The following is a 121,896-nucleotide window of genomic DNA, read 5'->3' on the forward strand; positions in this document are numbered from 1 at the left end:
CAACACAGTATGTCCCTGAAATAGCTTTCTATAGATATATAACAATCTCACTTTATAAACCAGTTATATACTAGGAAAAGACAGGTTTTATGTATGTAAATATACACAAATATACCTACATATATTTATTTGTTGCTAGACCTGTATATACATATATTGTAGCAAAGGGAACTTACCATACTTGCCAACTCTCCCAGAATGTCTGGGAGACTCCCGAATTCTGGGTCAGTCTCCCAGACTCCCGGGAGACTATGACACCCTGCCCACTTCCTAGTGAAGTGGACAGAATTAAATCGGCATTTGCCCCCCCTCCCACTGTAAAATGACACTTTTGCGTCATTACGTCATGGGGTCGGGGCCAAAATGACACAATTTTGGAGCCCCGCAGCTCCCGGATCATACATGCCATAAGTTGGCAAGTATGGTCTAGCATAGTAGGCTCTGGGCATGGCTATGTGAGGCATTGCAGACAGGCAAACCAGGGTACCTTTTTCTAGAGTGGGTGGGAGATGCAATACTCAGGGGAGAAGCTTACAGTTTAAAATGCTTGTGTAGCAAAGTTGCTATTATCTGGAAGTTCTGGCAACATCGGGCGTTGGACATAACAGCGGGACTGACTGTTCATTACCATCTATTGCTGACTACCTAAAGATACCCAGATAAGCATGTTTGAAATGTTTTTTATGTAAGTGTATTACTTACCCTATTTGTGAAATAAACCCATTGTGTATACAGTGTTACACTATGTTGTTTTTTCTTGCATCTATTTCTGTGTACTGTTCGAAGTCTGAGCAGAGTTAAAAAAAGGTTTATCCTTGGAAGGATCAAGGGACATCTGGAGACATTCCATTCATATATTTGAGCTACATAGAGGTCTTGCCTTGGGATTGATGACATCATATAAACCAACAGATAAGCTATAAAGTTTTATCATCTGGTATCATCTGGTATGCACATTACACTTGAGGGGTGTCCGTGGTCCAGATTGTTATCTATGATCCTCATTTCTTTACTTACTCACTGATTTACCTGAATTCTCTCATATGAATGTCCTCCTATATACCCATGTGGTTAATTTCATATTTCATGTTTCTGGCCTGTGGTACAGTTTCTCTATTTGTGTTTTTATAATACAGTATTACACTATGTGGCTCCTCCTCCCATTTGTTTTGTTATTTATATATATATATATATATATATATATATATATATATATATATAATTTTATTAAAACACTTTTATCTCATCTGGTAATCGTTCCCAAAGGTTTAATGTTGAGTTCATTACTATTCCTCGGAGTTACTCCCACAAAAGTGGTTATACATACAGATAAACAAACTCCCCTCACCTTGAGTATACAGTTAAGATGTGGTGCCCTGAATACCTTGAATTGGCTACAGCAGAGGCTCTGTGAAAGGGGCGATAGAAAGGAATCCCTTCTTGCAGCAAAACTTAAACCAAAATGTACCTGCAACAATGTCCATATGATAGAGAACAAACAAGAGGCCCTACTATTTGACCCTGCCAAAATTGCAGGTGAGTTTTGAACATATTACAACAGTGCACCCATACAAAATTCTTGGCTGCCATAGATGAATATTGCTTCACGTTGGCCAAACTGACTACTCTGAACTCTGAAATCTCAGAAGAAAAGATTTGCAAGGCCATTAATTTCTTTAAGAATGCCTGGCTCCTGATCAAGATTAATTTACATTTACATGATTTTATATTTGTTTAAATCATAGACCAATCTTACTCCTCAATGTAGATCTTATAACTGAACCAAAGTCCTGGCATAAAGGTTTGGCCGGGTTGTGACCTAGCTCATTCACCAGCACCGGGTGAGGTACATTCCTAATCGCTAGGTGGCAGACAACACCAGCTGAACACTTGAGCTGATTCATATCACTACTCAAGCATCCTCCTAGCCCTGGTTATTGCTCTCTATCAGAACCCTTCACCCACAGTGTGTGTCAATGGCTTTCACGCTGCCTCATTCCAGATCCATAATGGGACTCGTTAGGGTTGTCCGCTCTCACCTTTTAATGTTTGCCTTTGTCTTAGAGTCTCTAGCATCAAGAATTCTGCTTAAGTGCAGCATCGTGGGGATTAACGTTGGGAACCATCACTATAAGAGTACATTATATGATATTTTGTTAACATTAACTTGCCCAATAATGTTGCTTCTAAACCGCTTCTCTGAAATAAGCTTATATAGCGCTTTCTCTAGCTACAAAATCAACTCCGACAAGATGAAGGTTATGGATATAAATATTCCTTCCCCCATGTAAAAAATATTCCAGCTCAACTTTTTAAAATGATTTAATTATAAATGGCAGTCTTCCAACCTCAATACCTTGCGGGGCACATTGTGCAGTTTTCTATGTAGCAAACTTCCCAGTGCTCTTGGCATCTATAAAAGCAGGGTTCACCAAATGGAATAGATTACTTCTTTCCTGGTTTGGACATATCTATAAAAATGAATATTATCTTGTGACTTTTTTACTATTTCCAGACTCTGTACCCTGCCATGATTTTCCAACAGTGCTGTATTTGTGCCAGCTAAGGGATTGCACCTCTAAAGTATTTAACTTTCTTTCCAGTCCATGTAATTTGGTTACTTTGTGGAAAAATCCACTTTCCCCCAGGCATGTCCGACTAATAATATCCGTTTCATAAATGATATTGCCATTCTAGGTCCAATGCCTGTTTTTGTGGTCATTCATTCAAGATGGAACATCGCTAACTCTTTTTTCAATCAATACCTACAAATACATTACTTTCATCAAATTAATTTTTTTTTAAAAATGTGGCAAACTAGAACCACCAAGGAAGCAGTATGCTTGTTCCACTGTGTGATTAACAGATATATCTCCACCATCTATTTCATACTATTAGGGACTACTCTCCCTGAGAAGGAACAGTGCAAATTTAAAGGGGAAAAAGAGATTGGGCGACTCTAAACTCAGATGACTGGAGCATACTTTAGATAATCTCCCTAAAAGTTCTATATGCTTTCGCATGAAGGAGAATGCCAACAAACCTTATTACCAATGGTACATGGTCCCCTCCAGGGTTAGTGCTTTCACCCCCCTCCCAAGCTACATATAATGTTGGGGAGAATGTAATCTAATGGAAACATAATGTAAGCATGTACTAAATTACGATTATGTTGGCTGGACATCCAACAACTCATTAAAAATATTACTGGTGCACTCGTCCCAAACGCCATAGTATCACCTATCACCAATCCCAATCTTCAAATGTCTAAGCCTCTCATTAGGCTAATAAGGCAATGCCGCAAACTGCCAATTCGGTGCCTTCTGGCAGAGCCCAGATCCTCCTGTGCTTGCTCAGTTTTACGCTATGGAATCCGTAAAGAATGTTATGTGGGATTCTGCTATGGCATTTACAAAAGTATGGGATCTATAGCTGTTGAATTTTAGTGCATCGTGTCTACCCTTCTTCCCCAATTCAAACTTACACAATCCAGATTTTGATCATTCCATGACTTTACGCTGTTCGCCACCTGACGCTGAGCGGAAGAGCATTATCTTGTGGCTCCCACCATTTACATTACCCTTCCCTTCCTTCCCTTAGTCCCGGGTTTATCATTTTCTACATTCCACACTCTTAATTGTGATTAGTTATTTTTATCAAGTCTGTTTTCTGTAATGTGTAACAATTCTCAAACTAACTTCACAGAATAGTGATTTTGATAGGGACTGATTTCTGTGAATAATGATTTCACAGCATTTTTTATTGGTAACATCAACAAATCATGGACACAGCAAGTTGCTATCTGGAACGCATCACGGATGAATATTAACCGCCTGAGAGTACATACCAAATTCTACTGTATGTATTCACATGTTTCTATTCCTTTACATTGCAAGCCTTTGGGGGGTAGAAATCTCTACACATTTTACTATTGTTGTCAGTTTTTTTGGCGCAGCACTGTGGCTTAGTGGTTAGCACTTCTGCCTCACAGCCCTAAGGTCATGAGTTCGATTCCCAACCATGGTCTTATCTGTGTGGAGTTTGTATGTTCTCCCCGTGTTTGCGTGGGTTTCCTCCAGGTGCTCTGGTTTCCTCCCACACTCCAAAAACATACTGGTAGCTTAATTGGCTGCTATCAAATTGACCCTAGTCTTTATGTTTGTGTGTGTGTGTGTATGTTAGGAAATTTAGACTGTAAGCTCCACTGGGGCAGGGACTGACGTGAGTGTGTTCTCTGGACAGCGCTGCGGAATTAGTGGCGCTATATAAATAACTGTTGATGATTATAATGATGATGTACTTGTTGGATAGGTTAGGTCATGAAAAATATACTTTGATGACCATCTTCTGAAACAATATTTGCATCTATTCTGGCTCCTGTTCAGCAGTACTTAACTCCCCTTATAATGAAGTTCTAAGTATTTTCTTTCAGAGAAATTGAAGATATTTCAACACAGATCCTCTGAAGATTCAGCTTGTGTTTTTCCCCGTTTCCTCTCCTGATTTTAGAGAGAAACTGAATCACCACTTTTATCCTCTTTTCTCTTGTAAACATGTGGACATGGAAGATTCTTGGGAAAACATAACTGGTAGCAGCTGCCAAATGGCTCCTATTAATTACTTTTATCTCTGTATTGCAATGATAATGAGCTACGTGATGCTTGGGAAGACAGATTCTGTGCATCTGTGAAGTTTTAGGGGCTCAAGATACTAGACGTATGATTCACCAGACACCATGAGAGAAGTCATGTGGTCAGAACATATTTAAGATATAAGCTGCAGAAAAATATGCCGCAGAAAACTGGGAGCAGACAAATATTTTTAGTAATTTTTGTATTTTTTCTTGCACTCCCACAGAAGAAAAAGAAAAACTGGGAGACAAAAGAAATATTTTCATGTGCTAGGATATATTAAGGTAGTGTATCTCACAAAAAGTGTCCAGTCGCTAAATTCTCAAGGTCAGAGCTTGATTTCTTAATTGTTTCATTTAGTGTCCTCAGCAGCCCTTTTGTTGATTTACTTGTGACAACAGCTGGGATAATTACTGGCCTAGTTAATTAAATTATTTTCCTGTGTATGGTTAAGGTCAAAACATTAACTATTGAATGTACTTGAGGGAGGTCTCATGAGGTTGTTTTGAACACTCATTACAAACTGCAGGTGCAGTGCAAGAGTCACACAAGCTGTTTTTTTGACATAACAAAAATGAGCAAATTGCTATTATTACAGAACTGCACATGGGCTGCTCAATATGCATAGGTTCTGCATGGGTCTGGGTGGTCAGATGCATATTGTATGTGCCTCTATTATGTACGGAACAAATGCAATGTATCTGATCCAATAAAATCATTTTTAATAATGATTAGGAACAGATGGACACTATTTTTGTGACGAAAAGACCTTTAAAATGCTCAAGCTGACCTTAAACTTGAGAGGTAGTGGGTATTACTACTTTTATAATCATTTTAACTGAATCCCTTGCCCCATCTAAGTGCAAATAAATGTTTTCATTTATACCAATATATATAATATGTATTTGAAAATGGAAATAAAATACTTGTAATTTTAAATAAAGGCAGCCTCGATATGTCTTTGCTATCAGGATTTATATGAGCAATGTAGCCCTAGGCAGGTTACCAGTTTTACCCCACTCCTGTAAAATGGTCTTTCATAAGCCAGAAGTGCACATTATATTCCAGCCAGCAGAGGTGCCCACATGATTTTAAACCAGCCACAAGTGACCATATCATAATATACCAAACAGTAAATTTCCCACATCGTTATATGACAGCCAAATGAATGTCCCAATCTTTATGCTCCAGCCATCAGAGGTAGCCAGATATTTGTATGCCAACAACCAGAGCTGCCTACATGATTAGTAACAGGGGCGGGCTGGCTGGCAGACTTTAGCAAACACACACTATATTTATATACTGCCCACACACACTATACTTATATACTGCCTACCAGTGTCGGACTGGGGCATGAAGGACTGCAACACTAGGGGCCCACTAGATGGGGTGTGGCCAGCGTTCATAGAGGTGAGACCAGACACTAGAGGGGGAGTGGTCAGCCCACAAAGGACAGCTAGCACCATAGTGTAGTATATAAAGAATGCAGTGTGTATATAAAGAGTACAGAGTCTGGACCTGCCCCTTAGATTGGACGGAACAGTCACTACAAATCAGGATTTTCCCACTAGAATCAGAACATTTGACAGACTGTCCTACTTGTTCTTGTCACTTTCACAACCTATGGCTGCTGGTTTCTTTATTTGCGGCTTGTCTGGATTCTGGAATGTTGGGGGCCCTATTTGTAAAAAAAATGGGTACAATTAGAAAATTACAACCAGGCCTGGCGTTAAATCAATAGGACCCACAAATGATACTTGTGCCTTCCCCCCCCTCTTCTTCATCACTCTGACCCCTTCTGCCCCCCCCTCTTCTTCATCACTGTGTGCCTTTCTGCTCCCCCTTTTCTTCATTACCTTGTGCCTTTCTGCTCCCCCTTTTCTTCATCACTGTGTGCCTTTCTGCCCCCCTCTTCTTCATCATCACTCTGTGCCTTTCTGCCCCCCCTCTTCTTCGTCATCACTCTGTGCCTTTCTGCCCCCCCTCTTCTTCATCACTCTGTGCCTTTCTGCTCCCCCTTTTCTTCATCACTGTGTGCCTTTCTGCCCCCCCTCTTCTTCATCATCACTCTGTGCCTTTCTGCCCCCCCTCTTCTTCATCATCACTCTGTGCCCTTCTGCCCCCTCCTACTTCATCACTCTGTGCCTTTCTGCCCCACCTCTTCTTCATCACTCTGTGCCTTTCTGCCCAACTTCTTCTTCATCACTCTGCCTCCCCCCTCTTCTTCATCACTCTGTGCCTCCCTCCTCTTCTTCATCACTCTGTGCCTCCCCCCTCTTCTTCATCACTCTGTGCCTCCCCCCTCTTCTTCATCACTCTGTGCCTCCCCCCTTTCTTCTTCATCACTCTGTGCCTCCCTCCTCTTCTTCATCACTCTGTGCCTCCCCCCTCTTCTTCATCACTCTGTGCCTCCCCCTCTCTTCTTCATCACTCTGTGCCTCCCCCCTCTTCTTCATCACTCTGTCTCTTTCTGTTTCCCTCCCCTTATCTCCTTTCTTTTACTTACCTTCCTTTTGGCTTCTTTCATCTGTTTTTTTCTCTTCTTGTCTTCTTTCTTCTTTCTTTCATGCTGGGTCCTCTCTGCGCCACTCCTCACTCAATGTCAGGTGTGACTTTATGTCGTCACGCCCGACATTCAATTCAAACGGAGCAGAGAGGAGGGAGAAGGGGGGCCGGCGCCGCGACGTGGTAAGTATATATATATTTTTTTTAAAAAAAAAACACTGCTCCCCCCACCAATACTTAACTTTGTCTTCTGCTTTATTCCTTACATTACTCTTTCCCAGTTCTGTCACCTCCTCCTTAGAAATATTACCAGAATACACCCTTTCTAACCAAAGATGTGAACAAAACTCGCATCCACTTTCTCATCTTCTTCTGTCTGACTACTGCAACCTCTTGCTATCTGGAATTCTTCACCCAACTGTCCCTGTTTCAGTTCAGTTTAAAAGCTGCAACAAGGCTGATCTTCCTCTCCCTATGCTCCACATCTGATTCACCACAGTACCAGTCCAGCAATGGCCCATCTATGTATATAACAGTCATTTTCCCCATTGACCACCGCCAACATATCCCACACCAATAATCTGAAAGTTTGAATTAGTGATGGGGGTGGGTCAAACATTATAGTAGGCCATGCTTTGAGGTGTTTTCTGAGCTTGGAGTCCCACCTTCAAAAATCCAATGGTAGCAAAAGCCAGATGTACAGTAGGATGTCAAGGTACAATTTTGCTTTCGTAGATGCATTGCACCAAGTAAATGTTGCTGTACATACAAGTGCCCCAACATTCTGAAGCTGTCAGAATCTTGTATGTTGAGACATAATATTCAATGGGAATTACAAGAGCACTTAAAACATTGAACACAGCTTTTTTTTTATAGCTTAAGCATTATCATGTGATAGTGATTCAATGTTCTTTGAGAATTTTTTTGTGATTCCATACAAGTTTCTGATAGTTTCAGTTTGCTCTGTTTTTGCAATTTTAAAAAAATGTGCCATTGATTTATGTATGATGATGGTGGCCACTTTCTTAGTGGTAAATCTTTTGCTGTATTATTTATTGCCTTATATTAATTGTATATAATGTAGATAATTTATAGTAAAATAGAACAATTATCTGTATTAGTATAGTGTGTACATAGTAGTCATATAAAAATCACATAAAAACTCTTGCCAATTCTATACATTGTTGTTTGATTTTGGATTTGGCTAATTTCTAATTAGTTTTGTCAACATTCTGATTCAGCCAAATCCTTACTCTAAGGCTAGGTACACACTCTAGGTTTTACAGCCAATTATCAGGCCAATCACCCGATAATTGGTGATTGGCCCGATAATTGGCCACCGTTAGGGCACTGTGACTGGATCACTATTATATAACTTTTGGTAAAAAATTATGTAAAACAAATAGCGCAGGGCACTTATTTATGTAATTGCACGTGCACTTATTTTTTGATATTGAGTATATTGTGAGATAGGAAATCATTATTTTTGAGACCAGGGGAAGAAATTTGTCTCTTGTTTAACCTTGCTATAGAATATGCCTATTTCTGATGTATAAATCTGATACAATGAGCCTGTGTTTACCAAGCATTTGGTGTATTGTGATGTGGGAAACTAGCTTGTTTTTGGTTTTTGTTGTTCTCTGTGAATATGTATTCTGAACGGTCTGATGAAATGCCACATGTTAATTAGATCTTTTGATGTGTGAAGGTCCAACATTGAAGGCGGGAACTTTTAATTAAGACTGGCTCCTGGATTCTCTGCATCTGAAAACCAGGTGTAGGACATCACAGCGTTTCTAGAATTTCATAGATAAGTGTAAATTTTGTTAGCCTTGAAATGCATGTAAATCTATTTTTTGGGAAACAGGGTACTTCCTGATTCTAAAAATAGACTATTTCTGAACTGTATAAAAGATGAGCTGTGTGAGCATGTAAGTGTTCTTCTGATTTCAACATCTGACTTGATCACTGGTACCATAAACCAAAGTAAGCAAATAAACCATATTGCTTCAAGACCTGCTTGGAAACATCTTCAATATCGCTGTATTCCTGTGATCTACAGATTAGACCCTAAATATAATCTGTTCTCCGGCTGTCTCTGAGGTTTGGACCCAAGCGATTCCAGTTCCACCGCTCTGCCTGCTACCCAGCAGCCCTGGTCAATGTGATAGGCCAGAGGGGGATCCATTCACAGCAACCCGGATCCATAGTGAGAGGTCCGGAGTTACCAGCCCAGGTACACCAGCAACGAGATACGCTAGCAGCATCACTTACCCAGAAAAAACCTGGTACTGGATGCCAGTAAGGAGTCCAGTGGTGGCAGCATTATAAGCCCCTCCTTCTGCGGCAAGAGGGCGCATTTGGGATAACGAAAGGGAACGGTGGCAAAGTAAGACCAGCTGGTTCCCAGCAACAACAGACAGGGTGGCATAGGTGGTCCATCCTGTCACAGGCACATATTGCGTTAGTGTCTACACTTACACGATGAACGACAGTCGTTCCAAAGTGCTGACTGTCGTTTCATTTGGTTGGTCGTACTGTTTAATAATCTCGTTCCAATCACCTTCCGATCATGTAGTGTGTATGCACTCACGATCACAATCTCCACAGCGTTTACAGAATCATGTTTTTTTTCAGCCGATGCCAGCAATGAACATGTCCCGGTGACTAAATGTAGAGTGTTTTGCAGATGGAACAATTTGTTTGTTTGTTCTGAGACTGAACATTTCATTTCAGAGCCACAGAAGCTAACAAAATTATGACATGTGGATAGCTTTAACAAGGAGGTAAATCAGTGTGACAGGAATGAATGAATGCATATTGTGCTATCATTCTCTAAACAACTATATTACCAGAAGAAGAGCACAGATCTGAAGGTAAATTGTGTGTGGTGTGTATGCATGAATCGCCTAGATAACAGATTGGTAGGAAAATTCTCTGTGTGTACCTAGCCTAACAAGAATGAAAATTTGTGACTCTCTCCCAACCCTGACCTTTGTCATTCCCTGAATTTCTAGCAAGTGAAGCATTGACACAAAAGGTAGCTATATAAATGGTATTTCCCAGAAGTCTTTGCTCCAGAAATTGAGTGGCTTAATTGCAATGTTGTCCCTAAAGCTAGGTACACACTACAGGGTTTTTGTCCAATAATCGGCTCAACCAGCCGACATACGACCGCTCGTTTAAAAGTCGGGTCACTGTGTGTAGTGACACAATGGTCGAAAGTCTGCCCAAAAGGACGATTGTCGCCTCATTTGGTTGGTCGTACCGTTCAATATTTTCGTTCCAATCTCCTTTCCGTTGTGTAGTGTGTATAAACTTCCGACCGATCCACGACAATTCTCCAATACTTCCTCGACCTGGGGGGCGTGCGTATGTAAATTTGTGATACCTGTACCAGTCCCACATGGTGCGGTATCCGCACATCACTGACTTGTGTTTTGTGTAGATGTGTATTGCACCTGTCTGGCTGCAGACCATTACACTTGTATAAAGCATGTGTGTTATTATCCTTTGCATCTATATGCATATCTATATTATAGATATATTATAGATATCTATCTATAATGAATACTATTGCTTTTGACCAACCTTCATTTACTGATCACAGAGAACTTCGATGATAGCATCACAGATGTCAGGTATTATCATGCCAAGAGTTGAAGGTGAAATAGCTGTGCTGTATTTTAGATCTGCCAGTGTCCTCCCTGTTGCCACCAGTCTTTGCTCTGGCGGTATGGATCTGAAAAGTGGCATCACTCATACAAAGAAAATTCTTAAAGTCATCCGGGTTGTTGTACGTTATCTCCTGTAGCAGGGGCATATGAGACAATGTGTCTCCTCTTGAATCAATATTTGCTCCAACAAGATCTACTCTTTCTCCTTTTTTCTCTTTGGTACTGTATCTGCAGTCTTCTTGCCACAGCAAGCAGGAAAAGTTCAGTTGCTTTTTCTTCTTATACTGTATCCATTGTAGGTTTAAAAATAGGAATGAATGAAGAGACAGTGTTGCCTTCTCTTTTTATGTGGTTATGGGTGTTAACTATAGCGAAAGCTCTGCCTCTTTATGCTAATGTCATTGGTATATCGTTACATCCCCCGCAAATGTTGCTTCAGTGTGTATGAAATTGCAATCATTGCTAACGACAACATGGCTGTAAAAAGTCACTAAAGAGACGTCCGCTCTCCCCTTTATCGTCTAAAACAAGGCTAGTGTGTATGCAGTCCATGGACCGAGCGATCGAACCATTGATCGGATGTAAAATCGATTGGCATAAAAAGTTAATGGAAAATTCTGTAGTGTGTACCCAGCTTAAGGAGGTGTTTCAACTCTTCTTATCTTTTTTCAGTGTTTCAGTGAGACAAGAGAGCTCTGATCAGGGGCGAATCTAGGAAATTACTATACCCCGGGCGATGTAGGGGGGGGCGATTTAGGCCCCGCCCCCTTTCCAACTTCTAAGGCTGCTGGCGGCTGCACAGTATGTGCAGGTCCGTTCAGCAGTGACAGTGTGCTGCCCCGCTGCTCTGATTGTGTTTAAAACACAATCAGAGCATTCGGGCAGCACACTGTCACTGCTGAACGGACCTGCACAGTGTGTAGCTGTCGGCAGCAAGCCACTGCTAGGGGGGGGGGGGCGATCCCCCCTGGATCCGCCACTGGCTCTGATAGAGACAGTCTCATGCTAGGTCATCCAGATAACAATGAGGCTATAAAACTGTCTCCACCTAGCTCCCAGTAGGCACGAGAGAAAACCCCTCTAAACTTAGACACAGATAGAGCACCAATCACTGCCTATGTTGTCAGAGAGCTGATTCTTTCACCCTTCAAATAACCTGACTCTTCTCAGATAATTCCTGCAGCTGTTCATTGTTATTGTCTTTTCTGGCTTCAGATAGACAACATGTGGCAGAAGTAGCCATCCAGTCAGTGTGTAGGTAAAAGCTACTGTATAAAGAAAAAAACCTCTTCAATATCACATCAGTCCCTGCATCATTGGGGCTTACAGTCTAAATCATACTTGCCAACTCTCGCATTTTGCGAGAGTCTCCCGGACTCCTGGGTGAGTGTGGCAATCTCCTGAATTCTGCCCACTTCACTAGGAAGTGCCCCACTTCCTAGTGAAAACTCCCCCAGTCACATATATCAGCCCCTCTCCTCTGCCCTCCTTCACACATATCAACCTCTCTCCCTCTCTATAGATATGCAGGGCAGTCCCACACCCTCTCCTCCCTATAGATATGCATGGCAGTGCCCCCCCTCTCCCTATAGATATGCATGGCAGTCCCACACCCTCTCCTCCCTATAGATATGCATGGCAGTGCCCCCCCTCTCCCTATAGATATGCATGGCAGTGCCCCCCCTCCCTATAGATATGCATGGCAGTGCCCCCCCTCTCCCTCCCTATAGATATGCATGGCAGTGCCCCCCCTCTCCCTCCCTATAGATATGCATGGAAGTCCCCCCCCCCTCTCCCTCCCTATAGATATGCATGGCAGTGCCCTCCCCTCTCCCTCCCTATAGATATGCATGGAAGCCCCCCCCTCTCCCTCCCTATAGATATGCATGGCATTCCCCCCCCCCTCTCCCTATAGATATGCATGGCAGTCCCTCCCCTCTCCCTCCCTATATATATGCATGGCAGTGCCCCCCCTCTCCCTCCCTATAGATATGTATGGCAGTGCCCCCCCTCTCCCTCCCTATAGATATGCATGGCAGTGCCCCCCCTCTCCCTCCCTATAGATATGCATGGAAGTCCCCCCCCCCTCTCCCTCCCTATAGATATGCATGGCATTCCCCCCCCCCCCTCTCCCTCCCTATAGATATGCATGGCAGTCCCTCCCCTCTCCCTCCCTATAGATATGTATGGCAGTGCCCCCCCTCTCCCTCCCTATAGATATGCATGGCAGTGCCCCCCCCCCTCTCCATAGATATGCATGGCAGTGCGCCCCCTCTCCTCCCTATAGATATGCATGGCAGTGCCCCCCTCGCACGCCGCCAAAGGAGGTGAGGGCGTGGCTTGCATCTTTGGGGGCGTACCTAACATGTGAAAAGAGCAAGGCCACCCTGCTGCAGAAAAAGGCACCCCTAAATAATTACCAAACAGTCCCGTTTTTTTAAGTAGTTGGGTCAAAACAACATAATAAATATTGAAGTCAGGGCAGAAATACTTACTTAAGTTGTTTGCAAAAATAATACGCATAAATCCAAGTATGTGCTCTTGTCACTTTTGTCCCTCTATCATCACACTGTGCCCCTTCATTGTCACTTTTGCCCCTTCACAATATCACATGTGCCCTTTCCCCATCACCTCTGTGCCCATCACCATCCCCACCTCTGTGCCAATCACCATCACCACCAATGTGCCAATCACCATCACCACCTCTGTGCCCATTACCACCTCTGTGCCCTTCACCATCACCACTTCTGTGCCAATCACCATCACCACCTCTGTGCCTCTTCACCATCACCACCTCTGTGCCCTTCACCATCACCACTTCTGTGCCAATCACCATCACCACCTCTGTGCCTCTTCAACATCACCACCTCTGTGCCCTTCACCATCACCACCTCTGTGCCCATCACCACCTCTGTGCCTCTTCACCATCACCACCTCTGTGCCCTTCACCATCACCACCTCTGTGCCCTTCACCATCACCACCTCTGTGCCAATCACCATCACCACCTCTGTGCCCTTCACCATCACCACCTCTGTGCCAATCACCATCACCACCTCTGTGCCAATCACCATCACCAATTCTGTGCCCCTTCACCATCACCACCTCTGTGCCCTTCACCATCACCACCTCTGTGCCGATCACCACTTCTGTGCCAATCACCATCACCACTTCTGTGCCAATCACCATCTCTGTGCCGTTCACCATCACCACCTCTGTGCCCTTCACCACCACCACTTCTGTGCCAATCACCATCTCTGTGCCCTTCACCACCTCTGTGCCCCTTCACCATCACCACTTCTGTGCCCCTTCACCATCACCACTTCTGTCCCTTGTTTAACTTACCTTTCTATTGCGCGCTGCTCCTCCTCCGTCAGTCCAGATGTAAAAAAAAAAAAAAAGAGTCACGTGATCGCTCGTCGGGTCCCGGCAGCCTCTCCTCCTCTCTCTATCACTGAGACACTGAGAGGAGAAGAGGCTGCCGGGACCCGATTCGCGGCACCCGACCCCCCCTCCCCCGACTCGCGGCACCCCCCCCCCGCACGAGTCGGGGGGGGGGTGCCGCGAGTCGGGGGAGGGGCCCCTCTCCCTCCCTATAGATATACATGGAAGTCCCCCCTTCACTTACCTGTAGTTGAGTTGTGCTGGCCAGTGTAGCTCCTCAGCTCAGCAGACAGGTAGTGAAGACTTCCTGCTTCCTGTCTGCTGCACAGCAACAGGCAGCCTAGCGATTGGCTGCCTGTTGCTAACCACTGACCACCAATGCTTTGGATCGTCGAGTCCTCCACCCCCCACGGCGACCCCCCCTCCCCCACCCCGTAAAAAAAAATGAATGCGGAAAGGGGGGGCTTAATGTCACGATTAAGCCCCACCCCACCATTCAATGCCATGAATTTCGGCCAAAGCGGGAGGTTTGCCTGCTCTTCCGGGAGGACTCCCCGAAATCCAGGAGCCTCCTGGGAATTCCAGGAGATTAGGCAAGTATGATTAGGCCACATGACCAAACAGGAAAGTGTATATGTTGTATTATCTACACTTATCTTTACTAGTTACAAAAAATAAGTAAGCAGCACCAGTGCTATAGACTGAGCTGGTAGGGGGGCAAGGAGTGTGGGATTCTCCTGCAAAAACTGCACCCAGCACCAGGCAATGCCAGGCTGGCCTGGTCACACTAAAACAGGGAGACTAACAACATGGGTTCCCCCTGTCATAAAGTGAAACAAACCCCAGCCAGGTCAGCATGGGGTGGAATTCTGCTATGAACAAGTCTACTTCAATCTTTCAGGGTGTGTTTGTTTATTTTTTTATACCAATTGAACTAGAAGAAAGAAGATTCCATTGAGGACTATTTCAAATAAAAATTTAAATATTCATTGTTTGTGTGTTTTATTTTACTGTTAGGCACATAGCAACATGTTCGAGCAGACCGGGGCTGCCAGGGCATGCTGGAGCTTGTAGTTCCACAAGCTCCAGCACATATTGAAACTAGAATGCTTACATGCCTCTCAACAGCTGCCTATCCCCAGCAGCGGGATGGGGGAGTAGTCATGTCACAATAGGGCATGGCAAGGTCGATAAGGGGGTTCACAGCCCCAGGGGGCTGCTTAGCAGTGTGCAGTGCTATGCTGCCCATTAGATACCTTCCTTCCCCCAACATATCCACTCGCGGGACAAAAATGTCGGGACAGTCCCGCTGAAATTGGGACAGTTGGGAGGTATGCCGTAGTCAGAGGCTGCCAGGATGAACTCAGCACTAACCAGTACAGGAGGGTCCAGCATATTTTGAAAATAGAATGATTACATACCTTCCAACATGTCTTTCCACGGCAGCAGGGGGCATGGCCACATCACAAGGGGCGTGGTAACATTTTGATGGGGGGTGGCAATACAGCCAGAAGGTCTGGCACAAAATAGTAAATATTACAAAAACACACACACACACACATTAACCCCATACCCCACCCACTCACACCAAGGTCCATGGCTGTCGCAAAAAAAGGTATTTTTTGGGGGACAACCACAGACCATTGGAATAATTTTAATATGTTATTTTTTGGGAGTGGGAGTGTAGTGCACCATGCTGGCACTTGGGGAACCACAAGTGCAAGCATGCCCTGGCAACCATGGGTATGTTGGTGCTTAGTATTACAAGCACCAGAATACCCAAACTGTTAATGGCAGCCTTTGCTTCCATCGTTAAACTAACAAAAAACATTTTGTGTAAATACACACAAAATATACATGATCAATAAAGAAACAGTAGCTTCAGCTGACAATTGTCATCATCATCAGCATGTACTTGCACCATCTCCTAGGCTGGTGCAAATAACATAACTGTAAAAGGCGTATCTGAGTCTGCATTCAGGTCTACATAGGCTCGCAGTTCTGTGAACACGTCCTTACTGTACTTGGCCTATGTTAGGGCTTCCATTCCACCCCCCGCAATCAGGCACAAGTGTGCAACTCTGCATATGTATAGGTACTTGCATGATTTTCTGTGGGTATGTGCAGAGCGAAATCACTCAATTTTACAGGCGTACATTCAACTATGCATCAGACCCTGTATAGCAGATATGTTGTCCTATCTAAGGTAAATGAAAATTAGCACTTTTGCCTAGACAATAGAATTACGTATAGATGAACGTCCCATTTAAAAATCAAATGATGTCGTTTCACTTCCCACCTTGGAACTACAAGATAAATCCACTAGGTGGAGCCTGCATGCTGTCCATCCTAAAATCATGGTTCCTCAGCATTTTCAGGGCCCTCACATTTTAACACTAAAATATTTGTACATATCCTTGATATGAAAGCATTGAATACTTCCTTTCAATTGCAAAATGAAATTTACAAGTAAAGCAGTCTTTTATTTCTTATTTTTAACACAGGAGCTTCAGCATCAGATTAACAGAGTAAAGGACACCCTTTTTGATGCACAACAGGGAGTTCCAAATGTGGGGAGCAGTGCGGGTAAAGTCCTGAATGTGGGAGTGTGAGGTGGTGACAGGTGAGGAGGAGAGGTGAAGGTCATTGACAGAACAAAGTGGGAGTAGGGGAGTATTTCTTGACAAGGTCAGAGAGGTAAATGAGTTTCAGAACACAGGGAGCATGGTGGGTAAGTGGTTAGCACTTCTTCCTCACAGCACTGGGGTCATGAGTTCAATTCCCGACCATGGCCTTATCTGTGTGGAGTTTGTATGTTCTCCCCGTGTTTACATGGGTTTCCTCCGGGTGCTCCGGTTTCCTCCCACACTCCAAAAACATACTGGTAGGTTAATTGGCTGCTATCAAAACTGACCCTAGTCTCTCTCTCTCTCTGTGTGTATGTTAGGGAATTTAGACTGTAAGTTCCAATGGGTCAGGGACTGATGTGAAGGAGTTCTCTGTACAGCGCTGCGGAATTAGTGGTGCTATATAAATAAATGGCGATGATGATGATGATGATGATGATGAAGTATCTGGCTACTCTGTGTCCATGATTTTGTCATAATTGCGAGCAATTTATCTGCTTTATTTCCCCATCTATAAAATTTGTTTCTTTGGAATAGTCAAGTCTGAGTTGGGCATTAGACAGTAAAAAGCTTTCCAACAATTGTCTCTCGGAATTATAAACGGAAAGGGCTTCACCTGTTGGGGGACATATATAGTTAGTAAAAGCAGTACTCATGGCCATGTGTAAAGAATTATATTTTTCACAATATTCTCGCTTTCTTTTGGTCAAGTATGAGATGATGTGACCTCTCAAGACGCTTTAGCAGTGTCCCAGAACAAAACAGAATCATCTCAGTGGGATAGATTATCATCAGTGTACTCTAAACATTTAGAGGTCAGGAAATCGTGAAAGTCTACTGATTGGTAAGGATAGGAGGGGAATCCCCAAGAAAAGTGTCTGGGGATATAGGTGCGGGTCTGAACGGTGAAATAGGTATAGTGGCGTCGTCTGATATCAGAATACTGTGGAAATTAGTAGAATGCAATCTAGGGATCAAATGATTAGCCACTATGAAATAGTCAATCCTAGAAAAGGTAAGATAGACAGGGGAATGAAATGTGTAAGTTTCGTCAGTGGGATTATAAACTCTCCACGGGTCCGTGTCTGTGTTTTGGGAACCGACAGAGTGGGGAGGGTCACATGATTTGTCCAAATGAGAATCAGCAACTGAATTGAAGTCACCCCCTATAATGAGATTTGAGGTGACTCATTGTAATAGAAGGGCAGAGAGGGAAGTGTAAAAATCTCGATTTGGGTGGGTTTGGGGCATATATATTTAGAAAATGGAACAGATCCCTATTAATTGTCAAGTCCAAAAAGAGGAGCCTTCCTTCAGGATCAGTAAAGCGGTCCACAATACCGTATTGAAGGTTCTGTGAAAAATAATTGTCACACCCATTATTGTGGCGATATACATTTGATGATACAGGAATCACAGTAAGTCTTATAAGATTAAAGAAATCATTACAAAGAACCACAGAATCTTGCAATAGGACCCAGTTCTAAAAGATATCTTATAAAAAGACCCGAAGGTGATACTTAAGAGAAGTAGTAATTTAAAAAATCTTCTTGTTCCAAGTGTAATGAAAAAACATACAATAAAAAAACACAATGGATAGTAGCATCTCATAGTTTCTACCACCATTGAAGGGTTGTTTCAGATGTAATAAAAATACATGTTTAACATGTAAATTTATGGACAATGGGATGAAAGTGATAAAATCTACAAGCAATGGGACTGATTTTGGGATTGTGCAGTATATTAACTGTGAAACCACTTATGTAATCTACGTACTGAAGTGCCCTTGTGGCCTTCAGTATGTAGGGGGGACAACCCGGCCCCTAAAAACTCAATTTTGAGAGCGTAGGTTAAACATTATGAAAGGTTCATCAAAACATGGCGTCTCTAAACATTTTCTGAACAATCATGGGGGTAGTACACCCAGGTTACCTATAGTAAGGGTGGAGAAATTTGAATTAACCGAGGGAAGCCTCCTGGATTTTCAAATTACAAACCCTATCCCCAGAAGGTTTAAATGATACAATAGAATTTAATGACTGGTATTTGTAAATAATTTACTGGTATTTGTAAATAAATTCATAATAAAAAAAGTATATTTGTGGAAGGCATTATCTTTACCAGCTTATTGCTTATGCTTATATCTTATACCATTTTTTTAATAAGTGCATGAGGATTTGATATTACTGATATGTATTAATAATTCTAATTATAGGAAATCTAAGTGATATAGTAGCTTTTTGATAGGTAATGAAACAGATCGCTTGATTTTTTTTATATTTATATGTTCTATATATAGTTTAGTTTGTTTTCTCTATCTGGTCTTATTCTTGATTTATTTATATATATTAATTATAATTTTTATTAGATATTTATTCATTTATACATTTTAGCTTGTAATAAAGACGTATATTATAAAGGTTTTATTGTTTGACCGATAATGGATTAGTTTTGATTTCTAAGTGTGCACTTTGGGACATGAGTAAGTTTCCCATGTAACACAGATAATCACTCTAATTGTAATTCTATTAAGATTGGTTGAGGAATTTTCCTTAGCCTTTTAATTGGTGGATACTAAACTTTTCAGACTATTGCTTTGATAAAGTAGGCATGACAGCAGATGAGACGCGTCAGGTAGTCTGATACACACTTGATTATTGGATCCGAATGACCGTCCACATACACATCTTTTTGCAAGGTGGGAACCTGTGTTAAAGGAACTCCAAAAATGCGTTAGTTTCTTGGTGCGCATCATACGTCAGCGGGATCAGTGAGTTCAACATTCATTGGAGAGCTGCGGGACCTGGCCTGGCAATCTGTGGAAGCTGTGAGTGTTATTTAATCTCTACCTCCAACTACCTTCCTTATGTTGTGGTTTAACAATTTGGAAACTATTGTGTTGGACTATTTTTACCCGTTCTGACTATCTTTTCATGAACTTTCATTTACAGGAGACACTTTAAATTTTGATACTTGCCTGGAGGTCTGGATCCGATTTGAGTTGACAAATTATCAGTTGAATTATCTTGTACCAATATTGGCGGAACTCTTAAATTCACTATAACAATATTCTCACCTCTTTGTCTGTTTTACCCAGTTTGTTTCTTGCTGTATTTGTCCTCAATTGTAAAACGCTACAGCATATGTTGGCACTATATAAATAAATGATGATGATGATGATGATGATCTTATTTGTATTTATAGTGTTCTGCAGTTGGTTTATACTGTCAGGACACACATTGAATTTCTATTTGGTATAACTCTTTATTCCTCAATAGCGCTATTATGCCATTTGACAGCGAGTTATAGCTTATTGCAATTTATTATATGGATCAAAGCACTGTTGTCATTTATTGTTTTAGAGTTTTAGGTATGTAAAAAACATTGTTATTATTTATATAATGAGCGATCTGTTCCTTATATTACCATTGTCTACATTACTGAGTAATATTTTATAGGACACTACCCACAGTATCCATTTTGCGCTGTATATACATTATATTTTATGACATTTTTTGCAGGATTAACACTATCCCTATAGAGCTGCAGTAAGGATCTCTGGGAGTGTGTTTTTTCTTTTTTTTTTGCTATATCCTAGCACCTGATTGGAGTATTTTTGTCAGGAATTACATAAAGTAATGCCCTGTGAGATCGATCAATGCGTTTCCTGGAGAAATGTTACATCAGGTTTGAGAGATTTGAGACATGTGGAAACTTTATTTCTTTTTAGCGGACACTTCAATCCTCCAACATTCCACAAAACTAACTGGAGTGCAAGAGGAGCAGAAGGGGGATGAGGTGTGTGTGATATAGTCGGGTGGGGTACGGTTTTTCGGTTTCGAAAAATCCAACACCCACTTCACCTACAAAAAACCCCAAAAGTTTTAAAAAGCGATGTTAATATTTATAGACTTACTTTTAAAGCGACTCTGGACATCACTGATGGACCCGAATGCTGACCGCAAGCGATTTCGATGCTGACTTGCGGTCAGTATTCGGGTCCATCGGTGATGTCCAGAGTCACTTTAAAAGGTAAGTCTCTAAAGATTAACATCGCTTTTTAAAACTTTCGTGTTTTTGCAGGTGAAGTGGTTGTCAGAATAGTTGTAATCGTATTAACGATTACCACCGATGTAGTCGTATGCATAGTCATCCTATACCAGTTGGAGGATGAGATAGGTTGCAGTGATCTATACGATGAAGTAGAACAATGCAGCCAAACCCTGCACCAGTTGAGGAAAGGGAAACAGCATATAGATAGTGGAACGATGTTTCAAAAGATGTCCAAACAAACATGAAAATAAACACAGCAATATTACTCCAAACATACATTATCAAATTCTCCTCCAGAAATTGCAAACAAAATGGACAGTGTAAAAACAGAACATGAAAACCTAATGAACAAGGAATACTAGATGTGTAGGATCATAATATAACACCTAATACAGTGAAAAAGGAGTGAATGCAAATGCGAGAGTGAAAATGAAAATAAAAAATGGTGACCTAATATATCAGTCATCTGGGTTCAGGTGTTGGATAAGTTCTTTGGCTTTGTCAACCTCTGCAAACAAAGAAGTACGACCAGCATGGGTAATTTTAAAGTTAGCCAGAAACAATAGGGCAAAGTGAATGTGGTTGTCAAAGAGGTATATTTATATTGGAGTGAATTCTCTATGTTTTTGGGATACTTGTAGGGAAGAGTCCTGAAACATGTGGTTGTGGTTGCGAAGCAAGATAGTATTGCATTTTCTATAGGCTCTCAGAATGTCTTCTTTGTCGTGGAAATTCAAAAATTTAGCAGTTACCGTCCTAGGACTTTCATAATGAACAATCATGATATAATCAGCTTTTTTGATCCCCAGGGCTGTAGAGAGATCATCATTTAATAGATCAATAAGCTCCACCCTCCCCTTAGATTGTACGCTCCCTTGAGCAGGGCCTCCTCTCCTCCTGTTCTCCACCACCTTAACTCTGCTCTCCAGCTCCTTATCTCTTCCGTGAGGTCCTTCTGCCCCTCTTCCCCTCTCGCTACCCCGATGGGGGCCCTCACCTTTCATCTAGCTGTACTTTGACTTCTGAGTTACTGTGCTTCTTGTTAACTGTTCCGTGCTGTCTGTCACTCACCGGACTGTGAGTGCTTCTTCCCGGACATTTAGGAACCGTGGCCGTCCTCCATCCTGAGGGACTGCGCATGCGCAGCCCTTTCTATACCTCCAGTGTATGTTCCTTTAACTTAATTGGCAGATCAGGCAACCTCCCTATATTAAGCACCTGTGGTCATCACCACATTGCCTGATCTTGGAGTCTCATTCCCCATGAGTCTCTGAAGGTGTTCCTGTGTTTCCTTGTGTATTCAGCCCTGCTGATTCCTGTGGTTTCCAAACCACTTCTACCTCTGTGGTTTCCAAACCACTTCTACTACTGTGGTTCCCATACCACTTCTACCATCTACTGAATCATCGTGACTGTGAGCTGATTCCTATCCGCTGCCTCCGTGCACTACAGTCTTCTTATCACTTCAACTCTACCATGTATCATTGGGACTGTTAGCTGCTGCCTATCCGCTGCCTCCGTGCATTACAGGCTTCAACCACATCCACTCACCTGTTCATGATTGTGACTGCCAGCTGATTCCTATCCGCTGCCTCCGTGCACTACAGGCTTCAACCTGCAACTCGTCTGTGTTTCATCATCGTGACTGCTAGCTGATTCCTATCCGCTGCCTCCGTGCACTACAGTCTTCAACCTGCAACCCGTCTGTGTTTCATCGTGACTGTTTGGCTGATTCCTATCCGCTGCCTCTGTGCGCTTCAGTCTTCAGTCCTTGTCAACGCTCCCGTGTTTCCTTGAGTCTGCCTCCACTATTGCTACCCGCTATTCTCCGTGATCAACAGTGCCTGTTCAACTCTGCTCTCCCGTGTCCCATCGTTACTGCACCTGCTGGTTGCTATTGGCTACCTCCGTGTTCCCGCAGAGACCCGCTGCTGCTACTCCTCAGCACTACTCATCCATCTACTGCTGATCCGCTCTCCACGCTTTCCTGTGTTCCCTGCTGGTCTACCTTCCCGTGCGCTGCACCTACTAGACCACCGCTTCACCCATCCAGGGACTTCGCATCCTGCCGGCCTCCTGCCGTTCAGGTATCTCTGCACTCCTGTCTGACTGCCTCCTGAACCACGGTATGCATACTTCTCATTGACTGTGCTGTGTATTGCATACCTTGCTGGACTGTGTTGGTTCTCCTCTGGAGTGTGCTATCCGCTGAGTCTATTGCCATCATTGACTGTGTTATCTTATGCTGGACTACTTCAAGAGACTTTCTATATTGGCAGTATTGTTCAGTCATTTATACATTTATATTGTGCATATTACTGTGGATCAAAGTCAAGGTGCCCGTGTATATATTGTGTTGCAGTCTCTCCCCGTGCACCTCCTCACATATATATTCAGTAGTACAACTTGCTAGTGGCAGACCACTGACTCCTGTTTACAGTTTCACCTGTTCCAGTATCCTCTCACATAGCAGTGGTACAACTTGCTAACGCAGACCACTGACTCCCTGGATATCTCCACTTGGATTCCATTCCTTCACTCAGACAGCGGTACAACTTGCTATCCGCAGACCGCTGACTCTCATCACCTCCTCGTTTCTGTTGGACATTCCTCCTCACTATAGCAGTGGTACAACTTGCTACCGCAGACCACTGACTACCTTCACGTGTCCTTTGTCCATACAGTTCCTCGTGTATTACTACCTCCATATTGCCAGTGCTGCTAGTCATAGACTTTCCTGAGCATCTCATCAGCTGCTATTTCCTGTTCCGTGATCACCCTGCTACCAGAGTACCATATTACCACCTATACTGCTCTGGTAAGCCTATCACCTGGTGATCCCTGGGTAAAGACTCCTAGTGCCCGTGACAGTAAGATCAGGCCATGACAGACCCAGATACGGAACCTACTGCTAAAGAGATGCTGCAGCATCTGGTCAGCCGTGTGGAGCAACAGGATGCTCGCCAACAGCTGTTACTTCAATGTTACCAATCGTTAACCTCCCAAGGAACATCTGGACAGACTGTTACAGCTAGTATTGAAGCTCCTGTGCTTTCCTTCGTTTCCCCAGTGCCATCCCAGGTGTCTACAGCTCCTACGCTTCACCTGCCTACTCCGTCAAAATATGACGGGGACCCCAAAACTTGTAGAGGTTTCCTTAACCAATGTTCAGTCCATTTTGAACTCCAACCTCAAAATTTTTCTACCCATCGTTCCAGAGTGGCCTATCTTATCTCATTGTTTTCTGGACAAGCCCTGGCTTGGGCCTCCCCTCTGTGGGAAAGAAACGATCCAATTCTACAAGATAGTGCCAAATTCATTTCCACGTTCCGAAGTGTGTTCGATGAACCAGGTCGTGTGACCTCCGCTGCTTCCAGCATTCTTCGTTTGCGACAAGGCTCCCATACAGTAGGACAGTATGTCATTCAATTTAGGATCTTAGCCTCTGAACTTCAGTGGAACACTGAAGCATTAGTTGCCGCCTTCTGGCAGGGGCTCTCCGATAAAATTAAAGATGCACTGACTACCCAAGAGCTTCCTTCGTCACTAGAAGATTTGATCTCTCTTTGCCATCGTGTAGACATGAGATTTCGTGAAAGAGAATCTGAGAAAACAACTTCTGCTAAAGCACCTCTTCGTTTAAACCCTCAATTTCGTCCAGTTTCACCTTCTGTGATTCCCATGGAGATAGGACGTTCCAAATTATCTTTAGAAGAGAGGAAACGAAGAGTAAAGAATAGACTCTGTATCTATTGTGCTGATTCCACACATATGCTCAGTTCTTGCCCTAAGAAATCGGGAAATGCCAGGCCCTAACTAGTTCTGGAGAGGTGAAGTTAGGGTCCCTGGAGTCCTCTCCATTGTCTATGAAATCTAAAGTCTGCGCTTTCGATGTTACGATTTCCTTTGCTACTAAATCCTTTGAGTCACAGGCATTGATTGATTCCGGAGCAGCAGGAAATTTCATTTCTAAATCACTAGTGAATCAATGGTCCCTACCAGTGATCACTTTAAAAACACCCATTACTGTGACGGCTATAGATGGATCACGTCTCATCAATGGTCTCATCACCCAGAGTACGTCTCCAGTAACCCTTCAGATTGGTGTACTACACCATGAAGAAATTTCGTTTTTAATCCTTCCTGTTACGACAAGTCCGATTGTCTTAGGCCTTCCATGGCTTCAATGTCACTCTCCCCAGATTGACTGGCGCACCCCTCAAGTTACGTCTTGGGGGCCTGAATGTCACCATCGTTGTCTCTCTCAAGTTATTCCTCTTAAAGTACAGCAATCTTCCATCTCATCTTCCTCCCCGGGACTCCCTCCTCAGTATGCTTCATTTGCCGATGTGTTTGATAAAGCTCAGTCTGAACGTCTTCCTCCTCATCGTTCTTGGGATTGTCCGATCGACCTTCTACCTGGCAAGACTCCTCCCAGGGGTCGGGTCTATCCTCTCTCGTTACCTGAAACTCAAGCCACATCTGAGTACATACAGGAGAATCTCCAGCGTGGGTTCATTCGACCTTCCACCTCTCCCGCTGGAGCTGGGTTCTTCTTCGTCAAAAAGAAGGATGGATCATTACGCCCTTGTATAGATTTTCGTGGACTCAACGCCATTACTATCAAGAATCGGTATCCCATTCCGCTGATCACTGAGCTATTTGATCGCATCAAGGGAGCTCGGATATTTACTAAGTTGGATCTTCGTGGTGCCTACAATTTAATTAGAATCCGTTCCGGTGACGAATGGAAGACCGCGTTTAACACCAGAGATGGGCATTACGAATATTTAGTAATGCCCTTCGGGCTGTGTAATGCCCCCGCGGTTTTCCAGGGTTTCATCAATGAGATCTTTCGGGACTTATTATATGTATGTGTCGTTGTCTACCTGGACGACATATTGATCTTCTCACAGGACCTGCCTTCTCATCACCAACATGTGGCAGAGGTCCTCTCCAGACTACGGAAAAACTCATTGTTCTGTAAATTGGAAAAATGTTCATTCGAGTTACCCCAGATTCCATTCTTGGGGTATATAGTTTCCGGAGTTGGCCTGAAGATGGATCCAGACAAAGTAAATGCTGTACTACATTGGCCTCAGCCAACTACTCTTCGTGCCATCCAGCGTTTTTTAGGTTTTGCCAATTACTATAGACGCTTCATTCAAGACTTCTCATCCATTGCATCTCCCATTGTGGCCTTAACTCGGAAAGGGGCTAATACTAAGCAATGGTCATCTGAGGCTCTCCAAGCCTTTCAAATCCTCAAAGAGTCCTTCTCGTCTGCTCCCATTCTGCGACAACCTGATGTGACACTCCCCTTCTTCCTAGAAGTAGATGCCTCTAATGTGGGCTTAGGAGCTATTCTCTCCCAACGCTCGGAGCAACAAAAATTACATCCTTGTGCCTTCTACTCTCGGGGTCTTCTGCCCGCAGAGAAAAACTATACTATCGGGGACAAGGAGTTGCTGGCCATCAAAGCTGCATTAGAGGAATGGAGATACTTGTTGGAAGGAGCTCGCCATCCGGTGACGATCTTCACGGATCATAAGAACTTGTCATATTTGCAATCTGCTCAATGCTTGAACCCTCGTCAAGCAAGATGGTCTCTTTTCTTTTCCCGTTTTGAATTAATTATAACCTTCAAACCAGCTGCTAAGAACAAGAAAGCTGACGCTCTATCTCGAGCTTTTGTGACGTCCTCTGATGTAGAAGAGGTTCCCAACCATGCTATTCTAGACCCCAAATGTATTTCTCTGGCTGCTTCATCCACCAAAATGCTACCATTTGGGAAGACCCTCGTGCCTCCTACTCTGAGGAGGAAAATCCTTTCGTGGTTCCATGCCTCTCGTTTTTCTGGACACGCCGGTGAACATAAGACCTTTGAGATTCTCTCTCGTAGTTACTGGTGGCCTTCAATGAGGAGAGACGTCAAAGAGTTTATGGCTTCCTGTGATTTATGTTCTCAGTTCAAATCCTCCCGCAGAACTCCAGCAGGGTTGCTGCGACCACTACCCATTCCGTCCAAGCCTTGGACCCATATTAGTATGGATTTCGTTACTGATTTGCCACCAAGTAAGAATCACAATACTATTTGGGTAGTGGTAGACAGATTTTCGAAGATGGCTCATTTCGTCCCTCTGTCCGGTTTACCTTCCTCGTCTACTCTGGCTGAACATTTCATTAAAGAAATCTTCCGCATCCATGGATGTCCGTCTGAGATTGTGTCAGATAGAGGAGTACAATTCGTTTCCAGATTCTGGCGGGCCCTTTGTAAAACCTTGGGCATACGATTAGCACTCTCATCGTCTTACCATCCGCAATCTAACGGACAAACGGAACGAGTCAATCAAGATCTTGAGACTTTTATTAGGATGTTCTCTTCAGCCAACCAAGACAACTGGGTAGAATTGCTCCCTTGGGCTGAATTCGCCCATAACAACATGTACCATGAGTCATCATCCAAAACTCCATTCTTTGTGGTCTACGGTCACCATCCGTCTTTTCCGGAATTTCCTGCCCTCCCGCCCACCCAAGTTCCTGCTGTGGAGACTGCTTGTCAGACCTTCAAAAATATCTGGTCTCAGGTCAAAACCTGTTTAAAGAAGACATCTAACAAATATAAGTCTTTCGCAGATAAGAAGAGGCGGGCTATTCCACCACTAAAAATTGGAGATCGTGTCTGGTTATCTACCAAAAATATTCGTTTGAAGGTTCCATCTATGAAATTCGCCCCTCGTTTTATTGGTCCATATAGGATCATTCAAGTTATCAATCCAGTATGTGTTAAACTTCTTCTTCCTAAGAATCTTCGGATCTCCAATGCCTTCCATGTGTCCTTGCTCAAACCTCTCATCATCAACCGTTTCTCGACTCCTTCCTCAGCACCGCAGCCAGTTCAAGTTCATCAGGAGGAGGATTTCGAGATTACTGAGGTATTGGATGCAAAAATTTCGCGAGGAGTCCTCCGTTTCCTCGTTCATTGGAAGGGCTTTGGTCCTGAGGAGCGTTCATGGATCAAAGCTGAAGATCTTAATGCTCCTGCCCTTCTGAAGAAGTTTTATTCCAAAATCCGGACAAGCCCGGTTCCAGGCGTTCTGTGCCCACCTTTAAAAGGGGGGGTACTGTCACTCACCGGACTGTGAGTGCTTCTTCCCGGACATTTAGGAACCGTGGCCGTCCTCCATCCTGAGGGACTGCGCATGCGCAGCCCTTTCTATACCTCCAGTGTATGTTCCTTTAACTTAATTGGCAGATCAGGCAACCTCCCTATATTAAGCACCTGTGGTCATCACCACATTGCCTGATCTTGGAGTCTCATTCCCCATGAGTCTCTGAAGGTGTTCCTGTGTTTCCTTGTGTATTCAGCCCTGCTGATTCCTGTGGTTTCCAAACCACTTCTACCTCTGTGGTTTCCAAACCACTTCTACTACTGTGGTTCCCATACCACTTCTACCATCTACTGAATCATCGTGACTGTGAGCTGATTCCTATCCGCTGCCTCCGTGCACTACAGTCTTCTTATCACTTCAACTCTACCATGTATCATTGGGACTGTTAGCTGCTGCCTATCCGCTGCCTCCGTGCATTACAGGCTTCAACCACATCCACTCACCTGTTCATGATTGTGACTGCCAGCTGATTCCTATCCGCTGCCTCCGTGCACTACAGGCTTCAACCTGCAACTCGTCTGTGTTTCATCATCGTGACTGCTAGCTGATTCCTATCCGCTGCCTCCGTGCACTACAGTCTTCAACCTGCAACCCGTCTGTGTTTCATCGTGACTGTTTGGCTGATTCCTATCCGCTGCCTCTGTGCGCTTCAGTCTTCAGTCCTTGTCAACGCTCCCGTGTTTCCTTGAGTCTGCCTCCACTATTGCTACCCGCTATTCTCCGTGATCAACAGTGCCTGTTCAACTCTGCTCTCCCGTGTCCCATCGTTACTGCACCTGCTGGTTGCTATTGGCTACCTCCGTGTTCCCGCAGAGACCCGCTGCTGCTACTCCTCAGCACTACTCATCCATCTACTGCTGATCCGCTCTCCACGCTTTCCTGTGTTCCCTGCTGGTCTACCTTCCCGTGCGCTGCACCTACTAGACCACCGCTTCACCCATCCAGGGACTTCGCATCCTGCCGGCCTCCTGCCGTTCAGGTATCTCTGCACTCCTGTCTGACTGCCTCCTGAACCACGGTATGCATACTTCTCATTGACTGTGCTGTGTATTGCATACCTTGCTGGACTGTGTTGGTTCTCCTCTGGAGTGTGCTATCCGCTGAGTCTATTGCCATCATTGACTGTGTTATCTTATGCTGGACTACTTCAAGAGACTTTCTATATTGGCAGTATTGTTCAGTCATTTATACATTTATATTGTGCATATTACTGTGGATCAAAGTCAAGGTGCCCGTGTATATATTGTGTTGCAGTCTCTCCCCGTGCACCTCCTCACATATATATTCAGTAGTACAACTTGCTAGTGGCAGACCACTGACTCCTGTTTACAGTTTCACCTGTTCCAGTATCCTCTCACATAGCAGTGGTACAACTTGCTAACGCAGACCACTGACTCCCTGGATATCTCCACTTGGATTCCATTCCTTCACTCAGACAGCGGTACAACTTGCTATCCGCAGACCGCTGACTCTCATCACCTATTACCATTACCACCTATACTGCTCTGGTAAGCCTATCACCTGGTGATCCCTGGGTAAAGACTCCTAGTGCCCGTGACACTGTCTCACCCTGTACCGTATTTCTGTCTGTCCCTGTATGGCGCTACGAATACCTAGTGGCGCCTTATAAATAAAAATTAATAATAATAATAATAATAATAAGCTCTGAGCCTTTAATAGATTCATATAGCACATTAAATCGCTGATTACTGTGTCAATGGAGGGTTTCAAGGTCGTCTATCTTATCCATCAAAGAGTGTATGTTTTGCTTTTGGGATAGGATAATGTCAAGGGATTCGGTGTGAGAGTCTAAACGAGAAACTATGTTCAAATAATGGCATAATGATAAGAGACATTTCTCTAGCCGCTTCAATAGCAGACAGGGTAGCCAGTATGGCAGTGGTGGACATACTGTAATCTCCCATGGGGGAGAGGGAGGGGGAAGCTGGAGAGGACAGACAGCTCTTGTGGGATTGGGTACCAAATTGTGGATGGTTAGTTTTACCCATTATGGTAGTAGCAGCCTTATCTGAATAGAGTTTCATCCCAGAAAAAATATGGATTTTCAACAAAATTGTAAAGTCATCAACAGTAGAAACAGCAGTTGCATATATGCTATAGCATTAGCCATGAAACAGAATTAAGAAAACCTGTGAGAACATAGTGAGAGGATTTAAAGTAGCAAGCATAAAAAAAATAAAAGTCTGTGAGCAATTTCAGGAATTTTTGTTCATCATCATCATCATTTATTTATTTATGGAGCGCAACTAATTCCGCAGCGCTGTAAAGAGAACTCACTCACATCAGTCCCTGCCCAAATGGAGCTTACAGTCTAAATTCCTTAACACACACACACAGACAGAAACACAGACTAGGGTCAATTTTTTATTTTTTTTTATAACAACCAATTAACCTACCAGTATGTATTTTGGAGTGTGGGAGGAAACCAGAGTACCCAGAGGAACCCCACGCAAGCACGAGGAGAACATACAAACCCCACACAGATAAGGCCATAGTTGGGAATCAAACTCATGACCCCAGTGCTGAGAGGCAGAAGTGCTAACCACTTAGCCACCGTGCTGCCCGAAGTTTTGTTGCAGCAGTAGTTAGCAACAGAGGGAAACGGGTCCGTAATGTAGCTAAAGAGAGACAATAGCACCAGTACCAGGTTCTGTGTGACAGTAGCAATTCTAGATTGTGGAAAAGGATCCTGAGAAACAGTACAAACCGATAAACTGAATTCACAGTGTAGCATTGACCACAGTGAACATATAATATATGGATCACAACAGGGTAATGTTACAGTCCTTGATGGTAACCGGTGAGATCTCAGAGAAACAACAATATTGTTGAACTCAATGATCCGGCAGGGAAACTGCCATCATGTAGTATGGTACAGGATGAGGATTATTCTAATAGAACTTGTGTGTGAGAAATTATCATGAAGTTCAATAAGTGAGATCCCCTATAAGCAAGGCTCCAAACTCCCAGTATCAGATGGCACAATAGTCACTGGTAGAGGCTTTTAAGCAAAGGGACAGCCATCCCTATGTCTGCCAGCAAAACTGGTAAACAGGAAAATGGAGATAATGGCCGTCTGCATCTGAAAAAATTAGCCGATATGGCAACAGAGTGGAAGGGTGAGACAGTCTACAGAGGCTGAACACGGTAGGTGACTCACCAAATGCCTCCGATGACCGCAAGCACCAATGTAAAAGGAGGCAGTGAGGTTACCACATGTCTGACGGAGGGACTGCATGCAGTGGCCGATCCAGGGAGGGCCGATCAAGGCAATTAGCCTCCTAGCAGCACAAACATATCTTTTAAATTGGCAAGATGCCTAAAAATAAAGTCTAGGTCTGCCCCCCACTGTGTGCCAGGTCCCTGCATCTGCAGGGCTGACTGCAACATCGGACACAATGCTGGGACCCAGGAGGATCTGTCAGGAGATCTGCAAGAGAACTTTAGTAGACAGGGAGAAGTCAGGGTCCTCAGTCTCAGCAACAACCCTCCAGGACCTCCATGTCCAAAATGACTGGTGGTGGGAGTACATGACAGTGTGGTGCTTATCTATGGTGGAATGTATCGCAAGGAACCAAGCTAGGGAAGGCTCACTTGTCCGCCACTATCTTTAGATGGTAGCAAGGGGACTGTCTGTGACTTTTCTGACCTAGATTCAAAAGGATTTGAATTGGAAAATGAATAACTCCATAAAAGTGTGGCCATCTAAAACGGACCATCCACCGGAGGTCATCACATTAAACATTCTCTGCTGACCACAACTTCAATGTGAGGTCACTAAAAGGTCTGAGTGTATGCCAATTGTTTTTTTAAGACCCTTGCATATATGGCCTTTGCTCAATGGGAATTTCTGTTCAGGTATTCTTATAAACAATATACTGTTTCTCTGGAACATCATAGAAATATAAGCCATCATTCTGAAATATTAATTGGAAGGATATCGCTCTAGGTTCCGTATCGGGCTGGTAGTTATAGTCAACATCGTGGACATAGCTTGTTGCTCTGATCAAATATGGATTATAAAAAGTTTGATGTAAAGTACCTTCAGAAACATTATGAGGCCCTGGTTCTCTGTAGCCATAGCACCTGACAGTGCTATTAAACTTTATCTGACCTGCTGATCTTATCTATAGATCCTGTAGCTGGCTCCCAGGCCTCTCTGAAATATAAACAACCCATCTATGTGACCAGACACAGACACTAGACAGATTTCTAGAGGAGACAACAGCATTGTTAACCCCTGGTTTTCTTGCACACAAGAGGCCTGATCCATCAAGACACATATCTGCCGATTTTGAGCGTATCATACGCAAAATCAAACTGTGAATGCCCAGAATTAGAAGATACATCCATGAATGCAGCCCTGTCTGCTGCATCTTCAAAGGACATTTACTATAGCCTACGATTTCGGGGAGTGATCTTGAGATCCGTGCCTTGATGAATTCACGAGTATGCAAAGCCTTAATACATGCGTTTAATACTAAACACGGGTTGCTCACAGATCGCATATCTTGATAAATTAGGCCCAAGGCTTTAACAGGATACAAAAAACAAAACTAATTTTTGGTGCAATCATGACCAAATTTATATTTTGTTTTCTGACCTCCTGATTACATCACAAACACGAAGGGGTGCCTGCCAGTGTCCAGTTAGAGGCCCTTGTGTTCCTTTCTGCAATGTAGAACCAGGACCGTCAGTGGGGATGAAGGGAGCCATATTGGAAGATCAGTGATTTGTTTGTTGCTAGGGGGGGCAGAGGTTCTGGTCTTCACAAACCACCAGATTAAGTGATCTGCTCTACATAAACCATCAGAAAGCGAGGTCTGCTTAACACTAGTCATCAGATTGGTAAGTCTGCTCACAACAAAGGATAGCCTGCTTTATATACTAGCCACAACATTGGATGCATGCTGTATATACTAGTCAAAATAATGATCTCTGCTTTACATAACAGCCAACACAATTGCCTAATTTGTATAGTTGGCACTCGAATGCTCTCTGCTTTATATGCCTGCCATCATAGAGAACTGTATTATAATTTGACAGGAAACATGTTAAACCCTATAAATTCGATTTGCTCATATTACATCTTGTTTGCCACTTTAGAGTATGTGTATACTACTTGGTATGCTATACCATGCTTGCCATATTACTTGGCTTATTACATATTTTTTGGCATATTATACCTTGTTGTGCTTATTACCTGTCCAAATATATAATGTTGGCATATTGGTATATTACCTTGTGTTGAGAATATTATTAATGGGCTATTCAGCATGGGGCTGTTATTTTGGGCATAGATCTGTGTATGGTGGGAAATGAGATGGTAAGCATAGATGTTGTTGCTAATTCTCCATTATGATTGACCGAAGCATCATCAAGATGTGTGTGTTTGTTTTTTTTTTTGTCTTCCAACATTTCCTGGGAAAATTACTAACGATACATAGGTGGTACACTGTTGACTGATATACTAATTGACTGACACCTCTCACCTGCAGATTATACTGACTGAATATGGCAAAGCTGACAGACATTTCTCAAAGGAAAACTGACATAAACAGATATTGAGAAGGTCATAATTACAGGACTAAACATGTTAGAATAAAACACATACCACCAATTTGATGATTGGTAAGACTGTGGGATATAGTAGGACCTCACTGGGTTACCCTCCAGAGAGAATGCCAGTTATAGCAAAAGAAAGTACAGAGGAGGCTCTAACGGCAGTGATGACCGAACGTCAAGGTTGTTGGGGGGGTGTATTTACATTCTATGCCTTTTAACAATATTGTATAATGTAAGTGCAGTTGTACATATTCATATTTTATGTATATGAAAGAAGTCTGTTTCTTTGTTTGTTTGTTTGTTGGCGAACATCTTCCACAGCTCTCAAGGTGAAGCCAAATCTTAAATAGTTATTTAGTACAAAAAAGTAACCTATTAGGCCACAAAGCAACAGAGCGACAAATATTGAAAACATCAGTTTTTGCTTGTAAACCATTGTATGACTGCTGGAAAGAAACCTCGCCACAACACGACATAACGACAACGCAACAAAGCAAGAAGTATCATTTTCTAAATAGTATTTTTGGTCTATTTACCAAATAATTTGCTAATATATAAAACCTCTACGCAGGGAGACACTGTTTGCTACTAATAAAACTTGCGGAACTTCAGTATGTGCACCTATATGCTTTTTCCTTGAGATGTAAAACATTTCCCAAGTTGAGGATTTCGCCTACCACTCAGTAAGACAACATACCTGTTTAGGCAAAAAAATCTGCTAATTTTTCCTCTCACCCCATGACCGGAGATTCCTTACCATAATAACCAGCAAAGTGCGCAGACAGACATCAAGGTGATGTATCGCGACACATGGCTTCTAGTTTAATCTCCCCCCTATTACGCCAAAGATTACACAATATCTGTATGTAAGCTGTTTTAACTCAGATGTGGTTTGTGACTGATTTGAGTTACAAGAGACTTGTAAAGAAAATGTAACACTTTTATTAACTACAATGTCTGAGCAATTTGTAAGTGTTTTTTGGCAACAATCTATTTTGGGTTACTGTAACCATTGGGCAAATGAATCGTTTACTGACCCAATATCACAACATTGCCTATTACACTCAAATTAATTAATGTACTTGTTGGGTATGAAAGGTCTACATTCACAATGTCGACATAAATAAATAAATGTAAACAAAAAAAACCAAGCAATACATGTAAAAAAGGGCAAGAAATGTAAAAAAGAAACAACGTTACCCAGCCCTCCTGCAGCTTAACCAACCCTAATGCTGTCAGCCTCGGCTGGTACTAGCAAAATTGAGGGGACAAAAGCGTGGGGTCCCCTCTGATTCTACTATTACCAACACTAGGCATTGCCAGCCTGGGCTGGTAGTACTATAGCAGGGAAACACGCAGCATGGTGTCCCCCTGCCATAATGCCAAACCAGCCCCAGACCGGTCAGCACAGTCTGGAACCAATTTTGGTATGCTGTCTCACATAAGCATACCAAGGGGTTAGTTTCAGCTGAGTCACTCAGGTTTGACAACACAGCAACAATTTACAAAAATGTGAAAGAATCCATTCAAAGTCTAGTTTTACCATAAACTCCAACTGTACCGTTTTGGCTGGTACTGTATTGTCTTACAGTGTCTGTACCAACCAAAACCTCATGCACCATTTTGTACTGGTTTACTGGAGCTAAACATTCTGGAAATTAATTCCTATTTTCAGTGGCAATCAGTACAATGGGCCTTGTAATTTAATTGCTCTCAGGTACATTACACAAGCAAAAATGACATGTGAGGCAACTGACTGAATCCTCCCCTTTGTGACGATGACGTTGGAAACGATAGTAAGGAAAGACACACCACCTGGGTGGAGCAAGACACGTCTCCTCTCTCTGGAGGTGTGCCACTGCGCAAGCTAGCAAGTATTCTACGTGTGTTCCTTTTTACAGCTGTTAAAGGTTGGAGACTCTGGTTTTACTAGAACAGATTGCAAATATGGCAGATCCTCATTTATGTAACAACAGAATGGTTACAGTTTTTAATTTGTGTGTATATTTACACCCCCATGTTTCTAGTGGTTGCGATTAAGCAAATGGCAATAGCTGGAAATCAATTACAGCCACACTTTGTAGGGGTCAGTAATAAAGCCAAAGTGTTAGCAGAAAATGATATTGTATAATATTGGTTATGTTGTACGAGGCTGAATTTAGCATCTTATTCGCCCAGCTTCTTATTCACTTCTTCACACGCCAGCTTCTTATTTAGAAAAGGTTATTTTTAAAAGAATAAATCAAGTTGGATCATTGATTTCACATCAGATTAACACTAAAGGGTGTCCCTTACACAAACAGCAATAGTATTTAGCCGGACACAATAAGGTTTTGGGCATGAAATCAGGGGCAATGTCACCATATTTTAACATTTTGAACAAGTAGCTGCAATTTTGCAAGGGTTACATGGTATTGGCCACCAATTTGATAGCGAGAATCAACACAGGGTGGTAAGGTACATGCAAACTACATGTCTTTTGCCTGGCCCAACACTGCTTTGGGCATGAAATCAGGTGGCAAAGTGGGCACAGATAGCATTTTCATCATTTTGAATAAGTAGCTGTAGTTTTACAAGGGTTAAATGTCATTTGGGCTTCCAATTTGATAGTGGGAATAAACACAATATGGCCAGTTACATGCAAACTACTTGTCTATTGCCTGGCCCAACACTGTTTTGGGCATGAAATCAGATGGCAAAGTGGGCACAATAAATAAATAAATAGCTGTAGTTTTGCAAGAGTTTCTTTTTTTATTACAAAATGGAAACAAAAATAATAAATCCCGTAACACTTTGTCCCAAAAAAATAGACTCTATACAACATCAAAGAGTAAAAAGGACCAATAGGAACGAAACTTCATATTATCATGAACACACAATTCTCCTACAATCCTTCCACAAAAACTACTGCATCACGTTACAAATAAGATAATTATATACATCAACAAAATATTACATCCTCTAACACAATACTCTACATTACAACAACCCCGTCACTAATCTATAATACCACCCACACATCCTTTACTGTCAGGAAATGAAAATAAACTTTAAATGTATAAAAACAAAAGAGAACAGAACTTTAAAATGTATGTAAACCTTACTAAAAAAAAAAAAGAAAAAAGGATTTCCACAAAATCTAATAGTGAACGAACAGGATAGATAGCCAAGAATCAAGAGACTGTCAGATGTTAGCTACCACCTAGGGAGGTCTCTACCCCCGCCAGAGTCTTCCTCAGCTCATATCATCCATCCGGCCCCTCTCCATTTCCCTTATTTTCCAAACCTTCGTGTAGAATACCAGCCACCAGCTCACTACAGGGAAGGGTTTTGCCCCTAATGGACACTAAACACAGTGCGCTCCACGTGTAAAATCTAACAACAGCGCTAACTAAAAGACGAGTGCTTAACTAAAAATCCCCAAACCTTTTGAGTGCCCCATACACCCAGTCAGGGTAACTAAGCCCCAATAGATAGGGAAGAGCTTAAGTGTGGAACACTCCATTGTAAACCTGCATATTCAAAGGGCACTGAAGCAAGAAGTCGTCCATTGTCTCCACCTCCTCATAACATTCCTCCCGTGGACAACCACGATCATCGACACCACTATGCTTCAGGTTCCCCTTAACGAAGAGCCTCCAATAAAATGCAAGCAAAGTGAGATCTCTAAACTCTGGAGGAATCCGCCTTGAATCACCAAAGACAGACCCTTCGAGCACATATCACCTGGGGCAGTGGTTCCCCAACTTTTTCAGTTCGCGGCACCCTTAGAGTCTCCAAATTTTTTCAAGACACCCCAAAATAATTATTGAGCAGTCCTGTTTTAGAAGTAGTTGAGTCAAAAAATTATAATAAGTATTTAGGTCAGGACAGAAATACTTATTTATACCCCATTCATACTGCACCAAAATCCTGGGTTTTTCCCGGGGCGAGCTCAAACGACCCGGGTCTTGGTGCAGTATGAATGGTACAAGTCAAAAATCCCGGGTCTAAAAACCCGGGTCTTCAACCCGGGATTTATCGACGGGTAATTCCCGGGTCGGACCCGGGTTGCCTGCACTATGAATGGTGCCACTCGGGTTTTTCAACCCGGGTTGCACAGAAAACAAGATGATTGGCTCTGCCTGTCTCTGGAGGATTTAAAGCAGGAGAATACAAAGAATGTATATGAAAAGAAAGGCAGTTTACAGAAATTTTATTAATGGCTATTACATACATAAATATACCATTGGGTATACATGATTGGAGATATATAGAGAATGCATACCATCACTATTGTACTTTTTTATATATATAAATCATGCTAATAGATAGAGTATATTTCCCTTTAAAGGTTACTTGTCCTGATTAAAGTGCAGTGCTGTGTATTTATTTGGGTGTCTGATGTAGCTGATATTTCACATTACAGAGGTACAAAGTCTGGGAAAAACTAGTTGTGTGAAAGGAAGCAAAGTTCAGGTTTTTCTGCCAGGATTTAAACACTGGAGCAGCATCCAGTCTTCATTTTTCAGCCAATGAAAACTGCTCTGGTGATGACACCCACAAATTGCCAGGGCACAGACTTGTGCAGTATGAATGGGGTCAACCCGGGAAATTCCCGGGTCCGAGGTGCAGTATGAATGGTGTTTCTGAGCTGGGACGCTCCGAGCCCCAGCAAAAACCCGGCTTGATATTGCCGGGGCGGCAGTATGAAAGCGGTATTAGTTGCAAAAATGCCCCCTCTGCATCCAGACACTCTGCCCCCTCTGCATCCAGACTCTGCCCCCTCTGCATCCAGACACACTGCCCCCTCCGCATCCAGACACACTGCCCCCTCCGCATCCAGACACACTGCCCCCTCTGTATCCAGACACACTGCCCCGTCACCCTGTCCCCCCTCCTCTGCCCTCTCTCACGATGTCCTCCTCCTCTGCCCTCTCTCACAATGTCCCCCCTCCTCTGCTCTCTCTCACGATGTCCCCCCTCATCTGCCCTCTGTCACCCCTCTGCCCCTCTCACGCTGTGTCCCTCTCCACTGCCCCTCTCACGCTGTGGCCCCCTCCACTGCCCCGCTGTCACTCTTCTCTGCCCCGCTGTCACTCTCCTGTGCCCCTCTGTCACTCTCCTGTGCCCCGCTGTCACACTCCTTCTCACTCCTCTGCCCCGCGCCAGACATAAAAAAAAAAACAAAGAACACATAAACTTACCAATCCGTCGGGCGCCCGGACCCAGTAGCCTCCTCTCTCCCGCAGCTGTCACTGAATATCGACGTCAGTAACAAGCTGCTGCGGGAGAGAGGAGGCTGCTGGGTCCCGGCGCCCGACAGATTGGTAAATTTATGTGTTCTTTGTTTTCTTTTATGTCTGGCCCGCGGCACCCCAGTGACAGCGCCGCGGCACCCCTGGGAGCCGCGGCACACAGTTTGGGAACCGCCGACCTGGGAAATCCTTCAGTAACGGGCACATCAAAGTGAGTATGCAAAATCCTCCTCTCTAACACCCTCCTAGAGGAGTTTTTTTGCCTCACCCACTTTGATCTGCCATTTCCTTGTGACCTTGTCAACCCTGAACCACATAGACCAGGTTCCATGCTATACTCAAAGTTTTTTTACGGGACCCTCATCCAACCATGCGTTGAGAAAGGGGTGCAGCAAACCACCGAGGGGGAGACTCCAAAAAGAGACTCCCGAGATGAGGTCAGTTCCTTGATCTTTCAGTTGTTATGGATGAACAAGTTGAACTTTATTAAGAGGAGTGTGGCATACAAACCGAAGGATGAACATGGTCTGGGAATGGGAAACTCAGTGCTGTTCCTTAGATCTGTCTTCTTGAAGCTTCATCCTGAGAGTCTCTTTTTGGAGTTTTTTTTTTGTTTTTTTTAGGAACTTTATTTATACATCACCAACACATATTTTCCACAAACAAAGTAAGGATCAAAGCAGGCCACAGCAAATTACAATGTATAAATCCAGCAAGGACTGTGTAAAAGCCAGAGCCAATACACTGAAAAACATAAAAAGAATGAGCAAGTTACACATACATTTAGTTGGACTGAAATGTTCAGAACATTGCAGTACAATACCTCTAACAGTTGTATAAGAGTATTGTCTTTTGTTCCAAAATATTAGGAGGAGGGTGAAAAAGTGAAGGTAGAAAGGAGAGTGTGTGTGGGGAGCTATTGGAAAGCACTTGTTTTTTTAGTTACCACAGTTGTTAGATTTTACACATGGAGTGCACAGTGTTTAGTGTCCATTAGGGGAAAAACCCTTCCCTGTAGTGAGGTGATGGATAGTATTCTGCATGAGGTTTGGAAAATAATGGAAATGGAGAGGGACCGGATGGTTGCTGTGAGCTGGGGTAGACTCTGGCGGGGGTTGAGACACCAGTGTCAGACTGGGTATGAAGGGCCCACCAGGGGAATGCAGTGGTAGAGGCCCAGTATATTGGGTGTGACCAACTGTAAGGGGGTGTGGTCAGCCCATGGATTAAAACGTATAGCAACATATAGTGGTTCATAGAGAAAAAGTGGATATGGAAAATAAGAATAATTTCACATGTATCATGTAAAACAACTAGAGATGAAATGCGCATAATGTTTCTAGCAGGGATTTTTTTATTATTATTTGTGCACTAGCTTTTAATTGTGTCTGACCCCCCACCACCCATTAACAGTATATAGTGTTATGCTTAATGATAGTGCTTCTTTTTGTCAGACTTTTAAGGAGAGAAACAAGTGCACAAGGTTTCTGAATACAAGTCAGAGTGTGAAAGAGAGAACTCTGGTGAGTTGACCATACAATAGTTTTGTATAAATTGTATAGTGCAGGGCCAGGTAATCTTTTTCTATTAGGGCATTGGTTCTGTCGAAGTCGTATAATTGGATTAACGAAAGTATATTGGTTAATATTGTTTTACTGGTTGATTGCACTCAGTATGCCACGCTACACGTGGCATACTGCGATCGCACGTTAAAATACGCACGTACACACTCGCATTACAACATTTAGTTTTTTATATAATTCATATTCGTATTGAATCTATTCTACAGTGATTTATGAGCAGATAGTATTTAGTTTATTATTAGTTTATATATTATGATTATATGTACACCTCAGTGTTATTTAAGGTTCAGGTTATAGGAAATGATATCATTCTAATCCCCTATACATCAGCAGCTGTCCGGTGCATTTGGTGAAGAGATCGTACATTGCATACTCTAGTTATTGATGTTAGGGAATAAACCTTTAATATGATGCTGACTATAAAATGCTAATAGACTAGTTGTAACTGGAGTCTTGGCGGGAAGAAAGGAGCACATCCCCTGGAGAGATGATCCCCACCTTTGGATTCTTTAGTTTGAACTAGCCTAAGACCTGTTTACCCTGGACCCACTCGAAGTCTGGACCTATAGAAGCAAGCCACGTCATCGGCATTGTTCACTCTGTAACACTGTATGTATATATATCATAGCTGCGCTCCCACTAGCTTCAGTCTTCTCTGACCACAGTATTCAAGGGTGAACTACTGTTCACTGGTACCCGTGCGAGAGCAGTGAAGCGCATGCAAGCGCAGCGGTATGTATGTATCTTTTGGTATTGACTGTACTGTACTGTATTATATTATAATCATGTATTGAACTGTTAAAACTTTGCATCTGCTAAAATAAATTACTTTGTGCGCTGGAAACACAATACAATCGCCTATGCAATGCTTATTTGAAAACAATAGAATTACTTTAATAGTTCATATCTAGTCAAACCCAGCTCCAGGTGTGTGCAAGTGTACATATATAATATTTCTTATTTTATGCTGCTAATATCAAGATAATAATAATAATGAGACCAAAAATTAACATTCATGCTATGCCACACAGTAATGCCCCCAATTCATATTACGTCACAGTAATATCCCCAGTTCATATTACCCCACAGTAATGCCCCAGTTCATTTTATGCCACACATAAGCGCTTAAAATTAATATTATGCCATACATAAGTGCCCCCAATTAATATAATGAAGCAACACAATACCTTAAGAGTTTCACTGCAGTGTATTGATCAGGCGCTCTTCTAGGTAAATTATACCTCACTTCTTTTTCTCTTTAAAGATTAAAACAATTTATACATTCATTGCTAAAATAACAGAGAACAGCTGCCCTCTTATGGAATAGTTTGTGCTATATCCAAAATGGTGAAGACAAATCACAAAAAAAAAGTGGACAAAGAAAAGGCGCTGTTCTCTGACTATTTAAAAACACCAACCAATTTGTAATTAATTATTATTATAAACACCAATAACACATAAACCATTGCATTACCACAACATATAATACTCATCCACAGCAATTTATCAGATATCATAAATAAAACATAATAGCAAAAATCCATCTCTTAAAGCGCTTGTAAGTTATTTCTAGGATAACTATTTATTCAAACCTGGGGGTGCGCTCCCCAGAAAGTCAATATTACACACTCCCCACAGAGAAAAAAAAAGTCAGTTGAAAACCTGCATAGGTATTAAATGCAGTCTGATAATAGCTCAGACAATGTGAAATCAGGTTGAAAAAGCAATGATAAGATCTTTAAGTTCCTTAGCCACTTATACTTCAATAAATTCTAGGCTCTTGATGCCCACAATCCACTGATGTAGTTCAAAGTGAAAATGAGTTTAAAATAGACCTTTCTTGAATGCAAAGCAATATTCCAGCTAATTGCCAACCATTGGTAACCAACCTTCCAATTCCTCCTTTAGTGTGAAATGAAAATCACTCCTCCTTTTTAATCAGTCCCCTAGAAGTGAGCAGGATATTCTTACCCACAGGTCCTTTTGTAGCAATACTCTGGCCAGAGATTTTCTCTAACATACAATGCTTGCAGACCTTTGTAAATAAGGACCGTACGGTGTTACCAATAAAACTCTTTTAATTACAGCTGTGGGGGTAGTAAGGTGGTAATAAGTCCATCCAGAAATAAAACTTTTAAAACCGCAAATGAAGCATAAAACCTCTTACGCGTTTCTCCACTGCAAAAATGTGGTTTCTTTAGAGAGTAGCGCCTACTCTCTGAGGAAAACACATTTTTGCAGTGGAGAAACGCGTAAGAGGTTTTATGCTGGTATAGACTGTACAATACTTGTATTCTGATAGGATACAAAGATCTTTCTCAACAAGGTCCTTCAATAGAATCATGTCAAAAGTCTCCAAACACATAGCATTAATAACATCATTCTTGGGTTAAAACTGTCCCTTGGCAAGTCATTATTTTACAGTGACATAATGTTTATATAAAACAGAGGTACCCTTATTTATTTATTTTTGAAGTACTATCCCTGGTTTTAGCACATTCTAAGAGATCAGGCTTACACTTCGCTTTAATGTATAGTATCAATATGCACACTTCATAATTATATACTTTACTTACTGATACAGACTATAGCTGTGCATTCCCATTAGTTAGGCCATTAAATAAATTCAACTCTTTTATTTGCTTTCACATATAATAATTTAACATGCAAGAATCATCCATTCTTGCAAACAGTAAACAGGTAATATAAACTGAATTAAATCAATGGAGTATCAATCTTTATTGATTGGAAGCAGCTCTCCCCCCTCTCCCCCTCTCCTTTCTATTACAGTGAGAGGCTGAGCACAGCAGCTGCTCTTCTAACCTGGTCAGCAGTAATGGCTCCTGAGTCCTTCTTACAGCTCTTCTAAGTGGCAGCTCCTCTTCTAGGGGCGGATCTTTTTGTCCCACGTCATTGCTGGATACAAGGTAACCGCAGGTGCATAGAGCCGCGTCTTGGCTCACTGTACAGGTACGGTGGTGGCATGTCTGACGCCCCCCCCTGCAGAAAAATTAATTTGCGTCCTCCTCCTTTAGAATTATTTGTTCATTCAATAATGCTTTGCTTCTTTCAACACAAATCATATAAAAAACTTTAGTACAGAGAGAGTAATACAAATAAATACATTAAACAGCAAACATTTCTAGATATTTATTTTCGGAGTCCTGGATGCAACTCCCCATCCCTCTCCTTCTCCAAATGTTCCAAATTTTTTTTCAGTTTAAGGCACCCTTAGTATCTCAATAATCTTTTCAAGGCACCCCTAGGCCAAAATAAAAACATAAAAGGTAAAATAGAGGGGGCTGTCTTCATCACACATTACTCCTCCATCAAACTGTGCCCCTTCATCATCACCACACCATGCCTCCTTATGATCACACTGTGCCCCTTCAACATCACACTGTACCCCCTTATGATCACACTGTGCCCCTTCATCATCACCACGCTGTGCCCCATTATGATCACACTGCACGCTGCATGCTGCTTCCCCCCCCTTCATCAATCTGTGCCATGCTGCTTTTCCCCTTCATCACACTGTGCCATGCTGCTTTTCCCCTTCATCACACTGTGCCATGCTGCTTTTCCCCCTTTCACCTGGCCCTTCATCACACTGTGCCATACTGCTTTTCCCTCCTTCACCTGGCCCCCTTCATCACACTTTAGAATGCTACATTCCCCCCTTCATCACACTGTGCCATGCTTCTTCCCCCCCCCCCACATTCATCACACTGTGCCATGCTACTTTTTTTCCCTTCACCTGGCCCCCCTTCATCAAACTGTGCCATGCTGCTTTTCCCCCTTTACCACACTGTGCCATGCTGCTTCCCCAATCCTTCTCCTGGCCCCCTTCAATCACTTTGTGCCATGGTGCCCCCCCCCCTTCTCTTAGCCTCCTTCAATTACACTGTACCATGCTGCTTCCCCCCTTCTCCTGGCCCCCATCAATCGCAGTGCCATCCTGCTGCCCCCTTCATTACTCTGTGCCATGCTGCTTCCCCCCCCCCCCTTCATCACTCTGTGCCATGCTGCTTCCCCCCCTTCATCACTCTGTGCCATCCTGCTTTCCTCCCCTTCCCCTTTCCTCACTCTGTGCCATTCTGCATTCCTCCCCATGCCTCCGTTCCTTTACTTACCTTCCTATTGGCTTCTTTCTTCTCTTCTTGTCTTTTGGCTTCTTGCTTGCTGGCTCCTCTCTGCGCTGCTCCTCACTGAATGTCAAGCGTGACAGGATGATGTCACACCCAACAACCAGTGTGAACAGAGCATGGAGGAGGAAGGAGGGGCGCTGGTGCTGCGATCAGGTACATTTTGTTTTTTGTTTTTTAGTACCTTGCTTCACCCCACCAACGAAGAGGGCGGAGCTATCAGTTGTAAGGGCCCACCGGGGAATACCCCGGCTCCCCGGTGGGCCAGGCCGACCCTGGAGACATCCCTAGGTGGTAGCTAACATCTGGCAGTATCTTGATTCTTGGATATCTTTTCTGCTCTTTCACTATTAGATTTCATGGAAATCCTTTTTTTAGTAAGGTTTAAATACATTTAGCTTGTTTTCATATCCTGACAGTAAAGGGTGTGTGGGTGGTATTATAGATTGGTGGTGGGTTTGTTGTAATGCAGAGTATTGTGTTGGAGGATGTCATGTTTCTTTAATTTATATAACTATTCTCATTTGTGAAGTAATGCAGTAATTTTTGTGGAGGGATTGTTGGAGAATTGAGTGTTATAATGTGAAGTTTCGTTCCTATTGATGTATACAGTCTATTTTATTTTGGACAAAGAGATATTGAATTTATTTTTGTTGCAATTTTTAATAAAAACATCAACCCTTGAAAAACTACAGCTACTTATTCAAAATAATTCAATGTTACCTGTACCTACTTTGCCACTTGATTTCATGCCCAAAACAGTGTTGGACCAGGCAAAAGATGAGTGCTTTGCATGTAACTAACCACCTTTTGTTGACTCCCACTATCAAATGTGTGACCCAACAGCATTTAACCCTTGCAAAATACAGCTGCTTATTCAAAATAATGAAAATTCTATCTGTGCCCACTTTGCCACATGATTTCATGCCCAAAACAGTGTTGGGCCAGGCAAAAGACAAGTGTTTTATATGTAACGGACCACCCAGTGTTGTTTCTCACTATCAAATTAGTGGCCCAACAGCATTTAACCCTTGCAAAACTACAGCTACTTATTCAAAATGATAAAATATGGTGACTTTACCCACTTTGCCCCCTGATTTTATAACCAAAACCTTGTTGGGTCAGGCTAACTACTATTGCAGTTTGTTTAAGGGACACCCTTTAGTGTCAATCTGATGTGAAATCAGTGATCCAACTGATTTAATCCTTTAAAAATAAGCTTTTCTGAGTAAGAAGCTGGAGTCCAAATAAGAAACTACCTTCAGCCTTGTTATATTGCAGTGCGTACTCTTTGCCTGAGCACTATAGTGAGACCAGCACGTACTGAGCTAGGGGAAGACACGTGTAGACCTGGTGGCTGTAACGACTCTGCCGGTCACAGTGACAGGCTGAGGGAGGGGTTGTATAGTCTGGCTTGGGGCGGGTTAGTGTGTCTGGACAGTGACGGGGAGGGATTGTGTGTCTGGGTTGTGTTAGGGGCGGGATTGTCAGCCAGGCTTGTGGTGAGTGTCGCTCTCTGGACTTGCTATGGAAGCTTCGCCTGAACTCTCCCGGCAACTGGTAAGTCAGAAGTTTGTGTCTGCACCGTTGTGTATGATATCAGATCCTAAGAGACCTGATTGACAGTATGTCACAGTCACAGTTAGTGAGTGTGTGTGTGTGAGGGGAGGTAGAGTGTGAGTGTGTGTGGTTGTAATCTCACACACCCAGCAGTAGTTAGTGTACATAGAGGGGGCAGCGTGACACACCCAGAAGAAGCGGACAGAATGGGAGTACTGTACATATCATCATTACAGACCTTTCTGGAGGATGTGTGGCCCAGATTTATATGTTTGAAGACATGTGTGTAAATGTTACGTTGATTTCAAATTCGTATGTATTGTAATTAGTAATGGAATATAGCTGGTACGGTAATATCTCATGCATCAGTCATTATATCTATTAAACAGTATATGTACAGAACACATGGAAGTTTTGTACTTTTGCTTAGGAGGAGATCGATTAGACTATAACATTACATTTGTGATTATATTAGAATCAGCTGATACTTTGCTTTATATTAGAGAACTTTTTGAACCTTATTTTGCAGTACTCTCTTTTAAAAAGAATAGTCTGTCTATATTGGGATTAGGCAAAAGCCGGAACTGCCAGAATGCCGGAACGCCTGAATGAGTCTGCTTACTACAACTGCTGCTTGGTGTCTTGAGTGAAGCTTTGTTGTGTTTTCTCTCACTATTTAGTACATTCTGTACTGTTACACAGATATGTTCAACTATTCCATAAAATATATTGTAGTGTGTGTATAATATATATATATATATATATATATATATATATTTCTGTATATTATAGCTATATATTCTAGTTATCCGTTCTACCTGCCTGAATGTATGCCGGAATAGGGCACTGAGTAACCTAATCATCCTTTCCAGCTGCTGGAATGGTTCTCAGAGTTCCATAGCTATCGGGTTCAGGTGCCAGAATGGGTCTGTGAGTACTTTAGCTATCCATTTGGGGTCCCGGAATGGGGTTCTGAGTACCTTACCCATTCCATTCTCGCTGCCAGAATGGGTTTGCCAGTACATTACCCATCTATTACGTCTGCCGAAATAGAGCTCTGAGTATCTTAATCATTCATACCGGCTGCCGGAATGGTGGTCTGAGTACCTTAGCCATTAATTCCAGGTGCCGGAAAGGATGTCTCAATATCTTAGTCATCCATTTCGGCAGCCAGAATTGGGCTCACAGTATCTTAGACAACTATTCCAAGTGCCGGAATGGGGCTCAGAGTACCCTAACAATCCATCCGGCTGCCAGAATGGATGGGTAAGGTATCAGGAGATTATATATATATATATATATATATATATATATATATATATATATATATATATATATATATATACACATATATACACATATACACACACACATACACACACACACACTACACACAGTGCAGAGAACATATCTGTGTAGCAGGACAGGATGCACTATACAGGGAGAAAAAACACAGCAAGCTTCACTCAAAACACCAAGCAGCAGAGGGCGCTGCTGGCATTCCGGCAATTCCGGTTTTCACCCACACATCTATATTTACCTTTCTAAATTTACAGGCAATTTGTTGTACTCCTAAATGTTTGACCTATGGAAAAGCAGTGACCTTAAAGTGGAGCTAAACCTAAACAATCCATTTTGATATACACTAGCTGATGAGTATTTAATTTCCTGATTGTTTATTCAGACAATCCATCTCAAGTGGTATGCAGGTTGCAAAATGCAGTTTCATATGTACAAGTTCATTTAACATCCCAAGTTACACAATAAATCATCTGTGCTGTTAGCAGTGCCTAATCGTGCACTTTTGTATTTCTGTTGGCTTTTTTTTTTTATAGTTTTTATTGGATTTTCCTTGCACAGCATATGTAACAGTAAAGATATACTGTACTACTGGCATGTTTCATTTGACAAAGTGAAAAACTAGCAGATCTATGTTTCTATTTCCCATTTATATCAAAATGTGTGAATTCATAGATGGCTATGAGTTTTCATTATTTGTGTTTAGCTCGACCTTAAAAATAAAATTTAAGCATCTTGGAATAGTGTCATATACAGTTTTGAAAGGACAACATATTGTTTGAAGGACACAAAGCACTCTAAATGCGAAGTGCAAAATGCTCTGGCTTTGCATTGGAGCACATGGATGGTTCGACCAGCACACAGCAAGGAGCACACTTACCCTCCGCTTTCAGGAGATGTTTCCACAACCTAGAGGTGGAAAAGAGGAGGATAATTCTCAAGAGGCAAAAGTGAAAACATTACATGAAAGTCCTACCTTCAACCACTTTGATTTTTAAAACTTTTCAGTTTTTCTGCTAAAATATTGCTCTGTTGTTTAGCCTCATTTATGGCTTAAATTAGTCTAATTTTACTTAAAAATTGCACATAGCACATATACACCTGTGCTATAAGTCAAATAATATAGATGGCAGTTTGTAAGTGCAGCTGTTATATCTGTTATGATATCTGTTCCCCAGCAGTCAGTTGCTCTTACACGGAAAATGTCACACCAACATCAGTGACAAACGTCACACCCAGCTAGCAGCTTCTGTACAGACACAGCCCCCTCTGTGTTCCCTGGCCTAAGGCTTTTTCCTTCTTCATTCATTGTGTTTTGTGCAGTGCAGTTCGTTTTGTACATAACTAAGCACTTACACAGCTACAAGGAAATGAAGGACAGACTGCACCCTTGCTTGTTAATCAAGTATGATTTCTACTGATTTTCTCCCTCATTAACCTACCTTTGTATTACTGGGGAATAGTTGTCTATCTTTTACTGAGTGGGTTTTCTAAATGTAAACAATAAAGTGGGTTAAAGGTAGTAATTTTAATTGCTAACTGTGTATTACAAGTTTTCAAAGCACTAAGTAGTCATGCATTAGTGAACATCCTCTGATCATTAACTGGTTAATTTGGGGATACAGAGCAGCAGTGGGCAACCTGATAGGCTTGGAGCAACCTCTAACCTCTACATGGGCCACACATTTCCCTTAATCTCAGTAGTAAGTTAAAATTATACATTTAATCTTGGCCTGATGTCTACTTACCACAGCATACCCCATATACCCTTCAGACTTCCCTACATGTCACTACCTTCACATGCCCCCACTCACCCCTTTCTGGGAGTACAGTGACAAGCAACATCTATCTAATCTAATTCACCCCAGGTGTATACAAATTGAAACATTTGTTAACTTGGAAATAATATTTGGAGTAACCAATGATTAGCAGGAGGAATGAGTGAGATTACATAGTGCAGACTGCATCTTCTTATCTCTAGATGTGCTGTGACCTTTCTGTGTTGATGCGGATTCCGGCTGGCGCCACTAATGTTCATTCTTTTCTTTATGACATGCTGAGCTTTACCTGGGCCCCAGTTCTATGTCAGTAAGAGCTCAGACAATGAGTGAAGCTTTGCGGTGTATAAAGCTAGGTACACACTACACGGTTTTCGTCCAATAATCGGCTAAATCAGCCGACATACAACCGCTCGTTCAAAAGTCGGATCAATGTGTGCAATGACACGATGGTTGAAAGTCTGCCCAAATGGACGATTGTCGCCTCATTTGGTTGGTCGTACCGTTTAATATTTTCGTTCCAATCTCGTTTCCGTTGTGTAGTGTGTATAAACTTCCGACCGATCCACGACAGTGAGTACAAAATTACAGTCATTGCTCTCGACAACATGGCTGTAAAAAGTCGCTAAAGGGACATCTGCTCTTCCCTTTATCGTCCTAAACAAGGCTAGTGTGTATGCAGTCCATGGACCGAGCGATCGGAACATCGATCGCATGTAAAATCGTTCGGCATAAAAAGTTGATTGAAATTTCTGTAGTGTGTACCCAGCTTAAGTCAGAGCTGAGGCCAATGACACACCCACCTGCCTCCCGGACCAACTATGCTCTACGGTCATGTCAATGAAATGGACATTTTTTTTATCCTGTGAATTTATTGTAGTAGATTCATAGGCTCTACTTTGCCAATACAAAGCCCTATGTAACATGCACCGTTGATCAGATCACAAGTGGTCAACATTTGGGAGTTTTGTACTTTTAAGAAGTGCTGTGTGTGACACAAACCAATAATGTGCATAGATTATGATGGGCAGGTAGAAGCAGAGATTAAATACTGAACTTCTCTTAGCTAGAAAACCTTGGCTTAATGTAGGGCATGAAAACATAGAGAATAGAAATGTAACATTGTATCTCTGCATTTTTCTCCCTGTATAATCTATGTAGATTCTGGCTTCCTGTCACATGACCGTACTGTAGCTCCACATAGATTACAATGGAGAGGGTTTTAGCCCTGTGTGACTTCACCCTTAGTGGTGATGTTTACAAAGACTTACCCTCTCTTCAAATTCTTTGTATGGTCAATTTAGACATTCCAGTGTCCTTTGTTAAGAAAAATGTTCAGCATAGGTTTTTCATTGCTTCTTAGAGGATAGTCACTGGATTTTGCGGTATTGCTTCTTCATGATCATTTCTCTGTGGAAGTGTCATAAGGAAAGTAAATGCTTAATTTAGCATTTCCATGTTTTCCTCTGGGAAAACCCCTCTTATTCAAGCTTTTATTGTTTAAGAAGCTGTGAGAGAAGTTTTTTTTTTTTTATAGACATGAAAAAAATTATTTCAATCCTACTTTGTGTGCATTTGATGGAAACTCCACTTTGTATGCTGTCTTTTCATTGCTGTGCTATATTAATGAATTGTATCCAGTGGAATTTAGGTTTGTGGGTTATTTTCTCCCTTTCCTGCAGAACAGTTCCTTCAAAGTGTCCGGTTATACTCTGATCTCCTCTCAGAGACAGCACTGTATGGGGCTCATTATTTTAAATGCCTTATTAATGCATCTAATTAGGCATGACATTATAAGCAGTTGTTTTTAGTGCTGCCATGCCCTTTGGCATTTTACTTATTTTGGCTTAGTGTTACAATACAGAGTTATCCATAATGCCACTTGTTCCTTTTTTGCCGCTGACTGTGTCAACTGTACAGCAACGTCGTGCCCCCAGTTGATGGAGGTTGTCGCTGCTACCACCAGGTTCATTTACTGGCACTTTGAACTGCTCATACTTCTTGGGTAATATGTTGCTGCTGCAGCACTTCTTTGTCAGTTGTTTCTGGTTGAATCCTTCCTGACCGCTTACTGTGGGTCAGGATTGCTGGATAGCGGGCAGAGAGCTGACTCAGGAACTCTGGGTTCAAAGGAACACAACAGTGCACAGGACAGGCATTGTCACAGAAACAAGCAAGATCTTAAAACAGCGCTGCTTTCTTTAAATAGCGAGTTAAGCTCCTTTTAAGCGTTCATCTGATATTTCTTAACTACTCCTGACTGCATGTGTGGGAGGTCATTATAGTACAGAAGAACATAATGCAACCATACATAGCACATTACAATGCATCAGGAACAGTAGGGCAGTATGTTTCAATTTGTCAACTAATAACAATATCAATAATAAACAATATTTATATTTTACACTGAATGAAAAAGGTTTTCTTTCCTAAAGATGGCACTTCATACGATGATGGATGTTTGCTTGATGCATTGGCGTGTCTTGCCAACCGCACACGCTGGGTTTTGCCTGTAATAAAATTACCATTTTAAATCCCACTAACAAAATCAATGAAAATCGTCGAAATGATGCTTGATAAATAATGTCCGTGGTCTATTACAAAAAAAAGCTTGACTGATATATTTTTATTAACGTATGTAACTAAAAAAATGGAAGTGAAACACTTCCTGTTCTCTAAAAACAAGCAAAAGGATGTACTGTATGTTGAATACAATGTTATAAACAATAGACTCTGCCCTCTACACCACATAAACAAAGTACTGTGGGTTTAATTCAGGTTAATTTATCACACTGATTGCAATCATTGGCGTATATGCTAAAATTGGACTGTTCATGAATTTATGTATGAGAAACATTCAGACTGTTTAAATGTAAATACATTTGCAATATGTCTTACAGGAGAGCTTGTAACTTATAGAACTGTATCTCTGTCATTGTAGTAACTGCAGTGTGTGTAACAGCTCAACAAGGGAAGTTTAGGCTGGTGCTTGTTAGTTCCAGAGCCACTCCTTATATGTGAAATTCCTTTCTTCCAGTAATGCTTTCCATATGTGCCATTCCCAGTCCTCCTCTCCTGAACTTGGTGACATAAGAATGTGGGCTGTTCTGTACAGCTCTGCTGCTTCCTTCTCAGTTCTATGTAGCACACTACTTCCTTTATAAAGAGGTACACGCATACACACCAGCAAGGGATGCAGCTGCAGTTTACAGCAGACTTGTCACCTACACAGGGAACAGATTTGACCCAGGGAGTTTTGCAGTTGTCTTTCTGTCTGTCTAGTGCTCAGTGCATTTAGGGTTCATTCTGACTTCACTTTTAAAGCTAGATTTATTTTAACCTGCATGACAGGTATACTTTGAACTTAGAAATTGTATAAACTACAACTAAAATTAGAAATGAGTTTGTGTACATTATTTTTTTTATAGAGAATTCAAGTGATGAAACATTTACAAACCTATTAAGGTTTCTATGTCTATATCAGGGATGGCTGGATCTTGGTGACATGGGATCTACTCATTGTTCACGTATTGTTCCACCCTCTACTTCCAGTGCAATGCAAGCCGTGCTGACTTGCATCAATCCTAAAAGTACACACACTCTGGTTATTAGTTAAAACAGACACAGTATTGTGGAGAATATATTGCAGCATATAAATTTAAATAAAAACAAATAAATTAACTTCAAATAATAACCTTTTTGAAACTTGACACCCTCCTCCCCACAGAGGAAGGCACTAATATTTTATTTTGTATTTTAAATAAAGACAACCTTCGAAATGATATACAGTAAATCTTAGCTGACCATATAATAAAATTATTACAAGCAACCACATCTATATTTAGTTGGATATGGAAATAATACACATATTTAAAGCCACAGCTAGTATAAACATTTATTTAAAATACACAGCTAACACATATTTAGTTTATATTTCATACAGCATAAATAAATACAAAACCTGGTAGCAGGACTACTAAGAGGAGGACTACCCGGCTCAAGCTAAATAAACACAAAAGCTACCAAATAGACACCCAGTTAAATTAGTTAATAAACGTATATGTACAAGGTGCAGCAATGCCCCTCTTGTTAGCAAAGTTACGTCTCCTCTCTGCAGCAAGCTGTAAACTTTATTCCAGGCTTGCTTGTGGTCTGCCTTGGCATACAAGCTCCTCGTGCTCTCTTCAAAAAGCATAGAAGATTGCCCTCCTGGGGGTAAATGTATCAAGCTGAGAGTTTTCCATCGGATTCTTCCTATCATTTATTTAGTATATTCTACAAAATGATAGCTAGAATCTAGAATCTGATTGGTTGCTATAGGCAACATCTGGACTTTTCAAACCCGCTGGAAAACTCTCAGCTTGATATATTTACCCCCTGATTAGATCACATATTGTCTGCTTGTGTGGTGGCTGCAAAAAGTTACAAGAAAGCAGTGTACCTTGATCTTTGGATGCCCCACGTTCTACCTTTTTATCACATCTATCTTAGAGTAAGTGTAAGAGCAGTTTCACATATATGCTTTTGGTGTTTTAAGTGAACACATCAAAAATACAAAATTTACTTGAATTTAAAGCAATTACAGTCCATTCAATTAAATTGATGGAAAACCATGTATTAACATATATAAAAAGTAGCATGATGTATTATATGCAGTGTTATGCATTATATTGTCAATACAAAATAATGGTGCCACAGATATCAGCGGTGCAAAAAAATAACTAGCGTTAAGCTAGGTAAACCTTTTTAGACACGTACATACAACCTTTAAAGCGTAAAGTCTACAAAGGTCCTTGGGCTACTCAGTAGACTCTACTGCCTCGGATTCAAAGAAAGCTTCCCAATTGTGTCCTGGTGAAGACTTGGAAGAATCCGTCACAAGTGGAAATATAGTAGATCATCCAAATAACTTAAATGGATATGAGTATTGCACTCACCTATAAAGTGCAATTAAAATGCCTTAATATGTGAAGAAACCTGTGTTATCCTTTTTAGAGGACGTGAGAAATTCCAATAAACCTTAGAAAGAATAAAAACAAATTAATATTTTTCTGTGGATAATACTGTAATAGGGATGAGCGCACTCGGATTTATGAAATCCGAGCCCACCCGAACGTTGCGGATCCGAGTCGGATCCGAGACAGATCCGGGTATTGGCGCCAAATTCAAATGTGAAACTGAGGCTCTGACTCATAATCCCGTTGTCGGATCTCGCGATACTCGGATCCTATAAATTCCTCGCTAGTCGCCGCCATCTTCACTCGGGCATTGATCAGGGTAGAGGGAGGGTGTGTTAGGTGGTCCTCTGTGCTGTGCTGTGCTGTGTTCTGCAGTATCAGTCCAGTGGTGCTGTGTGCTGTGCTCTGTCCTTCTGAGGTCAGTGGTGCTGCTGGGTCCTGTGCTGTGTCCTGTTCAGTCCAGTGGTGCTGTGTCCTGTGCTCTGTGCTTCTAAGGGCATAGTTATTTCCCCAATATTCCCCTGTGTTTAAAAAAATAAAAAAAAGTTTTTTTAAAAAATACCAAAAACTACTTTAATTTTTTTTAATTACCACAAAATTTGCACAACCAATCCTGCAGTATAAGCCCATTGGTACTGCAATATTACCAAGTTCACACATTCAGCAGTAAAAGTCCAGTGGTACTGCAATATTACAAAGTTTACACATTCTGCAGTATCAGTCCAGTGGTGCTGTGTCCTGTGCTCTGTCCTGCTGAGTTCCGTAGTGCTGCTGGGTCCTGTGCCGTGTCCTGTTCAGTCCAGTGGTGCTGTGTCCTGTGCTCTGTGCTTCTAAGGGCATAGTTATTTCCCCATTATTCCCAAGTTTTTAAAAAATAAAAAAAAAGTAAAAAAAATAAATAAATAAATATATAATAATTATAACCAAATTTGCAAAACCAATCCAGCAGTATAAGTCCATTGGTACTGCAATATTACAAAGTTCACACATTCTGCAGTATCAGTCCAGTGGTGCTGTGTCCTGTGCTCTGTCCTGCTGAGTTCCGTAGTGCTGCTGGGTCCTGTGCCGTGTCCTGTTCAGTCCAGTGGTGCTGTGTCCTGTGCTCTGTGCTTCTAAGGGCATAGTTATTTCCCCACTATTCCCAAGTTTTTTAAAAATAAAAAAAAAGTAAAAAAAAATAAAAAATTAAAAAAAAAAAAAAATATATAATAATTATAACCAAATTTGCAAAACCAATCCAGCAGTATAAGTCCATTGGTACTGCAATATTACCAAGTTCACACATTCTGCAGTATCTTGTGCTACATATAATGGAGACCAAAAATTTGGAGGATAAAGTAGGGAAAGATCAAGACCCACTTCCTCCTAATGCTGAAGCTGCTGCCACTAGTCATGACATAGACGATGAAATGCCATCAACGTCGTCTTCCAAGCCCGATGCCCAATCTCGTAGTACCGGGCATGTAAAATCCAAAAAGCCCAAGTTAAGAAAAAGTAGCAAAAAGAGAAACTTAAAATCATCTGAGGAGAAACGTAAAGTTGCCAATATGCCATTTACGACACGGAGTGGCAAGGAACGGCTTAGGCCCTGGTCCGTGTTCATGACTAGTGGTTCAGCTTCACCCACGGATCTTAGCCCTCCTCCTCCTCCCCCCCCCCCTACAAAAAATTGAAGAGAGTTATGCTGTCAGCAACAAAACAGCAAACAACTCTGCCTTCTAAAGAGAAATTATCACAAATCCACAAGGCGAGTCCAAGGATGTTGGTGGTTGTCAAGCCTGACCTTCCCATCACTGTACGGGAAGAGGTGGCTCGGGAGGAGGCTATTGATGATGTAGCTGGCGCTGTGGAGGAACTTGATGATGAGGATGGTGATGTGGTTATTGTAAATGAGGCACCAGGGGGGGAAACAGCTGATGTCCATGGGATGAAAAAGCCCATCGTCATGCCTGGTCAGAAGACCAAAAAATGCACCTCTTCGGTCTGGAGTTATTTTTATCCAAATCCAGACAACCAATGTATGGCCATATGTAGCTTATGTAAAGCTCAAATAAGCAGGGGTAAGGATCTTGCCCACCTAGGAACATCCTCCCTTATACGTCACCTGAATAACCTTCATAGTTCAGTGGTTAGTTCAGGAACTGGGGCTAGGACCCTCATCGGTACAGGGACACCTAAATCCCGTGGTCCAGTTGGATACACACCAGCAACACCCTCCTCGTCAACTTCCTCCACAATCTCCATCAGATTCAGTCCTGCAGCCCAAGTCAGCAGCCAGACTGAGTCCTCCTCAATACGGGATTCATCCGAGGAATCCTGCAGCGGTACGCCTACTACTGCCACTGCTGCTGTTGCTGCTGTTAGTCGGTCATCTTCCCAGAGGGGAAGTCGTAAGACCGCTAAGTCTTTCACAAAACAATTGACCGTCCAACAGTCGTTTGCCATGACCACAAAATACGATAGTAGTCACCCTATTGCAAAGCGTATAACTGCGGTTGTAACTGCAATGTTGGTGTTAGACGTGCGCCCGGTGTCCGCCATCAGTGGAGTGGGATTTAGAGGGTTGATGGAGGTATTGTGTCCCCGGTACCAAATCCCCTCGAGATTCCACTTCACTAGGCAGGCGATACCAAAAATGTACAGAGAAGTACGATCAAGTGTCCTCAGCGCTCTTAAAAATGCGGTTGTACCCACTGTCCACTTAACCACGGACATGTGGACAAGTGGTTCTGGGCAAACGAAGGACTATATGACTGTGACAGCCCACTGGGTAGATGCATCCCCTTCCGCAGCAACAGCAACAGCTGCATCAGTAGCAGCATCTACAAAATGGCTGCTCATGCAAAGGCAGGCAACATTGTGTATTACAGGCTTTAATAAGAGGCACAACGCTGACAACATATTAGAGAAAATGAGGGAAATTATCTCCCAGTGGCTTACCCCACTTAGACTCTCATGGGGATTTGTGGTGTCAGACAATGCCAGTAACATTGTGCGGGCATTAAATATGGGCAATTTCCAGCACGTCCCATGTTTTGCCCACACCATTAATTTGGTGGTGCAGCATTACCTCAAGAGTGACAGGGGTGTGCAGGAGATGCTTGCGGTGGCGCGCAAAATTGCTGGACACTTTCGGCATTCAGCCAGTGCCTACCGCAGACTAGAGGCACATCAAAAAAGCATGAACCTGCCCTGCCATCACCTCAAACAAGAGGTTGTGACGCGCTGGAACTCCACCCTCTATATGCTGCAGAGGATGGAGGAGCAGCAAAAGGCCATTCAGGCCTACACAGCCACCTACGACATAGGCAAAGGAGTGGGGATGCGCCTCAGTCAAGCGCAGTGGAGACTGATTTCCGTGTTGTGCAAGGTTCTGCAGCCATTTGAACTTGCCACACGAGAAGTCAGTTCCGACACTGCCAGCTTGAGTCAGGTCATTCCCCTGATCAGGCTGTTGCAGAAGCAGCTGGAGAAAGTGAGGGAGGAGCTGGTAAGCCATTGCGATTACACCAAGCATGTAGCTCTTGTGGATGTAGCCTTTCGTACGCTTTGCCAGGATCCGAGGGTGGTCACTCTTTTAAAGTCAGAGGAATACATTCTGGCCACCGTGCTCGATCCTCGGTTTAAAGCGTATGTTGTGTCTCTGTTTCCGGCGGACACAAGTCTACAGCGGTGCAAAGACCTGCTGGTCAGGAGATTGTCCTCTGAAGAGGACCGTGACATGCCAACAGCTCCACCCTCATTTTCTTCCACATCTATGGCTGCAAGGAAAAAGCTCAGTTTTCCCAAAAGAGGCACTGGCGGGGATGCTGATAACATCTGGTCCGGACTGAAGGACCTGCCAACCATTTCAGACATGTCTACTCTCGCTGCATTGGATGCTGTCACAATAGAAAAAATTGTGGATGATTACTTTGCTGACACCATCCAAGTAGACATGTCAGACAGTCCATATTGTTACTGGCAGGAAAAAAAGGCAGTTTGGAAGCCCCTGTACAAACTGGCTCTATTTTACCTGAGTTGTCCCCCCTCCAGTGTGTACTCAGAAAGAGTTTTAGTGCAGCGGGGAACCTGGTCAGTGAGCGGCGAAGGAGGTTGCTTCCTCAGAACGTTGAAAAAATGATGTTTATAAAAATGAATAATCAATTCCTCAATGAAGTACAGCACTGCCCTCCAGACAGTACAGAGGGACCTGTGGTTGTGGAGTCCAGCGGGGACGAATTGATAATGTGTGATGAGGAGGAAGTACACACTGTAGGGGGAGACGAATCAGAGGTTGAGGATGAGGACGACATCTTGCCTCAGTAGAGCCTGTTTAGTCTGTACAGGGAGAGATGAATAGCTTTTTTGGTGTGGGGGCCCAAACAAACCAATCATTTCAGCCAAAGTTGTTTGGTAGGCCCTGTCGCTGAAATGATTGGTTTGTTAAAGTGTGCATGTCCTATTTCAACAACATAAGGGTGGGTGTGAGGGCCTAAGGACAATTCCATCTTGGACCTTTTTTTTTTGCATTATATGACCAATCAACAGTCGTTTGCCATGTTCAAAAAGTAAAACCAAATTTAAAAAAATACAAGAAATTAAACCAAAAGTAAAATGCCGTGTCATAATTTAAAACAAGAGGTATTGACGTGCTCTAAAACTACTGTATTGTTGTTTATATTTTATAAACACTACACTTGAAAGCTTGAGTCTTTCAATAAAAAAGTAACTGTCCATTGCACGAATATTTGCAACAGGGACAATTTTAGGGTTAAGAAAGTCAACTAATAACACTTCGACGCTGTCTGTCTTTATAAACACTACACTTGGAAGTTGGAGGAGGTATTGTGGCCCCGGCACCAAATTTACTACCGGGGCCACTCCACTGTGCAGTCCATATTTAGGTGTATCAGATATTAAACAACGGTGACAGTTGATGCCCAATTTTTTAATTATATTGTGGCTTCGGTACCAAATTGTGTACCGGGGCCACCACACTACGCAGTCCAGATACTTGTTTGGTGGAATTCAGACCAGTTGAGGGTTTTATTATTATATTGTGGGGACCACTCTATCTATACCACACTACAACTCTATATACCACTCTATTTCATACTTTAATTCTATTTAATACTTTAATTCTATTTCATACTTTAATTCAATTTAATACTTTAATTCTATTTCATACTTTAATTCTATTTAATACTTTAATTCTATTACTAATTACCATAAAGAGGAACAAAATAAACCAATTTTACCAAAAGTATAATATGACTTAGACTTACAAACACTACACTTGAAAGATGGTGCCTTTAAATGAAAAAGTCAGTCTTCATTGTACGACTATGTGCAACAGGGACAGTTTTTTGGTTTACAAAGTCAAGCAATAACACTTGGACCCTGTCTGTCTTTAACATACTTGATGGGATCTCAATGAAAAATTGTCTGTACCATGTTTGGAGGAGGTATTGTGGCCCCGGTATCAAATTGGGTACCGGGGCCACCCCACTACGCAGTCCAGATACTTGTTTGGTGGAATTCTGACACGTGGAGGGTTTTTTAATTATATTGTGGCCTCGGTACCAAATTGTGTACCGGGGCCACCACACTACGCAGTCAAGATAGATAGATGCGTATCATAGATAAAGTACATTCAGTGGTGTGGGGCAAATTGAAAAATATTCAAAATGCACTGACATTATCAAAAACAAGAGGTTGTCACACGCTAAAACTCCAACATGTATATGATGGAGAGGATGGAGGAGCAGCCGTATGTGTAGTGTAATGCAGACCTGTTGAAGGTTTTTTATATATTTTATTGTGGTGCCCAGTGCCCACTCCTCTACGCAGTCCAGGTACATTTATTGGTGCGATTCATAAAAGTTCAGGGTTTTTAATATATATTGTGGTGACCCACTCCTCTACGCAGTCCAGGTACATTTATTGGTGCGATTCATAAAAGTTCAGGGTTTTTAATATATATTGTGGTGACCCACTCCTCTACGCAGTCCAGGTACATTTATTGGTGCGAATCAAACAAGTTGATGGTTTTCTTATTATATATATTGTGGTGACCCACTCCTCTACGCAGTCCAGGTACATTTATTGGTGCGATTCATAAAAGTTCAGGGTTTTTAATATATATTGTGGTGACCCACTCCTCTACGCAGTCCAGGTACATTTATTGGTGCGATTCATAAAAGTTCAGGGTTTTTAATATATATTGTGGTGACCCACTCCTCTACGCAGTCCAGGTACATTTATTGGTGCGATTCATAAAAGTTCAGGGTTTTTAATATATATTGTGGTGACCCACTCCTCTACGCAGTCCAGGTACATTTATTGGTGCGATTCATAAAAGTTCAGGGTTTTTAATATATATTGTGGTGACCCACTCCTCTACGCAGTCCAGGTACATTTATTGGTGCGATTCATAAAAGTTCAGGGTTTTTAATATATATTGTGGTGACCCACTCCTCTACGCAGTCCAGGTACATTTATTGGTGCGAATCATAAAAGTTCAGGGTTTTTAATATATATTGTGGTGACCCACTCCTCTACGCAGTCCAGAAAGATACCTTGTTGCAACGTTTTGGACTAATAACTATATTGTGAGGTGTTCAGAATACACTGTAAATTAGTGGAAATGCTTGTTATTGAATGTTATTGAGGTTAATAATAGCCTAGGAGTGAAAATAAGCCCAAAAACTTGATTTTTAAACTTTTTATGTTTTTTTCCAAAAAAATCCGAATCCAAAACCTTAAATCCGAACCGAGACCTTTCGTCAAGTGTTTTGCGAGACAAATCCGAACCCCAAAAATAACGAAAATCCGGATCCAAAACACAAAACACGAGACCTCAAAAGTCGCCGGTGCACATCCCTATACTGTAATACAATTTATAAGTGTAGTGTGATTTAATTTGCTTGAAGAAATCTCACCTGAGTATCCAAATCTTTACAAAACTGCTTGCTCAGAAAATGAAAATAAAACAGTATTCACTATCAGTGAAAAAATAAGTGAGTTTTTATTTAAAAAAGTACTCGCCTTAGTGTGATTAGGAGTTTCATCCAATTTACAGCTGATCCACCACATGAAACGAAGTTTCCCACAGAAATCAATGCTTAAAGCCTGTTTTCATGTGATGCAATGGATATTAAATGGGTTTGTGAGAGAATTTATACATTCATGCCTTAATATTTGTATTTGACTAGAACATTAAACAACTGCAAAGGGAAAAGAACAAACACAGGGTTAGAGTTCTTTTATCAAATGCTAAATAAAGCCCATGTTGGCCTGCATCAGACAATGCTTTCTGTCAACAGCTTTGTTTGCATTGCATTCCTTTTCTATCCAATGCAGCAATAATCTCCAGGCACATTTACATGTCTGCTTTTATATTTGACAGTACCATCATATTACAGAGGGCATTTACTTCACTTTTGCTTCAGTTTGCATTTAAGAACTGGGCTGCTGCAACTGGTAGTAAAAATGGTGATATACACTGATCTACCACAACATTTAAACCCACTGACAAGTGAAGTGAATAACATTGGCACCTGTCAATGGGTGGGATATATTGGGCAGCAAGTGAACAGTAAGTTCTTGATGTTGGTGTGTTGGAAGCAGGAAAAATGAGCAAGCGTAAGGATCTAAACGACTTTGACAGCAGTAATTAGTACCTACCAAAAGTGGTCCAAGGAAGGACAACCAATGAACTGGTGACAGTGTCCTGGGCACCAAAGCGAAGGCTAGCTACTCTGGTCCAATACCACAGAAGAGCTACTGTAGCACAAATTGCTGAAAAAGTTAATGCTGGCTATGGTAGGTGTCAGAACACATAGTGCATTACAGCTTATTGCATAGCCGCAGACCGGTCAGAGTGCCTATGCTGACCTCAGTCCACCCCTGAAAGCGCCTACAATGGGCACGGGAACTCCAGAACCGGACCAATGAAAGAAGGTGGCCAGGTCTGATGAATCACGTTTTCTTTTAAATCATGTTGATGGCTGGTTCTGTGCATGTTGTTTACCTGGGGAACAGAAAGCACCAGGATGCACTATGGGAAGAAGACAACCTGGTGGAGGCAGTGTGATGTTCTGTGCAATGTTCTGCTGGGAAACCTGTCTCCTGCCTAAATATTGTTTCAGACCAAGTACACCCCGTCATGGAAATGGCAGTGAGGGTAGTGGCCTCTTTCAGCAGGATAATGCACCCTACCACACTGCAAAAATTGTTCAGAAAAGGTCTGAGGAACATGAGAGTTCAAGGTGTTCACTTGGCCTCCAAATTCACCAGATTCACAACCTACAGGACTTAAAGGATCTGCTGCTAACGTCCTGGTGCCAGATACCACAGAACACCTTCAGAGGTACTGTGGAGCCCATGTTTCGATGGGTCCGAGCCATTTTGGTGGCACAAGGGTGACCTACACAATATTAGACAGGTGATTTTAATGTTGTAGCTGATCTGTTTATATTACCCATTTAAAGAAAACATTTCATATTACATTTTGTTGACAGTTTGAATTTAATTGATATAAAACGTTGTTCATGCTGGATGCAAGGACAATTATATTTCATTAATCATCTATGCAGAATGTGACTGCAGCATGCACATTATCACCCACATTATTCATTTCATTTTTAATGTTATATATGCTGGGAACATGATACATTATACTGTTATAGAAATTAAACTCTAAATATCAATGATACTTGGACTGCTTCTGTGAATATTGGGCTGGGTGACCTGGCTATCAGATTGTCCTGCGTTATAGCTGGTACAGTAGATATACAAATGATGATTTTGGCATCAGCGTCTATCTAGTCTTGTCAAGATTGTTGAATAACTAGAAAAGGAGAGCACATAGGTTGTATTTCAGGTTGTCATTGAATTCAGCCTGTGGAATATATATTTGTAAGCTAAGAAGGTCAGTGACATGAACGTATTTCCTGCCAGTCTTACCAAAGACTTTGCTGTATTCAATCACTGTTGGAATGTTGGGTTGCTGGGAGCATTGTTGGGTGAGAACAAACAGACTTCTTTGTGTGATTGAAGCTCCTAGGTGTGTAATATAATTCTCTAAGAGACACTGGGCTAGATTTACTAAGCTGCGGGTTTGAAAAAGTGGAGATTTTGCCTATAGCAACCAATCAGATTCTAGCTGTCATTTTGTAGAAGGTACTAAATAAATGAAAGCTAGAATCTGATTGGTTGCTATAGGCAACATCTCCACTTTTCCAAACCCGCCGTTTAGTAAACATACCCCAGTGTGTTGTTTTATAGATGTTCCTGACAAGGTCAGTTATTACTACAAAATATACCTAACTTTTCCTCTTTCAACATTTTTAACTTCTTATTTCCTGCTCATGAGTAATTTACATCATTTGTCTGTGGGCTGAAATGATTTATGTTTGTTCTGGTAGGTGCAGCACAGTGCCTATGTAATCTCATTAAACCAATGTTATTTTATTTAAGTATTTACAAAGTTGTAAATTCCTTCAGCATACAGTTAGAAGATCTACTAGATACAGCTGTTTTGTGCTATATCTTGTATTGTAGAACAGCACTGTCCAGCTTTCCCATGCAGTGTGCCACACACGGCGTTATTGTAACTATATGGTACCAAGACCGATCTTATCTGCCTTTGTTGTGTCTATTTGCAGGTGTGTAATGTATGTATGCCTCTCATTATAGCGAATGTGCATTACAGAAGAGCTACTTTAAATGTCTTTTGATCTAACACTTATTACACACAGTAACTGTGTATTTGTTGTACCTTAGATAGCAAAAGAGAAAACTACAAAACAAGAATAAAAGTGGCACAAATGTATACACACATACAGGAAGTTATACATTTTTTACAGGTGCAGAAATGGACATGTGGGAAAAATAAATGTTAAAACAGAAAGTGCCAAAAGATGGGTCAAGCAGTATTGTCCATGACTACATCCCAAATAAAGATTGTGAATGTATATGGCTATTTAACTGTGATTTGCTCACCTATGTGATTACCTGCTGAAATCTCCTGAGGTCTATTTCCTAAATTTAAAACCACATAGGCTAAATTGAGGCATTTTTAGTGTGTCAAATAGTAATAGACATAAGTTTACATTCCCAGATCTTTCACTTTATCTGAGAGAGATATCAGTTTTAGTAGCAGCACTTTTCAAGCTGTTTGCAACTGGTGTCTTAATGTTTCTTTTGTTTATTGTGTGTTGATCCTTGCTTCAGTTTATGCACTATTTCTTCCACATACAGCCAGGGTCGCCATCAGGTGGGTACGGAGGGTACTGTTGTGAGGGGCCCGTAATGACTGGGGGCACGCTGGCTGCGCACGTGGAGCAGGCAGCTGCTGTCTAAAACATGAAGCCAGCATCCTTTTCTTTTTTTACGCTTTTTATTGTGAGAACGTGTAAATGTTTCCTGTCACCAGGGGCGGGGTTGTGATAGAGCCGGCAGCGGTGTTCTTGTGTGATGTCCGGCTTGTGTCTCTTTACATTTGTCTCTGGTCCTTCCAATGCGGAGCTCGCGCGATGATGTCAGCGTCATCCCGTGGGACTGTCTGTAAAGTGTGCTGACAGCTGATGTTCCTAGCTCAGCTGCCGCTCTGAGTAGAGGGTGAGCAGACAGGGGGTTCCTACACATTGCAAATATGTACATGTAACAGAAATAATATGAAGTAAGGGTACTATGTGTGGCGTGATATGAACTGGGGGTACTATGTGTGGCGTGATATGAACTGGGGGTACTATGTGTGGCGTGATATGAACTGGGGGTACTATGTGTGGCGTGATATGAACTGGGGGTACTATGTGTGGCGTGATATGAACTGGGGGTACTATGTGTGGCGTGATATGAACTGGGGGTACTATGTGTGGCGTGATATGAACTGGGGGTACTATGTGTGGCGTGATATGAACTGGAGGCACTGCTGCGTTTCATATGGTGAACTATGGACAATACTGTGTGGCATAATATGAACTGGGGATACTTTATGTGACATAACATGAACTGGGGGTACTATGTGTAGCATAATATGATCTGGGGATACTATGCTTGGCTTAATATGGGGTCAGTGTAATATACCCCGCACTATACATTGGGAAGGGAGGGGGGCCCTGCATCTTTCGTTCGTACTGGGCCCCCAATTTCTGATGGCAGCCCTGCACACAGCTCCCAGTGATGTAGCGCACACAAAGGTACCTACAATTTTGTCTGTCGGTAAAGAGTAATCTGTACTTAACATTTGAGGGCAGATCCAACATCACCTGTTATAGCATGTCATTGTGCCTGTTTCTGTAGGATGAAACAGTGAGAGCTGGTAGTGATGTGTCAGGGTTCACAGCATACTGTCAGGGTTCCCAGTTAGCAAACCACAGAGAGATGTGAAAATGAAAACAGTTGTTTATTTTAAACATGGATCACACAGGTAAATACTAGATGCAGGTCAGCGCAAGTCCAAAGATACCACAGACACAGTGGTGGAACTGCAATGCACTGGGGCCCATGGAGATAATGGGACCTGCTGCATGACAGATGCAGAGGGTCAGGGGCCCCAGTTCCTTGCACCGGGGCCCACAGCTCAGTAGTTACACCTCTGCACAGACCATAGATGCAGAACACAATAAAATAGGTAGTACAGTAGCAGCAGATATTGCGTATAGTAATTGCAGCAGTAGCAGGATTAACACAATTGACAGCTGAATGAAATAGGTAGTTTGTAGCAGAGCTGCACAGTCACAGGTGATGGCTGAAAATGCTGGGAAACCACAGGAGGTAACAGGAAACTCAGGATGCAGAGTACAGTGAACTTCATAATACTACTGCAGTAGATATTGCAGTATGCTCAGAGAAACAGTCTAGAAACAATGGAAGTTGGCTGAGACTGGATGATCCACGGAAGGAGCAGACAAGAAGAAGATCAGTAAGCTAGAGTCAGAAGCCGGAAGATCAAAAACAGTACCAGGGAGCAAAGTCAACGAAGCCAAGGTCAGGGTCATATGAAAATGTGCAATTTGATAAGTCAAACAGGAGTCAGATACCAGGAGATAAATCATGAACAGATCACAGCAGTTCTGAGATAGACCAGCAACAGTGACCATTGATTAACTGGCTCCAATCTGCTGGAAAGGTGGTCTTAATAATGGTCAGGCACAGGTGATCAGGATCTAGATGAAATGAGAGCTTAACCCCTAGCAGACATGATCTGGTAAAGGCAAAGCAGCATCCACAAAGGAGATAAAGTACTGCAGACAGAGCCAGCTTGTGACATGATGTTCTTCACATTTGGGACTACCTGCAGAGAAGATCTGGGAATATGTCCTCCAAACAGCTGCCTTGTGCAACCCCCCTGCTGTTCTCTTCAATACTTCTTGTTGTGGTTTGTGGGGTACTACTGCTATTTGCATTGGAGGTGTGTGTGTTTCAGCATATCTTGTAGATCTGAATATGTTATTGTCAATTTCTGTTCTGACACCTGTCTAAGTCTAAAGCTGGTCATCAAAATGACAATCTTGCTGCTCAACCTCATTACATTCCCAATTTGGCCACATACGTGTAATTTGTAGACAAGATATTTTGGTATGGCTGAGTGTGATCTGGTTTTGAATCGGATCATTCTCCAGCATTTCACTCCTTTTCGGGCCAGCGTAATAGTTATCCACAAATAAAATTGGTGTTTATTGGATATTTTCCCCCTCGATCAAATCCTTATCTTATGCATATCATCATTATCAACTTTTATTTATATAGCGCCAGCAAATTCCATAGGAATTTTACAATCGGGGACAAACATAGTAATAAATAATACAGACTAATACAGACAAAGAGGTAAGAAGGCCCCGCTCGCAAGCCTACAGTCTATGGGACAATGGGAGTTGGATAAATGAGGTTAAATCTACATATTTCATTTCAGTCCAGCCAGATTGCAAAGGTAAAAAGTGATTTGTATGCTATATGATCCAGTGACACAGCAATGTTGGTCAGGGGGACAGAGGGTTGTTGTCTTGTGTGAATTATATAAAGGGTGGTAATAGGGTAACCTACTGAGGTTAAGAGGGTGGTTGAGGAATATTAGAAACTTGCCTGAAGAGATGGATTTTAAGAAAATGCTTGAAGGTCTGTAGACCAGAGGAAAGTCTTATTGTGTGAGGAATGGAATTCCATAGAGTGGGTGCAACTCAAGAAAAGTCCTGCAAACGGGAATGGAAGGATGTAATGAGAATGGATGAGAGACGCAGATCATGTGCAGAACGAAGTTGCCGAGTTGGGAGATATTTTGAGACAAGAGAGGAGATTTATGTTGGTGCAGTTTTGTTGATGGCCTTGTAGGTTAGTAGAAGTATTATATATTGGATACGGTAAAAAAAAAGACGGGCAACCAACGTAGAGACTGACAGAGTAATTCAGCAGAGGAAGAACGATTTGCAAGGAAAATCAATCTAGCCACTGCACACAAAATAGATTGTAGGGGTGAGAGTCTGTTTCGGGGAAGACCCAAATATATATTTTACATATATATTTGGGTATGCTGCTAATAGCACTATTATCTAAGGGAGCTTCTATTTTAGATGAAGTGGTTATTTAGGTTCTTTATTCAACTAAAACCACCATTTTAATAGCACATATATAGCTAGTTAGTCAGAGACATAAATCCACATTGGAGACTGATTCCAATCTGAGATAACAGTAAAAATTCTGACACTCCTATAAACCCGTTTTAAGCGTCATTGTACACATGAGACTAATCATCTGGCAGATAAAAGCAAAATCATTAGCATTTTCTATAGAAGCCTGCAGCACATCTCGGCAGAAGTCGACTTCATTGCTGGGGATTTTTGTCACAGGTAGTCAGTCATAAATGTAAAGCTGACAAAGTCCTTATCTAATACATTGCGGTGCGATCACATGAGCAAAATTGTTAAATATTATCAAATGTATTTACAAGTTGAGGGAAGATGCTGAACTAAGACTTTCCTACCTACTCCTTTTTATTAAAGTCATTTTTTTAAGCCAGTTGCAACAATAAATATTGTCCTACAAAAAAATATCCACTGCTCTTAATTTTTCATATATTCACACAGGGCTTAATAAATCCCTAGTGGCAGGAAAAAATGGGCCATAGCGCCTAACTCCAGCGGAACCATGCCTTGTGAATTGGGGCATTTGTACATATCTGCTGCGCTCGGAAGAGAATGCTTAGTATACGTGGTAGCAGAGAGCTCTGTAGTGAGCTCTTCTGCTCTGTCCACTGGAAATGACAACTAATTCACACCACAGAATGTCGTGCCCAAGGCCTGGCATTCAGGAACCCCAAATTTAAACTTGCTCTGAGGGGAACTAATCAAGCGAGCTCTGGTACAGTCAATGCAGAGGAGCAGCACAGTGGTGAGAGGGAGGGTTAATGGAGGCATAGTAATATAGAGTGGTGTTAATGTGAATGTGGCTCTCTTTATGTGAAAACTAGTAGAAGAATTAGTTAGTTTGGTGCACCCAAATTATGACCTTTCTGACATGATATAATCACTCACACAGTTGACATTTAATAATACCACACCACTTAAACGTCTTTTCACCATGGAAAGTATCAATACCTTAGGAGGCGTATATTCAGGCCCGGCGCTCCCATTAGGCAAGGTTAGGCAATTGCCTAGGGCGCTGGGCTCTGCAGGGCGCCCCGAAATTAAAAAAAAAACGGAAATCCACGGGGAGGAGAGGAGGGAAGGGGCTTTGAATCTTACCTGCATGAAGCTGCTCCTCTCTGCTCTGTCTTCTCCCCTCCGCTCACTGACAGTGACAGGCCGTGATGATGACATCATCACGGCCCGACAGTGATGATGTCACCATCACGGCCTGACAGAGCAGAGAGGCGCAGCTTCATGCAGGTAAGTTAAAGAAAGACATGGGGAGAGGTGGGGAGGGGAACTGAGGGGAGGGAAGCGCAGCGCCGATTTTTAAAGGGGGGGGGCGGCGATTTTTAAAGGGGGGGGCGGCGATTTTCACACTGTGCCTAGGGCGCCAAGGACCCTAGCACCGGCGCTGCGTATATTATATTTTTGGGCTAGTTAAAGAAGCATTATATTGAAAGGTTAATTGTTTCAGTAGCACTATATATGTTTTGTAGAACTGTTTTGCAATGAAGAACAAGGCTGCTCCAGTGTCTGAGAACTGCTTTATGCCAAAGTTACTGATTGAAAAAAAGCCCAGCAAGTATTTTACTATTTTCATTTTGGAATTTGACCAACGGTTGAATTGAAGTCAGCAGCATAGCAGCTCCCATTCTTTCAGCACACTTGGCACTTTGCCACTCATAGCTCTTGAAGTATAAGGCTGTGTACACACTCCTGAAACTTTTTCCCCCGATGCAAAATCTTTAACAATTTTTACGAACGACTGAAAAAAAAAGAAAGTCCCAATCAGCATGCCGATTTCATGTGTACACACTATACATGTGTACACACTATTTTACCTTCAGATCGGTACTCTTCATCTGTCATAACCATCAGCTGAAAAGATCGTGACTCTGCACCCTCCATAGAGATCTATGGACACTGCAGAATTTAAACAACTTTGTTTAAATTGTTAAATTAAATTTTTAGTCCGATTTAAAAATAAAATCGATACGATGCCCTATGAAGTGGTCGCTCAACGTTTGCTTATCGTTGCTTACCATTTAATTAGCCCGATAATTGGCTGCAAACACTGTAGTGTCTACCCACTATATTATATATATATATATATATATATATATATATATATATGTATGTATATATATATATATATATATATATATATATATATATATATATATATATATATATATATTATATGATATGATCCGTAGTTGTTCAACAAGCGAACAGACTGAACAGTTCGTTTGTTGAACAACTATGGATCCTGTATTTTGAATTATGGACTATGCACAGCCTTTTAAGCTTTGACTTACTTATTGTGAATTGAGTGCACCCGTATGTATGTATGTATGTGTGTATATATATTAAAATCTCAGCTGGGTCATTACATGTTAATTGATCTAAGGCAAGTTACCTTAACATTTTCGTTTATTCTCTGCACGCATTTATGTGTAACAGAAGATCTGAAATCCAACATTTAATAAAAAAAATGTTGTTACCTAGTTTTTGATTTGTGAGAGTTTCAAAATGTCAAAAATATGCAAATTTTGCCAATTTTGAGTATAGAAAACTACTGTTGTGTGTTACAGGACGATGTTCAGTCCTTCATTGATGAGTAACGGTACATTCCTTTGCAGTTTACTAAGGGGATCCATATAAAGTTCAAATGTTCTAATCATTGTTCCAGTGAAACACTGGGCTTTACCCTGCAACACAAGAGAGTAGTTTTCTGAGAAATTTAAACTTATGTCAGCCGCATTATTATTATTAATGTGTTCTTTAAGATAGTTGTTGTCTATTGAGCTATAAAAGAGAGAGTTTTCAGTGTTAGGAGTTGTTCACAGAAAGTGTCAACAAAATCTTCAGCACTTTTTGCAAATGTTTCAAAGCGACATCTGTCAATGGACATCCAATGTTTGTAGTAACACTTTCTATCTTCTCCAAGTTGTTCATCAGCTGTTCCTTTAACCAATCAGTACAGTTGTTGCCTTCAGCTAAATAGCACTCTGGGCATAATTTTTTGATAGACTTACTGTACAATTGGCCCAGATTTTACTGTACTCCACTTATCATCAATTAACATTCTGATGTGTGGTGCACACATAGACAGAATGTGTACCACTTCCACCCACTAAGAAGCAGTACATCATCATCATCATCATCATCATCAACATATATTTATATAGCGTACATTAAAGACACATATGTCAATAGTTTCAAAAATTACTACATTAAATTGTTAAAATGTCCTATTGAGATTCCAACATAAAATTTGGTATGGAAATTCTTAAAACATCGAGGAAAGAACACCTTTATATGTGATCATTTTTCATGTTTTTTTCTTTTACATTTTTTTTATTCAGTTTTCAAATTTTGAGTATGTGACCTTGAAATGTTAACTTCCTCAAACCTAGTCACGTGTTATATCAAAGTCAAGTGTGTATAATTCTGAACAAAAAGTTCTTGTTTTTTTTAATTGAAATCTCTCCTATCCTATCATGAAAAAAAGTTGTTGTTTTTTGTATATTCATGAACACCAAACATTGTGGACTTCTGAAAATGTCATATACATATAAAAAAAACACATTTCAAATCCAAATTTTGGTCACTTAAGTATACTGAGTGAAATAAAAAAGGAAGCTTAAGGTAAAAAGTTATTGAAAATCTGACTAGTTGATGTGGACTGACCCGGGAGGGCTCTTTATCATACAGATATATGGAGGAATGTCTATCATTGGCCAAGGTGGACAGTAGGAAAGTGTCAATTTCTATACTGTTATGCTGGTTGGTCTTCACCAGCAGCCCATTTATCAGTTCAAATGAATAATATGCTGGGCAGTATGCCATAAGCATGCATAGCTACCAATCTAGAAGCAAATCATTCACACTGTGCAGCAAATTTACAATCTCCTTGTAGGTCTCAAATAAATACAATTTGCAGAAAGGACCTTGCTTACAAGAGTTCTAATCATCATCATCATCATCATTTATTTATATAGCGCCACTAATTCCGCAGCGCTGTACAGAGAAATCACTCACATCAGTACCTGCCCCATTGGGGCTTACAGTCTAAATTCCCTAACACATACACACACAGACCGAGAGATACTAAGGGCAATTTAATATCAGCCAATTAACCTACTAGTATGTTTTTGGAGTGTGGGAGGAAACCGGATCACCCGGAGGAAACCCACGCAAACAAGAGGAGAACATGCAAACTCCACACAGATAAGGCCATGGTCAGGAATCGAACTCATGACCCCAGTGCTGTGAGGCAGAAGTGCTAACCACTAAGCCACCATGCTCATTATCCCATGTTAATATCATCTTTATTTCCCCCTCCTCCTCCTCCTCCACCTCCTCTTCAAGAAAGACTTGTCTCTCATCATCATTGTCTCCTCGGGATCTCCTATCTGATTGTCATGATGTCACCATAGCTGCCTTCCCATATTGTACTATTAGTGACCTTACATGAGAGAAATTGTAGCACTGCACATATGAAGAGATCATACTGTCATACTATTGGTTCTAATTTACAAATGGAAATATTTGCCTCAACTTGAATAATTTGTTTATGTTTTCATCATAGTTTTACCAATCAAATCTTGGAATGAGATCCCCTCAGAGCCCTCCTATTGACTACACTCGAGATGGAAGAAAAGTAAGTTGCCAGCGTGTGTATAGCTTATTAGGCTGAAATAGGTTGCTTGTTAACTGTACTGCTTATTAGGAATAGAAGATTTCTTTAATGCCATTATTCTGAAGATATAATTTGAAATGCAAATCTATCTATCTATCTATTCATTTCATTTATACATTTAACATTTCACCTATTGTATTTACATATTCATCCTTTTATTGTATCCTGAAGCTATAAATAGTGCTGTATTCCATGTATTCCTAATACATTTGTTCTCTGAGCAGAATGAAAATGTACGCAACTTACCTCTTTCTGGCCATGTGGGGTTTGACAGTTTACCGGACCAGCTAGTCAATAGATCAATCCATCAGGGGTTTTGCTTCAATATCCTGTGCATTGGTAAGTTTGTCTAGTAATTATTCATATTAATACTTGCACAACTATATTCTGTTTAGCTGTTGCATTTTATAGTACAGACAGTGGGCAGAGGTAGTTTAACTGTGAAGCAGAATGTCTTGTAGAACTTGAATAAAACCATTTGAATGACTTTGTGGATGAGTAAGACAATTCTACTCTTCTGCCACTATATGGTGAAAGGCTTATGGTTACATGCCCTACAGTCAGTGCTGTAACTAGACATTTTAGTGCCCTGGGCAAGACAGGGCACCGGCGCCCCTCATCTAAGTGGGCGTGACATTTGCCGAGTGGGTGTGGCCAACCTAATGTGGGGGTGCGGTTGGCACTCTATTGAAAAAATTCTGTTACACATATTTACAAATGCATAAAAAGCCAAATGCATGTGTGTGTGTGTATATATATATATATATATATATATATATATATATATATATATATATATGGCACTGGGTTAAATACCAGTGGCACCACATGTCAAACACAGTGGTTAACTAGTATTTGCACTTGCGGTCTGTGGGTTCCTTAGAGGGCCATGCATTTACCCCAGACCATGCATTTACCCCAGAACGTTCCACTGCTTCTGATGCTCGGAATGAATTGTTGCTTGTGGGGAAGCTGCCGAGATTAGAGCTGTGGTTCGCCTGGGCACAGAGGCAGGTATCGGGCAGCTGCGCCCCCTTGGGCTTGCGCCCTGGGTGACAGCACTGCCTGCATCTGCCTAGTTATGGCTCTGGATGTTACAGAACAGTGGAGAAAAACAGAATTTGTCATCCTTTCAGCAGACAGGAAGGGTCAAGCTGCCTCTCACAGACCATTGCTAACTTGATTATAAAGGTTATTGATCTGTCTTACAAGGCCTTCGGAAAGATCCTAACAAACAAAACAGGTTGCGCTGCGAAAAGCCTCTATCACTGGTGTTTATATCAATATAACTGGAGAATCTGTCAAGAACCAATGGAGAATATTGGAAACATAGGCAATCCAAAAGGAACAGTGTTTTATTTACGGACAGTATAATTGAAGGAATCTATACACAAATAGAATATATAAAAATCAGAGTGTATAAAAAACATATAACCAGCCAGCATTTAGGTCCAGTGGACCCGGTATACAGACAAACCTTCAGTACTGAGGTAACAGATGGATTGTAATAATTGCTCTAGCCCAGTGGTTCCCAAACTTTTGCAGTTCGCGGCACCCTTAGAGTCTCCAAATTTTTTCAAGGCACCCCTCCAAAATAATTATTGAGCAGTCCTGTTTTAGAAGTAGTTGGGTCAAAAAAATGTAATAAGTATTTAGGTCAGGACAGAAATACGTATTTAGTTGTATGCAAAAATGCCCCCTCTGCGTTCAGACACTCTGCCCCCTCTGCATCCAGACACACTGCCCCCTCTGCATCCAGACACACTGCCCCCTCTGCATCCAGACACACTGCCCCATCTGCATCCAGACACACTGCCCCATCTGCATCCAGACACACTGCCCCATCTGCATCCAGACACACTGCCCCATCTGCATCCAGACACACTGCCCCCTCTGCATCCAGACACACTGCCCCCTCTGCATCCAGACACACTGCCCCCTCTGCATCCAGACACACTGCCCCCTCTGCATCCAGACACACTGCCCCCTCTGCATCCAGACACACTGCCCCCTCTGCATCCAGACACACTGCCCCCTCTGCATCCAGACACACTGCCCCCTCTGCATCCAGACACACTGCCCCCTCTGCATCCAGACACACTGCCCTCTCTCACACTGCCCCCTCTGCCCTCTGTCACGCTGTCCCCCCTCCTCTGCTCTCTGTCACGCTGTCCCCCCTCCTCTGCTCTCTGTCACGCTGTCCCCCCTCCTCTGCTCTCTGTCACGCTGTCCCCCTCCTCTGCCCTGTCACGCTGTCCCCTCCTCTGCTCTCTGTCACGCTGTCCCCTCCTCTGCTCTCTGTCACGCTGTCCCCTCCTCTGCTCTCTGTCACGCTGTCCCCCTCCTCTGCCCTGTCACGCTGTCCCCCCCTCTGCCCTGTCACGCTGTCCCCCCCTCTGCCCTGTCACGCTGTCCCCCCCTCTGCCCTCTGTCACGCTGTCCCCCCCTCTGTCACGCTGTCACCCCCTCTGCCCTCTGTCACGCTGTCCCCCCTCTGTCACGCTGTCCCCCCCTCTGCCCTCTGTCACGCTGTCCCCCCCTCTGCCCTCTGTCACGCTGTCCCCCCCTCTGCCCTCTGTCACGCTGTCCCCCCCTCTGCCCTGTCACGCTGTCCCCCCCTCTGCCACGCTGTCCCTCCCTCTGCCACGCTGTCCCCGTCCTCTGCTCTCTGTCACAATGTGTCCCCCTCCACTGCCCCTCTTACGCTGTGTCCCCCTCCACTGCCCCTCTTACGCTGTGTCCCCCTCCACTGCCCCTCTTACGCTGTGTCCCCCTCCACTGCCCCTCTTACGCTGTGTCCCCCTCCACTGCCCCTCTCACGCTGTGTCCCCCTCCACTGCCCCTCTCACGCTGTGTCCCCCTCCACTGCCCCTCTCACGCTGTGTCCCCCTCCACTGCCCCTCTCACGCTGTGTCCCCCTCCACTGCCCCTCTCACGCTGTGTCCCCCTCCACTGCCCCTCTCACGCTGTGTCCCCCTCCACTGCCCCTCTCACGCTGTGTCCCCCTCCACTGCCCCTCTCACGCTGTGTCCCCCTCCACTGCCCCTCTCACGCTGTGTCCCCCTCCACTGCCCCTCTCACGCTGTGTCCCCCTCCACTGCCCCTCTCACGCTGTGTCCCCCTCCACTGCCCCTCTCACGCTGTGTCCCCCTCCACTGCCCCTCTCACGCTGTGTCCCCCTCCACTGCCCCTCTCACGCTGTGTCCCCCTCCACTGCCCCTCTCACGCTGTGTCCCCCTCCACTGCCCCTCTCACGCTGTGTCCCCCTCCACTGCCCCTCTCACGCTGTGTCCCCCTCCACTGCCCCTCTCACGCTGTGTCCCCCTCCACTGCCCCTCTCACGCTGTCCTCCTCCACTGCCACTCTCACGCTGTGTCCCCCTCCTCTGCCCCTGTCACGCTGTGTCCCCCTCCTCTGCCCCTGTCACGCTGTGTCCCCCTCCTCTGCCCCTGTCACGCTGTGTCCCCCTCCTCTGCCCCTGTCACGCTGTGTCCCCCTCCTCTGCCCCTGTCACGCTGTGTCCCCCTCCACTGCCCCACTCACGCTGTCCTCCTCCTCTGCCCCTGTCACGTTGTTTCCCCCTCCACTGCCCCTCTCACGATGTCCTCCTCCTCTGCCCCTCTCACGATGTCCCCCCTCCACTGCCCCTCTCACGATGCCCCCCTCCTCTGCCCCGCTGTCACCCTCCTCTGCCCCGCTGTCACCCTCCTCTGCCCCGCTGTCACCCTCCTCTGCCCCTCTGTCTGCCCCGCTGTCACACTCCTGCCCCGCTGTCTGCCCGCTGTCACACTCCTGCCCCGCTGTCACACTCCTGCCCCGCTGTCTGCCCCTTTGTCTGCCCGCTGTCACACTCCTGCCCCGCTGTCTGCCCGCTGTCACGCTCCCTCTTACTCCTCTGCCGCGAGCCAGCCATAGAAAAAAACCAAAGAGCACATAAACTTACCAATCCGCGCGGCGCCGGGACCCAGCAGACTCCTCAACGTCAGTGACAGCTGCGGGAGAGAGGAGTCTGCTGGGTCCCGGCTCCGCGCGGATTGGTAAGTTTATGTGCTCTTTGGTTTTTTCTATGGCTGGCTCGCGGCACCCCAGTGACAGCGCCGCGGCACCCCTGGGAGCCGCGGCGCACACTTTGGGAACCGCCGCTCTAGCCTCATACAAGTGGATAGAAAACTCGTAGTCACAGATCAAAAAGAGGTAGAAAAATAAAATAAAAATAAATAAAGTGTAAAAAATAAAAATATGTAATCAAAAAACGTCTTGTTTGAAAGGACTGTAACTCCAAATTATACCACTTCTGGGTCAAATCCAGTATAGATCAGAAATTAAAACTAAATTAGTTCAAACTAAAAAACGTGCTTCTTTCCCAATGTTGTCTTCACCCTCCGGAGGGAATCACAATAGACAGCACGTGAAAAATTCAAAACACAGACCTGCTTATGAGGATCTCCTAAACGCTCCTGTAGTAAGTGTGATAGCGCATGGCTCCGGATATGACCCGCTCGTCAGCGGGGATGAAACCAACTTTCAGGTCACCTGGGCATTTGGAACGCAAATGCGTTCCAAATGCCGAACTTCCGGCTTTCGGTGGAACTGCACTGCTTTTGATGCCCTGAACGAATTGTGGGCACAGAGGCAGGTATCGGGCGGCTGCGCCTCCTTGGGCTTGTGCCCGGGGCGGTCGCACCGCCGTCGTTACGGCTCTGCCTACAGTCATGAGCATGTTTTAAAGGGGAAAACCCTTCCTTAAAAGTCTCAAATGCCCGACTTTGGAATGGAAAAGCGTTTGACTAAGTGGTTCCTAGCTGTAAGATGACTAAACATGAACAATGCAAAATGTGGAGATGTTCCAGCTCGTCAGCTTAATGCCAAGTTCCCTCTGCTCTATTTGTGAGACATGCATGCAAAATATTTACAGATGAGAACCAAATAATTTTGAGTGTTGGCAGTACATGGTAATACAGTAAGTGACTGATGAAGTTAGTCCTAGGTATATGAGAAGAAATCTAACTGCAATAATAAATGATTTTATTCTCATCTGCAAAGACCAGTTGTTGTCAACTAACAAATGTTACGCTATAATATGTGATGTGAAATATAGGATTTGTTCCACCTTGTTTACATGTCAATCTATTTTTTCTAGTATAAAAACTTTGTTGTACAAATGTATTTATGTTAGTTAGCAATGGAAAATTAATTGGTTAACAATGAATGTACATGAGACAAATTGCAAACACTGGCTCACATCACACCAAATAGATTGGGTTATTAATGTTATCAAAAGTAATTCTATTTTGATTGTATTAAAACCACATATGCATAAAAGTATCCCACAAATAAATCGCCTTGACCAAATATCTAGATATTTTTAAGGGGTCCATAGTATAGTAATGCTGCCGTATCTTACAAACATCTGCGATGGCACCAGACGTCACTAATTAGTTCAAGTGCATACACAATCTAGAAGTTTCGTGTCCCTTTTAGTTACAATATAATTAATACCAAGATTTCTCACATTGTTGAAATCTTTGGACAAATATTCAGAGCTGACTTATTGTTCTTATTGGGCTTCACAATACATTGCTAATCCATGAGAATGTGCCTATTGTATCTATCTACCCATCATATCTATTTATCCTTCATAGCTTGCATTAACAATGCATCTATTTGAAATGTTGTCATCATTCACTACTGACAGAATGTATGGGGATTATGGCTTGTGATGTGATGCCCTAGAGCGCAACATTTACACACAGGATCTGACACAAATGATCTTTATTAGAAAAGGGTGCTCTGTATAGTTTATTGGATATCTTGTAAGTATTGTAAATCTATTTTAGCTATTTCTTTTATTCTCCCTATTCTTTAGCCATTTTCTTTTTTCTGCCTTTCATGTGCTAGAAATATATGCTCAGTCTCCGTACCATCTGACAGCTAAGCACATAGGGGGAATTCAGTTCAGTGTGAAGTGTTTCGTGGGCATTTCGGAGACACTCTGTGCATATATTTTTACTGAATTATCTGCTCATTTTTCCTTGCACCCCATAAATGTACGTAGTAATGGTAAAACTGCACAGCCACAGTGTTCCTGGGAATGTTGCGGCTAATTGAATTCCCCCAATAGTAGGGCTGTTGATTTTGTAGGCCCACCACACTTGTAGCTTTGAGCATCACTGAACACCCTATATGTACAGCTTTGGTGCAGTGGTAATGTCAAAGGAGACAGAATTTGTGTGTAGAAATTGTTCTGCAGAATAGAACCTCTTGGTTGATTTTATCTTGTGATTTCACGTGCATCAACAAGTTGCTGAAGGTTAGGTTGGATGTCAGCCAATCAGATTTGGCTGACATCCTGTAACACACAATTTGACTACCCAACACTTTTTTCCTGCCGCTTTACACAAGCTGCACTGTATCTCTGTATAGTTCTACACAATCTGTGGGCCATGGCTCAATGTGAAACTGAGATTATCTATGATATTTCATGTTAATAGGACATGTGTGTATACCCTCTCAGCAGGAAGAAGCAGGAGGATAAGTACTTATGTAAAGGGGAGTTTACCTTATATTTTATTGCAAGCAAGGATGATGTTTTCTTGATGCTGTAAGAGTCCTGTCACAGGTGTTGAAAGACCTCAATCATTCTGCCTGCTGAGACACATGGTCAGGTCCGCAGCCCTTTCTTTGCTGTGTGAAATTGCTTAAAATGTAGGATTATACAAGACATGAAATGTGGCCAATGCCAAAGTTTAAAATATCAAAATATGAATAAGCCAAGATATAAAATTAGCTTCCAATTGCTGGGTAGGACAGACCACGGCATAGCATCTTATCACTTTCCTTGGTACATGGTGGGCAGCACGGTGGCTTAGTGGTTAGCACTTCTGCCTCACAGCACTGGGGTCATGAGTTCAATTCCCGACCATGGCCTTATCTGTGTGGAGTTTGTATGTTCTCCCTGTGTTTCCGTGGGTTTTCTCCAGGTGCTCTGGTTTCCTCCCACACTCCAAAAACATACTAGTAGGTTAATTGGCTGCTATCAAATTGACCCTAGTCTGTGTCTGTGTATGTGTTAGGAAATTTAGACTGTAAGCTCCAATGGGGCAGGGACTGATGTGAGTGAGTACAGCGCTGCGGAATTAGTGGCGCTATATAAATAAATGATGATGGCTATGAAGTGACATATGTACTCAATACTCATTATTATAGTATATTTCTGTGGTGCCCTGTACAATAGAGACCACATACTATAATTACATGCAAATGCAGATTAGCACATTTTATACTGAAGTACTCTGTTTCTGTAGGAGAAAACTGCTTTTAACCCCTTTATTTGATATTTTTCTTTGCAGGAGAGACTGGAATTGGAAAATCAACATTGATTAATACACTGTTTAATACTAATTTTGAAGAACATGAATCCACTCATTTTGAGCCCTCAGTAAAGTTGAAATCACAGACCTATGACCTCAATGAAAGCAGTGTACACCTGAAACTGACTATTGTGAATACAGTAGGGTTTGGAGACCAGATAAACAAAGACGACAGGTTTGTTTTACATTACTGTGGATACATCTTCTGTTCTTTCTCTTATTCTATTTTCAACTGTTTCACATATCAAGAGCACTGGACATATGCAGACACAAATGCCAAGGATTAATCCATATGCAAGAAGCACATCACAAGGCTACTGTATATGAATGTGGTGTCTGCACTATTTCATTAGGTGGATTGTATGCTGTAATAAACAGAACTATATTGGCGAAGAGCAAGTGGTTAGCCTCCAGTGTGGGGCTTAATGTTTGATTTGATTTCCTAGTTTGTGTTCTACTGAAATCCAACAAGAGGTCACTAATGTGTTGTAGTAAATGTTTCTTCTGATTTTAGCTACATGCCCATCGTGGACTACATTGACACACAGTTTGAAGCCTACTTACAAGAAGAGCTAAAGATAAAACGTTTATTGTACAGATACCATGACACCCGTATTCACGCATGCCTTTACTTCATCGCTCCCACCGGACATGCCCTCAAGTCCCTTGATCTGATAACTATGAAGAAGCTGGACAGCAAGGTAGTGTTTCCTGATGTGTTCTGTATCGCTAACAGCTGTCACTAGTGGCATCTATTTCACTTTTGCATTTGTTTGTGGACCTATAACATTTTAGGCAGAATATCATTGTAAATGGGGGTTCCACTTGTGGAATGCTGCTTGTAGTTTTGACCAATTCTTCATAACATCAGACTAATTATACTAGCTGAGGTCTTTCCCCTCAGGCATTATTATTATCTTTTTATCTATAGAGCACTGTCATAGTACGCAGCACTGTACACTGAGGGGACCATGACATAAATTACATACAATGACAATAAACAAAAGGTAAAGATGGCCCTGCCAAAATAAGCTTACAAAGCTGCTGTCCTTATGTCAGACCTCAGGTTATCTGCACTATCTGGGGTATCTGCATTACTTACATGATGGGGGGCCCTGTCTTGGGGAAAATTCAAGGGGGTGGGGAGGTTGTGCAAACTACCCAAACATACCATTATCTACTATTTGTTTGCACAGAGATGGACAATCCATAGATCATAACTGAGCACTTGGCATAGTTTATCTTTGTCAATGTATTTGTGGCTGGACCACAGCACAATACTTAGCTTTTTTTCTGTTCCCTGCATGTCATTTAGATTATTAGCTCACTCTGACCTTATGTTTCAGTGTATGTTCCTTTAATGTTATCATGGTATGTTCAGTTTGTTTCCCTTATTGTAAAGCTCTACAATATACATTGGCACTATATAAACACAGCATTTGAAATGATGAAATTCAAGAAAGCATATAGTCAGTGCTCTTGTATTGCTATAATAGTATACTGACTTATTGCTGTTGATGGAAATGGTGTATGAATTAATAATCCAATTGACAATGCATTGGCTGTAAACAGAGGTATTTCTTCACTTAATTTTATAACAAGGTATATTATATCAATTATGAATATTGTGCTGTAATTTATATGGTTACAGTGAAGTTACAATATTTACTCCGTTGAATGAACAGATGTTTTACATTTTTCATCCTTTGACTGAATACTAATACAGTTAATATTGGTCAAATTCAAAGGCTGTGACAATTATGTATTTAAATTGTGTAGGGACCCTATGAATGCTTGTTTTTAAGTGATACTTTATACAATGTAAATAAAAATACCTTCAGTTCTGCCGCTGTATAAATATTTGTCCGTAGAATAACCTAGGCTACTCTTTCTTGAAGTAATATTTACAGAAGGACTCTTGGTTAGCCATTGAGTAAATGAAAATGCCATTCTGAAATTGCCACTGAAAATGAGTGTGAGCCGGAATAAGAAACTGTAAGCTCTGTGCTCAAAGCCTCCTATTGGTCCACACGGACACACTCCCATAAGCTGTGCGTGTGCGTATAATTCTTGTGTGAAATGCAGCAATGTACCGTGGGAAAAATACTGTTTCAGTGTGCAATTACTGAGACTCTACTAACACTTAACCTGGAGAGCAGCTTTAATCTAGTGGATTTAAGGGCTCTAACTTTAGCAGCAAGGTCTGACATCTTTGTAAATGTGTTTTTGAAATATTTTTTCTTTGTTTTGCTAATCTTTATAATTGAAATGGTCTTTTTATATAGATGTTTTATCCAGTTTGTATACTACCAATGATACACAGTAAGACTGTGGAACACTCAGCTATGTTTTATAGTTAATAGAAAACAGGTTCCAGTTATTGTGTGTCACTGCAGAGGTTTGACAGTAAAAACACAGGTAAAAGTTCATAGAATTTTTAAAAACCTGACAATATTCAGGCCGGGAGCTGACAAGAGAACATGTTTTGTTAGCATAGCTAATATTTATGCTGCATTCTTTGCACCAAATTTTCCTTCCAGGTGTCTGTGTATATTGCCTTTGATCTTACTCGTGGAATTTGCTTTTTCTCAGGTGAACATCATTCCTGTCATTGCTAAAGCAGATGTCATCTCAAAGTCTGAATTGCATAAGTTCAAAACAAAACTGATAAGTGAGCTGGTCAGCAATGGTGTGCAGATCTACCAGTTCCCAACTGATGACGAGACCATTAGCAAGCTGAATGCCTCAATGAATGTAAGTCTTCAATAAAACTCTTACATCATTATGCTTTCAACTATTATATATGTTGTCACAGGCCTGTAAGTTACAGGTAAGCAACAAATGGTTGTCCAGCTGGTGTGGAACTACAATTCCCAGCATCTGAGAGGGCAAGTTGGGAGTTGTAGTTTTAGAACTGAAACAACAGAACTTCGGTGCATAAGATAAATTAACATGTAGGAGCTGACGCAATATTGTTTTTTTTTTTTTTTTTTTTTTAAAGTTAGCTTCTTTGTATTCATCTGCATTGATAATATAGAACTAAGGTACAGACATTCCAAAAAGAGCAAAACCCCAAATTTTATGTATTTTTCTTTTTGTAAATGCTGACTACGGTTTATGAAAACGTGAGACATTTTCAATCATATCTATAAATGGTCCTTACCTTGAAACCTGGTATGTCTTCAGGCACAGCTCCCGTTTGCAGTGGTGGGAAGTATGGAGGAAGTGAAGGTCGGTAACAAGATGGTAAAGGCTCGTCAGTATCCATGGGGTATCGTACAAGGTAAACACTTTCCCTCTGCTGATTGGAGAGAGGAAACCTTTGTGAGTTCTTGGAAATAAATATGTTTTAGTGGATGAATATACTAGTAATTGTTGCAGGCTCTTCAAAGATTCTTGTTTTAAATTGGAATTGTAAACTGGACGTTACCTTGGCAGTATGTGAGGAAATGCATTGTAAAGCTTCCCATGTTTGCCCAATAATTATTTAGGGCAGATATCAAACATTATAGTGTAAGGACTTAGGCCGGACTTTATTTTACTATACTGCTATTTTGTACAGCGCTAAATGTAAAATGTGAGTGCAAAAGTGTGCTAAAAGAAATACTTGGGGCTCATTGTAGAAAGTATTATTTAAGGCCTCATACACATGAGCACAGGGCTCCAATATGAACGCTGAGGAAATTAAGGTTCATTGAACCCTGTGGTGAAGGCTCACCCGATAGACATGGTCACATACCGTGAAGGAGAAGAAATCTTTTTACACAAGGTTATATCTACGTATATGAGGTCAGAAGCTTCAGTAAGGCTAAAAGTAAAAATTCTCTAGTACAGGAAGTACAACATTTATCTGTATTGAACAAATATGTGTTTGGTCAATGTCTTGTAGGTGAATAAGATCCATACTAACCCTAAATTGAAGTTGTCTTATGAGTTGGCTCTATTATATAATCAACTTATGTTTTATGGTTGGGAGCCTTTAAACCTGAGAGTGTAATAATAGCTTATTTTCATTAATATTTTAGCATACTCCAGTGGGAGTTTTTTCCACCAGATGGATTTAGCAGCCTGGCTGATGTTGCTGTGGAAAGTAAAACTCATTAATTATCTTGTGTAATTAAATGTGTTGAGCAAGCTAATGATTTTCCAAACTTGCATTGTCCTTTATAAGGTTATGTTCTGCTTAGCTGTGCACATACTGAAAGCCATAGTGAGTTTCATTTTAAATGGGCAAGTTTTTTTTTTTTTACATGTAAAAGATAATTGAACCCTCGTATTAAGAGGAACACTTACTTTTTAGAGAAATTTAATTATGAAGACAGATAGTAATAGGATATATGTATTGTAGTGTCTGTTGCTGTAATCAGAAGTAAGTGGTAGGTAAGGACGGGCAACATTTGTGCCACTACAACTCTCACTAATTGCTGGGGACCCTGGAGGATGCTTTCCTGGGAAATTATAATGTGCAGATTTTTAATGAAATTTATGCAGACGATCACTGTCTCTGTCTTGTTTCAACTAGTGGAAAACGAGAACCACTGCGATTTTGTTAAGTTACGTGAAATGCTGATTTGCACTAATATGGAGGACCTGCGGGAACAGACCCACTCCAGGCATTATGAACTGTATCGGCGATGCAAGTTGGAGGAAATGGGATTCCAAGACATGGGTCCTGGAGATAAGCCTGTAAGGTAAGCTCTTTGTGGGTGCACTAACTATGTGTGCGGGTTTGATGGCTGTTTGGGAATTAAAATCCAATTGTTGCATTACTGTTAAAAATACAAATTTTTGGTAAACATTTTGTAAATGCTGTTTTTTGTCCCTCTGGTTTATTGGCAAATACTGATAGGAGAATTAAGGCAGTCTTCATCTTTTTTTAATGAGATATTCTGAGAAAGAGAGTCAGAAGGATGAGCAGGACGGAGGGAATGTGGCTCTTATACAGTTTTCACTACTGTTAACAGTTAAGAACTTAGGTTTCTAGGGAAATAATCCAACACACAGATTGGTTACAGCAATGTCAAACACCAGTAAGTTTGATATACGATGATAACTTGCACTTGCAACCAGCAGAGTCAGTGGAGGGTACACAAGAGCATGTGGAAGTAGGGACATTTGTACCAAGAGGTTCTATTCCCACACTCGTATACATATTTTTGCTAACGTTGCAATACATTTGAGAAAGCATGATTATTGACACCACTGGGTAAGGAAGGGGTTTACACTCTAACATAGCTATCATGTAATGGAAAATATTCTGCTTACCTTACAAAGAATGTATTGAGCTCTCAGTGTTTCCCATTGTAGCCATATTTAGTGGCCTCACCCAGCACCTGTTGCTTGCACAGCTGTTTGGTGCAGTGCTCAGCTGAATCAGCCTTGGCAGGAATGTTAGAGTGGAAGTCAAGCAATCTGCTGATGGCTGACTAAAGAGTTGCACTAATGCAAGCAATGAATTTTGAGCTTTTTGGATGTGCACTTCATCTGGCTCACTGTAACTATAAACTAAAGAAAGCCAGTTCTGTAATCCCAGCCGGACCTGGAAACTGCTATGTCATCTAACTGGGTGGTACTGTGACCAATTTTCTGTTTTCTTTTTTAAGATTTCAAAACATATATTTGTAGCTGGGCTATTCTTGAATTTTTATTAGTTTGGGAGGTTCTTTTGTACCAACTTCAATGAAAATTGATTTTTTTACTTGTGGTCACACACTTGGCCACCTACAGTAGATGAAACTCATACAATTGAATTTATCATGATTTATGGTAACAGAATTAATACTAATGTTTTCCCAACTGGTTAGTGGTTTACATACCTTTTGATCACTGTGGGAGTTGGTATGTCTTGTTATATTAAGTAATTATCTTATAAATGGGTATCTGTGGTCAGTCACAATTGCAATTTGCTAGTAAGACTTACTGTCTCAGACTGCGCCGCGTACTGCAATATAGTACTGGACAGCATAGGTCAGTGGATCCCAAACTTTCTCTGTATGAGGTACCCTTAGGCTCTCCATAATTTTATCAAGGCACCCCTAAGCCAAAATAATTACCAAGTAGTCTCCCGCTTTGCTTACCACCAGCCCTGGCATAGCACCCCTGTGAGATCGCCGCACCCTAGGGAGCCATGGCTCACAGTTTGGGAACCGCTGACATAGGTAGTACAGTACACTACAGCTGCAGCACAGCTATAGAGTACAGCAGCTGAAATTCAAACAATGTTTTTGATTTTGTTTTAATGTACCACTATTATTATTATTATTATTATTATTATTATTATTATTGGTATTTTTTTTAGCCCACAGTTTGATAGTCACTTATTAGTCACTTTGTATGAAAAAAATCTGTCCTGTTGCGTTTAATAATTGTTTTCCACAAACTTATAAAGGGATGTCTGCAGCCTGTCATACATTTTCTGGTCAGACTCACACCCATTGTATTAGTCTGTGTGTGCACAGTGTACTGCAATTTATTAGTACTGCCAGTTCAGGATAGCATATGTTTAGCTGCATTACAACTGTAATACAGTGCTGAAATTCAAGCAGTTTTGTTATGATTTGGTGTACCAGAGGAATTACAGTACTGGTTATTAAGTTATGCTTCCTTGCTGGTGTCTAACACACCTGTCAATCACTGTGATAATTGCTCTGTCCTTGTTTTATGATTTAAATAATAAATTGTCTTTATATAATGATTCAATGCTACGGTGATATATTTTATCTCGGATAAGGATTTGTTTTGCACTTCTTTGCTTCTTCTTTTTTCTTGTGTTTGTTTACTTTGAAGTTGGTACACAGACAACTTCTAGATTGAAGCAGCATCATATATCCTTACCCTAAGTTGTTCAACAGGATTACGGATGGTTTATTTTGTTAATATCTAATATTTAATATCAGCGCCTAGTCTTAGCGCTCAAGGTCGGACGCTAGATTTTTGGAGTTTACATTTTGTAATTTATCCCTGTTCTGTCATTATTAATGTGCAATATTGCACAGTCATTGTTCACTGTTTCACCCTTACAATATATCCTTTTGTTTGCTCTAATTATATTAAACACTCTGAAACACAGAGAGAGTGGTAAAAACGCAGATCCAAAACATAGCTTTTAAGAGAACTCATTGACTAAAATAGAAGCAGCCAAATGTATTCTTCATGAGGCAAACCATTGTACTGAAATGAATCGCACAAGCTCCATGGAACAACCTGGTTTAAGCTTTGGTGGTGTTAAAAGACTGAAAAACAACCGCCATCCTCGCTTAGCGGGAGCAGCAATGGAAAATCATCAGGCTGTAATGCCCTCATGCAGTGTCCTTGTTGATATTGACACAAAGTTGGAGCCACCAGCAAAAGCAGCATTTGGTCAAAAAGACATTTATCTACTGGTGTCACTGTTGTCAGTGGCTTAATACTTACATATGGTAACAGAGTATCAGATATAAGTGTTGGTGAGCACCTAGAATCCAGTGATCATCAAGCTCTATGGTTTAATATAAAGAGCGAGGCTGACTCATACCACAGGAAAACAAAGGTGTAGATTTTAGGAAGCCTGACTCTGAAGAGATGGGATAATATGAACAGGGTTGTTTGAGTGGAGGCACTTAGTACTGTGTGAAAGGGAACAGACCTTTGTTTCAAACATATTAAGGAAAGCATAAGCTCAAGGAAGCTAAATTGGTTCTCAAAGGAAGTAGCATTATATCAAAGCACAAGACATGGCTTTATGATATGTAAATGTCAGCAGCTCAGAGTAATGATTGGAAAAAGAGCTATATCTTGCTAGGTAGAAGGAGCTTAAGGAAACAATAAGATGTGCAAAACCCAAGCTAAGCACAATATGTTAGTTAGTAGGAAAATGATATATAACAACTTTTTAGGTATTGGGTAAAAGAGCTTGAGGGAGTTATTTTGAGACCATTAACAGAATTGTTCAACCAGTCAGTATTAAGAGGAGTAGTTCCAGAGGACTGGATAGAGCGAATGAAGTCCTGCTGCACAAAAGCTGAAGAAGAGACTGGCAACTACAGACCATTCAACGTGATGTTGGAATATTAATGGAAACACTGCTGGAAGAAAGAGTTGCAGGATATCTCCAGTCCAGCAACTTGCAGTATTCAAAGCAGTATGGGATTTACAGGGGGAAGATCATGTCAAACAAATCAAGTTTTGACTACTGGTTGACTAATGTAATACATCCAGGTGGAGCTATAGATATAGCCATTCTAATTTTTAAGGCCTTTTCACACCAAAGACTGTTATATAAATTGGAAAGTTTTGATTTGTTTCAAAGGTGGTCGAATGGATAAAATGTTGGTTGAAAGATAGACAACAAAAAGAAGTAATAAATGAGTGTGTAAAAAGCATTGATGGGTTATTAGTAGACCTCCCCGGGATCTGTCTTGGGACCACTGCTCCTCAGTATTGGTTACATTACTAATAGTATTGAAGTTTAAAGTCTGCCTTTTTGCAGATGATACAAATATATGCAACAGGGTAGACACACTATGGAGGGGTGATGCTCCAAGTAGACTATAGGAATGGTCAAAACTGTGGCTTAATGTGAAAAATGCTAAATCATACAATAAGGAATCACTGATTCATGAGACTTAATGTAGGCAGGCAATGTAAGAATGCAATGGGAAAGGTCAAGTGGGTTCTGGGTTGCATAGGAAGAGGAATTAGTAGCTTAAACAGTGAAGGAGTAATGCCACTATATAGCTCATTTGTGCATCCCCATCTGGGACATTGTGTTCAGTTCTGGAGGCTCAAGTAGAGTAGAAAAAGGAGAGGGGCATATCATAGAAGCTTTCAAATATATCAAGGGTTCTAACAAGCGGCAGGAGGTCGGCATACACAGAGGAAGATAAGTATTAGAACAAGAGCACTGATATAGGTAGTACGTTTAAAGGACATTTGAGGAAAAATTATTTCCCTGAAAGGGTAATGAATAGGTGGAATAGCTTCCCAACACAATAGATAGGGCTAATACTGTAGGAAAATTTAAACAAATGTGGGATAGACATAAAACTATCCTAAATCTGAAAAAAATAAGCATCAAATAGGGTCTAGTGTTATCAGGGATAAAACAAATCAAATGGAGTCAAATAAGGATCAGATAGGATCTTGTATTATAAGGGATAAAAAAAAGTGCATACTAGCTGGGCCAAATGATTCTTATGTGCAATCAAATTCTATGTTTAAAAAATTCTAACGTGTACAATTATCCAGTTATTGCAAGAGTCTGGATCTGAAGATAAATAAAATAATGATGTTAAAAGGGAGACAGAGCAACTGGGTACAGATAGTCTACTTACATTTAGGTAATGATAATAATGATATTATTACGGCTGTTGGATTGCCTGTCTGTGGCACCAGTGATGACGAATCAGCTGGCCGTGGGCATTGTACTACTGGTAGTGGTGATAAGTCAGGCTCAAGTAATAGTGAAATACAGTTAAAACTGATGACAACAGCAGTTAGAATAAGTCTTTTATAGCGTGAAATGTAAAAAGTCATGATGTAGAACAGAACCAATGAGGGAGAAGTCTGCTGGAACTAAAATGATAGCGGGAACTCCATGCTAAATACTTGAGTGCAAATAATTTCTGCAAAATTCAGTGACCAACTTCAGAACGAGGCGAATATCATGCGTAACAGTATTGACATTTTTTTTTTAATAAAAGAGTTATTCATTTCACTTGTTGTAAATGATCCCATATCTTGACAGAACTTAAGCTGGGTATGTATGCAATCTTTACTTCATATACAATTTCCGCAACGATTTCACCAACGATTGAAAGTCCCGACGCTGCTGGTCTGAGTGCATACACAGTTCAACATTTGCCCCAACATCGTTCCATCGTTGATTGTGATTTTTAGGAAGGTTTGAAATCCAAATCAAATGATACGATATGCTTTACTACAATAAAACGTGATTGTGGGAACGTGTACACTCTGGCAATATCTGACCAAACGATCGCTTACCGTGTGATCTGCTCGGTAATTGCATAAGTGTGTGCCCAGCTTTAGAAAGAATACAACGACAGAATGTTAATCAATGTAGCGGAATGCCCTTTTCTGCAAAGGGTTGGCTGCAGTGTCCTTCAGTGGAAGAACTGACAGGGCATCTGCTGTGTGTAGAAAATCATCTCGCAATCAAAACTTTATTTCAAATCTCTTCATTCCTGATTAGCGCCTGCATTCTTTACATCTAAATTAGCAGCTCTTTTATTTAGGCAAGTTTGTTTTTGAGGTTTAGTGGTCCTTTAAGGAATGTGCCTTCCTTTTAATTAGCATTGCCAGAACCATTTTATTGAAGCATTACAACTCATCTCGCACACATGATGTATTCTCTAGCATAATAAAGTCTCACAGTTTATCTGGAATCCTGCCAGCTTCTTGTAAATGGTTTGCTGGATTAAATCTTGATGCCTGATAGGTAATGAATCTTTAATCTAAGAAACACATTTCTTACTGCACACAGTGAGAACATTATACCACTTTCATACTGCCGCCCCGGCAATATCCCGGGTTGTTAACCCGGGATATTGCCGGGGCACAGGGCAGTATAGATAAGAAGAATCCCGGGTCGGGAGGGTTCATACTGCACCTGCCCGACCCGGGTTTTAGAAAAAAAAAAGTGAAAAAAAAGATTTTAATTACTAAAAAATACAAAACAAATGTTTACTTAAGGTATTTTCAGCCAGCGGTGTCTCCAGTGCGTTGCCGGCTGTCAGGGGGACCTCTGGGTACTAAAATTATGTCATTTCTAGTCCATTAGAAAGGACGTCATTTTAGTACCCAGAGGTCCCCCTGACAGCCGGCAATGCACCGGAGACACCGCTGGCTGAAAATACGTTAAGTAAACATTTGTTTTGTATTTTTTAGTAATTAAAATCTTTTTTTTTTTTACTTTTACTTCCCAATTTTTTTTTTTTTACAGTATGAATGGTGAGACCCGGGAATTACACGGGTTGCACCATTCATATTGCAGGCGAGCGGGGTCCAACACGGGAATAACCCCTCGCAAAATCCCGGGTCTAAGTCCCGTGATTTTAGACCCGGGATTTTGTGGTTGGACTATTCATACTGCACCAAGACCCGGGTTTTTCAGCGTGCCTCTGCAAAAACCCGGGTTTTTGGTGCAGTATGAATGGGGTATTAGTCATTATTCCTATTCTGAGATGGAGAACAAAACCTGTTGTAGTAAGGTGCACCTCGTATACTTTCCCATCACAGATTGACATTGACATACAGACATGAGTGTACCCATAGGATGCATGCAAAAACCATTGCCCAGATTCTGGATACACAAATGTGTCAAACCCATGTACTGTGAAATGTTTCTCGTCTGCTATCCTAAGCAGTTTTTGTAGAGAGCCAAAACATTAATCAGTGCTAGACAGTGGGGACAGAGCAAGCATAAAACAGAAAGACATACAGCGTACATGAGGTGTGAAGCAGATGTGAAGACAGGGGGAAATGTAGACTCTGCTCATTATAGTTTAATGGCTAAAACTTTCTGTTTTCCCAGGACTGAGGTGTGTTTATAGTGAGCATGCAAGCAAAGGTCATTTGAGCAGTTGGGAGAGTCTATAATTTGGATACCTATTGCCCTCTGCCAGAGGATAGTTTTCTATGTGTTGGGAGCAAACGCTGGACGTGAGCATTTGCTGTCTGCAAGCTTGTTTTGGGCTCCAAAACATTCAACTATTAATTTTTAGCCCTGCATTTTCTACATGTTCATCTGTCATATAAACATATCTACGGAAGCTAATCTTCTTATACATAATATTTTTATACATAATGAATGTTCTCTTTTCTTTTCCACATAAAGTGTCACATCTATTGTGTTCTTGCAAAGCACAACCATCAGCCAAAGGCTGGTTCCGCTTTCCAAGATTTGTGACTTTAGCAGAGTATTTGCTTTATGTTGCATGATAGAAAATAATGTAAAAAATTCTAGATGTCTGGATGGCACGAAGCATAAAACCCGTACACTAAACAACTGAATGAAGGACTACTACAATAGTGAGCATTATATATCACTGAAAAGACGTAGGATATGTCTGAGCAAGGGAAAGTAATTTGTGTTGAGCCCTATGCTTTTCATAATTTAGTATTGTGAAACTAAGTTTGGAAGTTCCCGTGTTATTCACTAGGTAAAGATTAAAAGAAATATAAAATTCAAATGTTTGTTTTGCCTTATTCTTTGATATTTTAAACCATTACCATTGTAACTCTTAAAATATGAATAGCATCTTTTGTTTAATATTTATTACATTTAATATTATTCATCTTTGTAATGAGCGAGAAAAAGCACTGCCAATATATTCTTCAGGAGGTACATAAAATAGTGAAAGGTTACATTAGGAAATTAGGTTACAGCTTATTTTAAAAGCAAACTGCTTCCCAAGCAGTTTTTCGTAGCAGTGAAATGAAATTCTCAGGATGAGTTTATGGGCCCTATATCCTGTTTACTCTACTTCAGCATGAACTAACACTGCAGCCTCACACAGAGCTGCTTGTTGTTCCCCATCCACTCCATCCGGGCAGTAACTAGATACTATCCTTGCCATGTTCCTCCTTCTCTTGCTGTATGTTTGTAGTTGTTTATTTTATGATGGCTATCTCTCCGATAGCTTCCTCCACATGCATGCTAACATCTTCTGCTTGGAGGGAGAGCAGCTGCACAGAATGAATGTCCTGACCTCAGGCTACCTTGTAATAGTCACCATACTGCCATCATTTATCCAGGTCCGTTCAGCACAAGATGCAAATTACACGTCTAGACAGGAGCAAATGCCTCTTTTACATTTTGAAAAGCTGCTGAATACTATGCAATGTAATATGTGTTTGGGACATTTTGCTAACTGTGAATTACAACAATGAAATTCCAAAAGATAATTTGAGATTAGCTGTAGTTAAACAAGAATCTGTTTATGGTTTATACCTAGAACATTGATGTAAACAACTGGTATTCCTAAATGCATGTCTCATTGTCTAAAATGATTTATAGTTGTGACCTATGTAGCATTCCTGACATGTGTTACCAGCAAACAGCTGCAGTGTACACTGGTATGTAGGGCATCTCTTCCCCATGTAATCCAGTTATTGTGTTACATTTGTTACCTCCCCTGTTTAGCATGTACCTATCCCAACACTTGCATGTAGCGATTGGTTATATGCTTTGTCCAGGTGACATTGAACCACATGTGTTGCATGTTTATTATGTGCGCATCAAATCACCTACAATTTGTATTTCTTAGGCAGTGTTGCCTGGAAAATGTAACAACAGAAAGAGTAGACATTCCTATTAGTTACTGATAATAAAAGGATTTTCAGTAGGCCATAGCGAATGTTTGACTAACTAAAAGAGGAAAGGTCTCATTCCAAACTAATTTACAGCTTCAGTATCCTGGATTGACAGTGTTCTTTCATGAAAGCAAACTTTTTTTTTTTAGATGAAGTTACCCAAATTATTCATGAGTTCATAGACCTGCAGGAAATGTTTTCTTGCCCTTTTTTTTTTTTACAATTAGTATAGTGCTATCTAAAAGATACCCACACAGGAACCTTTTGGTGAATTAACAGACAGTGAGGAATTTGAAGTATATTGATTAACAAGGTTGACGGCAGCTTAAAGGTCAAGTAGAATTATAACTGAAATATTACAGAAGCTTCCCACATCTTTCTACTAAACAGCTGGTTGATTATGTGGTCATAGCTAAAATCAGGGACATATGAGGGGTGGTTTGCATGTCTACAATTTTAATTACTAAAATGATTATGTTTATAAGCATAGGCAAACCGGGGGGGGGGGGTCTAGTGCCTGGAAACCCCCCTCCAAGCCTGGTGCACTGTATAGTTGAGGTGGCTGGACCCTGTTCCCGCTTCACACGGCTCTGTTTGAAAAGGGAGAGCTGCGTGCACCTAACAGTAGCATTGCCCATGTATATTATGGGGATAGGAAGAGTTGGAGAGCAGCCAAGCACTGTCTAAAATTATAGCCACGCCCCCATGCATGCTGGTCACGCCCACTGGCGGCGTGGTGTGGAAACCCCTCTCTACAAATCCTGCGTTTGCCCCTGATAAGATGGCAAATTATGCATTTGGGTAGAAAACCCCTTTAATTAGGTGTTGGAGTTAAACCCTTTGAGCCCCATGGGCATACACTGTAGGTGACACTCCATTTGACCGGAGCAACAGGCAGAAATTGTACATCCCTGTAGTTTATTCTCCCAAACTCTTAGGGGCATATTCAATTGTCCGTGTTACTTGCAAAAGTAACACCGTGTTAAAACTATTACCTTTATTACGGTAATTCTAAGCTGGATTTCAGCTCGCAGATCCCTGACCTGCGAGCTGAAAGCCGGCGTTAAAGGTACCATAATAACGGCAATTACGCACACTATTACCGTAATAACGGTAATAGTGCGCAAGCCACGTTACTTTTCTGAGTAACGCGGACAATTGAATATGCCCCTTAGGCTGGGTACTTATTACAGTATTTTCAGTTGATTATCAGGCCAATCAGAAGATAAACGAGGGGTCAGCCCTATATCACATTAGTGTGTACGCTGCAACAGTGAATGATTATCGTTCCAAAATCCATCGTATCTTTTCATTTGATTTTTAAACCGTACTAAAAATGTTGTTCAACTATGGAACCATGTTGTTCCAATCCTGCAGTGTGTATGCACTCAACACCGGCAGTGTCCAAAGATCTCTATTGAGTTTGCAGAGTCACAATCTTTTCAGCTGATGGTTATGATAGATGAAGAGCACAGATCTGACGGTAAATCGTGTAAAATGTGTTTAGTGCGCACACATGAATCAGCATACTGATCGGGACATTTTTCTGTTTAGTTTATTCTGTTGTTTGTAAAATTGTTAAAGATGTCACATCAGGAGAGCATTTTTGTAGTGTGTATCCAGCCTTATTCATGACCAGAGACCATGATTGAGAGCACTAGAGATTAGGTATGAACCGGTATACAAAGACCGAGAGGGCTCTATGAGATAACTCTGTCCTGTGCCACTGAGAATCTGGGTCTTGTAAGACTCTTACTTATACTCTTCACATTGCCCCTAGTCTTCCCAACATGTGTTATACGAGTTGGATTAATTATGTGAATATTGCTATAATTATATAACTATGGTATTAAGAGAGAGAATTTCACTTGGGTTGTGGCTAAAAAAGATTACAGGTGAAAGTGATGCAGCACCAGAATGAATGTGGCCACCTGAGATGGAGAGCTGGCATGCATGGCTTGGAGTGATAGGGTTAAGGCATCTTACTCTTTTTATCTCACCACCAAAACAATTGACTTGTGGTGTGACTGGTGTGTCGAGCAGCTCATTAGAAGTAGCATGTCTATTCTGTAGAGTACAAATGAAGCAGTGTATTCCGTATTCCTCCAGCTACACTGGTGGCTAGTACCAACGTTAGCATACTGAAGTATTGCTGTAGCTGTCAGTGCTTTGTGTGCCGGTCACTGTTTCCAGCTGCCAGAAAGTGGTTTACTCTGTAAAGATTGCTTAGAACTTCATTATATTCCTGCTAAATATCAGGAACTAAGTTGTTTGCACATAAATAATATAAGGGACAGTGACAGTTTGTGATAGGGATTACAGCTTACATGGTATATTGATGGGGAAGTTGTATATGCCTGAAAAAAAGACAGGATTTGACAAATTCCATTGTAACTATGCTATTTTGTCCAATTAAATGTATTTTGGTTGCATATTGCCTAACATTCTAACTTATGTGAAGTGTTTTATCTATTCTCTCCTACCTATGATGTTTTGCAGTGATACAACGTAAAAGTTGTAGGATATGAAGCCACAGCTATTGGTCTTTTTATTGAAGAAAAAATAGGGCTTTAATCCCTAATTTAACAAATTGTGGATGGAGTCGTGCTTGTGAAGTGTTGATTATATGTCACTGGTATATAGCACAGACGCAGCCAATATAGTAGATTAATATATGTGGGGTTTTTAATGGGCTAAAAGGAATAAAAAAAATTCCTCCACTATAAATAATACCTCAGTAGCCTTCTTAAAATACAAAATATTTACATATAGCTGTTACATAATGCTTTTGTAGCTGTGAACACAGCACCTCAATACTGTCCTTGATGTATTTTCAGTAGTTTTAGGTTTTTTTAATGCATTGGTAATTTTTTCATTTGCTTGTAGCATGATCCCTAGAATTTGTAATATGTTGGTTTCTATTAAACGATAATAATTCTTATTGGTACAAGTTATCTCTTAGAACACTACCAGTTCACTTGGCCTTGGGAGTGACTATACGTTAGTTTAAGTGCATGGATTGTTTAGTGCAGTATTGCCAGAATGTAATTCTGTTGAGTGTATACCTGCTGCCATCTAGTGTTTGGCTTGTGTCATTGTATATCTTGAGGCCAGTTGTTGCACTTCAAAATGATAAAATGAGAAACGCTGGATGTGACCGAAGTGAGCATCAGCATATGCAGGAAGTTGAGTTCAGTGCATTCAAATTGTTGGCTGTAAGGAATCAAACAATGTTCTGCTTGTACTTAAGTTTGCAGGAAACCTATGAGGCAAAACGACAAGAGTTCTTCGAGGAACTACAGAGGAAGGAGGAAGAGATGAGACAGACCTTTGTGCAGAGAGTAAGGGAGAAGGAGACCGTGTTGAAAGAAGCAGAGCGAGAGGTACTATGTCCATTTCTTCTTCTATTAATCCTTCAAAGCTGCTTTATACTGATGGTATAGAAATAATCTACAATAAGAAATTATTCAATGAGGGTCATTTACAATTGGACAGTATAATTGAAATATGTGTATCTCAGTTTACGTGTTTGAGACGTTTTGGTCATAGACCGATAAGCAATACACTTGCCAGTATTCTCTAATGTTGTGCACAAATATTTTACCTTGACCTGGGGTTTAAAGATGAAAAAGTAAGGTGAAAGTATTTAATCATTGCAGATTTTGACTTCTCTCTTCTTACATTTCTTATTTCTGCTGATGTTGTTCTTGTTCATCTCTCAGTAAGGTATTAAGTAAAGTCCTGATAGTAATGGGATTCATAATTCATATTCAATGGTCATAGTTTGCATGCTTGAAAATATATAACTGATTGGTATATAAGGGCTTACCGCCAGGGAAGGAACATTTTGCTCAACGGTGCAAAGACAGAAAAATAAGGCATTTGTGCCAACTAATCCCCCCCCCGTTCTTCTTCACTTATGTTATCTGCACCAACATTCTGTATTGGATAGTAACCATAGGACACATGCTGTATTTCATTACTTTACCAATCAGATTTCAGCTCTATATTGCAAAAGTTGTAATTTCCTTTTTTAAGAACTGTTCCCTTTGTCTTAATAAGGAAATAGAAAATAAATAGAAGAAACTTATTGCCCTGGTACCCAATGGCTAAGGGTACTAGAGGTGGTCAAGTACTACTTAACATGGGACCATGCCCGATGCTGAGTAGCACGGGCTGTTATTTGAGTGGAGGGATTTTTTTTTTATTTATAAATTATTTATTTATACTATTGAGAGGCTACATAGGTCAAACAGCACATCTTTTTTGGCGGTTTGTGAAACTGCTGCTTCAGATATCTGGCATTGTGTATTTTTATCATGTAAATAATAGGAATAGAGATTTTAATATGGCGCTTTGTGAAACTGAACTTTTCGGGTGGTTTTGTAGCAGTTTTGCCTTTTGGTAGACCTGGAAATTGAAAAAAAAAAAAAAATGGTTCCACGAAGCCACACTTTATTAAATTTCCCTCAAATTGTTGATTCATTAAAAGCAGTATTTTCATTGCATTGCAAACAACTATTTTAATTTTGTTGAAAGACACCATATTGGAGTCTGAAATCTAAAGAACATTTCCAGAATCCGCACATATCTCACACAAGACACTGCTAAAACCTTAATTCATGCACTAATCATCTCCCGCATTGACTATTGCAATTCCCTCCTTACTGTTCTTCCCAAAAACAGACTCAAACCCCTAAAATCTATTTTGCATGCTGCGGCAAGACTGATTTTCCTTGCAAATAGCTATTCCTCTGTTGAATCACTCTGTATGTCTCTACACTGGCTTCCTGTCTTCTACCGAATCCAATATAAAATACTTTTACTAACCTATAAGGCCATCAACAAAGCTGCACCAACATACATCTCCTCTCTTGTCTCAAAATATCTCCCAACTCGGCAACTCCGTTCTGCAAAAGATCTGCGTCTCTCATCCACCCTCATTACATCCTACCATTCCCGGTTACAGGACTTTTTTCGGGCTGCACCCACTCTATGGAACTCTCTCCCTCGCACAATAAGACTCTCCTCTGGTCTACAAAATTTCAAGCGTTCTCTGAAAACCTACCTATTCAGACAAGCTTATAATATTCCTCAACCACCCTCTTAACCTCACTACCTTTAGCCTGTTACACAATTTCACACAAGACAACTACCCCCTGACCAACATTGTTGTGTGACAGGATCATTTAGCTTATGAGTCACCTTACCTTTGCAGTCTGGCTGGGCCAAGATGCAAAATGTATACTTAACCTCATGTGTCAATCTCCCATTGTCCCATAGATTGTAAGCTTGCGAGCAGGGCCTTCTCACCTCTTTGTCTGTTTTACCCAGTTCGTTTATTAGTTTATTATGTCTGTCCCCAATTGTAAAGCGCTACGGAATATGTTGGCGCTATATAAATAAATGATGATGATGATGATGATGAAATATGTTTCCTAACTGATCACAAATGCCTGTTATGCATATACAGCTGCAGAACAGATTTGAGCAACTTAAGAGGCTCCATCAGGACGAAAGGGCCAGCCTAGAGGAGAAAAGGAAAGACTTGCTGGAGGAGGTTAATGCATTTAATAAACGGAAGGCTGCTGCAGAGCTCTTACAAGGACAGGCTTTTGGAAGTGTTGCCAACACCAGCTTGAAAAAGGATCGCAAGACGTAAGTGCCTTGATCCTATGTGCTACTTACCAGTGACCTTAATGTCTACTGAACAACATTTTTATTAGAGTTGCTTCTGATTGCAAACACATGTTATAGCATACATATGAGACTGGCATCATTTGTATTATGGACTTAGACTAGCCCTGTAGCTGGAGCAAGAGATACGGCAGAAAAACAAGTAACTTTGCAATGCCCAGAGCTCGATTTGGACATGGCTGCGTGCACCTTAGTTTGGCACACCCTTACTGTACAGCCAAACTCCACTTCCCGCCCTCGTTCACTCCCAAAATCATAGGCTGTAGTAAGTGTCCTTTGCATACAAAGATGGGGCAGACATGTCTGTGTTTACTGGCTACGGTCCGGTTCTGGGCATGTACAGAGTGATTTTGTGTATGATACGCTCCAAATTGGCAGATACGTTCCCTGATGAATCGGGCCAATTGTGCGTAATATTGGGACAATATTAAAGCATTGATTGTAGTATGTTTGCTCTCCATCTCTTAATTGCTAGTGTGCAGCAATCCACAGCACAACGCAAATAATTGAAACGGCCCCACAAGCTTAGTAGTAGTGTAAATAAATACAAGCCATTATGCAAATATCCCTAGACATAGAGACGTTCACCAAGTATAAACAGTGAGAAACGTGATATCTAATTTCACTGTTATAACTTTTGTTCTGTGTTGTGTGTTTTACAGTTTCATGTGATTGGACAACTCTGCAGTGATACTACATCAATGGGCATGTGTTTGTTTTGTTTTTTACTTTTTTACAAGCTGAAATGTGTTTCTGATGCCCACAACCACTTCTGACCAGCAACAGGAAGCAATGAACACCTGCCAAGGACAAACAGACTTACTGCAATAGAAGTACGGTTATCCACATGTAATGGTAACCTGCCACCGGACCACCTCTGTTTAGACTTCATGCTCGTTTCTAGGGCAAGGGAAGAGGTTTGCAGCGGTGTTACAGTGGTGTCAAAAGTATTTTAAGGGATCCTTTATTTTTTTAATATGAAGGAATCTATTTGTTACATATATGTATAAAATTACTTTTTTGGGGGGAGGTGAGAAGGAACAAGTACAAACTGCAACCATCTAAATGTACCCACATAACATTGTCTACATCTATCCTGCTTTGTGATTTCACTGCCCACAGAGCAGAAATGTTTTTGTTTAACCAGCAATCACATAGATGACTCTTATAAAGTAAATATATATATAATATCTTTCCTGTCACTCCGAGTATTTCATATTCATCCATTTTTGCAATATTTTACCTAATTAGGTCTATTTTGTATGGATTTATACCTTTTGGATTTTATTGTTCTAACATCTGCTAAGATGTCTTTCTATCTGCAGACATGTATAAACAAATAATTTCCTTACGTTTATTTTTCCGTGTTCATTTTTTAGAAAACATTTGTAGGAAGAAAACTGGTTTATACAGGAATACTGCTTGTTTTTTGTTTGTTTTTTAAGAATTGTATAATGTTGCTTGAGCAACATGGGGGAAAAAGTAGTGTTGTGTCTGCAACTGTCTTTTACTCAGAATTTATGCAAGTAATACTTAAATAAGAATTTCACTAAAAACAAAAAGGAAAGGAGATAATTAACAATAAAAGTGTTATACTTTGCATTGATGCGGAGTCTCCGATCAGACATGTGCTCCAAAGACTCCAACAGTCAGCTCCTTCTCTCTCCTATCTCCATTTGCCTGATCAAGCAGGCAGCAATGTTTTCTGTGCCCATTCCTGTGAACTTACCCTTCAAGCCTTCAGGTGACCTGCCAGATCTGGGTAACTAAAGGTAAGTATAACTTTTTCATGTTTCATGAACTCCATCCACAACAAAATGTCTAGTTTTAGGTGAAGACATCCTGCAACCCTTCACGATCAGAGGTGATTTAGACCTCTATGATCAAGCCAATTGTCATGGTGTTACATTTGCATCAGATTCACAGGGAATAAAAAGATTCACATTTAAACTATTCATACAGGGGTTTCTTTTGGTAACATATTGAAATGTTTCACTTTTTATGTTTATTTAGAAGGTGAAAACAGAAAAAACGGGAAAAATAAATCATAAAAATATAAATAATAAATAAAAATTTTAACGCATTCAGAGCAGATGCCTCCTGACATATTTGTCTAGTTCTCCCGAATATGGGGATACCAAATATGTGCGCTTCTAACTAAGTTCCTAGATAATTATAGGGGCAGAAACAGGAACATTTACATTGTAAACCAGGCCTGTCCAACCTGCGGCCCTCCAGATGTTGTGAAATTACAAGTCCCAGCATGCCCTTCCAGCTATCAACTGGTTGTCTACCAGCAAAGCATGCTGGGGCTTGTAGTTTCACAACACCTGGAGGGCCGCAGGTTGGACAGGCCTGTTGTAAACATTTATTTTTTTCTTTGAAAAAAATCAATACTAAAAACTCATACTAATGATACACATAGTAATCCTGTCACATCCACCTTCACAACATTCACGATATCCTCTGCCTGGATCATCATCATCCATGCTCTTGACTTCTCCCAGCTTGATTATTGCAATCCTTTTCTCTCTGGTCTGCATGTCATATGTCTGTTCCCCCCTGAATTATGTCCTGAATGAGGTGTCATGAATAATCTTTCTCTCCTAATGTTACTCTTCCAGTGTTCTTCTCTGCACAGCCCTCTGTTGACTCCCCATTCCCTCCAGAATGCATTCCACGTTGCTTACCCTCACTTATAAAGCCCTCTTTAATGCCTCCCCCTCTTACATCTCTGACCTTGTCAAGAAATACTCCCCTACTCCCACTTTGTTCTGTCAATGACCTTCACCTCTCCTCCTCACCTGTCACCACCTCACACTCCCGACTTCAGGACTTTGCCCGCACTGCTCCCCACATTTGGAACACCCTGTCTCGACTCTCCCCAACCTTTAACCTTTCAAGTGCTCCCTCAAAACTCCCCTTTTTATCACTTGTTTACCCTGCCCTATCCCAAGACAATTCTTTCCTCAAGGTCCACCTGCCCCTTACACTCCTTTCCTTCTCTAATCCTTTTGAATGTTAACTCTCATGTTTGGCCCTCTATACCTAGAATGTCTTCATCCTCTTTGTAATGTTTCCTTTGTTCTAGTTGTGTCTTCTTATGTAGTTGTTTTTCTCAGTTGTCTGTTGTATTGATTTTTACTGATTCTATTGTTTCTCTTGCCCCTTACTCATCTGTGTTTTTTGTTCTATTTATTTTGTGTTGATATTGTGGCACTGCAAATTCTGTTGCGCCTGTAAATAAAATAAGATAATATTGATAATAGACCCATAGTTCTGTAAATACAGGCATTTTATTGTTGGTTAGATTTAAGGGTATATGTACAATTATTGTTTATTGATATGGTGCCACATGGGTTCTGCTGAGCTGTACTGTAGGTGGAACAAAATAGGAAAACAAGACCAATAACATGACACGCTATCAAAAGCACCTGAGCTGCAGGAGATGCCTTTCCTTGGGCCATACTAACCCCACCCACTCCATTGTTTGTCAAGTCATGCTTATATACTGCAATCAATGAGCCATGTGACAGACTTACAATGGTATCTTTTGTCTAAAAGTTCGAGGCACAACACAGAATTCTATTTGGTGGTGCTGTGTGTCTTGATTTGTGAAATTGTACCTAGATTTTCACCAAAGTGCATGGGTTTAGGGCTTGGAATTTGCAAAATTAGTTTTTTTATTCAACAAGTAATCGGTGACTAACACTGATACAGAGTCCAGTGCCGAGTTCCCCTTCTTATCAAGAAACTACTGTGTTGGAGCAACAGGAAGCTGAACACAACAAGTTAGTGCTATTGAAGATGCTTAAAAGTCAGTGATTGTTTTTCTTTTTGCATTGTTTATAGTTACATTTTAAAGTGAATCTGTAAACAATAAGATGAGGAAAGGGCGCCCAGCGGTGAAGAATGTGTAAGAATATGACTTAAACACCAATTATGTGTGAATGGCCTTGTATCAAATACTCAAAACCTTGAAAACCTCTCTGTGAAATCCCAGTGTCTTCAAATCTCTGCTATACATTGGTAACACATTCCAGAGGAGGTCAATGAAACTTGAGCTGAAGGCCTCTTATATCTTTGTCAAAGGTCAGAAATTTCCTGAAATAAAATGCAATAGTGTCATACTATATACTAAATACTATACTTTTAATCACAAACTAAATACCACATACATGAAAAAGTTAATATTTGGGCTTATCTGCATTATTTATTGGTTCCTAAATAACATGGAAACCACAGAAATCCCCCCTGGCTCTAGTGACCCCAGAAATAACGAGTATATCCAGAAGAAATACAGGATCACATGTTAGATTCCTTTTGCGTTTCATCTTGAGTAGACTTTTTCAGGGAACAAAGTCTTTCAGGTGAAATGCGCCTGGGTTTGTGGCTTAAAATTTAGTAATCAAAGCAAGAATTTCTTTTTATTCAACTAGTGAATCAGTGATTTGAACTGGAGCCCAATGCCAATTTTACTTCTATTTAGAGAAATGTATCGATTTTTTTTTTTGATTTTTTTTTTTTAGTTGCTTTCGTAAGATTAGTTATTCATTTATTTGTTAATTTTATTTTGGTAGTTCTTCTTTAGATAGTAGTTTAGATGTCAATTAGTTATTTTTTTTTAATTAGTTTTGTTTTTATACAAGTATATTCCTTTAAAAATAAGAGTGAGGAGAGCGAGCTCTCCACTGGGGCCCAGAGCCTGGGCTCCCTATTCCTGTGGAGTAGCCCCCAGCACCTCTCCGCTACCTGCCGCCTACCTTTCTCTCCTCCACTCTGCCTCCCACCAAGTTCCTCCACCAGTACCTGAAACGGGAGGACCGACTCCCGGCAGCATCTCATCGGGTCCCCCGCTCTGGCCCAGCTGCCTCTACCGTGCCTCCTCCGTACTCACCTGGCTTCTCCTTCACCGCTCCAGCGATCTTCAGTGCCCTGCTCTTCTCTCCCGTGGACCTCCATTTGGCTGTCTCCCCGGATCCCCCCGCCGCCGTCCGTGAGGCCTACTTCCGGTCTCATCCCCGGCCTTGAGTTCCGCTCCTCTCCACCTCGTGTGCCTCTTCTGGGTCCCTCTGGCTTTTGTCCTGCACGCGGCCTGCTGACCTACTCCCGTGGTAGGTCCCGTGGTCCTGCACTTCTATGTTGAGTTCTTTTCAGTGCTCCTCCTGTCGACCTCCTCCACTCCAGCGTGCTCCGGACCGTGGCCTTCTCCCGGCTGACTCCCCCGCCCTCCTCGCTGCCACTCCACTCTGCCGTTACTCTCCAAGAGCGCTATCCTCCATCAACGCCCAGGACTGCCTCCATCCCCACCCAGGACTATCTTCATCTACCTCTGGTGCCCACGGTCGCTCCTCTCGTGTCGTCCACGGATGTCTCCTCTTCCTCCACGGATGTTTCCTCCAGCCTGCTGCCCCTCCGTTGATGTCTCCTGGCTGTCCTCTAACTCTCACCAAAGCACTCCAGGTATCTACACTATTGTCTCTCTGGATTACACCACTGACTTTTTCCCTGGAATCTCTGTATCATCCCCTGGGCTGGCCTGCCACTTCGGCCTGCTCCTAGCCACGTTTAGGCACCCGTTGTTTACTGCTATTTATTGACTGTTATCCATTGCCTGTTTTTATTGCCTTATCTATTGCCTGTTCTAATTGTCTATTTTATTATCCATTCTATTTTATTTATTTTATTACCTATTTTATTATCTTTTGCCTGTTACTGCCTCTGTATTTTCGGACATCTGCTGCTTATTGCCTCTAGTTTTATTTTCCTGTTATCTTCTGTTACTCATTGTCCCCAGTTCCCACTGTCTTCCTCATGCCCTCCTGCCTTGTCCACTATGCCACTCATATTCCCCTTTCTCCTTGAGGCCACTTTAGGCCTCATTAACTGACCTCCTCTCCCTCCCTCTCTCCTCTTGCCCTTTGTCTCCCCGTCACCTGCCGCCGTCCCTCTCTGCTACTGTCTGCTCCGCCCTCCCTTAGCCCCTTCTCTGTCTCCCCTCCGCCGCTACCTCTCTCCGTCCTGCCCCCCCTTTTCTCTGACCCCTTCCTTCCTCCTCTTCCCTTCCACCCTCCTTCCTTGGCTCTCTTATCCCCCTTGTCCTTCGCTCCTCTCTGCCCCCCTCCGCCTCTCTCCCCCCCTCACTATGCCCCCCGTTCACACGCCATTCCCATTCTCTCCCGGTGCCCCAACCCCCCCTCTTCCCCCCGCCCTCCCCAACGCACTGCCCACCTTGCCAACCTCATCCCCATCTCTCCTCTTCCCTCTTTCCCCCTCTCCTGTGCCCTCTGGAATGCTAGATCCGTCCGCAACAAACTCCCCGCTATCCATGACCTCTTCTTGTCCAACTCTTTTAACCTTCTTGCCATTACTGAAACCTGGCTCTCCGACTCTGACACTGCCTCCCCCGCCGTTCTCTCCTATGGTGGCCTCTCCTTCACCCACTCCGCCAGACCCGGAGCCCGTCAAGGCGGTGGTGTGGGCTTCCTCCTTTCCTCTGCCTGTACCTTTCGTGTCATCCCCCCTGAACCCTCTCTTTCCTTCTCCTCCTTTGAAGCCCACTCTATTCGTCTCTTCTACCCCATCCACCTCCGCGTCACTGTCATCCACCGCCCCCCTGGTCCCACCTCCCTCTTCATTGACAACTTTGCCGCCTGGCTTCCTCACCACCTCTCCTCTGACCTCCCCTCCATCATCCTTGGTGACTTTAACTTTCCTATCGACAACCCCACTGACCCTGCGTCCATTAAACTGCTCACCCTCTCCTCCTCCCTTGGCCTCACACAATGGACCTCTTCCTCTACCCACTGCCTTGGCCACTCCCTCGACCTAGTCTTCTTCCTCTGTAATCTCTCTGACTTCTGCATCTCTCCCTTACCTCTCTCCGACCACCATCTTCTCTCTCTCTCTTCCTCTCCCGCCCCCCTCCCCACGCCCATTCCTACTCAGTCCAGGCGCAACCTTGACGCTCTTGATCCTACTACTCTGTCCTCTACTCTCGATACTCTCCTTTCTCCCCTTTCCTCCCAGGCTTGCCCCAACCTAGCGGTCTCCCTCTACAACCTTACGCTCACCTCTGCTCTCGACGCCGTCGCCCCGGCCCATTCTGTCAACCCCCGTTGCTCCAAACCCCAACCCTGGCACTCCAAATTCACCCGCTTCCTCCAAAAATGCTCCCGAACGGCCGAGCGACACTGGAGAAAATCCCGCTCCCTGGCTGATTTTCTCCATTTTAAGTTCATCCTATCTTCCTACAGCTCCGCCCTCTCTCTCGCCAAACAATCTTTCTTTAAATCCCTCATCTCCTCCCAGTCCTCCAACCTCCGCCGCCTCTTTGCTGCCTCTTCGCCACCTTCAATACCCTCCTGTCCCCCCCTCCCCCTGTTCTACCCTCCTCCCTTACCGCCGCTGACTTTGCATCCTTCTTCTCCTCTAAAATCGAGGCCATCCGACTTGAATTCTGCTCCTCCCCTCCCCCGCATGCCCCCCCCCACTCGTCCTCCCTCTCCCCCCAGCCACCAATCCCTCTTCTCCTTCCGCCCCACTACGGGCGAAGAAGTCCACTCTCTCATTTCATCCTCCCCCCCCCGTCTACCTGTCCCCTTGACCCCATCCCCTCCCACCTCCTCCGCTCCCTCTCCCCCACCACCTGCTCCCACCTCGCCCACCTCTTTAATCTGTCCCTCTCCACCGGTATCTTCCCCTCCTCCTTCAAACACGCTCTTGTTTCCCCCATTCTCAAGAAACCTAATCTTGACCCCACCTCTCTCTCCAACTATCGCCCCATCTCTCTTCTCCCCTTTGCCTCCAAAATACTTGAGAGACTCGTCTGCAGCCGCCTCTCCACCTTCCTCTCTGAGCACTCCCTCCTTGACCCTCTCCAATCTGGCTTCCGCCCTCTCCACTCCACCGAAACTGCCCTGGCCACAGTCTCCAATGATCTCCTTTCTGCTAAGGCCAGGGGCCACTTCTCCCTTCTCATTCTCTTGGATCTCTCAGCGGCCTTTGACACCGTTGACCACCCACTCCTGCTCCACACCCTTCAATCCTTTGGCCTCTCTGGCTCCGTCCTGTCCTGGTTCACCTCTTACCTTGCTGACCGTTCCTTCTCGGTCACCACCTCTGGATCTCTCTCCCCCCCCTCCTCCCTTCCAGTAGGGGTCCCCCAAGGCTCTGTTCTCGGACCCCTACTGTTCTCTCTTTACACCTCTTCCCTGGGCAAACTCATCAGCTCCTTTGGTCTCAAGTACCACCTTTATGCGGATGACACCCAACTCTACCTTTCCTCTCCTGATCTCTCTCCCTCCCTCCTCTCCAGGGTGTCCGAATGCCTCTCTGCCATCTCCTCCTGGATGTCCTCTAAATTTCTCAAACTTAATCTTGCGAAAACCGAACTAATTGTCTTTCCTCCCGCTCATTCCCCCTGCCCTTCTGACCTCTCTATCACTGTACTCCACTCCTCTCTTTCCCCTGTTCCTCAAATTCGCTGCCTCGGTGTCATCCTCGACTCCTCTCTCTCCTTTGCCCCTCACATTCTCTCACTTGCAAAATCTTGCCGCTTCCAGCTGCGCAACATCGCGTGCATTCGGCCCTTCCTTTCCCAAGATGCCACTAAAGCTCTTGTCCACTCTCTTATCATCTCCCGCTTAGACTACTGCAACCTCCTCCTTACTGGCATCCCCCGCTCTCATCTCGCCCCCCTTCGCTCCGTTCTCAATGCTGCCGCTCGGCTTATTTTCCTTTCTCGCCGCTCCTCCTCTGTCTTCCCCCTCTACCAATCCCTTCACTGGCTCCCCTTCCCCTACAGAATCGTGTTCAAGCTCCTTACACTTACCTTCAAGGCCATCTCCAACTCCACCGCTCCCTACATCTCCAGCTTCATCTCCATCCATGCTCCATCCCGCCCTCTGTGTTCGGCCAATGACCGTCGCCTCTCTTCCCCCCTGGTCACCTCCTCCCACGCTCGCATCCAAGACTTCTCCCGTGCTGCCCCCCTCCACTGGAACCAGCTCCCCCGCTCCATCAGAACTTCACCCAACTTGTCCAGCTTCAAACGGGCCTTAAAAACCCACCTCTTCCTTATAGCCTTCCAGTCCCCCACTTAACTGCCCTCCTTCCTGTCTCCCACCTACCTTCCTCCTCGTCGCTCTCCTCTCCCCCCCTCCCCTCCGTCTTTGCCTCTGCTCTCCCCCTTTCCTCCTCCTACCCTTGTGTCTCTGTCCGTCCTACCCTCCCCTTAGATTGTACGCTCCTTCGAGCAGGGCCTCCTCTCCTCCTGTTCTCCACCACCTTAACTCTGCTCTCCAGCTCCTTGTCTCTTCCGTGAGGCCCTTCTACCCCTCTAGCTACCCCGCTGGGGCTCTCGCCTGTCATCTAGCTGTACTTTGAGCTTCCGAGTTACTGTGCTTTTTGTTAACTGTTCCGTGATGTCTCACCCTGTACTGTATTTCTGTCTGTCCCTGTACGGCGCTACGGATACCTAGTGGCGCCCTATAAATAAATAATAATAATAATAATAATAATAATAATAAAAGCTGAATAGGAAACGTCTTGATGCTTCCCCAATCCCTGTTTGTGATGACTAAAGAAAAGCTGATAAGGCGGCTGCAGTGCCAGCACCTTCTGCTCATGCCACCAGCTGCAGTGCCAGCACCTTCTGCTCATGCCACCAGCTGCAGTGCCAGCACCTTCTGCTCATGCCACCAGCTGCAGTGCCAGCACCTTCTGCTCATGCCACCAGCTGCAGTGCCAGTGTAGTATCTGCTGTAAGCATTCAATCTCACAGCATTTAACAGGCTCAACATCTAATAAAAAATGCTGGTTTTCCAGACTTGGTACGTTGGCCCAGATTCGAGGGCAACAGTTTTAGCTAGGATGTGAGAATCTGAGGCAGTGTGAAGACTTCCCTACTGCTCTTGTTAGTGATAACCTCCTGTTAGAATTGTGACAAAAGAGGAAGTGTCTGCGGCCACAGATCCTGCCCATGCCGTGGCATCTGGCAAAGATGATTCTGGCAGTGCTAGCTGTTTGGGGTGCTTCTGCCGTTCTGGCCACTTCATCAGAGGACTTTTTCCCTTCTGCTGTCTCCAGTGCTACAGCATTATGCACATTAGTAGTAAACAGATGCCTTTGTATTAGTCACCGTAGACACTTTGCCTCCATCCCAGGATTCATCCAGTGTCAGAGTCTCGCAGGTGGCAAAGGATATTCTGTGCCAATGCCTGTGTGAGTAACACACAGAAATTACATACACTATATGGACAAAAGTATTTGGCCACACCTGTTAATGACTGAATTGAGGTTTCAATCGGACCCATTGCCAGAGATTTATAAAAATCAAGCACCTAGCTATGTAGTCTCCATTTGTGATACAAAATTGGTCATTCTGAAGAGCTCAGTGACGTCAAGTGTGGTACCGTGATCGGATGCCACCCTTGCAATAAATGTAAGCACAAAAACTGGTGAGAGTTTAATGGAATGGGTTTCCATGGCTGAGAAGCTGCATGCAAGCCTTACATCACCCAACCAATGCCAAGCATCGGATGAAGTGGTTAAGTTTCGGTGTACTTTACAGACTCGTCCATCTGACTGCCAAACAGAGAAGTGTGATTCATCACTCCACAAAACACTTCTCTGTGTGGCAGTCAGATGGAGGAGTCTGGGTTTGGCAGATACCGGGAGAACGTTACCTGCCTGACTGCATTATGCCAACTGTGAAGTTTAGTGGAGGAGGGATAATGTTATGGAGCTGTTTTTCAGGGTTTGGACTAGGCACCTTATCTCCAGTGAAGGACAATTGTAATGCTTCAGCATACTAAGTCATTTTGGACAATGCTATGCTTCCAACTTTGTGGCCACAGTTTGGGGAAAGCCCTTTTCTATTCCAATATGACTGTGCCCCAGTACACAAAGCAAGGACTACAAAGACATGGTTTGATGAGTTCTGTGTGAAAGAAATTCACTGGCCTGTACAGAGTCCTGACCTCAACCCCATCGAACACTTTTGGGATGAACTGGAGCGAAGATTGCGAGCCAGGCCTTTTCGTGCCTGACCTCATAAATGCTCTGTAGAATGAATGGGCACAAATTTCTACAGAAGCACTCCAACATCTTGTGGAAAGTCTTCCAAAAGGGGGACCAACTCCATATTAAAGTATATGTATTTGAATACAATGTCGTCATTACAGTCCCTGTTGGTGTAATGTTCAAGCGTCTGAATTCTTTTGTCCATATAGTGTATGTGAGTAACCCAAATTCCTGCCAGTCATTTTTGCTGTCTTGCCAGTATTTCACTGGTGGGTCAATTAATGACTCAAAGACAGTCACCTAAATCTATGAATTATTGTGTAGAGCAGTCAGACTCCAGGGCATGTGGGCACCTCAGCTCTCCATCTACATCTCCCAAGAGTGCACATGATGAACCTGGGCAAGATTGGCAGGAGTTTTGTGGCAACTAGACACTGGGACAGCTGTTGCTCTACAAGACAGTGGCACTGGTAGTAGTGTAGCCTCTAGCAGTAGGAAGACCGCTTACTCTGAGGTTGTCATGGGCAAACATACAGATTTCAGGGAGTGCCTATGCCAGCGCTGTGGATATTGGCACCTTCTGCTCCACTCACGCAGTACCGATTAATACCAGGGCAGGAAATAATTGTGAGGGCAAAACAAATAGTGAGTATAGACTTCTTTATAGCAAGATGGCAGTCTCAAATTTTAAATGTATCTGACTTTCCTTTGTCTGTTAAGAAAGGGAATATTTTGATAAGTGTATCTGAAGACTCTCCTCTAAAGGGGGTGTGATATCAAGTCATCTGCATATATCTATCCCTCACAGCATCTGCCTGAACTTAGCGCTTTGAAATCACCACTCAAAAACCTATTTACAACAGATATTTAAAATTCAGCAACGTTGCATGGAGATGGGAACAAACATCTAGAGATGACTGCATGGCAGCCCCTAGACGGACAGTTTGCAGGAACTATCATCATCATCAACATCTGCTACAGAATGTGTATATCCAACAATAAAATATAGGACATGCATTTAAAAAATATTTTAACTATGTTAGTTAAACAAGAAAAATCACATTAGAAGACTTCTCCTTTAAAGGCCCACTAAACCTAAATAGAAGTTACCTTACATAAAAAAAAACAATAAGGGTCTGATTTATTAAGGCACGCATAATGGACATATTGGGCCTGAGCATACTGAGCGCAACATGGGTTTGTTTTAAAATGCATGGAATTTGGGCATACAAATGATGGAACAACGTCCTGCTGATTCTGCATTGTGTATGCACTCATGATCGGCAGTGTCCATAATGTCTGGAGTGTGCAGAATCACAATCTTTTCAGCTGATGGTTATAATAGAGGAAGAGCACAGATCTGAAGGTAAGTTGTGTAAAAAATGTGTTTAGTGTGTACACATGAATCGGCACTTTTTTTTTTTTTTTTTTCATTCGTTTGTAAAATAGTTAGGAATATCACATTGAGAGAAATTTTGTATAGTGTATACCCAGCCTTAGGCTTGCCATTCACATGGTGAGCCAAGTAGGAAAAGATGCAGCCATTTGGTACCAGTCTGGGAGGATCACTTCTGGTGTCACAGGCCTATTAGTGCAGTTGGAAGGTGAAACATACATGGACCAATAGCAATAATCTTCAGACTACATTTACTTATGTGTCTGGTAAGCACTTTGTCCATTTTAATCATTAAAGGGAATTACAACCATTTTGGGGCTACAAGTTGCAATATTGAACCAACCACCTGATACTGTCAAAGATATTTCGCTCTTTTATACAAGGTATCTAGTATTTTATTAGTCCTTTAACCTCTTGCAGATCTTATGCCTTTCATGTATTGCAGCTGAGAGCAACAGAACACTGCATTTGTGATGTAATTATAGTTCAGATTACCAAACTATTAGCAATGGGACTTTAAAATATAATTATATTGGTGGACAGATGTAGTCGGAGACAGATTTGACTATGCCCTCCATTATTGTGTAATCTGCATCTTTTTTAATGGTTTCAAGGCTCTGCTAGGCAGGATCTTATATACGGTTGTTTCTCCAGGCTCCCTGAAAAGTACCTTTGTCCTGCATCCATATTAATGGCTGAAACATTTTGTGTAATTTAGAATTTGGTTCCTCAGTAGGCAGATTACAGGTCTGCTCACACATCACAGAGCTTTGTGCAGGGAGACTACACATTCTGCAATGCACTGAAGTTTGCATGCTCATCTGCAGCAAAAGAAACCAGCCACATGCTTAGGCCAGTGCAGTCAACAGTCTATAATGAACAGCAAGTGATCTGGTGAGAAAGCCATTGGTGAAGCTTTGCCGAATCAGAGGACTGACTGTACTTGATCTTATTCTTTGCCCAGAGCAGTCGAATACCTCCTCACAATGCAGTGAGGTCAGCGCCACACTTGAGATCAGAGGAGGAATGACGTGCAGTCCGCACAGGTGGCCCCTCCATCCTCTGCAGGAAAGAGCTGTGTGACTCCTGCTTATTCCGTTAAAGTGAGTTAAGTATTATGAATACCTGTTGGCTGATAAATCCCCTAGAATCTCTCTGCGAGGTGTGACAAAATGTAGCATATCTAATGATTGTTATTTTCTGTTGAATTTATGTATAACACTGAATATTTTATGTAACCTTTCAAAGTGTATTTTGTTAACTGACTGGTTTGACTGAGGCAAGTGTCAATGGTCTTGTGAAAGTAGCCAGGCCCAGAGACACAGATAAATCTCTGAGTAGTTTGTGTATGCAGTGGAGTTAGACTTACCCAAGTGGAATGAATGAGCAGAGGTGAGACTTCAAGGTCCTCTGGACATTCCGATCTCTGCTCACTACGAAAGCCCTGTGACATTTGGGAAATCAATCTGTCTTTATTGACAGCTAAATTCCTAAGGTGGGGGGTGAAGAGCCAGTAAGAAATGGTTTAAAATCTTCTGCCTTAGATATCAAATTGTTCATTTCTTTGAGGGAGTCTATCAAGACTGAAATGGCCCATACTTCTCAACGGTGTTCCCTCACACATCAGGTCTTAACTAGTAGGTAGTAACTCTGATTTTATTTCCTATTTTATTTTCTGAAACTCATTTGTGCAACATTTTGTATGTCGTTATTAATTTTTGTAAATAAGACTTGGAAATATTTTTCAGATTAAACATATTTAATCTAGCGTATTTCTCCGTGATTCTTTGAACTTACAAAGCCCAGGGAGGCTCATGCTACATGTGTATGTAATTTAAGTGTGAAACATTAATAAGTGGTTCTGGTGAACGTAAGGACACCATGATAAATCCTTTGTGGTGGTAGAAAAGGTGTATTCATTGTTAAGAAACTAAGGTAACACCAGTCACAGCCAGCTGTTCAGATTGCTGTATCTAGGACAGGCGGGGCGTTCGTGACACGAGTTCTTCACCTTTAGCAGCCCCCTTTCTCTGCTCACCAATATTCTGTTGCCTCCAGGGTAGTAGTAGGGGCTTATAAGCATATTTTGTGTGTGTGGACAGAACACAGCAAAGAGCAGGACAAAGACAGGGCAAGTGACGCTAAGGATCCTGGTGCAGCATACAGAGGCAAGGTCCAAAAGCAGGGATAATAGACTGAGAACAGAGGCTGGCAGTAATCCAAGACAGTCGTAATAGGGTCAGGGCTGGCAGCAGACTAAGGAAAATTCAGAAACGGGCAAATGTGAAAAGGCATTCAAAAGCAGGGTCAGTAAACGGTCCGGGTCAAACACGGAGTCAGTAGAATTCACAACAGGAACAAACATACACAGGGTCAAAAAGAGCTATCACCAGCACAAGTGGTAGGGAGAGAGGTATATAAAGGTTGAATAACCAATAGGAATCAGGCACTCCCATAGATATAATTAGCCCGTGCCTGTGCTGAATAGTGAGGCTAAGCAGCTGCTGCTTAGCATCCAGCTAGACTTAGGAAAAAAATCAGGGAACAGAGCAGGCACGCTGTTTTCCGTTGTCTAAGACAAACTAGCCAAGAGCGAGGTGGCAGATGATTGGACTCTAGACACTGGTTACCGCTACTAGGCAACCGCCTAAGTGAGCACAGCATCCGTCTCCGTTTCTAGCACAAATGCATTTTTAGGCAGGGTGTTGTTCGTCTTTAGATTAGTAGTAGGTGATCAGTGGTACTACTGGTAAAGGGTAGTTGGGGGGTTGAGCATAGTTTTGTTTGGAATCTTGGGGACACAGAAATACAGATTGGCAGCCCTTTTAAAGGTCAGAGGGCCGCACATTCAAGTGCATCAGCTTGCCCGTCACTGCTCTAACAGCCCATACAGCAGCTAGGAAAAAAGGGTAAGGACTACTAAATTGCTTGTTAGGGATAATATTTTTAATAGAAAGGTGGGCATGTCCTTTAAAAAGATATATTAAAACAGAGTATCAACATGCTTAAGCTCAAAGGAAAAGACAAAAGTCTAGAATTCTCACTGTTTTACTCTGAGTGTATACTCTGGCAGCACATTCCATGGATCGTGCGTGCATGATCTTCTGGTACTTGTTTAACCCATGATTTACATTATGTCGCTTGTGTGAACAGCAGATATGCAGGCACTTGGGTCACTAATCCCGATGCTGCACCATTTGCAAAGCAGTTTTGCTCTCAATGGAATGTGACGTAAACAACTTCTGCAAATATGCTTGTCTGCCCTGAGAGCAGTTGGCTCCTGCTATGTTTGTGAGCAATATGTATCTAAACACTTCTGAATAAGCCCTAACGGTTATTTACACTTTTGCACGTTTCAGACATATTCTGAATGTAAAAAATGTACATAAGTATTTACAAAATAACCCTTACCGTGAATCCACCGCTAATCTAAGTATCCTTCAAATATATGAAGGTTGCTTCGCAGCAAGTGTCGTGGATATCTGCTGCTCTGCGTATCATTTCGTTTTTCAGTCCCCATAAAAGAGTATTGGGACTGCTGCTTAACGCAATTCAACGAGTTCCGAAAAATAAATTTTTTCAGAATCTTGTTATGTTAATGTATGTCAGCTTCAGCTGGCGTACATTAACGTAATTGAAAACTTTTGAGCTGTCAGCTCCGCAGCGCGGGAAAAGTCTTGGATTCTATAGTGGGAAGAGGTGAGTGGAGGAGAGGTGGCGATCATTGGCTGAGCGCAGGGAGCGGGCGGGTGTGTGAATGGAGAGGAGGTTAGAGATATAAGGGGCAGTAGACTGGGAGAGAGCCTTGTAAGTGGTGGTAAGGAGTTTGAAAAGGATTCTATAGGGGAAGGGGAGCCAGTGTAAGGCAAGACAGAGAGGGGAGGCAGAGGAGGAGCGGCGTGAGAGGAAGATGAGTCTCGCAGCCGCATTGAGCATAGAGCGGAGGGGGGCGAGGTGGGAGCAGGGGAGGCCAGTAAGGAGGAGGTTGCAGTAGTCGAGGCGGGAGATGATGAGAGCATGGATGATAGTTTTAGTGGCATCTTGAGAGAGGAAGGAAAAGAGTAAAGGGCCAAGAACAGAGCCCTGAGGGACTCCTACAGGGAGAGGGGAGGGGGTGGAGGAAGAATCATGCGAAGCTATAAGAAGAATGTTGGTATTTTATTTTTTTACCGGTTTCTCTTCAGGGTGCCATTAAAAATGTATGATTCTGGACTACCACGGCAACCAGAGTCATAGGATACATGATAAAGTGAGCAGAGAGGCTCTGGAACACCCCCTGAGCTCTGCACTGAGACATCTTCTTCTCCCTCTGCCATATGACATGCTGAGAGCTGAGAGCTGTGAGCCTGTGTCTGTTTAGCAGACTGACTGTCTGGCAGCCATTTTTAGTTGCTAGGAGAGCTTTTGACATGGAAATAATGATTTGTTGGAGGGTAGCTAAGAAAAATGAGGCATACTTACAATGTACTTACATTTATTATTTTTTATTCTTTAAATAGCAGTGTATGTGGAAGTGCTGCTTTAAAAATGGCGAAGCATCCAGAAATTTCAGAAATCCATCTTAATGGGTGATAACAGTTAAGACTTGAAACAGCTTTCATAGCAACCTCCTACTGCTGTTTTAAAGCTGCAATATGTTTAGTATGCAGTGTTATTATATTAATATACTGTATAAATAGTATTTAAGATAAATCTGTATAGTGGTGTAAGTACATTGAGATGTACATAATTATATATACAAAGGATGTTGTAACTTAATTAGTAACGAGCAGTGGAATGCTGACTGGGAGCAAGAGCAAGACCAAATTACCCGCACATGTTACTAACTGACATGCACATCCATGTGACCAGAGCAAGCCTCCCACCATGCCTCCAGACTCGCCAGTCAGCCTACAGCAACTTAAGCCGCAAGAAGAAAGGTAGGGTGTAAAGCAGTAGAAGGGAAGAGAGAAGTGTGAGAAGGGTTGAGGAGCAATTAGAAGGGGAAATAGAGTGTGAAGAGAAGAGGTAAAAAACAGGAAAGAAGCTGAAGAAAAGAAGTGAAAATTGGGGAAAACAGGATAAGGGGGAGAGAAAAGGGAGTCACTGAGAGAACAAATATATTTACTTAAGTCATTTAATGAATCATTCAGTTTGGAAAGTGACAAAGCGAGAAAAACATGAGACAACTTTTATTAAAAGAGAAATAGAAAAGGAGATTTACTGAGAAGTGAAATAAGGGAAAATGAGACCAAAAAAATTGGAACGATCAAAATACACAACAGATAAACAGATTCAAAGAAGGAAAAATAAGATATATAGCATTAAAAAGGGAGAGAGGTTAAGAGTAAGGCTGGGTACACACTACAAAATTTCTCTGACGTTATATCCTTAACAATTTTACTAACAATTAAAAAAAAAAAGTCCCGATCAGCATGCCAATTCATGTGTGCGCACTAAACACATTTTCCACGATTTACCTTCAGATCTGTGCTCTTCATCTGTCATAACCATCAGCTGAAAAAGATTGCGACTCTGCACACTCCATAGAGATCTATGGACACTGCTAGTCATGAGAGCATACACACTGCAGAATTGGAATGACGTTGCACAAACATTGAAGGACATTTTTAGTCCAGTTTGAAATCAAACCAAAGGATACCATGTGCTTTGGAACGATAATTGTTCATCGTTGCAGTGCACACACTAATGCGATATCGGGCTGAACGGGTCATTTATCGTGTGATTGGCTTGTTAATAAGTTAAAAACACTGTAGTGTGTACCCAGCCTTAGCTTTAAACATAATGAATATAAGAGACAGATAAAAATGGAAAATTAAAGACAGATGAACAATACAGATAGTGAGTGATAGGAAAAGAAAATGATTTAATTAATCCCTGAAAAGAAGAAACTGAAAGTAATAAATTAGTATACAGTGAGAAACAAGAAGTACAAGTGACAGGATTTTTAGCTACTGGAAGTATAGATTTTAGCCAGAGTAGAGGTCCTGACAGAGAAAGCAAAGTGTAATGGATTGTAATATAGAGACAGGCAACACCACAGGGAAAACCAGGGATTCATGAGGTAAAAATGGGTAATAGTAAGTAAAGTGCAGTTTAAAGAAGAGGACAGAGTAAAGAATAAGTGATAGCAACAGACAGTACAAGCCACCAGGACTACAGGGAATACTTCAGCTGCAACCAGTTAAGCGTCCATAAAGGCAGTGAAGACTGACAACTACATCTCTTCAGAACAGTTTCCCCCACGGATCAGGTCGTCTCTTCCATTGGGCACAATAGGCAGGTGCCCAGGGCCCTGCGGGCAAGGGGGCCCGTCCGAGGCAGCGCTGAAAAAAAAATCCTGCAAAAAGAAAATACTTACTTTGCGGTCACGTCAGATGGCGATCCGGCTCCCTCACTGGTCCCCTCTTCTGTGCTGTGCTCGCAGTGAATGTTGGAGTGAAGAGACTCAGCGCGGAAAAAAGAAGAGGGGATCGGACTTAAGGTAAGTTAAGAGGGCCCTTATATATACATTTAAAAAAAAGTGATTATATATATATATATATATATATATATATATATATATATATATATATATAATCACTTTTTTTTTACATACATATATTTTTTTTACACACACACTAATATATATATATATATATATATATATATATATATATATGTATGTATAAAATTTATATTTAGGGGCCCCGGTGCACTGCATTGCCCGTGGGCCCATAATGTAGTTAAGGTGGCCCTGATCAGGATATCAACCAAAAAAACAGTCTAAAGACAAGCATAGTTGCAATCTTTAACGATTGGCCTCCGGGAGTTTCGGCGTAGAGGTGGGCGTGAGGGGGTGGGACTCCGCAAATAGCATCATTTTGGTCCCGCCTATGACGTAATGACGCAAATGCGTCATTTTAGCACCGGAGCCGGGCCAAAATAATGAGATTTTCAGAGAATCGCATCATGAAGGCTTCAAATCTGCCCACTTCACTAGATAATTGGGCAGATGCAGGAGAATTGTCAGCTCTCCCGGAATTCGGGAGTCTCCCAGGCATTCCGGGAGAGTTGACAAGTATGTAGACAAGTAGGTACTAGTTAAAGGAAAAGACTAAAGAAAAACAAGTAACAATTGGAACTAGTTCTGATTTGTCCTTCACCAGCAACGTTAGGCTGCCGATGAAGACATAAAACACTTCATATAGCTGGGGTTTCTTTGCTGGGGCTCCGTGAGTAGCCCGGGCATAGTAAATAGCAGCAGTGTTTCAATATGAATGGCTGCGATTTGTAGCAATGCATATTGCTTGATACAGCAATAGTTTAATAAATAGACCCGTAAGACTTGATTTTAAGATTTTTTGAAAAACCCTAAGAGGTGTGAGCAAAATGAAGCTAAATGTAGTCATATGTTCAGTTGCAATGAGCATTTTGTGACCCATACTTGAATAGCTCTACCAGCATTAGACGTGAATAAATGTCGTACCAGACAACCTGTGCCAAATTCAACCCCCCCCCCCCAACTATCTGTATAGATGTTTGATTATCACCTATGATAAATGTGGCACCCATAACCTACATTACAGGTGTTTTAAAAAGGAATTAGTTGCATTTGGCGGAGAGGTAAATAAACATGATATTTTAGTGCTGTAATTCATCTAATATCACAGAAATCCACACACGCTGTCTGAAGGACCGATGGGTATAACAGATCCTGCTGTATTCTGTATTACAGTGCCAGAATCAAAGATGGCTGCCCCCGATTTATTACACCGAGTGACGTCATTACTCAGAGACACGATAGCGATGTGTAGACTCGGAAGCCACGCTGGGGCCAGTAGTGTGTGCCGGGAGTGAGTGCCGGGAGTGAGTGTGCTGTGAGCTCGCTGTGGGATGGCCGTGTACCATGATGAGGTTGAGATTGAAGACTTCGAGTATGACGAGGACACGGAGACCTATTATTATCCCTGTCCCTGTGGGGATAGATTCGCCATCACCAAGGTACTAGTGTGTGATCTCGTCATTGCGATGATTAATGCATCTGGAACACGGCTCAAGTGCCACAGCTGACACAGTGTACTGGGCCGCATGGCTTACACCCATCAGTGTACCGTGTTATATGTTAGGGACAGGACTCAGGAACCACATCTGTCACATCATTGTACCATGTTATGTGACGGGGCTCATTGATCACACCTGTCTTGTCATTGTACCATGTTATGTGACAGTGCTCATTGACCACACCTGTCTTGTCATTGTACCATGTTATGTGACGGGGCTCATTGATCACACCTGTCATGTCATTGTACCAAGTTATGTGACAGTGCTCATTGACCACACCTGTCATGTCATTGTACCATGTTACATGTTATGTGACAGGGCTCATTGACCACACTTGTCATGTCATTGTACCATGTTTTGGGAAAGTGCTCATGGACCACAATTGTCACATCAATGTACTGTGTTTCATGATTTGGGACAGGTCTCAGAGACCACACGTGTGACATCATTGTACTATAATATATTATGTGACAGGGCTCACTGGCCACACCTGTCACATTGTACCATGTTACATGTTCTGGGACAAGGCTCGGTGAATTATTAGCTACAGTTTGTCTTCCATGTTTGTTTTTTTTATAGTGTTTAAATTCATCAGTATCCTGGAGTGCTAGTTTCAGATAAATTACATAATACTATGTTCGTTATCTTTTGTGAGTCATGTAGGTACCTGGGAGCAAGGCCCCTTGTCTTTTAGGTAATTTACTATCTACTGAAATGTTATTTGTCAGTTTTCAAAGGCTACACATTTGTAATGTTTGTCAAAAAAAATGTGCATTTTAGGAGGATCTGGAAAATGGAGAAGAAGTTGCAACGTGTCCCAGTTGTTCATTAGTTGTGAGAGTTATCTATGATAAGGTGAGTACTTGTCAGACACCCCAGCCAATACCAGGAGCAAGGCGGTGCATAACTTGAACATCTGCCATGCTAAAGTAGACATAAAAGTCATAACTTCATTTGTAAGCTTTATTGTTTGTATTATCCTTTAAATAAACACAAAACAAGGCAAAATATGATATGACCCATATGTTGTACATTTATGAAAACTGATGCACAAGTGCTGTCACCTATAGCTATCGGATGTTTGCTTTCATTTTGTAACCTAGAAAAATGGGTGAATCTGATTGATTGCCATGAGTTAAAACTGTTTTTTTTGTGCACAGTTGTCTGTGCAGAAGCATTAAGAAATGTCCCTGGTTAATACGAAGGTAGAGGTTTTGGAGTTTTTCAAATCTGTGACAAGCTGTAGACGTTGCATTGTGAGTGTCATTAACCCTGCCTAAAGCATCCATTGTTTGCTTAATGCTAGTTTTTTGATTGAGGGATCTTAAAAAGAAAAAATTACCACATGGTCCTATTTGTGTATGAATTTATAACATGTACCCCCCAATGTGTATATATGTTTGCGAAGTAGTTGAAATGTGCAAATCAATACCTCTTCTATTTTTAATTTATTCATTACTTATATCTTGAAGTGCTAACAAATACTGTAGTTAACCACCAACACTCATTAATATTGATAATTACTTCCCACCTACTTGTACAATATAAGATGAATAGTGGGTGCACTGGACTTGTAGTATTACTTTATTAATGCATAAAACAACCAATGTTTTAGTGCAGTTTATGGATCATCATAAGGTACCTGCAGATTAGAAATACATCAGTTGTTATAGCACTTGCTGAAAACACAATGGGATTTTAAATAATCGTTTTGTTTTGTTTGTAGGATGAATTTATGACAGGTGAAGTTATCCCGGAACCTGTGTCCAGCAAAAGTGAAATGTTAAAATGCTGATTATCATCTAGTGGTGGGAAAAGATAAGTGAGTGGATCCACCAGCACGGACAGTTGGAAGAAACGGAAGTGGCTGCTACTAGACTCTCAATCAGAAACTTTTTACAGAATGTCAGACAAAATTGCAACTGACTTGAGATATATTTTATTATTGTTTAGGCCTTTATTAAAGGCATGGTTTGTTTCTTAAAAAGGTTTGAGCTACACATGCAGACCTTATTGAGACTTTACATTATTACACTCCTCCACCCATTGAAAAGCTTTAAATCTGGGTAGTTGTGCAATAGATTAGCATGTTTTTACATGGCTCAGAATAATTTATACTCTTGTGCTGGGTGTGGAAATAGCTATATTCTAAATTAGGTGGTTGTATTGTATTATTTGCTTTTACAAAGTCCTGGATCCGCATATTCGCGGCCATTACAAACCATGCAAAATATAAAAAAAATATTTAATACAAATTGTATATATGTATTTTTTAATAAAATTATTTTTAAGTTTTCACTGTGCTTTCCAATGAAATGTGTTTACTTATAAGATCATTACCAGAATCTTAAAGTTTTGTGGGAACTACATATTGTGTTGAAATGCAGATCTTCTACGTTATCAGTTTTTATTCTGTACTTCTATCCCAAAACTTTCATGAAATAGTTAAACTTGCTGGCGATGGGTGATTATATCAGAAGCTGCTGGGTTCCCGGACTTAAGAACCCTGCAGTTACCTCAATTGGGGAATTTGTCTAGTGAGG

The 121,896-nt window shown here is 42.1% G+C and overlaps 2 protein-coding genes across 3 annotated transcripts; both read left to right on the forward strand.

Moving 5' to 3' along the window:
- The first annotated feature begins 46,054 nt into the window (after positions 1-46,054).
- Positions 46,055-100,240, forward strand: LOC142141569 (septin-10-like). 2 transcript variants are annotated; one of them, XM_075200175.1, is made up of 11 exons: positions 46,055-46,158; positions 72,401-72,472; positions 72,736-72,850; positions 79,861-80,056; positions 80,396-80,582; positions 82,474-82,635; positions 83,068-83,164; positions 84,404-84,572; positions 96,443-96,575; positions 98,666-98,850; positions 99,552-100,240. In XM_075200175.1, the coding sequence occupies exons 1-11, from the start codon at positions 46,126-46,128 to the stop codon at positions 99,559-99,561; spliced, it is 1,359 nt and encodes a 452-aa protein (XP_075056276.1). In that variant the 5' UTR covers positions 46,055-46,125; the 3' UTR covers positions 99,562-100,240. The 2 variants fall into 2 exon arrangements, with proteins under 2 accessions (XP_075056276.1, XP_075056277.1); XM_075200176.1 differs by lacking the exon at positions 46,055-46,158 and adding an exon at positions 48,805-48,862.
- An 18,873-nt stretch (positions 100,241-119,113) lies between these two features.
- On the forward strand, positions 119,114-121,651 carry DPH3 (diphthamide biosynthesis 3). Its single transcript, XM_075198056.1, has 3 exons — positions 119,114-119,293; positions 120,134-120,208; positions 121,080-121,651. The coding sequence occupies exons 1-3, from the start codon at positions 119,186-119,188 to the stop codon at positions 121,146-121,148; spliced, it is 252 nt and encodes an 83-aa protein (XP_075054157.1). The 5' UTR covers positions 119,114-119,185; the 3' UTR covers positions 121,149-121,651.
- Positions 121,652-121,896: the final 245 nt, after the last annotated feature.

Source organism: Mixophyes fleayi, chromosome 2, assembly GCF_038048845.1.
Source record: "Mixophyes fleayi isolate aMixFle1 chromosome 2, aMixFle1.hap1, whole genome shotgun sequence".
NCBI classification, from domain to species: Eukaryota; Metazoa; Chordata; class Amphibia; order Anura; family Limnodynastidae; genus Mixophyes; species Mixophyes fleayi.

Coding starts and splice junctions, on each gene's coding strand:
- LOC142141569 (XM_075200175.1), top strand. CDS start 46,126: ATGGAAGCTTCGCCTGAACTCTCCCGGCAACTG. Junction 46,159..72,400: donor CTGAACTCTCCCGGCAACTG/GTAAGTCAGAAG, acceptor TTTTCATCATAG/TTTTACCAATCAAATCTTGG. Junction 96,576..98,665: donor TGAAAGAAGCAGAGCGAGAG/GTACTATGTCCA, acceptor ATGCATATACAG/CTGCAGAACAGATTTGAGCA.
- DPH3 (XM_075198056.1), top strand. CDS start 119,186: ATGGCCGTGTACCATGATGAGGTTGAGATTGAAGACTTCGAGTATGAC. Junction 119,294..120,133: donor ATAGATTCGCCATCACCAAG/GTACTAGTGTGT, acceptor TGTGCATTTTAG/GAGGATCTGGAAAATGGAGA. Junction 120,209..121,079: donor TGAGAGTTATCTATGATAAG/GTGAGTACTTGT, acceptor TTTTGTTTGTAG/GATGAATTTATGACAGGTGA.